Genomic DNA, 141360 nt, shown 5'->3' on the forward strand with positions numbered 1-141360 from the left:
TAGCACGGGGCCTGACGCCTCTTCAATGGGGCAGTGAGGTCCAAGGGTTGCCGGGGGTGTGGCATTCAGGTATTATCTGCTCCAAGCCACCACTTGCTCTCCCTTCCTTCCCTCCTTCCTTCCTTCCTTCCTTCCTTCCTTCCTTCCTTCCTTCCTTCCTTCCTTCCTTCCTTTCTTCCTTCTCTCTTTCTTTCTTCTTTCTTTTTCTTTCTTCTCTTTCTTTCTCTCCTTCCCTCCTTCCTTCTTTCTTTTCTTTTTCTTTCCTTCCTTCCTTCCTTCTTTTTTCTTTTCTTTTCTTTTTTCCTTTCCTTTCCTTTCCTTCCTTTCTTCTTTCCTTTCTTTCTCCTTCCTTCCTTCCTTCCTTCCTTCCTTTCCTTTTTCTTTCTTTTTTTTTTTTTGGAGTCTTGCTCTCTTGCCCAGGCTGGAGTGTAGTGGTGCAATCTCAGCTCACTGCAACCTTCATCTCCCGGGTTCAAGCAATTCTCCTGCCTCAGCCTCCCGAGTGACTGGGATTATAGGCACACGCCACCACACCTGGCTAATTTTTGTATTTTTAGTAGAGACCGGGTTTCACCATATTGGTCAGGCTGGTCTTGAACTCCTGACCTCGTGATCTGCCCACCTCAGCCTCCCAAAGTGCTGGGATTACAGGCATAAGTCATCGTGCCCGGCCCACTTGCTGCTTTCAAAGGGAATTAGGTGAAACGTTCCAATAAAAAACATTTTCACACTCCACAGTTTTATGGACTATGACTAGATGACCTGAGGGTTTCTGGGTTGAAGAGTCCCTCGGGCTGAGACGATGGGCCCGTCTGTGCTCAGTACCTGCCCCGATGTTGCCTGGCTTGCTGACTGTTGGCTGCTCCAGAGTGTTCAGCTATTGGAAATAACAGTGCCTTTCATTTTGGGATCCCTTCCAAGGACAAAGCCAGGCACCGGCTGTCCACCCAGCACTTCCCAAGCATCGTGGAGACAGAGCGCCCCACCCAGAGCCACCTACCCAGAGCCAACCCCTCCTACTCACTGGTTCAGAGAGTGGAGCCGCCCACACCTTATGTTCCCCCCACCAAGTGCTACCTCAGCACCTGCAGCTCTAACGGAGCCAGGGGAGGATTCAGTGGGTCGCTGTGGGACCACCAGTCACAGGCTTCCCTCGGGAAAAGAAACCCTCTGGAAACTAGGAGAATTTCAGACCCAGCTGCAAATAGAACTGAAGTCTCTTGCTCCAGCCTCTTGAGTACTGTGAACAACTGCCGGATTTTGACTCTGCGCCAAACTTTTAATAAAGAAAATTCATCCACAGATGTTCCACCATCAGCCAATATATTCGGTTATTGGAATCCGGGAGATTTAATGGCAGCCTGGTTATTTTATTTGCTTTCTGGGTAGAAACGTTTTTCTTGGGTATGTAACATCCTGGAGGAATATTTTCCCTAGCAAATACTCAGCCGGAGACAGCAAATCCATTCTGGACCTGTCAGGTCATTATTTTGTCTTCTGGTGACTCATAGGACAGGTATTTGAACGCTTGTTTTTTACTATGTCATTAAGGGGAGATTACAAAGAAATCAGCCCGTAATCACAGCCTGTAATTACAGAATAGTTCCCACCTGATTGTGCTTGGACAGGTTTCTGTCTCGTCAGGGGTAAAGTCATTGGCCTGCTAGACTGAATTATGGCTTGATGGAAACTCAGGGCTTTTCTCTGAATATCCACTCCTGTGTCTTGCAGGGGGGCATTTTGGGTGCCACCGCGCTCTGAGACAATTTGTAAACAGGAAAGTATGAACGTGCCTCCAGCCCTGAAAGTTCTCACTGCAAGTGCATTCCAGGGTGGTGTGTGAGCGCTGCCTTCCTGCCAGGGAGGCTGTCGTTATGGATTACGCTTTTCTGCCCCACTCCCTCCCAAATGTCAGGCTTTTTTTGTCTTGGGTTTGGAAATTCACCCATTTTGGATATCCCCAAATCCCCCTCAAAGAACATACCATGTCAGGTGCAAGAGACTCATAGATGCTGGACACAGGGGCTGGTGAGAGCCGGGGAATGGGAGAACGGAGGCCGGGAGGAACGCAGGGCCAAGGAGGAATGCTCCCCAGAGGCGAGAAGGAGTCATTCCCAAAATGATGGCCCCTGAGCTGGTCCCTGGGGGAGGCGGAGAGCAGGGACAGCCGGGCACACAGGGCGGGCAGGGCAGGTGAGAGGCTTGGAGGCAGGTGGGGCCTGGGGGAGCAGATGGGAAGTGGCCAGCCTGACCAGGAGAGGTGTGTGCAGGGCAGAAACAGGCAGTGAACCCCTGCTGGGGGGTTCTAGGCAGCTTGGGACTGGGGCATCACTGGCCCACCCAACCCACTGTAGAAATGTGGCCCTGGCGGCTGGGAGGAAGGGACCTGGGGCAGACTTCGACCCCACGAGCGACTCATGGCCATGGGGACTGGGAGCCGGGCTCTGCACCTCTCCGGAGACGCTGGCATCTCCTTCCCTTCCCACCCAGTGGGTTAGGGCTTGCCTGTGCCCTATTTGTCATTCCGTATTTTCCAAACTGTGGTCCAGGACCAGGTAACAAGAGAGCTAGACATGGTCCCCAGATGTCCCCAGCTGCCTCCTTCTCTGACCGGCTGTTTCAGCCGCCCCAGCTTCTGTGCGGTTTCACCTTCTCAGACATCCTCGGATTCGGTTCCGCCAGGTACCAAGCACTACAGACATCAGCTTCGTCTAAGCGCCATCCACGATTCCACCTGGGAACCGCCCAGCTGGCTGTCTTTCCAGGACGAATGACGGAAGTGCTGGAGGCTCATCCACTCACCGGTGTGAGCAGGTGCCACTGGGCCAGGCCCACAGGGTTGCCCGGCTTTTCCAATGCCCCGTATCACTGCCCTGCCATCCATGCTGCTGGGGGTGCCGGCTGCCCCCGAGCAGAGGGCAGGTGAGAGCAGGGTGGCTCCCAACCTCACGCTGTATCTGGGGACCCAGATGAGCAGCCCTCTTCTGCCAAGTTAGTGCCAGGAACGTTGTGAGGGGGTTACTCTGACATTCTTCCTTTTCTCGCAGGAAGTGCCAGTACATTCCAGAAAGCCTCCAGACATTGAGTTGTGGCCTGTCCTGCAGAGACCTCAGGGCCTGCTGAGTGGGGCCCCACGAGGCTCCCAGGATTTAGCCTATGTGAAGCCCTGGGCCCCTCAGGGTTGCCAAGGGCTGCATGCACCTGGCCACAGTCTCCAAGGCCTGGGGAGATACAGGTCTACAGGTCCCAGGGAGGAATGTCACTCACCTCCAGGGCCTGCTGCAGCCCTAGATGAGTGAACTTTCCCTCAGCAGGGTCTCTGCCCATCACGCCAGGGCTGTCTAAAGTGGGTGCCGCCCCAGGCCCCCTCCAGCGGTGTCTGTGGAGGGAAAGCAGGGTGGAGATGGGGTGTGGCTGGGGTCCCTGGTGCACAGTCCCCAGGGACACAACCTGGCACACAGTTGGAGTAGTGCCCCAGAGTCACCTAAGGGGTGGGGGATAGATTCTAAGCTGCTCCTCCACGTTGGGGAGATGGGAGGTTAGAGATCCAACAGGGACCTGCTGTGCCCTCTTCCGAAAGAAAAGATTTATTTCCCTTTCCCTTTCTCAAAGAGCCACTCAAACCTGGGAATCCGTCTGCAAGGACCTGGAAGTCTCGGTCAGTTTTTAAAACTCTCAGAAATGACACGTGAAGCAAAAAGATCTCCTAATGTTTTTATTGTTCCTTAGATAACTGGATAGTACAAAGTTTTCCTTTGTTTTTTACTTAAAAAATGTACTTCCCGCACACTGTTGCCCGTATGACTTTACCGTCCCATCGGAAACCAGAGTTTCCCTAGGTGAGCCCTTCCTATCTGCGGTTACATGATTGAGCTAATTTAACAAGAAGAGAGAGTAATTCCTTTGATTATTATCAACATGAACTTGACTATGTCTCTATAAGGGTGAACACTGATTTTTTTTTTTCTTTTTAGAAACAAAAACCATCCACTTATTAATCCAAACTACGGCATTGCATCTACAACAATCATTGCATAAACTGAACATACAAAGTTACCACCTCAAGGGAATAACAGAAGAACGCTGCACAATATATCTACGGGGTACGCGAGTTCAAACAACGTGGGCACAGCAACTTCACTCTACACACTCTGACCATCGCTTCAGTATGTACTAGACACGGGTCCAGGAGCTACGTGGAGTCTCAGCACAGTTAATCTAAGAGACAGCAACACAGTCAAGAAACGGCACTGCGATGGGATGCGAGTTACACTAGCCTACGGCCGGGTGCGGCCCGGGGCTCCCCAAGAGCCCAGATGCCACATCCCTCGGAGCTGACCACGATCTAAGGAAATGTTCATGCCATCCTAACAGTGGGTTGTTCCCCGGTGAGAGTTGGCCAACAGTCATTGCCTTGCCTCTTTAGTATGTTGTGTGACCAGAGAGGGACGAGGTGGGGAGGAAAACCGGGGCGCCGTGGGCTGCAGTTCCAGCTGCAAATACGGGAGTTTCTTCCGATGTCTGTGGCCCGCCGGCTGGAAAGGGACAAACACGGAGGTAATGCCATCCCTCGACGTCAGAATCCGCACTGCTGATGATTTTTCAAAATTGGTATTGTTAGTATCATTGGTATCTTTTTGGCAGCGGTTTCACAGGAGTTTCCTCTGGTGAGGACGTGGGCCCTTGGCTTCCAGGAGGAGGGAGCTACAACTCGTCGGAGCGGATGACGTGGAAGAGGGTCACGTTGTAGAGGATCTGGTGGCCATTGTTCCAGGCATACAGGGCCCGGTCCTTGGGGTTGTAGTCCAGCATGGAGATGTGGGAGTATTTGTTCTGGAAGGGGATGTCGATGTACTCGTAGGTCGAGGCGTTGGTCTGGTAGGCATAGTGGACCTTGGTGCCCCCCGAGTAGCCGTTGGTGACGTACAGCGTGCCGCAGATGATGAAGGCCTCCCCGGCGCTGCGCTTGGGGTAGCTCGTGTTCCAGGTCTGCAGGGTCTGCAGGGACACGGGGTCCAGCCTGCTGACCACGATGTTGCCGGCGTTCTGGTTGGTGGCGTACACAGCCCACAGCCCGCTCTCATCCACCATGAGGTCGATGTCCGAGTGGCCGCCCCAGGCGTAGTGGTACATGTTGTTGTAACCGGCATAGTCCAGGCTGCGGGTCTTGAGGATGGTCTCTGTCTTCAGGTCGAACCTGATGATGATGTGGCTCTGGAACTTGTTGAAGTAGATGGACCCGTTGTAGACCACCTGCCCCGTGCCCGACCAGGGGTGAGGGAGACGGTGGGAGGTGAAATTGTCCGTGTTCATGAAGTCAACCATGGACTTGTACTCGCGTACGAAGCGGTTGTTGTGATAGCCGTCCATGTACCACACCTGTGGAGAGAGCAGACCCAGCGGTCAGCAGTTTCAAAGACCCAGCCAGCACTTCCAAAGACCCAGCGAGCACTTCCAAAGACCCAGCGAGTACTTCCAAAGACCCAGCGAGCACTTCCAAAGACACAGCCAGCACTTCCAAAGACCTAGCGAGTACTCCAAAGACCCAGCGAGCACTTCCAAAGACCCGGCGAGTACTCCAAAGACCCAGTGAGCACTTCCAAAGACCTAGTGAGTACTCCAAAGACCCAGCGAGCACTTCCAAAGACCTGGCGAGTACTTCCAAAGAACCAGCGAGTACTCCAAAGACCCAGCGAGTACTCCAAAGACTCAGCGAGCACTTCCAAAGACCCGGCGAGTACTCCAAAGACCCAGTGAGCACTTCCAAAGACCTAGTGAGTACTCCAAAGACCCAGCGAGCACTTCCAAAGACCCGGCGAGGACTTCCAAAGAACCGGCGAGTACTCCAAAGACCCAGCGAGGACTTCCAAAGACCCAGCGAGGACTTCCAAAGACCCGGCGAGGACTTCCAAAGACCCGGCGAGTACTCCCAAAGACCCGGCGAGTACTCCAAAGACCCGGCGAGTACTTCCAAAGACCCAGCGAGTACTCCAAAGACCCAGCGAGCACTCCAAAGACCCAGGGAGCACTCCAAAGACCCAGCGAGTACTCCAAAGACCCAGGGAGCACTCCAAAGACCCAGCGAGTACTCCAAAGACCCAGGGAGCACTCCCAAGACCCAGCGAGTACTCCAAAGACCCAGCGAGCACTTCCAAAGACCCGGCGAGGACTTCCAAAGACCCGGCAAGTACTTCCAAAGACCCGGCGAGTACTCCAAAGACCCAGCGAGCACTTCCTAAAGACCCAGCAAGTACTCCAAAGACCCAGCGAGCACTCCAAAGACCCAGCGAGCACTCCAAAGACCCGGCAAGTATTCCAAAGACCCAGCGAGTACTCCAAAGACCCAGCGAGTACTCCAAAGACCCAGCGAGCATTCCAGAGACCCAGCGAGCATTCCAGAGACCCAGCAAGTACTCCAGAGACCCAGTGAGCACTTCCAAAGACCCAGCGAGTACTCCAAAGACCTAGCTAGTACTTCCAAAGACCCAGCGAGTACTCCAAAGACCCAGCTAGTACTTCCAAAGACCCAGCGAGTACTCCGAAGACCCAGCAAGCACTTCCCAAGACCCAGCGAGCACTCCAAAGACCCAGCGAGTACTCCAAAGACCCAGGGAGCACTCCAAAGACCCAGGGAGCACTCCAAAGACCCAGCGAGTACTCCAAAGACCCAGTGAGTACTCCAAAGACCCAGCAAGCACTTCCAAAGACCCAGCGAGGACTTCCAAAGACCCAGGGAGCACTCCAAAGACCCAGAGAGTACTCCCAAGACCCAGGGAGCACTCCAAAGACCCAGCGAGCACTCCAAAGACGCAGCGAGCACTTCCGAAGACCCAGCGAGCACTTCTGAAGACCCAGCGAGTACTCCAAAGACCTAGTGAGTACTCCAAAGACCCAGTGAGTACTCCAAAGACCCAGCGAGCCCTCTAAAGACCCAGTGAGTACTTCCAAAGTGGGGCGGAGCAGGCTCCTTGGGCGGGAAGCTGTTCCCCAACTTGGAATTTCCTGGTCCTCAGGAGAAGGAGCTGAAAGAGCCAGGAAACAGTAGTCACAACCAAAGGGTGCCGTGGCCTCCCTCCAAACCCAGAGAGCCAGGAGAGAGTAGTCACAACCAAAGGGTGCCACATCCTACCTCCAAACCCAGCACACTCCTCAAAAGGAGACATGGCTATTGTGCTATCAGAGAAAGGATGGCACAGTTTGAAGAAAAGTTCTAGCAGGAAGGTGGGATGGGAACGCACAGGCCCAGTTTGAAGAAAGAATCTAGCGGGAAGGTAGGGTGGGAGCACACAGGCGTATACGTGCAGCCATTCGCCCCTAATCCTGCCCTCTGCTTGCTTGGGATGACACCAGGTTGTGGGACAGCAGCTGCACCTATCTGTTCACTGCCATACCCCCAGCCAGGGCCTGGCCCATAGTGGGGGTCACACACACGTGTGCAAGAAAGGAGCTCCTTCAATGCAGAACCCAGAGCTGAAGGGGGCCTTCAAAGGGGCAGAGCCACCTGGCCTAGCTGAGGTCAAATGCTCACAGCCCCGGGCAGCTCTTGTCTGCAGTGAGGACCGGCTCTCAAGGTCATCAGGAAGGGCCAGCTCCCATATCCCAATGAGACACCATGCTTGAGGCCTCTCCTCCCACCTGGTCATCACTGCAGCACGGATTGAGTCATCCCATCTGCAGGGCAGAACGTCATTAATTTGGCATTTGGGATGCTGTGAGTGTAATCACTCATTGTCACCCCTAATCCAGGGAAAGTGCCTCTCTGAGAAGAATATGGGCTTTGAAGAAGGCTCTGGTTGTCAAAATCAACCAAGATAGCAAACCTAGTAATGGCCCAAGTCTGGGGTCACAGAGGAGGAGATTTCTGACGATCGCTTAAATGCAAGTTGACTTGAGAATTGTCTGGACTTTGTGCAAAATGCTTTAGTCATTTTCAACCAATGTGGGAGCAAATTAGAAAGCAACGCAGTCAGGCAGAGGGAGTCTGGCAGGCTGGTGCTGCTCTGCATGCATCTGTCTGGCAATGAGACAGCTGCTTTATCCATCGAGGGCTCTGGAGCTGCAGGAGACTAAGGATGAGGGAGCTTTCAGACTTGGCATCACACATGCGCTAAAAATTAAAAAAAAAATTATAACCTTCTTCTCAAGACATCCATTCAGATACTTACAGGCAGATGCGCTTTTTGTTTTTAATGAGATTTTTTTTTTTTTCAGCTAGGCCTCATTTGAGGCTATTATCCTTAGCCCTCCCACAGACCAAACCTCAATGATGTGGGTCACAGATTAGAACCGGGAGGGGTACTGGAGGGAACGGGGCCGTGCACTGAAACCTCCTTAATGACACTGCCCAAATTCTGCCCTCTTGCCCCCTTTTTGCTTGGCTATCTCCTCAGACACGGAGCTCACTGCTTCTGAAACGCACATCTAATACCATTCCTCCCCCAGCCCTCTCCTGACCTGCCTGGAGGAGAACCACCCCTGCCATCACGGCACACAGAACACCTTTGACTGTGTTCACACATCGCCTCCACAAACGAGCCCTAGATCGCAGGGATGCAGGGTGACTCACCCCTGTACCCCGGGTCCAGAGCCTCCTTCCCATGGGCAGAACGGGGAGACAACAGCATTAAGTTGCTAAGGATTTTGAAATCACCTTCTCTTTCAGGACACCGGCAAATCGGACACAGGACACAGCACTCTGAAGATGTAATTGGGCGCGGGAAGGAGAACCGGCACATGGTGCTCGGGCCCTGGGTGGGGTTCAGGGGAGGCTGCTCCGAGCGTTTGCCAGTTTCTGTGGGGTAAAAACTCCTCCGAGGCTGAGATCCAGTTACCAATGGGAAGGCTCCCATGCAAAGGGAGACACACGGACCCCCAAAGGCCTTGGGATAAGGAGACCCGTGCTTCACAGTAGGCCCTCTCCTCCGAGTTCCTTCCCTCGACCTTCTCATCTGAAAGGCCTTTTTCTTCCCCTTTCTCCAAGTCCCAAGGCTCAGATCAAATCCCATCAATGCCTGGGAGCTTCCTCTCTGGGGAGGCGGCCCCAACTATGGTGCCGACTTTTAGGGAGATTGAGCACTTACGCCTCCGGGCAGGACCTATCATTCTCTCCAAAAAGACCCAAGGGCACCCAGCAAAAGGCCAACAGCGGAACCAGGCTGTCTGGACACCTGGTCACTTGTGTGCCCTCACTCAGGGCGCTCACTGTGCCGGACGCTGGCGTCATCTCTTGCCTTCAATGATCACATGAGACCGTGCACCCATGGCGCCGTGATTGCCCCATTTTTAGACTAGAAAGTGGAGGCCAGGGAGGTTTGGTGACTTTCCAGTGGTCAGGGCCTGGAGGGGACTCCAAACCCTGAGCTTGAAACCACCAGTCTGGCCAGGGGTGATCTGCCCTGGGGGCACTGGCCATGCCCAGAAACAGTTTGGATTGTCTTGACTGGGAAGGGGGGAAAGTGTTGCTGGCATCTAGCGGCAGAGGCCAGGGGTGCTGCCCCCCGCAACGAGGCATGATCCAGTCCCAGATGTCAGTGGGTGAGGCTAAAAAGCCCCAGCCGTGACGCGCTGCTGTCCACGCCATGAACCTGCCAGGTAAACGACCCATTTCCCTCTGTCCACTTATCCTTTCTGCCCCCAGGGGAACCTGGAGGGCAAACCCTCTGTCCCCACATCACCCACCAGGCCTGACCTCAGGCAAGCAATCCGTCCCTGTGCTGGGGAAGTGGGGCCTGGCCAGGTGAGGGTTCGGCCGGCCTCCTCCCGCCTCCTATGGATGCAACCTGGATGTGGACGTGGGTTTGAAGGCTCGGCCTGAAGCTGCAGACCTGAGTGGTGAATGCGTAGGGAGGTGAAGATGGCACCCCTGGCTGAAGATTTCAGTGGCTTCCACAACACAGGATATTTCTTTTCTAGCAGGGCTGAATTACAAAGAAGTACATTCACCCTTGACCTTTCGTGGCTCTGGCGGTCTTGAGGAAAGGTTCTGTGTGTGTCCAGCTCCAGCAGGAAAATTGTCCCAAATAGGGGGGACACACGTGCAGGGAGAAGCTTGCTGTTCCTACCTGGCCTCGTCCTTCCTGCCATAGAGCGGGGGTGGGTGAGGGGCTTGGATGACATCAGCCCTGGGGACGATACTGTGCTATGTGCAAAGAGGGCTGTTCCCCATGCACACGGGAATAATCCGTGTCCGGGGCCTGCTTCCCGCCGCCTCATTTATCAGTGGTGCTGGCAGCTCTCTCCTGGCCCCTGCAGCTCTGGTGTGGCCTGTGTGAAACTTCTAGAATGCCAGTCCAGCCTGTCCCTTACCCAATCCCCTATATTGGAGTCTGATCCCAGACTCCAAACTCTGCTGCCCAGCCAGCCCCTTCCTTCCTCCCCAGGTTGCCCGGTCACGTCCTTGAGTCCCAGAGCTTCCATCTCTTGCCTCTGTACCTGCACGAGCTGCCCTTCCACCCCGTCCCCATCCCTGCCCCAGCCCACACTCACCCCCTCGGGAGGTACTTCCTCAACCCCTGTACCCCTAGGCAGGCAGGTGTCCACTCTTGTAGCGGACTGAATAGTGGCCCCCAGAAGATAGGTCCACATCCTGGGACCTGCAGATGGGACTTTATTTAGGAAAAAGGTCTTTGCAGATAGGATTAAGAATCTCGTCTGGGCATGGGGGCTCACACGTGTAATCCCAGCATTTTGGGAGGCCGAGGCGGGCGGATCACAAGGTTAGGAGTTCAAGACCCGGCCAATACAGTGAAACCTTTTCTGTACTAAAAATACAAAAATTAGCCAGACATGGTGGCATGTGCCTGTAATCCCAGCTACTCGGGAGGCTAAGGCAGGAGAATCGCTTGATCCTGGGATCCCGGGATGTGGAGGTTGCAGTGAGCCGAGATCGCACCACTGCACTCCAGCCTGGGCAACAGAGCTAGACTCTCTCAAAAAAAAAAAAAAAAAAAAAAAGTATCTCAAGATGAGCTCAACCTGGATGAAGGTGGGCCCTAAATCCAGTGACAAGTGTCCTTATAAGAGACAGAAGAGGGGACACAGACACAGGGAGGAGGCCACGTGAAGACGGAGGCAGAGACTGGAGTGATGCAGCCATAGCCAAGAACACTTGGAGTCACCAGAAGAGGTAGGAGCGTCCTCCCCTGTCGTCTTTAGAGCACAGCCCTGTAGGCGCCCTGGTCTGGGGCTTCCAGCCTCCGGCACTGGGTGGCAGTGAACCCCAGTGGTGCCCCCAGGCTGTGGGAGCTCCTGCAGCAGCCACAGGACACCTCTTGGGCTTCTACACCCGTGTGCTGGGGCATCGGGCATGTGTCCCCCACCTGACTGTGAGCCTGGAGGGGAGGTCTCGCCGTCTCACTGTGACCCAGCACCCCCACCCAGCTCAGGGCACAATGTGGGTCCGCCAGAGCTTTCTGACCTCCCAGGCACTGCTTTGTGGATCCCACAGAGTGAGGGGTGTGCACGTGGCGGGACTCCTGTTAATGCAGCACCAAGAATCGCCTCCACCACCAGCCACCGCCAGTCTCCAGCGAGACCCGGGGAGTTTCCACCCCTCTCTGTGCCTCAGTTCCCTGTGCTGTAAAACAGGTCCTGTGAGGACCTGCCACCTGCAGTGGTTCAGTAAATGCCAGCGATCATCATTTCTGGGTCCTTAGCCTAGGACTCGAGTGTCCTTGGTGGTTCTGGGTAGGCTAGACATGGCCCTCAGAGCCTGCTGGAGCTCACCAGGCCCAGGCACCACCCAAAGGAAGAAGGTTGGAGGACTGCCTGTGGGGACGTGGCGGTAGGGCCAGCCCATCTGAAAACCGAAACCACAGGAGGCCTGGCCTCTGGACTAGCCCAGGATGCAGCAAGACAGGCCGTGACACCCATCCCTCCACAGAATCACAGAGGCTTAGGGACCCCATCCCCAAATCCCCAATTCAGAGAGGCCCAGAGAGAAGGAAGGCCTCTCTCAGGGTCACATGGCCAGCTGTGCCGGCTGCCACCTGCTCTGTGCATTAGGAAGCGTGTACGCTGGTCTGGATCTTGCACACAGCACATCCAAAGCCTGCCCTGACCTCCACACGGCTTGCTTCCACCTATGTTCCCAAGGCTGCCCTCCCCCACCCCACAAAGCGGCTTCCATCTATGAAGGAGACAGCGGCTCACCGAACCTGCTCATCCCTGGACTCCCCCAGCAATGTCCTTTTCCCTCCGGCACGGCCTCTGCAGGTGGGCCTCTCCTCATCCCTCTTCCTTCTCCCCCTCAGGGGCCTTGTCCCAATCTCATCTGGCAGCTCCACGTGGTGGCCCCTGTCTGTGCCCTGCAGAAGCCAAGCCCTCCTGCCGCCGTCCTCCCAGGAACAGCACGGCGTCCACACGAGCCCTTGCTGCTGAGGTCTCCCGGTGTCAAGGCATCCACAGTGGCCCAGGAGACACCTGTCCAAGAGCGGCCCTGCACAGACTGGGTGGACGGGTCACCCTCTGGCTGGGAGAGAAATGCCTGAAAGCAGGTGTGCAGGGCTGGCTGGCCGTCCTGCCCCGGGTCTTGGCTACACAGAGCCCCAAGGCTGGGCCCCAAGCTCAACCCAGGGGCACCATTCATCTCCTATTTTCCAGGTGCTGGAGACACAAGCCCTGTCCTCCCAAAGCTTCTGACCTCATGAGGGGCCATGGCTGCATGTAGAAGTCCTCCTGCTGGAAGAATCTTGGGGTTTCCCAGGCATAGGAAGGGGAGACCAGAGAGAATATTCTGGGAGCAGAAAGCCAGTGCAGCCTGGAGGGAACAGGGACCTTAGACAGCATAGACCAGAGACTCTTCTGCAGGTGCCTCTCCCAACTGAGAGCCTCACAGGGCGGGTGGCCCCCGGTGCTGTCTGTCCATGGAGCCCTCTTGGTGAATCAGCAGACGGCGCGTGTCCCTCCCTGACCTAATTGCTCTTCGTTTATAGCTGGATGGGCTGCTGTGTGCTATGGGCACATCTGGTGTATTAGAGCCACTGGTGCTGCCGCCACCGCGTGAGCCCCTGTGCAGGTCTGCCCTTTCTGATCATGACGCCGAGGAACAGAAGGTTAAGAATGTCCTGGCCAGGCACGGTGGCTCACACCTGTAATCTCAGCACTTTGGGAGGCCGAGGTAGATGGATCACAAGGTCAGGAGATGGAGATCATCCTGGCCAACATGGTGAAACCCTGTCTCTACTAAAACACACACACACACACACACACACACACACACAAATTAGCCAGAAGTGGTGGTGCACACCTGTAATCCCAGCTACTTGAGAGGCTGAGGCAGGGGAATTGCTTGAACTCGGGAGGCGGAGGTTGCAGTGAGCTGAGATTGCACCATTGCACTCCAGTCTGATGACAGAGCAAGACTCCATCTCAAAAAAAAAAAAAAAAAAAAAAAAAAAGAACGTCCCAAAGGTCACAGAGAGATGCAGACTCCAGTGTGGAGCCGCCCTGAACCTCTGTGCCCAGCTGTGAACCCCGCTATCCTCAGGGACCCCACACAGGAGCTCACTGGTGACATCTGATGTCCCCAACGGCTCTGCAACACACCTGCCCTCAGCACAGGTAGGAAACGTCCGATTCCCAGCCCCAAGATGTAGGAAGAACAGGGGATCAGGGCAGGACTCAGGCCTCCTGAGGGTCGTGGGGGTCTCTGCACACTGATCATCCTTCTCTAGTTCAACGGACCACATGCTACAGTCCCCGAGAGCCTGTGGCCAGACGCTGAGCAAGGCCACTGCGGGAGCACAGCCTCCCTCTAATTCCACCACACAGGCTGAAAGGCCCCAAGTTCCCGCCCAAATCCCCTCCCCAAACCCTGAGGGTTTCTTTGCGGAGGAAAAGATAAAATAAAGCAAGGGGTCGGTACCTCCTTCTCCAACACACAATGCATTTGTAAATACCGCGCTTTCAGGGGACCAGGCTTCCCCGAAACCAAGGCCCAGCACAGCTTCCCGTGTAAGAAAAACTGGCTGTCTGAACCTCTGGACCGCATTTTGGCTGCGTGTGGTGCAGTTTACTGAGAACGTGGGATTCTCCTAATTGTGCCAATTACTTTCATCAGCTTCCCAGCGAAGAGGGCCTCTCGGTTCAGGGTAGAGCTGGACGATGGGCACGGACCTGGCACCGCCGTCCCAAACGCCTCTGATGCAACCCCAGGGAGGTGGGAAGAGGGTGCTATCTAGAGGGCTTTGGCGTAGGGACTTAGGCCCGCGCGGCACTTCCCTTTGGTGTGGCGAGCCTCTGTCACATGTCCTCCCGACAGAATTGCTAACGTCAAGGAGCCTGGGCTGCTGGAAAAGACGCTCTCAAGGGGGCCGTCGCTGAATGGGTGGTGGGAAAGAGGTGAGGATTCTGGCAGTTTCTGCCGGAGGCTCCACTGGGGGAGTGAAGGCTGAAGGGGAACAATGATTCTCGGTTCTGGGAATGTCCATTCTCACACTGAGAAGTGGTTTGAAGGGACGCTGATGTTTATGGCACCACTGGCGGTGGGCTGACCACTGCCTGCACCCACACGGTTTTATGCATTTTGGATATTTCCACCTTCTGGAAAAAAAGATCCCATAGGATCCTTATAAAATATCTAGATGGCCTTGACGCCATTTAGATGATGGGAAAGGACTTTGAAACACTAAGCTAAGCTTGCTACTGTTTGTAAAATGACAGTGTTTTCCTAACGATATCACCCCTTTGAACGTGAATTTCCTGGGGTGTTGGGAGTAGCACTGGCCCTCTTTTTGGTGTCTGGTGTCTGCTAATGATGTGAGCTGACCTGAGACTCTTATAGGTAGCGGGTCAGAAAGGATGAGGCAGATGTCAGGCTCTGGAAGGCAGCCCGTGGTCAGAGCAGGCCAGGAGCCTCGGAGCTGGGGAAGGGGGTCCCAGAACTCATGTGGTCTCCCTGTGGGCGGGAACACAGCCTGGCAGGGCATTCATGCATCAGGTTGAGAGCTGGTCACCCTCCACACAGCCCTTCCCTCCTCCAACACTGAGGCAATGGGACAGGCGGGAAGGAAAGGGGGCGCTGTGGGGCCCGGTGCCCTGGGAAGTGCAGGGGTGGCTCCCTGCTGAGAAGCACTGGGGGGTTCTCAGTGCTCAGCACAGGCTGGGCACACAGACGGCGCTTAATAAATGAACCAAGAAGGCCTGATGCAAAGGCGTCCCAAGCTAACTTTGTTCTGACAGCTTAGCAAGACCCTGCAAGCTGGCTCAGGACCATCCCTCCCGTGGTCACATGAATGCGGAGATTCTGCAGGTTCCCCTGAGCCGGGCTCTCTACTAGGCAGTCCCATTGCACTTCTCCCCTCTGCCCTTGGTCACACCCGTCTTACAATGCCCTCCATGGGAGCCTGCGCTGAAGCCAACATCGATTTTGTTTCCTTTCTTTTGGAGCGAGTTATTGGTCTCCTGTGTGTGTGATCAAAACTGAATGGGAGATTGGAAAAGATCAAAACAAACAAACCACGGCTGGCCTAGATCAATGGCAGGACCTGGGGACATGTCACTTAGCACACCGGGAGTTGGAGGCTGCACTGAGCATATGGCTTGGAGTGGCTGTGGTTGACCGTGCTCTGAGCAGGCCCCCAGTGGCTCCTCTGCCAGCCCCAGCACCCATCTCCCCCACTCCCCTGCCAGGGATCCCTCCTCCTGGGGTTTCTCCCCACACTCTACTTGCCACCAGAGCCTCTTTTCCTGGAGGGCGATCCAGTCATCAAGCAGAAAATAGATGCCTAATGATCAAAAGCATCCATCAGCACCACGACAGCTTTGCAAACCCACACCCTGGCTACGCTGTGCAAAGCAAACAGCCGGGGCTTCCAGGAGCCCCAGATCCTAGGCACCTAGAAAAACGATAACCTGACTAGCGATCCCTACGACAAAGGAAGGGGATACAAAAACAGGAGTCAAGAGGCGTACACGTGAGGCGTTAGATACAGACAGAGCAGTGCAGTCCCGGGGGGTGTTAGATATAGACAGAGCAGTCTGGTCCTGGGGGGCGTTAGGTCCAGACAAAGCAGTGCAGTCCTGGGGGGCATTAGGTCCAGACAGAGCAGTCCGGTCCTGGGGGGACTTAGGTCCAGACAGAGCAGTCCGGTCCTGGGGTGCGTTAGGTCCAGACAGAGCAGTTTGGTCCTGGGGGGCGTTAGGTCCAGACAGAGCAGTCCGGTCCTGGGGGGACTTAGGTCCAGACAGAGCAGTCCGGTCCTGGGGTGCGTTAGGTCCAGACAGAGCAGTTTGGTCCTGGGGGGCGTTAGGTCCAGACAGAGCAGTGCGGTCCTGGGGGACGTTAGGTCCAGACAGAGCAGTGCGGTCCTGGGGGACGTTAGGTCCAGACAGAGCAGTTTGGTCCTGGGGGGCGTTAGGTCCAGACAGAGCAGTGCGGTCCTGGGGGACGTTAGGTCCAGACAGAGCAGTGCGGTCCTGGGGGACGTTAGGTCCAGACAGAGCAGTGCGGTCCTGGGGGACGTTAGGTCCAGACAGAGCAGTGCGGTCCTGGGGGGCGTTAGGTCCAGACAGGGCAGTGCGGTCCTGGGGTTGCCCTCTGCAGCAGCGAGGTGACTGCTTCCTGCTCACAGATCTCAGCGCCACCAGCGTGGGTTTGTGCGGTGGTTTTCCTGCTCTGCATAGTGGGATGGGCCAGATTGCAGGGAGGTGGGAAGGGCACTTATAAGGGGAGGGTGGTGTAAAGGGACTCAGCTTGGAGTGTCAGTGCATGCTACAGACAGGCGCTCCACACTCCCGAGACCCTTCTGCCTCTGGGGGTGAGAACGTGGTCTTGTCATCCACACTGAGATGCCGATGACCCTGATGCTGGAAGGTCCTAGGGAGGACAAACCAGGAAGGGCACACAGACGGCTGCATTAAGGCCCTGTCCTTCCCCCTGCTATTAAGGGAGCTAATACACGAAGAGAAGTGCTTTGGACAGAACCTGCATACAGGACCCACTTGCTTTTTTTTTTCTTTTTTTTGAGACAGAACCTTGCTCTGTCACCCAGGCTGGAGTGCAGTGGCGCGATCTCGGCTCACTGCAACCTCTGCCTCCCGGGTTCAAGCGATTCTCGTGCCTCAGCCTCCCGAGTAGCTGGGATTACAGGTGCATGCCACCACGCCTGGCTAATTTTTGCATTTTTAGAGAGATGGGGTTTCACCATGTTGGCCAGGAAGGTCTCAAACTCCTGACTTCAGGTGATCCACCTGCCTTGGCCTCCCAAAGTGCTGGGATTACGGGTGTGGCCCGTCCCCGCTTTCTAAGTGCCGGCCAGCATCACCTTGTTTTCATTTCCGTATTATGATCATTATCACCAACATCTGTGGCAAGAGCACGTTCCTGATTCTGAACATAAGTGGGGTTTTCCAGCGGGGATGTGGACTAAAAGCGTGGTCAGAGTCTTCACAGCTAATTAAATTGTTAGAAAACTTCCAAGCATCAGCTGTCACGATTTAGAAAATAGGACAGAAAAACCTTCTCCCTGACAAACACCGAACACCAATTGTCTCCCAGCTCTGCAGTCTGGCCAGCCCCTCCAGATGGGGACAGGGGCTGTGGGAGGAACAATACAGTTGGCTCCCGGAACTGAAGCCGGGACAAACCGGTTAGGAAAATCCCTGCCAGAGGTCATAAACATGTCAGAAGGGTAACTGAAATAGCTCGGATGGCGGGAGATGGCGGGAACCAATCAAGAACAGCCAACTCGCACCGTTCAAATATCAACCAATCCCAAGCCTGCGTCGTTCAAAAAGACCCCTATGACTCTGTACTTGTTTACTGCTGACTATAAAAGACAGTTCCTGACCGTCCTCTGGGCTCTCGCCCGACACTCGGCCAGGGGTCCAGGTTCGAACCTGCAATAAAGATCCTTGCCGCTTGGCTTTGACTGTAGTCTCTGGTGGTCTTCTTTGGGGAATAAACGGACTGGGTACAACAGGGCCACTCCCATGGGAGGCCGGGGGATCAAGACACATGCAACAGGCTCTAGCAAGCCTGCCAGTCCCTCTCCTCTCCCCAGCCATCTTCCTGGAAGGAGGGAGTATGCCGGAGGCAGTGCCGCCCGTGTTTTAAATAGAAGAGATTTCGTGGAAATGGTGGCAATGGTGAAGGAGGGAGGCAAAGAGATCAGGAATCGGAGGGGAGAGAGCTGGGTCCATCCCTTCCATCAAACCCGCTCCAGATAAAGCTTAGAGGCTATCTCACATTTCAAAGGGCCTTTCTCAGTCGGCCCAGGGCAGAGCTGGGTTGTTTGTTTTTAAATGTTTATTTTCTAAGTGTCCTGCAAACCCCTGAAGGAAAGGGGGGCTGGGTGAGCAACACCCACTCTGGCAGTAAGAGCTCAGTTTGCAAATCAAGGGACAGCTTCCCTCCCCCAGCGGGAGCCTTCAGAGGGAACTCGCTTTGGAGGGAGGCTACAAGCCCATGCTGCCCGTGTCCAGGGGTCTGGGCCCCAGGGGCCGAGCGGGGCCGGGCCTCACCATCGGTCGGGCAGCCGCCCTCACCTCCCCATTTTTCAAAGGGGCTGTAGTGTAAAACCCAGCTCCCCAGATAAAGGGAAATATGGTGCCTGTTTCCTCTCCTGAGGTTTCACCCAGTGGGGAAAAGCCTGGGAAAAAAGAACATGGCCTCTTTCCTAAATCAAAAGAAACATGAGTCTCCATCAGCCATGAAAGGAATGGCAAATGAAATACAAATGAGATGTCATTAAAACAAGAAAGGCCTAATGAATTCTCTTCCTGAAGCGGAGGCGGAAAAGACAGGGCTGTGTTTTGGCTCCAGAGAAACGGACTTGGGGCACCAGCCCAGCCCAGCCCAGTCCAGCCCCCTGGGGCCGAGGAGGGGGCCTTGAAGGGGTCTGCAGCCGTGTAATGGGATACCATCATCCTCATGTCACTCCTCGGCCCACGATCTACAACTCTGGATTAGCACAGAGGCCTGGGTCCCTCCTGAGAATCTTCCAGGAACAAACGCCCCCAGGCACCAGGCTGCCCAGTCCACAGGCCCTGGAGGGTGGGCGTGGCTTGTACCCATGTCTGAGGCCCACCAGGTGTCTGAAACTGCTCTTGCCCAAATGACCCCCTATGGCATAAGGGGACACTCACCCGGTTATCACCTTCGGGGGCGAGAGGGTCTGTCATCCAGGATCCAAACCTCGAGCCGGAGGTCTTGACAGTCACGGGGTCACTGATGCCCGTCAACTTCCCGCAAGCTGGAAAAGAGCACGCAGGTCAGGAGAGGGAGGGCGGGGGCCCCGGCCCGCGGTGGTCACCCTGACCCCGACTGCCCAGAGCACACGTGCCATGCGGCGGCTTCTCCTCTTGCCCTCGGGGTCTGGGGTGCTGTGGAAAGATGCTCACGCCCTTGTTTTCACAGACAATTCCCCCCGTCTCGGAAAGGCCACCTCCTCCCCAAAACAGAGCAGCTGTGGCCAGGATAGCAGGGAAAAGCCGTGAGCAGACAGCCGCCCTCCTGCGCTTCACCCCTCCTCTGCCTGCTGCACCCATGGCCTGGGGATGGGGGTGCTGGAGCAGCACCTCTAGGAGAGGGGTCAGCTCTTTCCAAGACTCAATTTTCTTCTCTTGGAAATGGGAACAGCAGCAGCTCCACCCCCAGGGGCATTAGACGTCATGCCCTGACAGCCCAGCCCGTGTGGGGCACAGTTAGGCGCAGTGCGAGACACTGCGTCCAGGCAGGCCCTGTTCCACCACGGCGCAGCAACACCACCAGCGGCCCCGGAACTGACCGGGACAAAGGCCACAGCGGCCTTCGCGCAGAAGGAGCCTGCGCACTTCTCCCACGGGCCTGAGCCAGCTGCTTCTGCCTGTGGGAGGAGCCCAGGCTGGAGCGCTGGGATGTTGAGCACCAGGGTGGATGGGATCCTGGATGTGACCTCAGCAGCCCTCCGTCTCACAGAGGACCGTGGAGGTGAGGAGGGACACACCCGGGCCACCCGGTGATTCGGGTTGAGGCTGGAGCCCCCGACACCCCTGAGGGCTCAGGGCAGCTTCCACACCCGCTGCACAGGAACACAACTCCTCCTGCCCGGAGGCCGGCGTGTCTGCACAGCCACGCAGCTCTTCCACAACGCACGAGCCTCAGCCGCCCTCTGAAGGGCCCAAATGCTCCTGATTCTAGCAGGGACCCTGGATGGGAAGTGGGTGGTTTCCCTGCAGAGGGTAGAGGAAGGGCCCCTCGGCCGCAAGCCCCCGCACCCTGCCCTGACCCTCCCGGCCAAGCCCGCCTGTGACCTCCTAGGTCTGCGTGGCACCCTCGGTGGGCTTGCTCGAGCACATGAGTCCAGAGGCCATCCATGTGCGGGGAAGACTGCGGGTGAGTGCGTCTGGACCTCGGCTCAGCCAGGATAATCCCATAGGCAAGCAGGGTGGGGCAGGCTCCAGGCTGGTACCCGGGAGGGCACAGCCCGGCCACTCCCATGCTCAGCGCAGGTCTTGGGGTACCTCCCACTCTCTCTCAACTGGACGTGGCGAGTGTGCCTGTTATTGACATCACACAAGACCAGAAAGAGGGACGCTCCCGGCCCCGCCGGTGTGGAGGTGTCTCCGATACCGTGGGTTGGCGGGAGAGCGCGCATCCAGGCAACAGGGGCTTTCAGAGGGACAAGGAGCCCACCGCCCGCAGAAAAAGACTGGGTTTGTCCCCAGATTCCCATCGAGTCGGGCTGCACTGCTCCGAGGCCCTGGCAACCTGGCTCCCGGCCTGCCGCCTCTGCCCCGATTGGAAGAAGAAATGTCACAGCCCTTCTTTCCCCTCCTCCTCCGTGCTTATTCCCCTGTTCCCACTTTCAGGAGGCATTATGTGCTTTCCCAAGTAAATACTGTCCCCTCATGGCTGGAGGCTTTCCGGCAGTGGGGCCGGGTGAGAGGCTGCCGGGGTCTGCTCGGCCGTAGTCCACGTGGGCTCCGGGCCAGGGCCGTGCCTCCCATCTGTGGGAGGAGAAGCAGCAGAAGAAAGGGAAGGAGAGGAGATGGCCACAGCTGACCGGCGTCTATGGGGACAAGAAGTAAGAAGATGTGGGGGGTCTGAGAAGTGTCACTAGAGGGTCCTCTTCCAGGAGAGTCCAGCCCAGCTTTTCACCCCAGTGCAACACGTGGGCGGAGAAGAGGAGCTCAGGGGGGCTTCACTAAGGCCCTGGAGGAGCGTGAGGCAGGAGGTGGGAGGCAGGAGCCATGGCTGGGCTCACCCCTCACCCTCCGGCTGCTGAGGGGCCCTGGGCTTCGGGGGAGACAGCAGCTCCCTCTGCACTGGGTGGGTGCTGGGAGAAGCCCTTCACAGCCCCTCTCCAGTCCTCCCTGCCATCCAGAGGCCGGTGTCCCCTAAGACAGCGCTGTGGCCCTGGGAACGTCCCGTGAGGGCTCTCCACGCCGTGGTTCTGTTAGTGGTCCGGAAGGAGAAGCCTAGAGGAGCGGCGGCCCCACGCTGGGTTTTCCATCCAGCAGTGCACGTGGGCTCTGGCCACTTCAGCCTCCTCAGTCAACACGCCGGGCCTTCCGTGACGCTGGCCCACATGAACGCCCGGAACCACACCCGCAGTAGGCTCGTCCCGGTCGCATGACCTCCCAGAAGGAGACCAGGTGTCTGCCCCCGGCCTCGCAGGCAGCCGGCAGAGGCCAGAGGCAGCAAGTCAGTGCCGGGCTCCGCTCCGCCGCCTGGCCCGAGCCCCTCCCTGCTGGTTCACACAGCTTTGTTCCAGCTGTCCCTCCACCTGGCGTGCAGGTCCCAGCCCCGTCTTCCCACCCACCTTCACTGGCTTGCCCCAAACGGACACCTCTGCCCTAAAGACGTGCCCCTCCTTCACTCTGCCTGGCCTGCCTGTCCTCACGGGAGCCGGAGCCAGCCTCCCACCGTACATCTCCTGGGGCTGCCGAGGAATGTCTGGGTCTTGCCGCCCCAGGGAAGAAACTTCCTGCACTCACCCTGTTTCCTCCAAAACGCAGCCTGGGGATTTGTATGGAATGAATGAATGAATGAATGAATGAATGAATGAATGAATAGCTCATTGCTCAGAAAAGCCTCCTAAGTTGAAGGCTTCACTCTCCATCTCAGTGGAGGAGACGGTGGGGAGGGAGGGTGACCCTCTTCCCTGGAGGATGCTCTGTAACCCCCTCTTCTCCTTATCTATAGATGGGGTAATAACAACAGCGCCCCCTCAGAAGGCTGCTGTGAGAATTAGGGCAGGGACCACCAGAGAGCTTTTGGGACAGCACCTGCCACACAGTCAGAGCTCCACAGACGTCAGGAGGCATCACTGGGGATGCAGACTGAGGACGTGCGGAGAAGGTGAGCCCAGGTCAATGTGGTCTTCACCCCTCCCACTTCATCCCGCAAACCCTGAACCTGGCAGGTCTGCTCTCCAGAAGATGGCTCTGCCCCAGGCCCACCCTGCCCGGGTCAAGGGCTCCCTCCTCCCTCCCGCATGGGCCCCACTGGCTCAGAGCTGAGCATCACCCTCTCCAACACCCTCTTTTAAATGCAAAAGTGACCCCTTGAAATGAGCCTTAAAATCCTGGCTTAGCGAGGGCGGGGAAGGGTGAGGCTGGCTCTGCACTCTGCTCTTCCAACTGCTGGCGGCATGCACAGCTCCCAGGGCCCTCGGGGCTGGAGGCCACCTGCCCTCCTTGAGTCAGGGAGTTATTTTTGGTTCTCCATCCAGACCGCTTCTGCCAAGACCTCAGGAACTGACAGGATCTAAAAAAGCCTATGGCAGAACCTCAGCGGCATCTTGGCACATCCAGTTCAGGAAAGCGTCCCTCGCCAGTCACGAGCACTCAGGATGCACGCACAAGGAGGGAAGAGGAGGGGAGAGGCAGGAGAGGGCTGGCTGGGCTTCCTGCACTGCTGGAGGCTCAGGAAATGGCCCAAACGGGCTCTGTCTCCTAGGAAGGCCTAGGCTGGGAGGGCCGGCATGCTCAGCTGGAGGGGCAGGCCGCCCTAGGGCCCCAGATGGGCTCAGAAGGCAGGGCGCTGTGCAAGGCCGGGAGCCTGGACAAGCCGATGCCCCTGCGGATGAGACAATCTGCCTCTTGCTATTCCCAGGAGGAGACTACTTGTGAGCAGCAGCCTGGATGATCTCATAGAACAGGCCCGGGGAGATGCCCGCCGAGGACCTCAGGCCAGAGACAGAGGGGTCTCTGGGCAAGCCCGGAGACAGGCCAGGAGGGCTGAGTGCCCTGAAGCAGGCAGACGGGGTTCCTGGCCTGCCGCCTGTCCTCTGAGTCTATCCTCCTTGGTCCCAGCTTTTATCCCCTGCAATCCGGGAAGACTTAAGCTGGAAGTCTGCAGAGCTGGGAACTTGGACGAACCAATGTCCAAGATACAGATGAAAGAAGCTGAGAACCATGCAGCGTCCCCACCAGGCCTCGAGATCAGAACCAGGGCCTGGGCTGGGGTGGCCACTGAGAAAAGAGTCACGGCAGACCCTCCTCCTCGCACGGCAGGGAAGGGCGGGCCTCCAGGAGACTCTCACCGCCTGTCATCTGGAGAAATTCCTGGGAAGAGCCCCGGCCGCCCGGGGCCCCACTCAGTCAGTGCTTCTGAGCGGCTTTTTAGATTTCGGTTTATTTCCTCCCCTGTCATTCTAGTGGGTTTTCTTTTGGAATCCACTGGCAAGGGCTTAACTCTCTATCCTTGAATGCACCATGTGTGCCGGTGACAGTGGCTCACTGTCTAGCTCCACTCAGGGCCGGGGGCAGGAGGAGACAGACGCTCCCCCTGCCTGGCTGACCCTTTCTCATATCTCGGGGTCAGGGAACAAGAGGGAGGCTTCAGATTCCTCTCCCCCAGGACAGAGTGTAGAACATGGTGCCAGAGCCAAGCCCCAGGCCCTGACAACTCAAGCTGGGATGGGGGCCTGCAACTGGACTTGCATCAACCTAGATACCCAGGCAGGCCCGGCTCCCAGCGGCTGGCAGGGGACTCTGACGCTGGAGCCAGTGGGCTTTGTTAAGATGCGTTCCAGTGAAACAAAAAGACCCGATTGACCCTGAAGCCCGGGCTCTGTCTGTGCTTATGGGTGTCTGGGGGCTTCCTCCTCACCCTTTGGGGAAAAAAAAAGAAACGAAGGAAGCCTTTAGCACCAGAGTGCCAGGATGGTATATCTGGGAGGAGCCCTTCCAATCAGCTGGTCCCCTCGTTTATAGAGAGGACCACGGAGGCCTGAAGCCGACACAGCCTGGGAGCTCCATGGGTAGAGCTGTGTCATGCACTGACCCTCTCTTCTGGCTTCGCTTAGCTTCACTGCTGGGGCATCTGACTCTGCAGGCTCCCCCTGGAGAGAGGCCCCCAAGCCCAGCTTAGGGGACGAGGCCAGGGGTACGTGGCAGCACTGCCTCTCCCCTTGCCCTGCAACAAGACTTGCTCCAGGAGAACCGACCAACTGCCTCCCTTCCAGAGGATGCCTGAGAGGAGAGGTTCAGATTCCAGTTTCCGGCTGGGCCATTAGGAAAATTATATAATGCCATCAAAAGAGGGATCTTCAGAATTGGAAACGGAAAGCTGATGGAGCCCTGGTCCTTGTTTTCTCTGTTTCTGAGTATGTTCTGGGGTCAGGAATTGTCAGCAACAGTGACTTGAAGAAGGCAGCAGCAAGGAGAGAGCTATCAGGAAGACTTTGGGAGAGCCTCTCCTCCAGGCTTACCACAGGAAGGGAACCGGGACCCTGTTCACTAGACCATGGAACCTGCAGTCAGACTTCACACCAGCAGGTGCAGCAGGCACACCAAGAAACTGCAGGGTCCGGGACGGGGGAGGAAACTGCCCACTACTGGATGCCACGTCTCGCAGAAGCCCTGCCCACCCAGGATGGCTGGCAGCTTGCGCTGGCTCCACCTTGCAGAAGGCGGGTCTCCTCTGCAACCTCCCAGCAAGGAAACAGGCTGCCAGAGTGGTCCTGAGGCGGGTGCCTATTTGCAAGGCTAAAATGAAGCTAAATTAAGCAGCTGCAGGATATTAATTTGGCGCTTAAGTTACTGAGCTTGAATGAAAGCCTGGGAAGAGGGAGGAGGAAGATCAACAGCTGCTAAATCTTTCTATCTGTGTCTATCAATCATCTGTCAATCAATCAATCACTTATCTATCTACCTACCTATCCAGTCATCAGTCAGCTATCATCACCTCTCTATCCATCGACCTATCTCTGCCTACCAGCACCTTCTCTGCTGGGCACAGTGCTGAGCTCAGAATCTGAAGGACTTCCATGAATTATCATTCTATGAATTACCCCGGAGCTCAGGGACTCCCTGCACCATTTTACAGATGAGGAGGCAGCTGAAACTCGAGAGGGTAAATGCCTTGGGGGAGTCGCACAGCTATGGAGTGGCGCTTACTACCTTACAGAGCTGCCTCCTCTACGGGGGGAGCTCAGTTTGCTGTGTGTCAAGATGAGTCAGGTGCTGGCTACAGGCAGATGCCAGGGCCCCACCTGCAGAAGATCTGATTCAGCAGCTCTGCCTACGTGTCGCAGCCCTTCCAAAGAAAGAATTAAACGCAGAGGTGAAACCAGGCAGCCGCACTCCAAAGGTGGGAAAACGAGGGCCTCTGGAGGCCTATGAACCCTCTCTCTTTACTCCCAAATCAATGGTGTTAGCAGCCCAAGGACAGCCATGTGATCTCCTTCACAAGACCCAGGATTTGAAGCTACAAGGTAAACTCACCCAGCTACTAAAAATAGGCCAAGCACAGATGGGAAGGCCAGCTCATCCGGGAGGGGTGGTGCCCCCCTCGGAAAGGCCCTTGGCTTCTCACTATTTGCAACTTTTTACTCCAGATCCCTACTTTGCTCCCTGGATTCCTTGATTGGAAAATGTGGAGGTTTTTTCTGGGTTTCTCCGTGATGTGCCCTGTCTATTCCAGGGAGGAAAAGACAGTGCTCATGGGGAAATACACAACAACAACAAAAAGATCCTGCCACTGGATACTTGGGAGGCCAAGGGAGACCCCATCCGTGGGAGTGTTTGGAGGTCCCGGAGAAAGGGGCAATGGTGAGGTCACTCAAGGTCATGATGGGGAGAAAGCCAAAGATAGTACCCAATGGAAACAGTCATACAGCCTTATGATCGTTCATACAGCTCTATCATCATCAACATTCCCACAACTCCTAGAAAATCAAATTGGGAAGCCATGGTAGAGGCCATCTGGCCCAGACGCCCCTCCTGGGACTGTCTGAGGTCACCCAGCCACTGTCACACCAGGGCTGGGCACCATGGAGCATGGAGCCGAAAGAATGCAGTTAGCAGCTCCCATGGGACACAGCCAGCGTGCACTCATCAAAATGGATTAGTTCTCCAACCCCCAGCATTTCTCATTGTCTCTGTTTCGGGACTGGGGAACTTGAGGCTCTGTGTGTTCACTGAGAACACCTAGAACAGCATTTAAAAATCACCTAAAGTGGGAACCTGGGGAAACAAGGGTTTGGCTGACTCTTTTCTTTCCCCTTGAATATTCTCTCTCTTCACCTGACTAACAACAATAGAGGTTTTTCTTTCAAGTGTTGTTTGTGGATGTTTTAGGTTTATCATAAGGCACTTGGAGTGTGTGTGTGTGGAAAGGAGAGTAGAAATAAAAAGGTAACCAAGTTAGAACATCAGAGAAAGCCTGAGATAAACTTCCTAAGGCAAAATCACCCTAAAATCACCCTACGTTACCCTAAAAAGTAGGTAGTATGAAAACAACAACCTCTGTGTTATTAAAAAAAAAAAAACAGCTTGGTGAGGACAGATGGTTAATATTTCTTAAGAAAAACTAGAAGTGGAATTGGGATTTGAAATGTGCTATTTAAAAGCAGACTCAGACACTAATGTGTTAAGATTTCTCCTAGTGATTAACTGGAGAGTTGGTAAGGTGAATGGGTAATCAGTCAGAAATAAGAATCCAAATGGGTCACCCCACACTGGGAGTTTTTCTTTGGAAACATACAGAGGAAGGGGCTCATTTGCTTAGAGGCTCCTCCCCTTCCAGGCTGTGAGCAGGGGCTCCCTCCCGTGCTGTGAATGGCAGCTCTCCTGTGATGTGATTGAATTTTGCTCCCTTTTTTATTCCAACTATGCATGATTCAATATTTCAGGAGCTCCACCAGCCCCCGTTCTCAATCCAGAGGAATCTGAGATGTGTATTTCCAGCCCTATGAAACTGATGTCTTCAAGGCACACACACATACAGTACGCACACGCACACACAGTCCGCCAGATGGTATGCTATTTTTTTCCAGATGTGTGACTCAGCAGGGTCTGTGGCCTCTGCACAAGACCCAGCTCTGAACAATGCCCTAGGATGGGTGCGGCCTATGCTCCTCCTTTGCTGTCTCTCAAGATAGCCCTGCCCAGGAGCCCTAATCGAGCCATCACCTCGCGAACCTCAGCACCACTCCCTAAGCCTGTGCGTGTGCCGGAGGTGGGCAGTGCAGCGCCACGTCCCGCAGGGTTCTGAGCCTACCTAGTTTTTGCATGCATGCACGGAGCCTTTCTTCAAGATTGGACACTCTGCTCTGAAGTTCATCGTAGTCATAGGCGCCAATTTCCTCTTGCAGCTCGTTAAGGACTGACGTCAGATTCTGGGCCTCCTCTTTAAACTGCAATACCAATTTGGCATCGGCCTTGTACTCTTCCAACACAGGTATCAAAGGCCTAAGTTCATCCATTTTCGCTTTTATCGCCTGTAAGGTTAAAATAAGCTAGTTCAGTGCGATGCATGCAAGAACTCTCGCCCCCTGCCTTGGCCTGGCTTCTCTCTAGGTGAGGGAACGTGTGTCTATTCCCGCTTTATTTACAGGCTTATTTATTCTGGTCCAAATGAGTTAGAAGAGCATATTAAACAGTCCTCAGAACACCAACATATTTGGGAAAGGTCTTTATTGTCAGTTTAGAGTGCAACATCTTAAGGTTACATGCTTTGAGTCACATACACGAAGTTTTTGTTTCTTTCTTTCTTTTTCAAAAAATGCATTGACAAGGGTTCAAACTATTCATGAAATGCAGCTACAGTCGCATGCAAAGGAGGATCCTGGTTGTATTCAAGGTTCCTTAGTGAAATGGTGCTAAGTATTGGAAAATAATAGTAAAAATGCATGGTGCAAAAAGCTCTCTGGCTCTCTTTCATGGTTACATGGGAGTGGACTGCTTCTTCAGTCACTGCAGCATTGAAAAAACTCTTTTAAGTTAGCCCTGCAAGTAAGAAAACGAAATACCGTTGAAGAACTAGCTCACTAGCCTGCCTGAAACAGACAGCCATCAGGAAACACATATTTACATGGTCGTTTAGAAAAAGCCCGCTGTAATGCTCGAGTTAGTCAAAACCAACTGCTTGAAGAGTTATTGAGATCCCCTCATCACAATGTCTGCCGGAATTTCTTTTAATGCAGTTTAGCACAGTCAAGGCAAGCGCTTGCTTTTCTTCCCCCAAAGCCACAGCACCCCAAAATTGGAAACTTGCAGAGATGCCTGTGTCAACCACGTTTGCCAAGACGGGCTACCTCCCAGTTGCTGACGACACCCCCATCGTTAGAGGAGTCTGCCGGAAGCAGAGAAGGGAGTGCTGGCTCAGAGATGGAAATGCTTTCTGGTCAGACAGGTCAACATCTCTCTTTCCAGAGTAATTCATGATGACCAGCCAGATGCAAGGACAAAATGTCCACCTGCCTCTGCTGAGCGCAATCAGCTCGTTTCACCTCAACAGGATTGGGCCTGCTATTATTGTATTTATCATATAGATTTATAACTTCATTAGCTTGCCATTTCATCTATTTCATGTATCGTTTTAAAAAGAGAATTAGTTCTTGCCTCATGCAGGGAGCACATCAAAGAAAAACATTAGCATAAAAAGGACGGGAAGACAGAGACAGAGCACATCAGCAGTTTCCAGTCGGGCAAGGGTGTGTCACTGGACCTGTTCATTTACATCTGGGCTGGATCTCTAATTAAAATGCATGTATACCTTAATTAAGGTGGCATATAATGTTTCAGTCGAATTATACTGAGATGGAGTCAACTGTGGGCATAGCTCTACCTGGCTGCACATATGCATCTATGATTTTAGGTCAAACAAACAGCAGTTTTAACGTCCAGAGTTACCCGGAGAAGCAGAATGCTTCCCACGAGACGGAAAGGAGGCTGGCGTCTCTCTTCTTTCCCTGCACGTCTATGGCATGCCTTGTCATGGCTAGATTAGGTCAGATGTGAAAAACTGCCCTGAGAGATTCCTGCTCCGGAATGGCTCTCATCAATTCAGCTAATCCTTGGCTAATGTGATTTACCTGCAGCAGCTACAGAATGACAAGGGCCAGTAACGATGTCCCTTCCCAGCTAATATTCGACTTGGCTTGGGCAACACAGGACTCAGACCCCGGGCTTCCAAACCACACTGATGGGGGCTTGGGGGCGAGTGTGTGATGCTGCTGCTGCCACTCAGGCCACCCCTGCCAAGATGGCTTCTGCCACACCAGGGCCAGTGGTGGCCTCCCTACTGCCAAGGGCAACAGTCCTTTCAAGGCACAGAGCAACCTTTGCTGTGCTTCTCCCTGCCCCAAATGACCATTTCTGTAGGGAAAGGCAAAGCATGAAGGGAAAGCACACCCAGCCTCAGAGGAGGAGAAGGAGGAGAGGGAGGAGGAGGAGGAGGATGAAGAGAGGGAGGAGGAGGGGGAGGAGGAGGGGGAAGAGGAGAAAGGGGGAAGGAAAGGAGGAGAGAGGAAGGAAGGAGGAGGAGGAAAAGGGAGGAGGAAGGAGAGGGGGAGGGGGATGAGGAGGAGAAAGGGGAGGAAGAAAAGGAGAGGGGGAAGGGGGAGGAATGAGGAGGAGGGGGAGGAGGGCAGAGGAGGGGGAGGAGAAGGAGGAGAAGGGAGAGGAGGAGGAAGGGAAGGGAGAGGAAGAGAAAGGAGGAGGGGAGGGGGATGAGGAGGAGAAAAGGGAGGAAGAGAAGGAGAGAGAGGAGGGGGAGGTAAAGGGGCAAGGGGGAAGAGGAGAGGGGAGGAGGAGAAGGAAGAGAAGGAGGAAGAGGGGGAGGAGAAGGAAGGGGAAGAAGAGGAGGAGGAGAGGGAGGAGGAGGAAGGGGGAAGAGAAAGGGAGAAAAGAAGGGAGAGGGGGAGAAGGAGGAGGATGAGAAGAGAAGGGAAGAGGAAGGAGGGGAAGGAAGAGGGGGAGGAAGAGGAGGGGAAGAGGAGGGAGAGGAAGGAGGAGGAGGAGGAGGAAGAGGAGGGGAAGAGGAGGGAGGGGAAGGAGGAGGAGGAGAGGAGGGAGGAGAGAGGGGAAGGAGGAAGAAGAGGGGGAAGGAGGAAGAGGAGGAGGAGGAGGAGTGAGGAGGAGGAGGAAGAGGAGGAGAGGAGGGAGGGAAAAGAGGAGGAGGGAGAGGAGAGAGGGGAAGCAGGAGGAGGAGGAAGAGGGGGGAGAGAAGGGAGGGGAAGGAGGAAGAAGAGGAGGAGGAGTGAGGGGGAGGAGGAGTGAGGGGAAGGAGGAGGAGGAAGAGGAGGAGAAGAGGGAGGGAAAGGAAGAGGAGGAAGAGAGGAGGGAGGGGAAGAAGGAGGAGGAGGAAGAAGAGGGGGGAGAGGAGGGAGGGGAAGGAGGAAGAAGAGGAGGAGGAGTGAGGGGGAGGAGGAGTGAGGGGGAGGAGGAGTGAGGGGAAGGAGGAGGAGGAAGAGAGGAGGGAGGGGAAGACGGAAGAGGAGGAAGAAGAGGGGGGAGGAGAGGAGGGAGGGGAAGGAGGAAGAAGAGGAGGAGGAGTGAGGGGGAGGAGGAGTGAGGGGAAGGAGGAGGAGGAAGAGGAGGAGAAGAGGGAGGGAAAGGAAGAGGAGGAAGAGAGGAGGAAGGGGAAGAAGGAGGAGGAGGAAGAAGAGGGGGGAGAGGAGGGAGGGGAAGGAGGAAGAAGAGGAGGAGGAGTGAGGGGGAGGAGGAGTGAGGGGGAGGAGGAGTGAGGGGGAGGAGGAGTGAGGGGAAGGAGGAGGAGGAAGAGAGGAGGGAGGGGAAGACGGAAGAGGAGGAAGAAGAGGGGGGAGGAGAGGAGGGAGGGGAAGGAGGAAGAAGAGGGGAGGAGGAGAAGGGGACAGAGGCGGGGAGGAACATACATACCTTAAACTGCCTGGCCAGGTGTTGCTTATGACTCTCCTCCACCTGTTTGAACTTGGACTCCAGTCCTTTCATTTGGTTCTCCATCTTCTCCACGTACTGCAAGTCTCTCTGGGTCCGCCTGTCCAAGACCTCTATGGATTGAGACATGTTCTGCACCTGTCAAAAGGGCAACAAGTTCAGCGAAAGAGCCGCCATCGGTGCCAGGCAATCTTCTCTGCCTGCTCGTGCCCACACTGCCCTTTCCCACGCAGCCAGCACACTGGGAACCAGAAGTGGCCCATGCATTATTTACAAGGTAATCGCCAGCATCGGACTGATAGCTCCCCAAACACAGCAAATAGGTTGGGTAAACATTTCCTCGGCCAACGTGTTCTTATCATCAGGGATGCAAATCAGGGGTGTGGGAGACTCAAGTTCCTTTATTGGTTGTAGCTCCAGGCACAGACTGGGTGATTTCTCTTGATCTTTCTCTTTTTTTTTTTTTTTTTTTTTCAGTGGTAGTGGGTGGGGATTGTTCCTAGTCTTCATGTTGCAGGACAAAATCAATAAGGCAAGCATAAATACCAGCAGAGAGAAATGGCACTCTGAGGCTGCCCCGCCCCCAGGTATAAATTCTTCCTCCTAAATCTCATTGAGTGCCTTGCTGATAAGGTTGATTACTTAAGTGCGGAGTGAAGGAACAAGGGAGCTGCTCTCCCTGACTCTGCATCAAGCTTTTTTCCCTATCTCCTGTGCCATCCATCACACCCCACAGTATCATAGGTAGATGACTGCTCTGCAAACATGTACATTCTGAGCATAGAGTCAGGAATCAATCACCCAGCAAATGAAGAATCGCTGTTTTACATCTTTACGGGCAGATCTGAATTGAGTCTAGCCTCAAGATGGAACTTTAATATTCAACAGGATTCCAGGGAGCTTAAAAGAAAAACAGTTTTAGTGCAGCCACCTGCCAGTGCATTTTATTTGCAGGAAACTGGCGTGTGCTTCCGTGCAAATGCATCTGGGTGCAGGGAGGCGGGAGGAAGCTCAGGATTGCCGCAGTGGCGTTTGGGTCATTTTCTCAGAATCTAATCCAATTACTAGGGAGGAAGTTACCTCCATGACAGCAAATCTTCACTTCTGACTTTTGTGCTGAATTTGAAAATACTCTCCTTTCTAGGAACAAATCCATTTGGGGATGAGGCTTAGCTTTGCCTGGTCAGTGTGAAAAGAGAAGAGTGTGGTTTCCACTTCTTACTACACATCCTCCACCCCGCCAAACAAAGTAAAGTAAAATACGAGAGAGCGAGCCTAGCCTCCTCAGTAGGAGGAAAACCACTATGGCCAATCTCAGCACCCCAAAATGCAAGGAATTTCATATCGTGTTATTAGAAAGTAACATACACAAACTCATCTTGAAATTTTAAGTTTGTAAAGCACACGATGGGGTGGCTTTAGCTCCCCGTCACCCCTTCTCTTCCCTGGGAAATGCAAGCATACTTCTTACACCGCCCTGCCTGATTCCCTTGCTTGTCTTCCTCTGTCACTTTGAAGACTAACTATAGCACCTTTTCCAAGAAAAGATGTGAAGTTTGGTTTTATTCATCCTTCAAGGCCCAGCCCAAATGCCACCTCCTCCAGGGAGGCTTCCCTGATGAACTGAGTTAAAACTGGCTGCAAACTATTCGGAAACAACAACGTCACTTTGTTGGCGCAATGTCTGCCTAGGAGTGAGCCACACAGCTGTCCCCCCACAGCCTTCTGGACAAGATGCTCATGGAGGGAGTGACACTGGGTCTCATCCACACCTGTAACCCCTGCACAAAGTCCAGTAAATCTAGTGCACAGGGGTGGCCCCTGCAGCCACAGGGCTGGAGGAAGCAACAATACAAATGGCAGCGCCAGTCCAGACCCCTCTCTCCATTCCCCTCCTGGCAAAATCCCCAGGAGCGAAGGCCCACAAGTGCCGAGGAGAAGCTGCTGAGCTGCTGCTGGCCTCAGTCAGGAGACCACACACAGTGCCGCAGGTTTTTTGCTCCCCAGAGAACCAACGCTTTTAAAAGATTGCAAAGATTAGACTTGAGATTTAAAAAAACAAATTTTAAAGATACTAAGCTATTCAGCTACCTTAAAACCAAACAATTCCTCTCCTACAGTTCTCCCAACCCTGAAGGCACTTTGCTTTCTGGCCATGGACAAGGCACAGGCAAGGTTTGCCTCCAGCGGACAGTCAGTCCAGGACTGCAATCACGGACCCATCTCCCCACCCTCAGGGAGGGCGTTCCTCTAAGCACAGCCCTTCCTTCATTTTCTTGCCTGCAGGATGTGCCTCTGAGAAGCCAACTGACAGGCTCAGGGTCACAGAGCTACAGGATGACAGTCTATCCCACACTTCACCCAACGCGGCAGCAGGCATTAAGAAGCGGGAGGGGAGGCCGGGCGTGGTGGCTCACACCTGTAATCCCAGCACTTTGGGAGGCCGAGACGGGCGGATCACGAGGTCAGGAGATCGAGACCATCCTGGCTAACATGGTGAAACCCCGTCTCTACTAAAAATACAAAAAACTAGCCGGGCGAGGTGGCGGGCGCCTGTAGTCCCAGCTACACAGGAGGCTGAGGCAGGAAAATGGCGTGAACCCGGGAGGTGGAGCTTGCAGTGAGCCAAGATTGCGCCACTGCACTCCAGCCTGGGCGACAGAGCGAGACTCCGTCTCAAAAAAAAAAAAAAAAAAAAAAAAAAAGAAGCGGCAGGGGGGCCAGCAACACACACAGACACACCTGGCCTCAAGATAACCAACGGCTAATAATTACCCATCCTTTCCCGTGTTCCAGGCACTGCACTGAGTCTGCTGTGTCATTGATCTCATTTGATCTTTACAAAAACCCCGGGAGATGAATACTATTTTGAGTCCCATTTTACACATAGGGAGACCAAGGCTCAGAGAAGTTAAGCAACTTGCTTACTGTCGCACAGCCAGGAGGCCTGCCAGTTCAAGCTGGACTGGCTCCAAAGCCTACACTCTCAAACCCAGAGCCAAGTGCATCTTCAAAGAGAACGGAGCCCGTGCCCCACGCCTGCCACTATCCGTGTCCCTACAGTGCTCGACCCCAGCTGCATGGAATTACCTGGTGAGGCTTCCAGGGCTATACATGTCTGGGCTCCCCACAGGGACCCCAGGGCAACAGAAATCAGAGACTCTGAGGGGGGCGGGGGGCCTCACCAGATGGGTTAAAGGTGAAGCCAGGCCACAGAAACACCGACAGACCTGGCTGGAATATGCTCAGCTGTGACCTAGCCCCATCCACAGGACACATGGGCTGAGGTTTCCGGAGCATCCTATCCTGCTTCTGCCCATGAAGAGAAGGCAAGAGAAGAAAAGAGAAAGAGGAAAGAAAGAAAATAGCACACACAGGCCAGGGTGTGCGGGGGAGCTGAGGACGGAGCAGCCCTGCCTCCTGCTAAAATGCACAGTGCATTAAGGAGCGAGGGCCCTCTTTCACAGCAAATGGCTCATGCCCTCTGAAAATAGAGTGCCCGCTATGGCATCAAATGGGGTTTTAAATTTTTAAGCAGTAATGCTGTGGCACGCACAGGCGGGAAGGAATGTTCCAGGGCCTGCAGTCCCAGGGGCTCATGGAGCATTCTGGAATCCATTTCCCAACTCTCTGCTCTCCCGGCAAGAGCCTCCTCCCTGGGCTCAGGGCTCTGTTCTCCTCTCCTGACTCTCCCCAGCCCCCACAGCCCAGAGGCCCCTCCAAGTGCCACCTCCCCACTCTAAGCTTCTGAATAATTAAAGGCTCAATTAGGCTTTGGTCTAGTTTGGTGTTAATAAATGTTGGTGGAATCTGTTAAATGCATCTTACATTAATTCTTTTAAAATGATTTACTCAGGTGGCTAAAGAAAAAAAATTCTATTTCTTCAAGGGGAGCGTGCCTTACGAACTAGGCCCATTGCCCTGGGTACCACGAGGCAACCTTCCTGCCCAAGAAACAAGGGTCCTGTGGCCATTCCAGACAGGGACTGGGACACAGGAACAGGCAGTGACTCGGAGCTTTCAGGGCCCGTCAGAGCTGGGTGGGCGCTCGAAATCTCTAGCCCACCCTCTCCCTCTCCAAGAAAGGGGACTTGCTTTGTCCAGAGTTTCCTGAGGGTTTGTGGTTCAGCGGCGGGAATGTTAACCCGAGTCGGGGCAATGCTCTCCTCTCACCAGGCTGCTCCCACCTTCCCCAACGAGGTGGGCAGTGACAGCACCATCTGTCCCCCCAGCATGGAGCCAGCCCTGAATCACAGAGGCCCCCCACCCCTCACAGGCCTCCTGTCATACTCCTGAGCTGACTCCCATTCCAGAAAGTCCAAGGCCAATCTGCAGGAAGAATCATGGCTTTACCGCTGTGTGTGTGAGTGTGTGTGTGAGTGTGTGACTGTGTGAGTGTGTGTGTGAGTGTGTGACTGTGCGAGTGTGACTATGTCTTAGTGTGTGTGTGTGTGACTGTGAGTGTGACTGTGTGTGAGACTATCTGTGTGTGACTATGTGTGAGTGTTAGTGTGTATGTGTGTGTGACTGTGTGAATGTGTGTGTGCGCGTGTGACTGTGCAAGTGTGACTATGTGTGTGTTAGTGTGTGTGCGTGCGTGTGAGTGTGTGACTGTGTGTGTGTGACTGTGTGTGTCTGTGAGTGTGACTGTGTTAGTGTGTGTGCGCGTGTGTGACTATATGTGAGTGTGTGTGAGTGTGACTGTGTGTGTGACTATGTGTGAGTGTGTGTGTATGTGACTGTGTGTGTGTGACTGTGAGCGTGTGTGTGTGACTGTGTGTGTGACTGTGTGAGCGTGTGTGTGTGTGTGACTGTGTGTGTGTGTGTATGTGTGAGTGTGTGTGAGACTGTGTGAGCATGTGTGTGTGACTGTGTGACTGTGTGTGACTGTGAGCATGTGTGTGTGAGAGCGTGTGTGTATGTGTGACTGTGTGTGTGTGTGTGACTGTGACTGTGTGAGCGTGTGTGTGTGTGTTAGTGTGTATGTGTGACTGTGTGTGTGTGTGTGTGTGTGTGGTGTGACCCCACTCCCTCAGGGTGGGAAAGTTCCCTGCCCACAGGCGCTACATGCAAATGCCCCTTTCTTCTGGGGAATCAATAGGTGAAACAGAAGGGCCCACCATTCCTCCTTGTTCTCTTGGTAACTTTCCTAGGGGGCCCCCAGAACCTACATTAACCACAGAATACGGGGTCCTTGGGTGGAATGTGCCAAAAGGCCGGTGGAAAGTGCCCATCAGGAGAAGGCCCCCTGACTAAAGTGGGGAGTGGAGGAGACTGAACCAGGTGATGAGCTCAGCCATGTGGGTCTAGCGCCCACTTCCCTACTAACAGCTGCTTGGCTTGGGACAAATAAGTTCACCTCTTGGGAGCCAAATTTCCCCTTCTTGAAATGGAGTGAAAATTCCCACCAACTTCACATGGTTCTTCTCATGAAGATTAAGTGAAATAACAGATGCAAAATGTTATGCAAACTACACCCTGCTGTCCCCAGGTGGGTTCTGAAGGTGACAATGTGGCCTGCTTTAGCCCCAGGAAGGCGTTCATGGTGAGGAGCACCTGTCCAGCCACTGGCCAGGTACAACCATTCAAGGGCAGAAAAAAGATCTTATCTCATAAAATCCAAATGGCCATGCATTCCTGGGCCCACAGGCGCTCTCCGAGGTAGCTGCTGGGTGACAGCCCCAGCCCTATGCATGCAGATTATGACATCACTCAGAGACAAGCCTTGTGTCCCGTCTCACCATGCCCACATGACTTCTCAGTGGAGCCTGCAGTGACAGGGAGGCAGGTCTAGTCCTCTCTTCCTGGGCCACCCATGGAAGTCTCAATCCACCTGTCCATCCACCCACTCATTCATCCATCCATCCATCCATCCATCCACCCACCCACCCATCCATCCATCCATCCACCCATTCATCCATCCATCCATCCATCCACCCACCCATTCATCCCCATCCATCCATCCATCCATCCATCCATCCATCCACCCACCCACCCATTCATCCATCCACCCACCCATCCATCCATCCACCCACCCACCCATCCATCCATCCATCCACCCACCCATCCATCCATCCATCCACCCATTCATCCATCCATCCACCCACCCATTCATCCCCACCCATCCATCCATCCATCCACCCACCCACCCATCCATCCATCCACCCATTCATCCATCCATCCACCCACCCATCCATCCATCCACCCACCCACCCATCCACCCCCACCCATCCATCCATCCATCCACCCTTTCATTCATTCACAAATATTCTGAGTGGAGACAAGCCAGGAAAGAGCAGAAATGGGGCCTGCAAGCTAGCCAAGGCTTGGTGTTGGCGTGAGCACACAGGCATGTACCCACGCACACACACGCACACTCTGCACAGACTCACCTTCTCCAGTAGCTGCCTCAGCTGTTTTGTGCGGGCATCCCGTGAACACATGGTCTGCTGTGGGGCGACCACTGTGCAGATACACCTGCCCTCGCTGTCCTGGGCAGAGCTGTACACCTGCCAGCTCTCCTCAGGGTTGGTGGGCAGCACCTGGAGAGGGGCGGGGCGGGGAGGGAGAGGGAAGGAGAGAAAGGGAGACCATGAGGTTGTGTATCAGAGCCAACAACCAGGGGAAAGTGTCCACATCCACCCCCAGGAAAAGGCATGAGGAAATGGTCCCAAGACATGTTTGACCCAAAGGGAAGAAAGGGTCCCTGGGAACAAAGAAGCATAGGTCTCCCGTTAGGAGGCCCAGGGCTGGAAGGATGTCAAAGAGGCAAGAACCTTTACATTCTTAAAATTCAAGTTCAACTCAAGGGATGTCTGGAGTTTGTCATCTGGCCAAACTGATCTGCTGGGTGGATGGAAGGGGCAACTGGAGGCCACAGACTGGACAAGGGGCAAGACAGGAAAGCAAAGGTTGGGTGGCTCGAAATGGGCATGTATGTCAGAAACAGGATATCCTTCCCGTAAGTCAAGCACAGGTGACTGGCACCACCAAGCCTCGCCCTGCCATTCCCTGACACTTGCAGAAGAAGCACCCACTGTAACAGCCCCAGATCCAGCAGCCTATTTGCCCAGAGCTGTGATGAACCCCGAGCGGCGGCAACCTCCCTGCCGGCAGCGTGGCAAAGGCTGACCCAAGAAAACACTAGGTTTCCAACTCCTCGTGGGCTCCACCCGCGAGCCATTTGATGAATGTCACCAAATTGCCGGTGACATGCTGTGCAGGGGTCACCCTCAACCTCAGTCCTGAGGTTTGCCCAAAGACCACCAAGAAACCGGAGCTGCCTATGTCGGGTCTAACCTCACAGCCCAGCCCAGCCCAGCCAGGTACCGGGGCAGGCACTCATGAGCCTCCACGCTCCACCCTGCTGCCGGCCCCACTGTCTCTAAGCACGCTCCCCTCCGGTGGCATCAGGTCATCTCTCCGCTATTTTTAGCATGAAGATGGGGAGGAGAAGTTGGGCGGGGAGAATCTATAGTAGTCATATCTTTAATCTCATTCATTCCTAACCCGGGAAGATCGGGACCAGCAGGCCGGAACAAAGTCATCATGGAGGAATCGCCCTCAGATTCCTGAAGGAGCTGCGGGGGTGGCCTCAAGAGGAGTCTTAGGAGGGAGCCACACCACGGAGCCCTCTTCGCAGAGCACTGAACCTCTGGCAGCAAAAAGGGAGAGGGAGGGAGATTCATGTCCTTCACCTCGCCTTTCAACCTAGAGGGGCAGTGGTCTGGGGCGCGCCTTCCCAGCAGCAACCCCTTCCCCCGCGGCCCTCCGGGTGGCTGGTTCCAGCTCAGCCTTGCCCAGCCATCTAAGTCAGCTCTGCCCAGAAGCAGCCCTGGCCACGGTTCCCCTCCCGCTAGGCTCGAGAGGGAGACTCGATTTCAGTTTCAGAGGCCAGGAGGGAGGAGTGCGCGCAGAAGACGAAGGCAAAGGCGAGGCAGTGAGCACCCAAGGGCAGGCTCCCAGGGGCCCCACCCCAGCCCCTCAGCACCGTCCTCCCAGGGGAAGGAACAAACCCTCCTATGGACTGGGGAGGAAAGGGTGTCTTGGGACTTTGGGAACGAAGGCGCGGACAGGAGCTTCAGAGCCCACCGGCCGGGGCCCCACTCCCAGTCCGGTCGGGCCAGTCTGGCTTTTACAAACTAGGGCGGGCTCAGAGTCCCCGCTGGACCGAGCCCAGACTAGGGTCTAGCGGTGACTCCACCCCTCACTCGCTGAGTGTGACCTTGGACAAATCCCCAAGTCCCCAGCCTTAGTTTTCTAACCTTTTCAATGAGGGGCTCATGATTAGTGACCCAGGACTCCAAGCCTCCGAACCCCCACCAAGCTCCCCGGGCCCCGCGGCTAAGCGCCCAGGTGAAGGAAACGCCGCCCCGGGGGTGCGCGGGGAAGATCGAGTGGCCCAGGCTGGGGGAGTGGGGAGCAGGGTCACCACTGCTGCGCCGGCTCGCGACCCCTGCCCTTGCCCGCCCTGTTCCCTGCCACCTCCCTGGGAAACTCGGGTCCCGCGCGGCGCCCGCCCAGCCCCGAGCTCCGGACCGAGGAGGGGGAGGAGGAGGAGAAGGAGGGGCCGCGCCAAGGCGGCCGGCGGGCGCACTTACGCCGGTGCTGCGGTCCAGCGTCCCGCCGCCGGCCGCCGAGAGCTTGGTGGTGTTGAGGCCCACCAGCGAGGGCAGCGTCTGGGACATCCAGTTGGTGATCATGGCCATGGTGCTCAGCACGACCCCGATCTTGAGCAGCGGCACCGACATCGCGCCTCGAGCTGCCTCCAGCGCCCGCTCCAAGCTGGCGCTGGCTCCCGCGCCCGGGCGGCCTTCAGGCGGCGGGCACCGCGGCGGGCAGGGGCGCCCGGCTGTATCCCCGCGCCCCCTCGGCCCGCCGCCGCCCGCCCGCCGCCGCCGCCGCCCCGCGCGCCCCGGCCATCGCCGCGCCTTCCCCGGGCGCCAGGGAGGGTGGCCAGGCGGCCTCTGCCCGCCGCGCTCCGCGCCCCGCGCTGCCCGCCCCGCGCCCCGCCTTGCCCGGCTGCGTCCCTCCCGGCTCCTCAGCCGCCACCGGGAAGCGCCGTCCGGCTCTGAGCGCTGCGCTGGCTGCGCGCGGGGGCCGCGGCCGGGAGGCGGGGCTCGGCCGGGCGGGGCCGACGCAATCCGCCCAGGAAATGGGTGGATTTTTCCTCTTGCTCGGCTCCCCGCCGCCCCCTGGCTGCCGGCAGCGAGATCTGCAAACTCCAGTCCGCCCAGGAGTTGGGATCAGGGTGACATGAGGAGACGGACGCACCACCACCCCCCCAGATCATAAAATACCCGGCGGCGGCGTGGGGACCCCAGCTGGGGCACGGCCCGCGACCCTCCTGTCCCGGGGCTTCTCCCATCCTCACGCCCAGGCACCCCTCTCCGATCCCCGCAGAGGGACCGCTTTGGGGCAAAGGTTGCCCGCAGAGAGACGGCGCCATCCTGCCTACTGGGGCCCTTTTCCGCGGTGATTCGAGGGTCCCAGCCAGCCTGGGCCCTCGCCTGAAATCCAGCAGGCAGGGCCGGTTCCGAAAAGCAGCCAGACTCGCGAAGGCCTCCAGCGCCAGGGGAGCATCGGGGTATTGGTGCAGAGTTAAAGGCGCCCCTGCGAACCCTGGGCAGCCGCGGTGCCCTAAGACCTTGCTTGGGAGGAAGGGAGCCAACCGGCACCCCTGGCACCGGCACAGCAGGGCGGGGGCTGGGGTGGTCCGCTGTGGCCTGCGGTGCGCAGGGAGGGGCCTGGGAGAGCGCACACCGGGCAGGAGCTGCATACGGTCTGGGGCTCAGACCTGGGCCTCAGGAGCTGAAGGGGCCACGCCCATGAGCGTGGTGTTGGGGAGGTGGGGGTGTGGGGCGGGGACTGGGGTCTGTGGTGGAGGGGTGTGGGTTGGGGGGTGTCCTCATTGGCTCAGGGGTGGCGCTTGAGTCCTGGCGCCCAGGCCCAGCTGCAGGGCAAGTGGCGCAGGCTGCCCCTCTTCCCGGCTCTCTGCGGCGACGGCGGCAGGACTCACGCGTGTCAGTCCCACCCGAAGCGCAGCAGGCCTGACTGGGTCAAACGAGTTAATAGGGTTTTTGCATTTGCAGAAGGCTTCTAATCGGAGATGAAAGCCGCTTCCTCCGGGGCCTTCCATTAAGCTTTCCCAGCCATTTGGGAAGGAAAGACTCCCCCAGCTCACTCACTACACTCTTCTCTGCCTGGGTGAAAATTAATCTCCCTTCCTGGATGGGATTTGAAAGACGGACGCGGACCGGAAGGAGCGCGCCTCCCTGGCGCCTGCCTGAGAGGAACAACGCCTTCCTGGGGCTTTTCTCTCTGTGCGCGCTGTCCTCGGCTGCAGAGACTTCAGCTGCAGCCGTGATGATCCTGGCCTGAGTGCTGGGTGTGAGACCCGCTAGTTACATGAGCCCCTCAGATCTGCTTTTCTGAGTAATGCTGTAATCCCAGGCAGCCGGGCTGGGTCGGGTGCCAGGAAATTCCAACTGTTGGGGAAGGGCGCCATCTCCCAGCGTAAGCTGGGACTGCAGGTCCGGCTCACAGACTGGGCCCCGGCCAAGACGCAAGTCCGGTTGGGCTGGCTCCGCCCCCGCTCCTCTGGCCAAGCACGTTTAACACCGATTCAAGGCCACAAGCTGTGTCTGTCCAGATCACTCACGCCGCTTCCCACTGCGGAAGGACAAGGACCACTTGTTCTGTGAGAACAACTTCAAATGCAACCCAATCCCATCCACAAAACTCTCAGGCCATCTCAGAAGCCATAGACATTTATTTAACGAAAGTACAAGATTAACCTGCACCTGAGCCGCTCTAACCTGCACCTGAGTGGCTCTAACCTGCACCTGAGCGCCTCTAACCTGCACCTGAGCGCCTCTAACCTGCACCTGAGCGCCTCTAACCCGCACCTGAGCGGCTCCAACCTGCACCTGCTCCAAACTGTCCTGTCCAGTTTCTAAAATCTGTGATTCAGTGGGCGTAATCGTTTTGAAAGGGTCGTCAGATAAGGTTTGAGTAAGCGTAATTTGATTTAGAAGGCCATGGAGCATTCCAGAAAGAAACTATGGATTGTTGAAGAATGAAGGCATTTTGATTAGAGGATCCACGGCCCCAGCCAATATCAAGTGTTCCTAAAGAGGACTTTCAATCCCAATTTCTTCACGACTTCTCTTAAAGCAAGGGCTCATTACACCTGCAGCTCTGAACAATCATACGAATACTGATGGGGTGGGTGCTGCACCCCAGATGGCACTAGGGCTTTGCCATGCCTGGCACCCAATCCTTACTGAAGTGCATGGTGTGGTGGCATTGACTCCACCGTATAGATGAGAAGTCTCAGGCCTAGAAAGATGACAAGACCTATCCAAGGTCATATGGAGACAGCCTATTTCCAGGGCTAAGCCCGTACACATGGTAGCATCCTTGTCTCGTAAATGTCACGGCCATAGTTAAATCTCATGAGCCCCAGAAGTGGCGTGAGTTGCATGGCATGAGCTGCATGGCCACAGAAGCCCTGGCCATCTGCACAGTTCCACAAGCCACAGAGGCACCAGAAGACATTTCATGGGCCCTTGCCTTCCACGCTCGTGGGAAGGACAGGACGCTGCCCGCCCCTTTCTGAGTCCTGGCAGGAGCCTGCACCAGCTTCCCTGTCATGACGGGTTAGACCAGCCAGGTCTCTGTCCTCATGCCAGCCCCTTCCAGGCCTTGACCTTGGTGGACTCTGCATAAATTCATCGATACACCTAAAAACAAGCATACCCCCTCCGCATCCCCCGGCTTCACAGCTCAGAAGATGCACGTGTGAGAGGGTGCTCCTGCCCAGCTTGCTATAGACCTTACAAGAGCCAGACACACGCGCGCTGTGGGAGAATCACCTCGGGAAGCCCTAGGACAGCCACATGGTGAGCTGGGAGGGCAAAGATGACATGAACGCCCACAGTCAGACAACCACCGACACCCACAGTCAGAATAGTGAGGTCCACAGGATGCAAACCTACTCAGGTCCCAGAGCCAGGAGTGGCCGCTTGGTGGGAAGCAGGTCTCTGGGCCACTTCCCGATGCTCCTTGGCAAAGGACGCCCTCAAGGGACAAAGTTTGGACGCCTAGTTGCTGTTTAAAAATACGCATACTGTCCTCAGGCTATTGGCAAATACCTTGAAGGGAAACAAGGGGAGGGGAGGAAGAAAGGGAGGGAGAAGGGAAGAAAAAGAGAGAGACAAAGATGGAGAGACAGAAAGACAAACAGAGAGGAGACAGATAGGAAGACAAAGAAATGGAGAGAGAGACACAGAGAGAGAGGAGAGAGAAGAGAGAGGACAGATAATAGAGACAGAGAGGAGAGAGAGAGAAAAGAGACAGAGGGAGAGAAGAGAGACAGAGAGAGAGATGAGAGGCAGAGAGAGAGGAGAGAGAGAGAAGAGAGACAGACAGAGAGAGAGAGAGGAAAGACACACAGAGAGGTCCCATATGGAGCCATCTCTACTTTTTCTACGCTGTATGTACCTTTTTCATTCCCTTTCTGTGCTGGAACATTCCTGGAGCAAGGAAAGGACCTGGCCTCAAGCCAGGCAGCATGGGAGGAACCACGGGTCCCCTGAGCACTCCCTCTTGGCAGCCACAGAAGACTAGCATGGTTCTTCTGAGCCAAGTGTCCCCCGCACTCCCCTCCTCCTAGGCCTCTGGGTTCACACATGGGTGGAGGTGTAACTGCTCCTCACCCCCTTCCCTGGAGAGGATTTCCATCCTGGCCCGGCTCCCTGTGCCTGGCAGCACCTCCCATAAGCCAACAGTCTCCCAAACGCCACCCGCATCAGGCATGGCTGTGTAACCTGCAGCTTTGGCCAGGGGAGGCAGAATGGCTAAGGGCCACAACTGAGCAGCTTTCAGAGTCAAATGTCTCAGCCACGCCCTGGCTCTCTGCCTCTGTCATGAGGGAAACAGGCCCAGAGAGGGCCCCTCCCTCGCCCAGGGCCCTCTAATGAGAGGACATGTGAGCCAGAGGTGCCCCCGGGCAGCCTGTGCCCTATGCACGCCGTTGCCATCGGAAGCCACTGTGCTGGGGGTTTGTGAGCACCGCTGGCCTGAGCTGCTGACCCAGGAGATTCAGCTTCCTCCGAGACATCGTCCTTCTCCCTTTCCCTCAGTGTCAGCTGTTCAAGTCCCCCGGGGAGCCACTTCCCCCGGGGAGAGCATCCCACAGACCCTTGGCTGTCACTGGAGGACGTTTCTTCCATTCAGCAGTCGGCCTCGTGTCCAGCTTTTCAGTCCTCGTTCCTTGTCCATCCAGAGAGCTGACTCGTCCACGGTCCCTGTTCCCCCAGACCCCTCACGCACCCTCTGCGCTCTCCCTGGCAGGTTCCACACCTCTTTCATGGATATCGTCTCAGCCTGGCCACAGCCAGGCCGTGGGAAGTCACAGCCCTGTATTCCCTTAGTTGCCGAATAGAAAAGAGGCCAATTCTGGGAGTGGTACTTTGAAGAACAGGTACAAGATAATTCAGCAGATTTATCATCACCCTCTGGGCTGAATGCACATTTTTCAGGGACCCCAAAAACATGATCATTTCCTACTTTGCAGGTGAGGAAACTCACCGTAACTAATGGGGAAAGGCAGCCCGGTTTCTGTGGACTCAGTCATTGATCCTGACATGAATTCAAAGGTGACATCATGATGAGAAACATCAAAGAGTCAACCCCAGGGTCCAGCTGGGTATGTGGAAAATGCCCCAGGTGGCACCATTTGCTTACAGCCAAGGATTTGGTGCTGCCAGATTCCAAACAAAGTTCTTTGCATCCAGATGACACTCGGCCTCTGCACAGGAGGCTCCCGGGCACTGCTGTTGGACACTGTGGAGCCTGGATTTGGCCTCGGAAACTTTCTTAGCCACCTCTCCCCAAGACTGCTGCAGCCCCTGGGGGAATCTCCTATTTCATCATCCTTTGTATTGCTGATGGAACAAAGCAATACAAATGCCCCTCACCTGCTGCCACTCACAGCTGCCTCAGTCTGTGCCTCTGGGGGACAAGAGGCTGAGGCTGAGTGGCCTGGGAACGGAAACCTGTGTGTGCATATTGGGGGCTAGGAAGGTGGCTGGGCAGGGGCTCAGAGACTCAAGCTGACAGCCAAATTGTTGGCCAATGGCTGGCTCCCCATTTCTGAGTCCCGCTGTGCTGTCTGCAAACCACACCCTTCAGTGCATGCAGTAAAGTTATTTACGATACACTGATGTTCTTTCTTTGACTCTCAGGCCCACGAAGCATCAGCAGAAGCAAGTAGGGGAGACTCTCTTTTCAGCACCACTCAGGAGAGCCATTTTGTATGGTAGGGAAATCCCTGCGGCAGGGTTTAAACTCCCCAAGGACAACTTGTATACCTAAAACCACTAGATGGAATGGAACCATTTTAGGGCAGCCCAAAGCGATACTGTGAACTGCTGATCTGAATGTGGACAAGGGTTGGCGAGCCGGGCTCATTCCCATCTCCCCCTTACACTCTTCCATCTCAACTCTTCCTGGCTACACACTCTCCAATCAGAGTTTAACTGTCATTGAACTGTGCATAAGGAATATACGGGCCAGATCCCTGCTGCCGGTATGTCTTCTTCGGGCAAGCAGGTTGGCTAAGGCACATCTAACTGCAGCTGCCATCACCAGCTGGAGCCCAGGCAGGGGCGTGAGCTTTGATGTGAGCACAGAAGAAGCAGGGACAGGAAACCTTCTCCAGGTGAGCAGCCACACACGAGGACGGGTCAGTGCCAACGCGGCAGATTCTCTCCATGGCGGCCCCTCCAGCCACCTTGTGCAAAGCATGCCAAGTGCAACGAAGGGTGTCACCAGACCCGCGGGCATGTCGGGCAGTTTACAGCCTCATCCAGAGGCCACCTTATCTCAGGACCTGTAGGTCCTGTTTCTTACTTCTTGGTCTCGAACTCCTGATCTCAAGGGATCCACCCACCTCGGCCTCCCGAAGTGCTGGGATTACAGGCATGAGCCACCGTGCCTGGCCCCTAATTCTTACTTCTTGGATCTCAAGTTGTCATACACATGCTGGGACATTTGAGCGGCACAGGGCTGCCTATGTAACCCCTAACCTTATGCTCCAGAGAACTGAGGCGGTCGAGCAGGCACTCCTAGATGCACCCTTGTCTCCAAGGAGGGGACGGGCCTGCTGGAGTGGACAGGCCTGCTGGGGTCTTTGATCCTCAGGGGTTGCAAGGAAACCACAAGTGGATCCCCTCCTTCTTGCCCTGCTTTCTCCTTCAAAAGCCCATTTTCAAGGTCAGCAGCCGGCAGCGTACGTGTCCACACAGTCGGAAAGGCACGGCTGATGGGCTCTGCCATGCATTCTGCAGAGGTCGACGACCGGGCGGCAGCACTGGCACTTCCTTTACACTGGTGCTCGGTGACACTGCGCTGTTTTTCGACTTTGCATTTTCTTTCTGTCTTAACAAACACCAGAACTCAGGTTTCTCAGGCATCACACAGACCTAGACCCCATCTGGGGTCATCACCTATGTGCTGGGTGGCTGGGCAGGCTGCTTTACCTCCCCACACCTGTGCATCCTCAGGTCAAGAATGAGGACAACTGCCCAGGATTGCTGGGACTGCCCCGACATGATAACGTTTACTCCTGACACGCGGTATCAGTCCTCGCCACTCGTGGGATTCCTGGGGCTTTAACTCTGGGTGGGCTCCAGTTTCTTATATTATTTATCTTATATAGTATATTATTTATTATCCTTATTGTTTATAATACTTAGATTATTATTTTAATAATCTACAAACCTCAGAGGTGTGCATTTTTACTTTCTAATCTCTCTTCCCCTCCCCTCAGTCACCCTGCAGTGCCAGTCGGGACAGCGCTGAGGTTTCCGAGCGTGCAAGGTGTCCAGGATGCATCTTTCAGAGCTGAAAATTGGCTGCTCGCCCCGTCAGCCCGGTTCGTGGTTGCCATGTATCTAATTCAGTTTAGCTAGTAATTAGTTTTGTATTACTTTACACGGTGATGTTAATACTGATTACAGGGCCTGATAACGTTAGTAATAAATACAACCCAAGGCAGGAAATTACCTTTCTTCTGATTGGGGAAGGTTGAAGTCAGTGGAATGAGAAGCAAATTACTTTAGGAGATGGAGCAGCTGCCTCATGGGCAGGATTGACAGCTCAGTGCCCCTGATGTCAGGAGCCTATCCACCGGCGGCGGGGGCGGGGGGGGGGGGCAGCCCAGGAATGGGAAAGGGGAGCGTGCCCCGCTCCCTCTGTGTGTCCAGAAGTGTCGCCAGCCCCAGAGGCCACGGCCAACTTCGATGCAAAGACTGAATGAATTCCACGTATTCTGAAATAACTGGTTTAGGAAAAGACCCAATTCCACCTGAACTCTTCCCTCTACCCCTGCACTCCACCCCCTTCTACAAACACTGTATCCTCCCAGCATGTCTAGGACAGAGAGGGGCAGAGAAGCTGGAGGGGAGGGCCTGGCAGGGGGACAAGACAGGTCATCCGGACCACCTGGTCCAAGCTTAGGTTTCAGCAGAAAAAGCGGTTAGCCGTTTCTACTTGTTTGATTTGCTCAGGGGAGTGAAGTGAGGGCTTCAGCTCTAGAATGAGCTAAACCGGGGGATGAGGAACAGATTCAGAGGGATGGGCCTCACTGGGGTTCTGAAAGGCTAAGTCAGCATCGCCTCCCTGGTCTTCTCATCTGCCCTGTTGACACCAACTCACAACTCCCCAAGTGCAGTCCAGGGTCCGCCCACTTCTCAATGCAGGCACCTAGACCAGCAAACAGCTGGTCCAACTCTGAGACCCAGCATACAGTAGCCACTCAATAAAGCCTGAAGACAAACAGTCACAGTGACGGTCGCCACTGAAGCCTGTTCTGTGTTCACTGACAGCTTGAACCCCACTGGGGGCATCCAGGGCCGTCATGTTGTAGGAAAGGCCAGGCCCAGCCTGGGGATGCATGGCTAATGAGGAGAGCTCCACTTCCATCTTCAAACACTTCAAATACCCTCAACCCACGTGGATTGAGCATTGGATGCGAGAGTCAGGGTTTCCAGGCCCTTCTTCCTGCTACAACCTCTGTCTGCAGCCGTTTCTGTCTTCTTTCTCTTCTTCTCCTTCTCCTTCTTTGTCTTCATCGTCTTCTTCTTCTTCAGACAGAGTCTAGTGCTGTTGCCCAAGCTGGAGTGCAATGGTGCAATCTCGACTCACTGCAACCTCCGCCTCCTGGGTTCAAGCGAGTCTCCTCCCTCAGTCTCCTAAGTAGCTGGGATTATAGGTGTCCGCCACCACGCCCAGCTAATTTTTTGTATTTTTAGTAGAGATGCGGTTTCATCATGTTGGCCAGGCTGGTTTTGAACTCCTGACCTCAAGTGATCAAAGTGCTGGCATTAAAGGGGTGAGCCACCACACCCGGCCTCTGTCCTCTTCTTCTTTTCCCCGGGCTCACTAGTGGACCCAGGTGCAACCTTGGACCCAGATCAAACATCCTCCTTCTCCAGATTCCTCCGGCTTCCAAAACAGAACTCACTCCCCAACTCCCACCCAGAGCACTCGGGGCAGACACTTCTTGTGCCACTGAAACACGTGATTATGGCAGAGCCTGGGGTCTTCCCTCAAAGCATGCAGCCCCAGGTGCCAAGCGGCAAGGGTTTGGCTCACTCACCATCGTAAGCCCAGAATTGACCGAGTTAAATCCAACCAGCTGGTATCCAGGAAGGGCTTGTTTAAGGAGAGGATGAGTAAGCCAATGAAAGAATGGGGTTGGGGGTCTGTAGTAGGAAGGGATCTTACTCAAGAATCATCTTGTTTAATCCTCCTTGTGAAACAAGGAAGGTCAGGCTCAGAGGGGTTAAAGGGCCTTTCTCAAGGTCACACAGCCAATGTCTGGTGGGATCGGGGTGAGAGTGAGGCCATCTGGGTTCAAGGTTGTTGCTAGAAAGATTCCCGGTCCCTTTTACCCTATTACCTACAAAAAACATGCTTCACTCTGAAAGGAAGCTTGTGGGGTGTGGAGGTGGGAGCCCAGGGAGCCCCTGCCCTGCCCCACCTTCCCCAAGGCCCAGAGATCAACGCCTCGGTATCCTGCCCGGGAAGCTCAGTACTATGCCACTTTACCCTGCTTCTTTAAGAGCATGAAATACCAGCCTTTTATTGAAAACCACAGAGCAAGACCATGTAAAATGTCTTTCTGTCTGAGGACAAAGTTCACCTGGCCCCACAGCCCTTGCGTGTCGTAGGCCATCCATCAACGGTTGGCGTTTGATGGAGTGTCTCATCGTAAGCAAGCTGTCGGGAGAACAGATGGCCCGGCCATGTGCTCCACTCCCCCTGCCTGCCCGCCTGAATCCTCCAGGCAGCATGTATTAAGTGCAGGTAGGATCCAGGCATTTCTGACATTTTCTCATGTCGACGTATGCTCATTTAGAAACACAGTAGCCCTAGAATCGCATGTCCATCCCTTGGGCGGAGTTAAAAGCAAGGATGTGGCTGTGGGGAGCAATTTACCTACAGTGGAAGCAGGAGGCAGACACCAGGTAGCTCCAGCACCCTTTCCTGAAGCCCAGACTCGTTTCTTCACTCACTCACAAATGTCAACAGCATTGCTCAAGGAACCCACAATGCATAACTTTGGAATCAAGAAAGTAAGATGCTTGGGGATGGATATCCCCAGGTAGCTCTTGGAATCAGAGCAGGCTGGTCCTGCACCCATACCCACTCCCGACCCCAGGTGCCACCTTCTTGGAGGTCAAAGATGAAAGTCACCTGGCATAATCCCCAGGTGGGGACCAGGGTAGCCAGGCTCTCAGGTGCTGGTGCTGAGCCAGCCACTGTCCACCCCCTTCAGAGACTCAACATGATTTCACCTGCTGAGCCTTTTCTCCAAAATCCCACCACATTAGGGATAATTGGCCTCCAATGCAAGATTCCAAAAGCACAATTATCAGAAGCCAGCCCAGGGAAGGTAGAGCTGTACCGTGAGGGTGGGACGTGCCTCCTGGCTGAGTCGAGGGACACATTCCCCTGAGACAGCCTGTGGCTCAGCTTCAGAGAAAGGAACCTGCCAGGCCAGCAAAGAAAACAACGGCGTTTCCCTTCCTGGCGTTTCCCTTCCTGACCCGGGAGGCTGCTGGCTGGCGGAGCTGACCAGGGTCCTGAAGGTGGCTGACTGGGCCCTGACACCAAGATCTGAGGATACAGGGGTGTGCACAGGGGCTGGCTGGGGTTCGGATGTCCAGGACCCTTTGCGTGGATGGACAAATACTTTCCCCACTGAGATAAAGCTTCTAATTGAAGTTGAACCAAAAGTTTCTCCCCAGAACAGAGAATCTTTACAAAGACACAAAGAGGAGAACTTACGGAGAAAAAGCATCTTTTGGCCTGGGCATGGAGGCTTAAGGGTGCCATTAAGGCTTGGAGGGCCCTTGGGTGCGGCCTTGTCCAGGACCACCCAGAACCAGCCATCTCTTTGCCAAGGTGTCTTGATAAGACACAAGCACAGCTCTTTGTAGGGCAGCTCGCCACTCATCGGGACCTGGTTGCTCTTCTCTGCAGGTATCTGCTCCCCTGTGTGTGCGTGTGTGCGTGCGTGTGTGTGCACGTGAATGAATGCATCTGTCCAGTCACAGTGGACAACCACCACCCCTCCGCCAGGCCTTCCTGTGGCCAAGAAAACTTCTCTCCTAGAGGCCACACCGAACCTCTCTCCCGGGGGACCGGCCGATCGTCTGGGCAGCACCAGGAGAGGGACTCTGAGGGTAAACGGGACGACGTAACCCCGCTGCTGGATTGGGATTTGGACTGCACGTTCTGGGCAGAGCCAGGGAGCCAGTGAGGGCTTCCAGGCAAAACAAGGGAACCTCATTCAGCATCTTCTCTCCTGTGGTCTTCCTCTCGCTCTCTGGCCCTCCCATCTTCTCTCCTTTGTTTCCTCTTTTATTCTGAGGGAGAGGGAGGCAGGGAGGAAGGAAAGGAGGGTCAGGGGCAGCTGGGGCTTGGGGCCAAGGTGCTAGCTGCCCATCACTTCCTGGTCTTGCCACTCCAAAGGGCCAGAGTCTCCCAGTTCAGAGCATGGCACAGTGGTATCATTGAAAGGGCATTTTAATGTCACTCCCGAGTAGCCCGGCTCCGGAGGCTGGCAGGCTCTTCCCAGCACCATGGTGCCAAAGCAGCCCTCCCAGTTCGGCGCTCACAGACAGCCCTTCTCCTCCCCCAAGACTTGTCAGCTCCAAGATGCATCTTTAAAATGGAGAATACCAAGCAGAGATCTTTCTCTATTGATACATTGTTCAGGGGACAACGAGCCCTTTTGAAATGCCCAGGATCCCCACACCGGCACACCACAGGGCTCTTCACTCACCTCCTGCCGGGCATGTGGCCACAGTCCCCCAAGCCCTACACAGTAAGCCAACAATGCACCCAGCTGGCCGGTACGCTGGCTGCCCTTCCCGGTCTCAGCGGCACAATCCCCACCGCCTCTTTCCGGAGCCCCCAAGGGCAGCGTTATGCCCAAAGGGAGGATGTGCCACTCAGGGGTGTGTGTTGGGGGTAGGACTAAGGTCCTGCCACCTCCAAAAATGCCTGGGGACTTGGCTATCCGGCTCTCACTCTTCCCCCTCCAGATGACAATAGCAGCCAAACACCCCCTCGTGCTGCCCTTTGAACTTCTCAGCAGGGAGCAGGGGGCAGCGAAGTCCTAGGAAAAAGGGGGCAGCTGTCAGCCCTGCTGGGCCGGGACTGGAGGAGCACCGTGTCTCGGGTCAGCCTGCACCCCTCCCTCCCACCCAGGTCTGGCCCAGCACCCTGGCCCCTCCCCAACCCCGGCGCTTCGGGCGCCCAGGCCCGGGGCGCGGGGCGGCGTGGAGCCGGAACCGTTCCCGGACTTTGTGGGGCTCCCGGGGGGGCCGGGCCGGTCGCCTGGCAGGGAGGAAAATGGCGTTGGATGCACGTACTTGAGTGAGTTCAGTGCCCATCAGGATGAGGAAGAGGAGGCTGAGGAGCTTCCGGGCCGGGTGCATGTCTGGCTGCCACCTCCAACGACCTGGCATGCAGGGCCCTGGGTGCTGGCCGGCCGGCGGCTGCGTGGACGCGGACGCGCTCCGGCTCTGGCCCCGGCTCCGCGGGCTCCGGCGGCGGCGCCTGGCTCGTGTCCCCGCGCCTGGATTCAGCACCCGGAGCGGGCGGCGCGCGGGCTCTGCTGCGCTAAGCCTCCGCTCTGCATATTTATCGCGTCCCGGTTCCGGCGCGTCTGCCTCCGGGCAGGGCTGGGCAGGGCTGGGCTGGGCGGGAGCTGCGCCCTCCTCTCTCCTCGCCTCCTAATGGCTCCCCCGCGCGCCTGGCATTGGCGGAGAGAGGCGCGCCCTGCGGAGCACGAACGCGCGCTGGGCTGAGGCGGGTGCCAAAAGTTTGCTCGGAAGGGGCGGGGGCGGGGGTGGCGCAGAGGGACCCGCGCGCCTAGCTCTCTCCCGGGGAGGAGGGAGGGCGGCGGCCGGCGGGGAAGCAGGCTGGGACAGGATGTGACATCAAAAAGGCGGGGGAAATTGAACTGGGATAGAGAACTCCATCCTGGCCGGCCTGAGCCCTCGCAGGCTCCAGGTCCCGGAATGGGGACAGAGGGGTTGCCCGCGCTGGGGACCTGGGCCCCTGGACAGGGAGTGGGCCGAAGATTGGGAAGGGGGAGTGACAACTGGGGGTGGGAGGGATGGGATGTTAAGTCTTGATGTCTACGGAGTGACAGGAGATAAAAGCTGAATGGGTCCTTAGAAGTCACCCTTCAATGAGGTGAGCTGAAGCTGGTTCAGGAAGGATGTTTCCAGGAGGACAGTTCAGGGAGGAAGCCAGACTTAGAACCCTGGTCACCTGGCAGGCAGCCCTGATGCCGTGGGGAGGTCAGCAAAGGGGTGGAAGCGGGAACAAGCATTGGGTGCTGGGCTCCTGTCCCCAGCCAGGGCATGTGGAGGAGGGTCTGTCTGTGTGCTCCTGGGGGTGGATACACACATGCCTGTAAGGGGCCCTTTCCTTGTGTGTTAGGTTGTGACACAGCTCTGCCCACCCCAGGTGCCTTTTCTGAACTAGGAACCTAAGAGAGGAGCTCCCCCACCAGGGCCGGGTACCGAGGGCACCAGGACAGGCAGAGTCAAGGGGGTTCTGGAAGCCCCCGTCCCTGGTGGGAGAGCTCCTGTCTTAGGTTCCTGGTTCCGAAAAGGCACCTGGGGCGGGCGGAGCTGTGTCACGACCTAACACACAACAATAGGGCTCCTTATAGGCACGTGCCAGGTCCACAGGGCCCCTTACAGGTAGGTGCGTATCCTCCCCCAGGACTCCCTTGGCTCTGCCTGTCCTGGTGCCCTCCTCCCCTTTCCTCCCTTTCGATGTCCCCTCTCCCTCCACCCTCCTTTAATGTGTACTCAGACGCTTTGACTAAAGGAACTGTCTTGCGGCCACGTTTTCCATTTACATTCCCCATTTTGTGAGAGGAGTCCCAAGCACCTGTATTTTCTGAGAAGCTAAGGTTGTGGCAGGTATCTAGAAGCCTGTCTCTGTTCTCTGTTGTTTAGTCTTTAATCTATGGAAAATAAGTTCCCTAAAGAGAATCTCTGACAAGAAGAGACCCCAGATCCAATAATTGCAGAGAGCAGCACTGCCCTGGATGATGTGGCCTGGCCCCCTGTGTCACAGATGAGGCTACTGGAGTTCGGGGGAGTAACGTACCGGGGTCACCCAGTGATATCCCGAACAAGGGCGATGCCACCTCCTGCCCCTGTCACCGAGCTGCCGACACCTAGGAGGCGTCCCCTGGACATTGGGTGCGGGAGCTGGGCACATGTGCTGAAGAAGAGAAGATGAGAAGGGGCCCTCCCACTTGGCCCTTGCACTCTGAGGGCCTTTGCTGCAGGGACTCTGTCCTCTGAGCCCTGGGGACAGAGCTCTCTCCAGGGAAGCCAGGGTGGGCCGGCTGGTTGGTCTGGGTGGGCTTCCCAGCCTCGGAGGAGTTTAAGCAGTGGCATTCCCGGTGATATGCCACAGCCCCTTAGGCAGGGTGGCCCCCAAGACTCTGCGAGGAGGTGGTGCTGGGAAAAAAGCAGGGGTGCAGCTGTTGAGGCTTCTTTTCTCTCTGCCCCCCTCGCGTTACTACTCTCAGTGTCTTTGTTGTTCTAGAATGGAGGGAAGTTGTTTGTAAGCCCCTTGGGGATCATTGAGAGAAGCAGCCAGGGACCAGAGAAGACCCTGCATTTAGAGCTGAAGGACTCTCTGGGTAGTGGCTGTCTGAACCTCAGTCCGCACATCTGTCCAGTGGGAATGAACGGTGAGCATACTGGGGGTCTCAGGGGCTACTGAGGAGATCCAGTGCGGGAATAAGCACACTTTATGTGCATGAGAACTCTGTGCATGGGGCACGCACAGCACACCGAACCTCAACCCAAGTTTCTCCTTCAGCCTTCACACTGATGCTCCGGGTAGCCGCTAATAAGTGTCTGGGCTCGGGGAGACACGTGACGTAGCCATAGAGCTGGAATGTGACCCCCGTCTTTGGGGTTTTGTTCCTGTGGGTTGGGGAGGAAGGCTGCATTGATTTCCTTGGTTGGACCGAGACCTCAGATCCAGTTTTAGCAAGGATTGTTTTTATTTTTAAAGTTACACAACATGTGACCCAGCAATTCCACTTCTGAGTACACACCCAAAGGAAGAGAAAGCAGGGACTGGAGCGGATATGTGCACGCCTACGTTCATGGCAGCATTATTCATAAGAGCTAAAAAGTGGGAACAGACCGGGCGCGGTGGCTCACGCCTGTAATCCCAGCACTTTGGGAGGCCAAGGCGGGTGGATCACCTGAGGTCAGTAGTTCAAGACCAGCCTGGCCAACATGGTGAAACCCGGTCTCTGCTAAAAATATGAAAATTAGCCGGGCATGGTGATGGGCACCTGTAGTCCCACCTAGTCAGGAGGCTGAAGCAGGAGAATCGCTTGAACCTGGGAGGCAGAGTTTGCAGTGAGCTGAGATCGTGCCATTGCACTCCAGCCTGGGGGACAGAATGAGACTCCGTCTTGATAAAACAAACAAGCAAACAATCAAAAAAGTGGGAACCACTCCCATGTCCATCAATAGATGCATCAACAGATAAATGTGCTCCATGCATCCAATGAACTGTTACCAGCCATGAAGAGAAGGGAAATTCCAACACATGCTACAACACGGGTGAAGCTTGAAGACATTATCCTCAGCGAAATAAGCTGGTCACTGACGGACAGGTACCACAGGATTCTGCTTTTATGAGGTCCCTAGAGTAGTCAAATTCACAGAGACAGGAAGTAGATTAGTGGTTACCAGGGGCTAAGGGGAGGGAGGATGGGACATGATTAGTTAATGGGTACAAGTTTAAGCCTGGAGTGATGGCAAAGTTTTGGAAGTTGACAGTGGTGATGGTTGCACAATATGGTGAATGTCATCAGTGCCACTAACTTGTTCACTTAACGGTTAAAACAGTAAATTTTATGTTACGCATATGTAACCACAGTTTTAAAAATATAGTAATATAATATACCAAAAACCATTGAATTCTACACCTTAAATGAGTGAATTGTATGGTGTGTAAACTGTATCTTTTTTTTTTTTTTTTTTGAGACGGAATCTTGCTCTGTCACCCAGGCTGGAGTGCAGTAGCATGATCTCAGCTCACTGCAACCTCCACCTCCCGGGTTCATGCCATTCTCCTGCCTCAGCCTCCCAAGTAGCTGGGACTACAGGCGCCCGCCACCTCGCCCGGCTAATTTTTTGGTATTTTTAGTAGAGAGGGGGTTGCACCATGTTAGCCAGGATGGTCTTGATCTCCTGACCTCATGACCTGAATGCCTTGGCCTCTCAAAGTGCTGGGATTACAGGTGTGAGCCACTGCACCCATCCTGTAAACTATATCTTAATAAAGCTGTTTTTTAAAAAAATATAGACTTATTATTGCATTTCTTTAAAAAGATAAAATACAAAGAAGAACGTAAAAGTAACAAAAGGCCCCTACCCAGAATAGCCAGTGTAGACAATGGGACTGCTCGGCAGACCTTCCTCTGTGCATGTGGTTAGAGAATGCAAAATGTGTAAATGGAAGAGGGTGGCCTCTAAGACCAAATTGTCTGGGTTCCAAGCCAGAGCCCGCCTCTTGGGAGCTATTGAGGCCCTGGGCCAGTCACCCTCTCTGGGCCCCATTTGTCTCCTTGAGGGTGGATTGATGATAGCAGCTGCACCTCAGCACCCAGCTGAGGGGCATCAGGAAGCCACAGCCATGCCAGATACCTAGAACCATGCCTGGCACATGGCAATGGCTAGAAAGAAATAGGAAGGATGAGCAAATGCTGGTGTAAAAGATGACATCATCCTTCCCAGGCTTTGCAGGCTAGAAATATTAGATTGGACTGCAATGTAAAGAAGGAAGGGGAACAAAGTCAAGCGGAAGACGCTGCTGACTTCAAGCGCGTTTATCTTCACCACATGAGGCCTTGTTTCCTAGAAGAACCTTCTAAGATTGAGAAGGAAAAGTCTATGAAGACCATTAACTGTTTGGGATTAGACATTCTCTATCCCATGGTTCCGTTTTTGACAGTATCGCCCACTTCCTCGTTTGAAAGGCTGGGTAACATTCAGCTGCTCCTTCTCTGACCACCCTGTCCCTCCTCTCAATCCGTATTGCTTGTATTATTTGTATCTTGTCTGTGCTTTTAATATTTATATTTGCTCCTGCAACCCAAGCTCCTAGGTCTTTGGCTCTAGTTCTGGATTTTGGGGGGATCTGGCGTCCACTCGGGCTCCTCGAGGAGGCTGCTCTAAGTTCTTCGTTGGGTCCACCCCTTCAGGGTTGGCTGAAGTTCAGGTGCAGGGTGGCTGCAGCCCGTGACACCAACACACCTCACTGCTGACAGATTTAGAGTCTTGTCTTTTTCCTCATCCCATGGCGTTCCTGTCTGCAAAATCAGGAAGGTCCCTAGAGCAGAGGTTTTATGTAGAGGTGGGTGTTGGGCCTGGGTCCCAAAGCTTCAGTCGGTCTGGGGCAGCCGCCCACCTCCTCCACCCCAGCTCTGAGATCCCGAGCTGCATTGGGATGAGGCCAGGTGGGTACCCAGCATCAGCCCCGCCTCACTCTTTGGTGGGTACCATGGGTCCCGGGACACCCCCACCCGCCCCTCTCCCGCTGCCTTCCCGATAGAGCTGGGGCAGCAGGCACCCGGGAAGCAGCCGCTTTCCCGCTGAGCTGCCTCAGGACACCAGCAAATCGATCTGCTTTGTGCTCCTCTAAGACAAGCCTCCTTCTACTGCTGAGCCCCATTAGAATGTGACAGAGCGTTGCCAAGGCAACGGCACTAACTCTCCCCTCCTCTCTGCGAATTTCCTAGCAAACGGGACTCAAAACCCACGCCATCGGCTGCCTGTGCCCTGAACCTTCAGGCTGCTGGCTTCACCCTCTCCAAACCCAGCTGAGCCGAGCGAGCACCCAGATGGCCTCCCTGGCCCCTGGGGACACTAGCCTGGGTGGGGTGTGATGGTGAACAGGTTCACAGAGGACCCAGGCTGCCCCTCCTTATCAGCTCCCTGGACGTGTGCACAGCAACCAGCTGCTTCTGTCTGGAAGCCGTCAAGCGAGGAAAGGGTGGCCAGCTCTGCCTCTGGGACCACCTGGGTGGTTTGGAGTTCTCAGCCCGACCGTGTGTTGGGCACACGCTGAGCTTATGTCATTCTCTCACTAAATCCTCGCAGCCTAGGAGCACATTTGATGTTCACGGGAGTCATTCGTGCACTTGCAGATGTTCAGCCAGGGCAGGCAGCACCAAGCCCCGCTCCGTGGTCTCCCCCTTGTTACTTCCCTGTTTGTCCAGCTGGAATTCCCCCAGAAGTCACTCCTGTGCTCTCAGTTCCCTGGCGTTGCCCATCCTCCCGTCTTCCTGGCGACACCCGACTCCCCGTCCACCCCTCCCTGCTCCGTGACAGCTGAGCAGGGCCAGGGAAATCACACCGCCCTGTGGACTGGTCCTTGTTTGAATCCATGACCTCCCAGCTCAAGGGAGTCCTGAAATCCTGCCTCTGCTTCCACCTGCCCACAGCCCCAACTCCCTTGGAGGAGCGCTAACTTTTTCTCCCCTGCCCCTCGGCCCTCCTCCTCACACCTCTTCCCCTGCAGATGACGTGATTCTCACTGCACTGAGGAAGGCCCAGCCCAACTCTCAGCTCCCGTCACAAGATCCACCACCCAGACCCCTGCCTGGCCCTGCCTGGCTCCTTGCAGGAGGTGAACCGTCTCTGCCCCCATGCATGACCACCGTCCCATGGGCCTGGGAGCTCACCCCCTCCCTGCTCTGTCTCCCCACACCTGTCCTCTCTTCGAAAACATGTTGCTATTTTTGCCCATCTTCACCAAAGAAATGTCTTTCCTTTCATCCCCTGCAGCCATGCCCCACCTCTCTGTCCCCCTTTGCAGAGATGAATGTCCACATCCCATCTCTCCAGGCTGCTCCTCCACGCAGCTCCGGGCAAGCTCACCAGCGACTTCCTTGTCATCACACCCAACGGTGGGAATGCCAGCCTTCATCTGACCTGAGGGAACCAGCAGCACCCGGCACAGGCTCTCCTCCCTCTGCCTTGGAAGCCTCACTTCCTCTGAACAGTGCATGCACCTGCCTTGCACAGCCTCATCCCTGCCTGGCTGCTCCTCCCCAGGCTCTGTGGGGGCCTCACCACCTTTCCACTATATATATATATATATATATATATATATATATATATATATATATATATATATATTTTTTAGATGGAGTCTCAGTCTGTCACCAGGCTGGACTGCAATGGCACGATCTTGGCTCACTGCAACCTCTGCCTCCCAGATTCAAGTGATTCTCCTGCCTCAGCCTCCCGAGTAGCTGGGATTACAGGTGCCCGCCACCACGCCCGGATAATTTTTGTATTTTTAGTAGAGACAGGGTTTCACCATGTTGACCAGGCTGGCACCTTCCCACCTTCTAAAGGTTGGGTGTTGCAGGACTCCATCCTCCATGGCCCCCCGCCGGGTGCCTCCTCCAGCGTAGGACAGGAACTCCCATTGCTGTGCTCCCCTCACCTACATCTCAGCATAGCCTCTTCTCTGAATTCCTAACTCGTACCACACCGCCTGACAGCATCCCTTGGTATCTAACACACTCGTGCACCTGGCGAGTCTGCAGCACAGCTCTCTGCAGCCTACTCCAGACCCAGCCAGCTCCTGCCCCACCTTCCCAGTCTAGGGAACAGTAGTTCTGCCCTTACTGTTGCCCAGGCCCAAATTCCAGGAGCTATGCTGGGCAACCCGCTTTCTTTTAAACGTCACATCCAACTCACCCGCAAGTCTTTCGGGCCACCTCCTGAATTATCCAGCACCGCCCCACACAGTCATCAACCACTCAACTGCATCCTCCGGTCTCCCTGCTGCTTCCCTAACCCTGCGGCCAGAGTGGATTTACAGAAGCTTCCCTGAGGTCCCAACCCTGCAGAGGCTTCCCACAGGCCGGACAGCCCTCCGTCCTCCGTCACGAGGTCCCCACCTCTCGTATCCCGCCCCTTTTCCCTCCCCTTGCTCAGTCCTGTCCCGCTGCACTGCCCTGCCCTGCCCTGAGGCTGCTTGGGGACATGCCTGCATTCCTGCCAGGAGCCTGTGGTCCCCGACACCATGCGAATCCCACCCTGGCTTCATTCAGGCCCTGGACTCTGCTTTGTTTTCTTAGCTCTTCTGACTGTCGAATGGAGTAAGGCTCTCTCTCCCTCACCAGAGTTCCCTGAAGGCAAACGGAGCCCTAGTGAGGGAAAGAGAGTGTTATTACATCAAACAGGGCTGATGATAAGAAGATACCCCAACTCGAGAAACTTAAGGCAACGGAGATTCATTCTCTCCAAGTTCTGGAGGCGAGAAGTCCAAGATGAAGGTGTTGGCAAGGCTGTCCTCCCTCCAGAGGCTCTAGGGGAAGATTCTTCCTGCTCCTGCAGCTTCTGGAGGCTCCGGATGTTCCTTGGCCTGTGGCTGCTCCAGTCTTCTAGGCCAGCATCTTCAAGCTATCTCTGCTTCATCTCCACGTCCCTGCTCCTCCGCATGTGTCTCCCCCAACCCTGCATGTGTCTCCCCGCTCTGCATGTGTCCCCACCACATGTCTCCCCACCTCGCATGTGTCTTCCCCCAGTGCATGTGTCTCCCCCACTGCTTGTGTCTCCCCTCCTGCATGTGTCTCCCCCACTGCATGTGTCTCCCCCACTGCATGTGTCTCCCCCCACTGCATGTGTCTCCCCCACCGCATGTGTCTCCCCCACCGCATGTGTCTCCCCCCACTGCATGTCTCCCCACCTCGCATGTGTCTTCCCCCACTGCATGTGTCTCCCCCCACTGCATGTCTCCCCTCCTGCATGTGTCTCCCCCCACTGCATGTGTCTCCCCCCACTGCATGTCTCCCCTCCTGCATGTGTCTCCCCCCACTGCATGTGTCTCCCCCACTGCATGTGTCTCCCCCACCACATGTGTCTCCCCCCACTGCATGTGTCTCCCCCACCGCATGTGTCTCCCCCACCGCATGTGTCTCCCCCCACTGCATGTCTCCCCACCTCGCATGTGTCTTCCCCCAGTGCATGTGTCTCCCCTCCTGCATGTGTCTCCCCCACTGCATGTGTCTCCCCTCCTGCATGTGTCTCCCCCACTGTATGTGTCTCCCCCACTGCATGTCTCCCCTCCTGCATGTGTCTCCCCCCACTGCATGTGTCTCCCCCCACTGCATGTGTCTCCCCCCACTGCATGTGTCTCCCCCCACCGCATGTGTCTCCCCTCCTGCATTGTCTCCCCCCACTGCATGTGTCTCCCCCCACCGCATGTGTCTCCCCACCTCGCATGTGTCTTCCCCCAGTGCATGTGTCTCCCCCACTGCATGTGTCTCCCCCACTGCATGTGTCTCCCCTCCTGCATTGTCTCCCCCCGCTGCATGTGTCTCCCCCCACTGCATGTGTCTCCCCCCACTGCATGTGTCTCCCCCCACCGCATGTGTCTCCCCTTCTGCATTGTCTCCCCCCACTGCATGTGTCTCCCCCACTGCATGTGTCTCCCCTCCTGCATGTGTCTCCCCCACTGCATGTGTCTCCCCTCCTGCATGTGTCTCCCCCACTGTATGTGTCTCCCCCACTGCATGTCTCCCCTCCTGCATGTGTCTCCCCCACTGCATGTGTCTCCCCCCACTGCATGTGTCTCCCCCCACCGCATGTGTCTCCCCTCCTGCATTGTCTCCCCCCACTGCATGTGTCTCCCCCCACTGCATGTGTCTCCCCACCTTGCATGTGTCTTCCCCCAGTGCATGTGTCTCCCCCACTGCATGTGTCTCCCCCCACTGCATGTGTCTCCCCCACCACATGTGTCTCCCCCCACTGCATGTGTCTCCCCCACCGCATGTGTCTCCCCCATCGCATGTGTCTCCCCCCACTGCATGTCTCCCCACCTCGCATGTGTCTTCCCCCAGTGCATGTGTCTCCCCTCCTGCATGTGTCTCCCCCACTGCATGTGTCTCCCCTCCTGCATGTGTCTCCCCCACTGCATGTGTCTCCCCCCACTGCATGTGTCTCCCCCCACTGCATGTGTCTCCCCCCGCTGCATGTGTCTCCCCCCACTGCATGTGTCTCCCCTCCTGCATTGTCTCCCCCCACTGCATGTGTCTCCCCCCACTGCATGTGTCTCCCCACCTCGCATGTGTCTTCCCCCAGTGCATGTGTCTCCCCCACTGCATGTGTCTCCCCCACTGCATGTGTCTCCCCTCCTGCATTGTCTCCCCCCACTGCATGTGTCTCCCCCCACTGCATGTGTCTCCCCCCACTGCATGTGTCTCCCCCCACCGCATGTGTCTCCCCTTCTGCATTGTCTCCCCCCACTGCATGTGTCTCCCCCCACTGCATATGTCTCCCCCACTGCATGTGTCTCCCCCCACTGCATGTGTCTCCCCCCACTGCATGTGTCTCCCCCCACTGCATGTGTCTCCCCCCACTGCATGTCTCCCCTCCTGCATGTGTCTCCCCCCACTGCATGTGTCTCCCCCCACTGCATGTGTCTCCCCCACTGCATGTGTCTCCCCTCCTGCATGTGTCTCCCCCCACTGCATGTGTCTCCCCTCCTGCATGTGTCTCCCCCCACTGCATGTGTCTCCCCCCACTGCATGTGTCTCCCCCCACTGCATGTGTCTCCCCCCACTGCATGTGTCTCCCCCCACTGCATGTCTCCCCTCCTGCATGTGTCTCCCCCCACTGCATGTGTCTCCCCCACTGCATGTGTCTCCCCCTCCTACATGTGTCTTCTCCCTCCAGCATGTGTCTCCCTGCCACATGTGTCTCCCCTACTGCATGTGTCTCCCCTCCTACATGTGTCTTCTCCCTCCAGCATGTGTCTCCCTGCCACATGTGTCTCTCCCCACTGTGTCTCCCCAAACATGTGCCTCTCCTCCCGCATGTGTCCCCCCAACTGCATGTGTCTCCCCCCTGCATGTGTCTCCCTCTGACCACATGTGTCTTCTTCTGCCTCTTATAAGGACACTTGAATTTAGTACCCACAGGGAGGAGCCAGGAGGATCGGAAGACTCTGGACTTGGCCACATCTGCAGCCCACTTCTTCTGAATAAAGGCCCATCAAGCTTCATGTCCAGCTCCACAGATGAGAACATGGAGATCTTGGAGGGCAGTTACTCAGCCAGCTGCAGGGACAGACAGAAAACAAACAAGCAAGCAGATAGAAGAATTTGGTAAATGTCGGCCATCACTGAGTAGTGTGAGCCTAATGAATAGGATGCTGGGCCCAGAGTCACTCGGGGAGCATTTTGGGGAAGATGGCCCATGAAGTGGGGAAGAGCATCCCATGCAGCGGTCTGAGAGTGAGAGTAGGTGGCTTTGGGGAAAGGTTGGGGGTTGGTGTCAGCATGACTGGTGCAGGGGGAGGGCATGGGGAGCAAGCAGGGCCTTGTCAGCCCTGAACAGACCATTAGCTCTTGGTCTCATGAAAAGGCAGTCACTGGGGTTTTCAGTCAGGGAGTGACGGCGTCTGATTCGTGCTTTGAAAACCCTGCCTCTTTGTGGAGAATGGATGAGGAGGATTCACAGGGAGCTACAGGGAAGGGGGTCTGCACTCCAGGGGCCACTGGAAGGGGTCACATGAGTAATGACACAGCTTACATGTTTGGTTTGGGGACTCTGGGTGAGTCAGGGGCTTTCATTGCACAAAGAAAGACAGAGAGAGGCAGGGTAGGGGACAGAAATCAGGCACAGTGTGGGGCATTGCAGGTGTCAGAGCCTGGGAGGAGGTCCCAAGTGGAGATGCCAAAAAGGAGGCTGGACACGGCAGTCTGCTGTCCAGGGCCCAAGCATAGGGGGAGATTAACCAGTGGGGACAGACAGCACCCATTAGGCTGGAGGGGCTTCCCTGAAGGGAAGCAGGATAGGAGGATGGGAGCTGAAGGGCAGAGCGAGGCCCTCCACAGAGCCCAGGTCCAGGGATGTGGGGCTGGTTGGGGGCCAAGGAAGCAGCCCTAGAAACTGTCACTGAGGATGCCACGTGGACAGCCTTGGTGGGCTGCCTTGGGTTGGTATGGTGCCCAGCAGGCTAAGAGCAGGGCTCAGGCCCCAGGCCATGGCCCAAGCACGGTTCTTGTTATTCAGAACCAGTGTGAATCCCAGAGGGAGGCCCTGTCTGCCCAACCCTGAGCCAGGACATGCCATTGAGTTGCCATTGTTGGACTGGACCCCAACTCAGTGCCTCCTGATTCTTGCCTGAGAGCCCAGCCCAGATCCTCAAGTGAAGGGCTTATTGGGTGATATGGTTTGGCCATGTCCTCACTCAAATCTTATCCTGAATTCCCACATGTTGTGGGAGGGACCCAGTGGGAGGTAATTGAATCATGGGGGCAGGTCTTTCTCGTACTGTTATGATAGTGAATAAGTCTCACGAGATTTGACAGTTTTATAAGGGGGAGTTTCCCAGCATAAGCTCTCTCTTGGCCTGCTGCCATCCATGTAAGACATGACTTGCTCCTCCTTGCCTTGCACCATGATTGTGAGGCATCACCAGCCATGTGGAACTGTAAGTCCATTAAACCATTTTCCTGTATAAATTACCCAGTCTCGAGTATGTCTTTATCAGCAGCATAAAAACAGACTACTACAGTACATTGGTACCGGTAGAGTGGGGCACTACTGTAATGATACCTGAAAATGTGGAATTAACTTTGGAACTGGGTAACAGGCAGAAGTTGGAAGTTTGGAGGGCTCAGAAGAAGACAGGAAAATGTGGGAAAGTTTGGAACTCCCTAGAGATTTGTTGAATGGCTTTGACAAAAATGCTGATAATGATATGGACAATGAAATCCAGGCTGAGGCAGTCTCAGATAGAGATGAGAAACTTGTTGGGAACTGGAGCAAAGGTGACTCTTGTTATGCTTTAGCAAAGACATTGGCAGAATTTTGCCCCTGCCCTAGAGATTTGTTGAATTTTGAACTTGAGAGAGATGATTTAGCATATCTGGTGGAAGAAATTATTAAGTAGCAAAACATTCAAGAGGTGACTTGGGTGTTGTTAAAGGCATTCAGTTTTATAAGGGAAGCAGAACATAAAAGTTTGGAAGATTTGCAGCCTGACAATGTGACAAAAAAGAAAATCACATTTTCTGGGAGAAATTCAAGCTGGCTGCAGAAATTTGCATAAGCAACAAGGACCCGAATGTTAATCCCCAAGACAATGGGGAAAATGTCTCCAGGGCATGTCAGAGACCTTCACGGCAGCTCCTCCCATCACAGGCCCAGAGGCGTAGGAGGAAAAAATGGTTTTTGGCCCTGGCCCAGGGTCCCCATTCTGCATGCAGCCTAGGGACTTGGTGCCCTGCAACCCAGCCACTCCAGCCATGGCTGAAAGGGGCCAATGTGGAGCTCAGGCCATGACTATAGAGGGTGCAAGCCCCAAGCCTTGGCAGCTTCCATGTGGTGTTAGCCTGCAAGTGCACAGAAACCAATAATTGAGGTTTGGGAACCTTCACCTAGATTTCAGAAGATGTATGGAAACATCCTCTGTTGCTTGGATGCCCAGGCAGAAGTTTGCTGCAGGGGTGGGGCCCTCATGGAGAACCTCTGTTAGGGCAGTGCAGAAGGGAAATGTGGGGCCGGAGCCCCCACACAGAGTCCCCACTGGGCCACCACCTATTGGAGCTGTGAGAAGAGGGCCATTGTCCTCCAGACTCCAGAAAGGTAGATCCACTGACAGTTTGCACCGTGTGCCTGGAAAAGCCACAGACACTCAACGCCAGCCCATGAAAGCAGCTGGGAAGGAGGTGGTACCCTGCAAAGCCACAGAGGCAGAGCTGCCCAAGACCATGGGAACATACCTTATGCATCAGTGTGACCTGGATGTAAGATATGGAGTCAAAGGAGATCATTTTGAAGCTTTAAGATTTGACTGCTCTGCTGGATTTTGGACTTGCATGGGGCCTGTAACCCCTTTGTTTTGGCTAATATCTCCCATTTGGAAGGGCTGCATTTAGGCAATGCCTATACCCCCATTGTATGTAGGAAGTAACTAACTTACTTTTGATTTTACAAGCTCATAGGCAGAAGGGACTTGACTTGTCTTGCATGATACTTTGGACTGTGGACTTTTGAGTTAATGCTGAAATGAGTTGACTTTGGGGGACTGTTGGGAAGGCATAATTAGTTTTGAAATGTGAGGACATGAAATTTGGGAGGGTCTGGGGTGGAATGATATGGTTTGGCTGTGTCCCCCCCAAATCTCATCTTGAATTCCCACATGTTGTGGGAGGGACCCGGTGGGAGGGAATCATGGGGGCAGGTCTTTCTCATGCTGTTCTCATGATAGTGAATAAGTCTCACAAGATCTGATGGTTTTATAAGGGGGAGTTTCCCAGCATAAGCTCTCTCTTTGCCTGCTGCCATTCATGTAAGATGTGACTTGCTCCTCCTTGCCTTCTGCCATGATTGTGAGGCCTCGTCAGCCATGTGGAACTGTGAGTCCATTAAACATTTTTCCTGTATAAATTACCCAATCTCGAGTATGTCTTTATTAGCAGTGTGAAAACAGTCTAATACAGTGGGTTTCTGCGGTGGGATTTCTATCCTGGTAGCCTGCCTGGTACTCAAGTTTCCTCCTAGGAGAGGGGAAGGGGAGGAAATGTGCCTTTACTAAAGCTGAATGTGGACTGTGGTGCTGGGGGCTGTGTGTGTGTTTGCCTGTGCACGCATGAAGTACATTCTGGCTTCATCTATATTCATGCCACTGTGCTTCCTCCTTAAAGTGAAGGAATTGGGTCTCAGACATGCTAAGATCTATGCACTGGGATGTGGCAGAGCCACAGTTCTGCTGGTTTCTAGAGCTCCTCTTCTTCCCCAATCCCACATCACCTCATGAGGGTCAGGCTCAGCTTTGATCTTGTAAACCCCGCTCCCAGGGCTGGAGACCTGCTTCTGAATTCCACCCTTGTAGCCAAGAGCAATCCAGGGCATAAATAGATCGTGAGAGAGCCACTTCTTGCTTTACAATTAACTTGTGCTGGGCCCTAAGCTAAGCTCTTTGCAGCAGGAATTTTCTCCTTCCTTGCTTTATGGAGAGTACACTGCTCTTGCTTCATTTTACAGATGAAGAAACTGAGGCAGAGATGGAGGAGAATTGCTGGCTCTAGGTTACAGGGCCAGGAGTGGCTGAGGTTGCCTCAAACCCAGGACCCTTGGGATTCAGAGCTGGGATCTGCCTCCAGCTCCCTCGTTACAGCTGCCCTCTCCTCCTCTGGGGTTTCCCTAGTCCCAAATTTCCATCTGCAGAGATTGCCACTCAGAGAGGTCTGAAGTTTCACCTGCTTGGTTCCCCAGGGTGCAATTTGAGAACAAAGCTTAAAAAAGAAAACCCCAAAGGCTATTAAATGCACTAGTGAAGGTCATTGGTTTAAGAGAAAAGGCAAAAAGAAAAGAGACACATCAATTTCAACGGTCTTTCCGGCTAGCCTTTTGTTAGCATCAACCCAGGGGATTTAACAACAACAACGACAAAAATGGAGACGATCTGATAATTCTGTATCAAGCCTGCTACTTAGGAAAAGTCTCCAGGGGCCTTTTTGGTGGTGCCAATGCATGGAAATGAAGCAGGCAATTGCTTGACCTCCACAACGTCCTCTTCTAAATCTGTGCTTAAGCTGAAGAGGCTCAGTGAAGACTTGAGTGGCTGCTGCGTGGAGATGCAGGGGCTGAGACTGAACACGAAGTGCTTCTGGGGCTCGTGAAGTGCCCACCTAGTGGAAAGGCTAGCGGGAGGTCCTCTGTGGGCTTTGGTTTCGTGAATGATGGTCCAGCTTGTGCTCGCACCAGCATCCCATTTGCTTCTCAACTCCCTCGCAGGGCACAGATTCAGGAGAAGAGCTGGAGGGGCAGGAAGGCTCAGGCTGCGGTGGTGGAGGTCTCTGGTCCTTCATTCCTGGGGTTGCAACCCCAGCCCCATCCTCTCTCCCACAGCATTGCAGGGATGCTAGGCTAGTGCTGAGACCTCATGTGCTTCGTACAACTAAAATACTAATAAACAAACTGAACACACAGACTTCCTTAAGGTGAAGGATCAGAGAGCCCTGCTGGATCTGGGAATATTTATCCACCAAGTACTATTTGCATCTTTATCTTCCTGTACCAATGTTTTCCCACTATACCAGGTTGTCTTTCAAGGATTAGGTTCAGCTTTGATCTTGTCATTCCCAGTCCCAGGGCTGGAGACCTGCTTCTGAATTCCACCCTTGTAGCCAAGAGCCATCAGGGACATAAACAGATCGTGAGAGAGCGGCCATTTGCTGAACAATTAACTTGTGCCAGGCCCTGCACTGAGCTCTTTGTAGCAGGACTCTTCTACCTCCTCATCCTATGGGGTGGATGCTCCATGCCAGGTGCTGGACCAGCAGGGGAAGGGAAGGGGATCTGAAATCCAGAGAGCAGTTGGTTGGCTCTGGCCCATATGTGAATCCCACGGGAGTCCTCGTCTCTGCACTATTGAAACAGCCCTCCTGGCTGGGTCTATCTGCTTCTCTTTGGTGGGGGGCATGTCCCCTTTGGCAGGACCATAGGACTCTGGGATGGGTCCTCAGCATCCTGGGAGGCAGGTGGGCATTGGGAGAGCAGGAGGGGGAGGCAACAAACCAGGCAGATGGTGCTGAAATGCCAGGTGTAGAGTCCTCCTCCTGTCCAAGCTTCTCATTCCTGGGCCAGCCTCATCCTGTGCCTGAGTTGCACTTAGTTGAGCCCCTGAGCCAATGATGTCATCGAGGTTCATTTCCTCTGCCAGTTCCTTTTCCTCTCTGGGACTCTCTCTGAGAGTGGCCCCAGGAGGACACCCAGGCTTCAGTTGGGGTGGCCGGAGCCACTGTGTGCCCTAGCCTGGATGGCCTCAGCAGTCCCTTCACAGTCTCCTGGTCCACCCTTGTCCCAGATGACCAAAGATACTGGGCATCATCTTGTGTGCTTATTGGCCCTGTGCATATTGTCTGGAGATGTACCCTGCTGTTCTGCCCATTTTCTAAAAGATATTTTTGTCTTCTCTGTGAGTTGTAAAAGTTCTTCCTATATTCTGGGTATAAGTCTTTGTCAGATAGATGTATTTTCAATACTTTCTTCCAGTCTGTGCCTTGCCCCTTTTTTGTTTTTGTTTTCTTAGTGGTGGCTTTCGAGTTTTCGATTTTGATAAAGTTCACTTTTTCAATTTATATTTTGTGGGGTTTTCTTTGCAACCAATCTAAGAAATCTGTGCCCCACAGTTGCAAAGATTTTCTCCTATGTTGTCTTCTAGAAGTTTAGTATTAGCTTTTGCACTTTGCCCTATGATTCGAGTTTTGCTTTTGTATGTGGTGTGAGGTGAGGGTCAATGTTCATTTTCTCTTCATAGGTGTACCCCATAATTCCAGCAGCATTTGTCAAAAAAACTTGTCTTTCCCCATGTTGCCATTGCACTTTGGTTAATCATGAATTTCACATATGTGTGAAACTATTTCTGTACTCTCTGTTAGATATCACTGATTATTGTGTATCCTTTTGCAAAATCCTCACTGTCTTGGTTATTATGCATTGACAATAAATCTTAAAATCAGATGAGTTTAAGCCCTCCACTTTGTTCTCGTACCTTTTCAGGGGTGAAGCACATAATCTGAAGTCCACATATATTTGGGCAGTGTATCCTTCATATTAATAAAAATACTGATCTAGTAGAGCTACTCTCAGCATTTATATTTATGCTTGTTTTTCAATTAACCTTTACCTTTAAATCTTTTTAGGTTAGCTGACACCTTTAAATCTTTCTGAAAACTGCTTTTACTGATGTATATGTGTATCGTACATATGGCATATATATGTGGGTTTATATATCACACTTTGTTTATATACCTATAACTTGATGAATTTTTGCAAACCAAACACATCCATGAATCCAGCACAAGTTAAATAAACAGAACATTCCCAGTCCCCGAGAAAACCCCTTATGCCCCTTTCCAGTCCCTAAGCCCCGAGGCTCACCACTCTGGATTTTAAATCTTAGTTTTGCTTATTTTGTGCTTTATGTACATGAAACAAAATCTCCGTTTGATGATGTGATTTAAGTAGAACTGTACTTGGAAAGCTCACGATTACAAAATTATTTATATTCGGCACTAAACACATTTCCCATTTGATCCAAGTAGAATTAGTCTAAGGGTTTCTGCCACTTGCTTGATGATAGGAATGACAGAGGTATCATTAAAATGCAGACCCCAGGTTCCTTTGCTGACAATTTAAATTCAGTGGATCGATCTAGGCCTGAGAATCTGTATTCATTTATTGCTTTTATAATTATTTTTAATTGACACATAATAATTGCCCATACTTACGGGCTACAGTGTGAGATTTTAATACACGTATAGAGTATGTAATGACCATTTGATTTCAGGGTGATTAGCATAGCCATCGCTGCAAGCATTTATCATTTCTGTGTGTTGGGAACATTTGAAATCCACTCTCCTAGCTATTTATTAAATTGTTGTTAACTAATTACAGTCATCCTAGGTGCAATAGAGCCCTGAACTCATTCTTCCTCCCTAGTTGTCCATTTACATCCCTTAACCAACCTTTGACAACCCCGCCACCCCTTCAAAATTTGTTCTTTTTAAAAATTGCTTTGGCTATTCTAAGCCATTACCATTTTCGTATACATTTTTTAATCAGCCTGTCAATTTCTCCATTCCAGCAAAATGCCTGCTGGAATCTTGCTTGGGTTACACCGAATCTATAGATCAATTTAGAGAGGATTGACCTTTCGACAACGCCGGAGTCTTCTGATACATCAATAGGGTCTGTCTTCCATTTACTTAGGTGAATATCTCTCTGCAGTGTTTCATGGTTTTCAGTGAGGAGGAGTTACACTTTTTTGTTAAATTCCTTCCTTCTGTGGGTTGTGGTGCTATTGTAAGAGTCATTTTTAAAATTTCACTTTCTAATTGTTTGATATTAGTATATAAACTGTGACTGATTTCTGTATCTTGTATCTTTCAATTTTGCTACATGCACTTATTCATTCCAGTAATTGTTTTACAGACTTCCTAGCATTTTTTACACGAGCAATTATTTTACCCACAAATAGGAACCACTTTATTTCTTATCAAATCTGAATGCTTTTATTTCTTTGTCTTCCTTTTGCAATGACTAGAATTTCAAGTAAATGTTTGAATAGAAGTGGCAAGAGCAAGAACCCTTGTTTTGTTACCAATCTTATAGGGAAGATTAGTGTGATAATTAGCTATAGATTTTACAGATTTTACATAACTACCCTTTATTCTTTATAAAGGGTACTCTTTATAAAGCTACCCTTTATTCTACCTTTATTCTTATTTTTCTGGGAGTTTATGATTGGATATTGAATTTTTGTCTGATGTTTTTCTGTATCTATTAAAATGATTATATCATTTTCTCCCTTCCTTTATTCTGTTACTATGGTGAATGACACTGATTGCGTTTCAAATGTTAAACCAACCTTGCATTTTGAGATAAAATCTACTTGTTCATAATGCATTATTATTTGTATATGTTGCTAGATTTCCTGAGTTGCTAATATTTTGTGAAGGATTGTTGTGTCTATGTTTGTGAGAAGTATTGGCTTATAGCTTTTTTATTTTTCTTGTGATGTCTTTGTTTTGGTATCAGGATCACGCCAGCCTCATAGACAAGTTGGGCCATTTTCCCTTCTCTTCTTCTTTTTGAAAGGGTTTTGTGTACATTTGTTGTTATTTCTTCTTGAAATGTTCTCAGAATTCACGAGTGAAACATCCGGGCCTGAAATTTTCTTGGTGAGATTTATTTTTATTTTGTTTTAATTTAAAAATAACTATATAGATATTCAGATTTTCTCTTTCACATAATGTAAATTTTGGTAGGTTGCATTTTTCAAGACATTTCCCCCTTTTAACAAAGTTGTCACATTTGTTGGCATAAAGTTGTTCATGATATTCTCTTATATATATACATATTTTTTTTTTTTTTTTTGAGACGGAGTCTTGCTCAGATGCCCAGGCTGGGGTGCGGTGGCGTGATCTTGGCTTACTGCAAGCTCCGCCTCCCGGGTTCACGCCATTCTCCTGCCTCAGCCTCCCGAGTAGCTGGGACTACAGGTGCCCGCCACCTCGCCCAGCTAATTTTTTTGTATTTTTAGTAGAGACGGGGTTTCACTGTGTTTGCCAGGATGGTCTCGATCTCCTGACCTCGTGATCCGCCTGTCTCCGCCTCCCAAAGTGCTAGGATTACAGGCATGAGCCACCGCGCCCGGCCATTTTCTTATATTTTTAATGTCAGTGAATTTGTTTGCAAATAGTTATTCATAATAATTCCTCATCTTTTTAACATCTATAAGATCTGAAATCACATTTGTTCTTTTATTACTGATATTGACTGGTTTTCCTCATTTTTTTCTGGGTAAGTTTAGGGTTTTGTCATTTGCTTCATCTTGTCAAATAATATTTTTAGCTTTGTTAATTTTCTCTATTTTTGATTGATTTCCCACTTCTTTGATTTCTTTTCACATTGTTATTATTTTCTTCCTTCTACATACCTAGACTGATTTTGTTCTTCTTTTAGTTCTTGAGGGAGAACTTTAGATTTTGATTTTAAACCTTTATTCATTTGAGATACAAACATTTTAAAGTTTTAAGTTTCCCTCTACGCACTGCTTTAACTGAATCCCATAAATTCATATGTCATACTTTCATGATCATGTTTTGAACATTTTCTAATTTCCACTGTGATTTCTTCTTTGTCCATGAATTATCTAGAAGTATGTTGTTGACACCCGTATGTTTAGGAGTTTCCCAGATATCTCATTGTCACTGATTTCTAATTTAATTCCATTGCAGTTCGAGAACATGCTCTGTATGACTGCAAGTCTTTAAAATGTATGATATTTGTTTTATGGCTTAGAAACGAGTCATCTTGCTGAGCCGACCACATGTACTTAAAAAAGAAGTCTGTCTTTTGGTTGTTGGGTGTACTGCTCAATACATATCAATTCTATCAATACAACTGATATAATTGATATAATTTGGCTATTTTAAGTCATTACCATTTTCATATAAATGTTTTTCAGTGTTTAATTGACTTTTTTTCTCCAGCTCTTCTATCAGTTGCTAGAGAGGGGTGTCAACGGCTCTTACTACGATCACGGAATTATCTTTCTTCCTTTGGTTTTGTAGTGTTTGTTTCATGTATTTTGAAGCTCTGTTATTAGGTGTACACACATTTGCAATTCTTTTGTCTTCCCAATAAGTTAACCCTTCGATCTTTATGAAATTTCTGTCTTTATCTTTGACAACATTCTTTGTCTATTTCATCTGACATTAATAAAGCTGCTTTAACTTCTTGGTCTGATTGTTTGCAAGATTTATGGTTTTTCATCCATTTACTTTCCATTTGCTTTCAATCATTGTCTTTATATTTAAAGTGCTTCTCTTATAGAGAGTATACAGTTAGGCCTTGCTTTTTTATTTTTTTAAAAAAATCATCTGGATTACTGTCATATTACTTGTTTAGTTTTTTCTCTCTGTTTTTTTTTTTTTTTTTTTTTTTTTGGTTCCTCTCCTACTTTCCTACCTTCTTTTGGATTATTTGATTAATTTTTAGAATTCCATTATACTTTACCTCTTGACTTTCAGTGATACATTTTTGCATTACTCTTTTAGTGGTTGTGCTAAGGATTATGATATACTGATATGGTTTGGCTGTGTCCCCACCCAAATCTCATCTTGAATTCCCATGTGTTGGGGGAGGGACCTGGTGGGAGGTAATTGAATCATGGGGGCAGGTCTTTCCCATGCTGTTCTTGTGAGAGTGAGTAAGTTTCACGAGATCCGATGGTTTTTATAAAGTGGGAGTTTTCTTGCACAAGCTTTTTTTTTTTTTGCCTGGTACCATCTCTGTAAGATATGATTTGCTCCTCCTTGCCTTCTGCCATGATTGTGAGGCCTCCTCAGTCATGTGAAACTATAAGTCATTAAGCCTCTTTCTTTTGTAAATTGCCCAGCCTCGGGTATGTCTTTATCCGCAGTGTGAAAATGGACTAATACATATACATCCCCTTATTTTTCAGTCTGGTTAATATTGTACCACTTAGCAATCCTATAGAGGCTTCCACACCCTTATCCTTATGTGATAGTAATCAAATGAATAATTTCATAAACATTATAAACTCCATAAGACCCAGTACGCTTTTTGTTTTAACCAGTCATATGTGCTTTAACAAAGTGAAGGGAGACGTCGTGTTTTTCTATTTACCTCTCTGTTTCCTATTCTTGATGCTCTTGTTTTGTTTCTGAACACCCAGATTTCCACTTGGTGTTTTCTTTCTGCTGAGGAAATTTCTTCAGCATTTCTTGTAGGGAAGGTCTCCTGAGAAAAAGCTGTTTTAGCTTTCCTCTAACTGGAAATGCCTTTACTCTTTGTTGTTGAAGAATATTTAACTGGATATGGAGTTCTGGGTTGAGAAGGCTCTCTTCTTAACCTCCATGATTTCAGATAAGAAGGCTGAGGCTGTGGTTGTTCTCATGTCCTTTTCCTCTTCCTACTTTCAACGTTTCTTCTTTATCTTTGGGTATTAGCCATTTGCTGCTGTGCCTGGATGTGAGCTTCTGCAAATGTACCCTGATTGCAGTTCCTTGTGCTTCTTGAATCATAAATTTATATCTTTGGTCAAAATTCATGAATTTGAGGACATTCTTTCTTCCATTTTTTTCTTTCCCATGATCTCTCCTCTCCTTTCGAGCTTCCAATACTTGTTTGTGAGATTTTCCAAAAATAAGTTTCTGAGGTATGATTCATCCTTACAGTGTCTTCTCTCTCTCGCTCCTTTGGATTAGATGATGACGATAGTTCTATATTCAAGTGCACCAACTCTCCCCTCTATCACCTCCAATCTGCTATTGACTCTATCAGGCAATTTTTTTTCTTCTGCTTTATTTTTGAGTTCTAACATTTCCGTTGGATACTTTTTACACATTCTGTATCTCTGCTACAATTTTTTTCTTCCCTTTTGCTATGAGAATGTTTTCCTTTTCCACACTGAGCATAGTTAAAAATAGCTGTTCTTGTCTAGTAATTCCAACATTCCGTTCATCCTGAGATTTATCTTGGAGTATTTTTCCTCGTAAATGAGTCACATCTTCCTGACTTCAACATTCAAATGTTGAATAATTTTGAAGACTATTACTGCTATGTTGTGAGATTCTGGATTCTGTTATATTGCTGCAAAGAGGGTTGATGTTTTTGTTTTAACAGCCAATTTACTTGGTTAGAGCAAAACTGCAAACGCTGTCATGCCAGTAGTTGACAGGTGTATGAGTCAGGGTTCTCCAGAGAAACAGAACCAATGGGGTCTGCAGAGAGAAAAAGATTCAGTATGAGGATTGTCTCATGTGGCTGTGGAGCCTGAGAAGCTCCATGGATCTGTCACCTGCAAGTTGGAGACCCCGGAGAGCCCATGGTATAAACCCCAGGCTGAGGGGTGGAGGAAACCGATGTCTCAGCTCCAGCATTCAGGCAGAGAGAGGGCATTCTCCTTCCTGCTCCTCTGTTATCTTTAGACCCTTGAAGAGTTGGATGATGCCCATTGGCATGGGGAGTGCTGTTGGCTTTACCGAGTTCACTTACTATCACCGTGTGAGAATGGCCTCATACAAGTGTGGGGCGAGTTTTATGTTTCTCCAGCTTGATCTCCTCCAGAAAACCCCCCACAGGCACACCCAGAAATCACGTTTAGCCAAAGACCTGGGTACTCCATACACTAGTCAAATTGATGCATAAAATGAACAGTCACAGTGGGACCCCAAATCTCACTTCAAGCTGCTTCTCGTCTGTTTCACAAGCATGCTTCGGGGTCCAGCTGGGGTCCTGAGCAGGGCTTTTATACAGAACAGGGGTTTTCTTGGCTTCTTGGCTTTCTCTTTTTCTGGGTTTCGGCTCACTCTCCACCAGCCTGCGGGGTTGGGGCTTCTTTCTGTGCTTCTTCCAGCTAGAACGACAGTAGGTTTTCCCACCAGAGTCCTAGCAGCCTGGCACTACTCCATGACCATGAGCCCTCTGGACAAGCTGGAGAAACACGAAACTTGCTCAACATTTATATGAAGCCATTCTCACACGTCTATATAGAAAAAACTGAGACTAAGGAATTTATAAAGAAAAGAGGCTTATTTGGCTCACAGTTCTGCAGCTGGTACAGGAAGCATGGTGCTGGCATCTGCACGGTTTCTCAGGAGGCCTCAGGAAACTTATAATCATGGCAGGAAGGCAAAGAAAGAGGCACGTCTTCCACGGCTGGAGCAGGAGCGACAGAGATTGCTGGGGAGGTGCCACACACTTTTAAACAGCCAGGTCTCATGAGAACTCACTCACCATGTGGTGTCAAGTGGGGAGGCTGCTAAACCATTCATGAGAACCCTGCCCTCATGACCCAATCACCTCCCACCTCCTACCTCCAACACTGGGGATTAGAGCTGAACATGAGATTTGGGTGGGGACACAGATCCACACCACATCAACACTCACCACCTGCACACTCGTATTCCCATCCACTACCTGCCTGTGTGTGTTTATTCCCCACAGCCTTCAGGCCGTTGTGATTTTGCATTTCACTCAGCTGTTAGTTACTTCTTGTGAGAGAATGGTTTTCTGGGAGTTTCTTTGTGTGTCTGGGAAGCGGAACCCTGGAAGCCATTTATTGTTTACCAGCTGGAGGGGGCAGGCAAGGAGAAGCAGTTTTATCTTCAAATGCAGCCAGCCCTGGTCCTCTTCCATTTACCAGATCAGCCTTTAACGTGTCTCACCACTCTGGCATTTTATCCTTGGCCTCCAGAAGCAGCCAGCTGGTGTTTTGAATATTCTGTCTGGAAACTTCATAGATAGCTCACTGAATTTATTAAGGTGATTTCTAATTTTCCATGAAGCCACAGTGGTACCAGGCTTTTTGCCAGGACATGACAGGGGTCTCATACCTCCAAGCTGCTGTTAACATTTCCCTCCCCTTCCTCTCAGCCCTTGCTCGCAGCCTCCTGGAGGCCCCTTGGGTGTCCACAGACACTCTCAGGTCCGGCAGCATATTGCTTCCTCTCAGCAACCGGCCTCAGGGCAAGTCACATTGTTCGGTTTTAGATCTGGCGATACCTCCTCCGGGCCCCATAAGCGATTCCATACCTGTAATGCCTAACAAGTCATTCCACACCTAGTCCTCAAACGACAATCATCATTTATTTTAATCACCAATCTGCAGTTGCAGTAGCGCTCAGAAGGGCCAGTTTCTTTCTGCTCCATAAAGCATCGGCTGGGGTGGCTTGAAGGTGGAGAGGGCCGGCCGTACAGCAGGGGCTGGGCTCACCTGAAGCCTCATCCCACCCTCAGCCACTGATGCTGGCTGGCACCTGGCACCACCACTGGGGGTGCTGGCATAAGACCTTCACACGGCTTCTCCATGTGGCTGCCTGGCTTCCCCCAGCACAGTCGCTGGGTACCCAGGGAAGTCCAGAAGAACAAGGTAGAAATACACACATGGCTTTTTTTTTTTTTTTTCTGAGATGGAGTCTCGCTCTGTTGCCCAGGCTGGAGTGCAGTGGCCGGATCTCAGCTCACTGCAAGCTCCGCCTCCCGGGTTCATGCCATTCTCCTGCCTCAGCCTCCTGAGCAGCTGGGACTACAGGCGCCCGCTACCTCGCCCGGCTAGTTTTTTTTTTGTATTTTTTAGTAGAGACAGGGTTTCACCGGGTTAGTCAGGATGGTCTCGATCTCCTGACCTCGTGATCCGCCTGTCTCGGCCTCCCAAAGTGCTGGGATTACAGGCTTGAGCCACCGCGCCCAGCCCACACATGGCATTTTTGTGAGCTGGCCTTGGAAGTCACATCACATCGCGTCTTCCGTACCCCATTGGGTGAGGTGGCACAAAGCCTGCCTGGGATCCAGGAGTGGGGACACAGGCTCCACCACAAGGTAGGAGTAGGGCTGCCCTCACATTGTAGGAAGAGCACGCAGGGTGGCAGGCCTGGAAAAGACCAACTGCCACGGCATCTGATGAATGAGTGAACATTAATAATTATTCATGAAGAAACAACCATCTTCTCTTCTGCTTTAAAGAGCTCAGAATGGATTGTCCAAATAGTTCTGTTTTAAAACACCTCTTTGGTCTGCAGCATTGCACTATGCACTACTAACAAATTATATTCTTCAACTAACAGTACTAACCACGGCGATGATGGAAAAGAATGCTCACACGGTGGTGGTTGTATGCCAGGCCGTTTTCGTAGGGCTTTACGGGGGTTAACTCATTGAGAGTCTCCTTCTTCGAAGTCTCTGACGTCATTTCCCATCCCTTCCTCTCTCAACCCTCATTCTCAGCCTCCTCGCAGCCCTTTGCCTATCCACAAACACTCTCAGGCCCATTGTAACCAAAAGAGACCAAACATGAGAGCCCTGAGATTTGAAGTCTGAAATCCTGACGCAGACGAAGGCACCCACACGTGCCTCGTGGCAGGTTTTCTCCCCACCACGGCCTGGCTCACCACGCTGCTTTTCTCCTCTTTGCCCTGAGGTCTGGTCCCCTGGGAGGCCTGATGACCCCCACGTATCCAGGGCTCAGCACGACAGGCCCAGCGTTGCAGTGGGAGTGCCAGGGAGCCCTCATGAGTCCAAGCCCGTCTTGAATTTGGAACAGGAGGTGAGAGGCACAGGGTCAACGGCCCAGGGTCAGTGTGAAGGCAGAGCAGGGGCACCCTGGGGAGTGATCTGGCCACAGATATTTGGAGGTTCTTTCCAGTTCTTAAATGCTGCTTTGAATCAGATGAGAGAGCAGGGGAGCCAGGAGGGCCGCCCATTCAGAGCCTGCTGGACACTGAAGCATCGGCACAGTGGGGGGTCCGAACCTGCCTTACCTCGCTCTGGATTGCCTGGGTCTGCAGGGGCACCACCGGATGCTCACCCAACCACAAACACAAGCCAGCAGGCGGGAGCTGGGCAGGCCCCTCAGTCGTCCTCTAAGGCGGCTCCTACAAGACCAGGGGCGTGGGCACACTTGACCCTTGTTCGGTTTGTTCTGACAGACGAGACCCGAGCAGCATTTCCTGCCACTGTCTCCTGAATCACCAGAGTGGCCTTCTGTCCATTCTGCCCCCTGCACCCCCATATTACATCCATCCTGCCACACTGTGTCCTCGAGGGAAACGGTCTCTCTTCCACACTGGTCTGCAGATCTTATCTTGCTCTTTATTTCCAAGGTAACAGTCAAACTCCGTATCTGGGACCTGATTCCTGTCCCTCCTGTCTTGGAATGAAAGGAAGGGGCTGCCTCTGTTGCAGGGATTGGAGGTCCATGACTTTGACTCTTTGGAAGCAAATCTTGCTGGAGGAAGAATGCTCCGTAGAGACGGGTATCCATCCCCACGGCAGATCACATCTGCATCATCAACAGCCTGTGGCTGCTGCGGCCCAGGGGTCTCCTCGGCTTCTGGTAACATAATTCTCTCGCCTTTGCCTACCAATAAGAAATAAAAGCAGGGGCAGGTAGAAATGGTGGGCAGTGTGGCGGCGTGTGGCCAGGCCAACGACTGAGGCAGGTTGAGGTACTTTTTCTCCCAGCCCGTCTGTTTCTAGATAAGATGTGGAGGGGATGTTTTTGGACAGGACTGATTTTATTCCAGGAAATGGGAATTGGGTTAGCACAAAACTCCCCGTGGATCTGCCCAGTCCCTTGCTGGGCTGAGTGGGGACAGAGCTGGCCAGATCTCCCCTCTAGCGAGCTGCCTTGCTAGACTGGCTTTCAGAGGGGTCTCTCCAGAATCCATTCTCTAAGCCTGGCATCCACATTCAGGGGAGCAGTGGTTGGTTTCTGTAATCTACTGTGTTTTGTCACACAGAGAGGGTATTGATTGAACAGCTCGATTCTCTCAGCAGGTGCAGAGCAACCCATCCCCATTTGCTGCAACACGGGGCATTTATTCTTCCAGCAGACCGAGTTCTCCATCAGGGCCCCTCCCGCCGGGCAAGAGCTGCTGTGGAGGATGCAGGCAACTTGCATGTTGTGGGTCAGTCTAGTTTCTTACCCTGTCATTTCCCTAAGTGCCTTCTTTCCAGGCACTCTCAACTCCCCAAACTGCAGAGGAACGCAGGTCCTTTAATTGTCCATCACGCACATTTGGTGGTGTGAGAGAGGAGATGAAAGGAAAACATCCTGTACTTAGTCAAGCTGCCGTTGAAATTGATTTCTCAGAGCTTAGCGTGGAGTCTGTAGCTGCGGAAATGCAGGAAGGCACATTATGCAGAGAGAATTGAGGTGCACGGCTCCGCTCTGGCTGGCTGGGGGCCACTTGCGTTTCTCAACGGATCCGCACCGGGCGTCTCCCTTTGCGAAGGTGGGCGCTCCTCAGGCCCCTGCACTTTGCCACCCACACTTCCGAGTCCCTTTGCAGTGTTTTGCCACCACGGTGCCCCCGACGGACCTGTGGTTCCACAGACAAAGCAGCCTCATTGCCACTGGGCTGTGTGTCTCTCTCCAAACTCCAGTCAGCCTCCTCCCTGCCTTCAAAATGCACTTTACCCACGCCCTCGGCTGCTCTCAGGCCTCAGCCTCAACCCCAGACCACCTGGAATCCGCACCACGGTGCCTCAGGCACCCACACTTCTGGTATGACAGCTCCTTCAATCAGCATGGGGAATGAGTGGTCCCAGGAAGGTGGGTGGGTGGTGCTGCTGGCACCTCCTCCCAAATGAGGGGAGGAGTGAGGTGGGGGTCAGGCTGCCCCAGCTCTGCCCTTGGGATTTCACAAACTGCATCTGGCGGGCAGTGGTGGCTGCCTGGTTTTCTCCATATAAGTCATTTCTAATGTTTTGCAACCAAAATACACTGCAATACAGAACCTCACGTCTTCGTACACAGGTACAAGTGTAGGGTTAAAAGTGGTCAAACAGGTGGGGTTGTGGTGGCTCATGCCTGTAATCCCAGCGCTTTTTGGGAGGCCAAAGCAGGCGGATTGCTTGAGCTCAAGAGTTCAAGACCAGCCTTGGCAATGTGGCAAAATACCGTCTCTACTAAAAATACAAAATTTAGCCAGGCGGTGGTGGTGCACACCTGTAGTCACAGCTACTCAGGAGGCTGAGGTAGGAGGATCACCTGAGCCTGGGAGGTCAAGGCTGCAGTGAGCTGTGATTGTGCCACTATTCCAGCCTGGGCAATAGAGGGAGACCCTGTCCCAAAATAAATAAATAAATAAATAAATAAATAAATAAATAAATAAAGAAGCGGTCAAAGAAAAGTTATGTTCAGTTTTATTTCTGACAGATATTATTGAATCATATTCTAAAGACTCAAATCAACATTTCCCATAAAATTTTATGAGCATGTTTAACCACCATGTAGTATTACAAATTTATATTTCTGTCATACTTAATGGGCATTTTTTTTCCTGGCATTGAATTGCCCTTTGCATTTCTTTTTCTGCCAAGTCTTCACGCACGCGCTTTGCCTGTGGTTTCTACTGGGTTCTTGGTCCTTTGCAAATGGATTTGTAAGAGGATTTAAATATTAAGGAAATTAACCTTTTGCCATATGTTGAAAATGTGTTATTCTTAGTTTGCCTTTGGCTTTTGGCTTTGTCTGTCAGCTAAGAAGGTTTAATTTTTGTGACAGGATGTTTTTCCATCTTTCTTTTTATTGGTTCTTGGTTTTAAGAGCTCTGTACTTTAAGATCATTACCAAAAAAAAAAAAAAAAAAAAAAAAAAAAAAAAAAAAAAAACCTCATATTTTCTTCTAGTAAGGTTATTTTTATTTTTTATTTTTTGGTATGTTTTTAGTCTCGTGAATGTATTGTGGTGTAGGGAGCAAGATAGGAAGACACTTCCCCCACAAGGCCAGCCAGTGTGCCCCAACCCTCTAAGCAAGCCAAGGGCTTCCCGCTTTGCTGTGTGAACTCACAAGCGTGCGGGGCCACTCTGGAGCGCTGCTCCCCACGGGGGTCTGTCTGCCGATGCATTCGCCAGCGCCAGCCTGCTCTGATCCCTGGAGGTGTAGGACATGCTTCATGCCTGGTGGGACCGGGCCTGTGCTCCCCAGTGACTATGTGCACCCTCCTTGCCTGGGCTGGGCCCGGCATCCTGATCTGAGCAGGAGAGAAGGTAGGAGGTTCCTCCAGACCCCAGTGCTGTCCAGGATCAGCCTTCTGGGGTGTGAAGAGGATGTCAGGGGCTAAAATACTCCCCAACATGGAAGAGCTGAGGCCCTTGAGTCATCAGGCTGCCTCTACCTGGGCCAGTGCTCAGACACCAAGCGCTGGACGGCAAAGACCTTTCACAATGCCGTGCTGGGCTCAGAGGGAGTGCTGACCGTTGAAGGGTCAGTTGGGATGTTGGGCTTCTGTCTTTTAGATGTGGTGCAATCTCCTTGTCCTCCACCCCCGCCTGCCCCACATTCCAGGCTCTCAAGTGACCTGGGAAGCTGCTCTATGCCTAGTGGTCCAGGGACAATATGGGGTTTTGGAAAGGTCCCTAGTGAAGTTTTGGACTTTAAGGAGTGGGTAGGAGTGCCGCTCAGTCCCGTGGGAGGCGGCCCCAGCAAAGATGCTTGCCCATGAGCAGGTTGTGGTCAGCAGACTGGACCACTTAGAGCCTACAGCCCTGGGAATGCTCCTCCCCAGAGGGTTCAGAGTCTGAGTGAGCTCCCGAAGTGGCCCTACCATGCACCTGCTTTGCTATGTGGGCCTTCCACTCAGATTTCACTGGTTGAAAAAGAGCCATGGCTGACAATGTGTTTGCTAATGACTCTGAGCCCATGCTCCCTCCCTTTTATGTGCGGGAAGGTGAGTGCACAGGTCTCACATGCAGGCACCTCTTTCTCATGCTCAGCACACAGCTGAGTGGGGCACAGCTAAGAAGCAGCTGTGATTGTTCCTCATCGCCACCCTGCCCCCACCCAGGGTCCACCAGAGATACTGCAGGAGAGAGTCCCAGCCCCATAGCAGCTTGGGGACCGCCAGGATGAGCAGAACCTCGTAACTGACCTTGTTTACACAGGCGGCAGGTCATTTGGCTCATGGCAATGGCTCTTGATGGCAGCTGACAGATGCTGAATGGCACCTGTGCCCGTGGCCCACAGCACAGCCCGGAAGGCGCCAAGCAGAAAAGTGCCTGCCCCCGGCCATTAGCTGGTCTCCCCAGGCCCACACCCTGCCCGGACCAACTCTGCTGCCCACCAGTCCCTGCTCCCGCCCGTCACACCACTGACATTGCCTGGATCCTCCTCCCACAGGCACGGAAGCGTGCTCTCATCCCCGTCTGACAAAAAGCAATGATGGAAAACCAAAGCCCAGACTGCCCAGCCCCGTCCCTCCGGACCCTGCACTGCTTCCTCTGCCCTTTTTACCCCCAAACAGCTGCAGAGAACTGTCTGACTTGCTGTCCCCAGTCTGCGTCTCCCATCCCGTAACCAACCCTCTCCATTCAGCACCTCCCATGAGTCAATGACTTCCAGCACTGGCGTCTTGCTCCCTCTGGCAGCATTTGGAACTGCTGTGATGGCATCTCCGGTCCCCTGCACACATGTCACTTTGCTCTGCCACCCCCTCCTCCTCCACCTCACTGGCTCCCCTCATCCCCAGCGAGGGTACCAGGTCCTGCCTTATTTCTCTGCGGATGGCCTGGTCCTGTCTTGGGGCTGAACACCACGGCCTGCTGGTCTCTGCACAGGACTCTGCCTCCTGGCTATCCTCCTGCAGCCTGCCTGTCAGCGGCACTGGCTCTGTCCCGCTAGGTGTTCAGGCTGAAGTTTTGGCACTGCCCCTGACACTCCTCTTTCCACATCTAGTCCATGAGCAGGCCCTGCGGGCTCCCTTCCACTATGCATGGTCCCATGCACACCGCGGGGCTGGCTTCCCGGCCTGAGACCTGGGCAGCAGGTCTCACGCTTGGCTTGATCCTCTGCTGTTGGAGGCCTCACCCTTTTATTTTTCACTGGGTCCTGCACACCATACAACTGGCTCCTCCTGCACAAATCATTTCAATAGCCTCCTGGACCCAGACCATCCTCCTGCCCTCCCTAACCCTTTATTCTCTCTTCTAACTCGGTGGTGAGAGTGTAATTTTTTTTTCTTTTTTGAGACGGTGTCTGGCTCTTGGTGCCCAGGCTGGAGTGCAATGGCGCAATCTCTGCTCACTGCAACCTCCTCCTCAAGCAATTCTCCCGCCTCAGCCTTCTGAGTAGCTGAAATTACAGGCGTCCACCACCCTTCCTGGCTGATTCGTTTGTATTTTTAGTAGAGACAGAGTTTTGCCAGGTTGGCCAGGCTGGTCTCGAACTCCTGACCTTAGGTGATCCACCCACCTTGGCCTCCCATGGTGCTGGGATTACAGGCGTGAACCGCCGTGCCCAGCCCAAGAGTGTGATTTAAAAGCACCTGTCATATCAGGTACCCTCTGCTGGTTTCCCATGTCACTCAGGGAGAAGGCCAAAATTCCTACAGTGTCTGACAGGCCCTCTCTGCCCAGCCCCTCCTGCTGTGATCTTCTCTCCCCTAGGAACCAAGGCAAGCCAGCAGCCACTAGCAGCTGAAAAAGTCAAGAGACTGAATCTGCCCCCAGAGCCTCCAGAATGCAGCAGCCCAGCCAGTACCTTGACGTTAGCCCGGTGAGGCTGAGTCCAGACTTCCGATGTCCAGGATGGCAAGAGGAAACATGTTTTATTTTGAGCTACCATGCTGATGGGAATTTCTTGCAGCAGCAACAAGAAACTCGTGCCTCTGGCTTAAAAGACATTTTGCTTATTTGTTTCTTTTTTATCGCCTCCAATAGAATGAAACCTTAAAGAAGGCAGACACGCCCACCTGTTTTGTTCATGATCGTGTGCCTGCTGACTGAACAGTCCTGGCTCGCAGTGGGCACTCCGTGAAAACTGCGTGTTGTTCAGAAAAATAAAAAGAAAAGGGACGTTAAACATGTGAAAAGATGCTCAACCTCACTCCTGACCTCAGAGATGAAAATTAAGATCAAGGCCAGGTGCTCATGCCTGTAATCCCAGCACTTTGGGAGGATGAGGCGGGTAGAACACCTGAGGTCAGGAGTTTGAGATCAGCCTGACCAACATGATGAAACCCCATCTCTATCAAAAATACAAAAATACAAAAATTAGCCAGACATGGTGACTCATGCCTGTGATCCCAACAGCTTGGGAGGCCGAGGCGGGCGGATCACTTGTTGGGAGTTCAAGACAAGCCTGGCCAACATGGTGAAACCCCGTCTCTATTAAAAATACAAAAAAATGAGCCAGGCGTGGGGGCGCACACCTGTAGTCCCAGTTACTCGGGAGGCTGAGGCAGGAGAATCACTTGAACCTGGGAGGCAGAGGTTGCGGTGAGCTGAGACCACACCACAGCACTCCAGCCTGGGCAACAAGAACGAAACTCTGTCTCAAAAGAAAAAAAGAAAGAAAGAAAAAGAAAATTGAGATCATACAGAGAAACCATTTCTCATTTATCAGATTGACCACCGGCACTGTTGGCGAGGCTGTGGGGGATGCGGGAGTCCTCAGGTTTTGTTGATAGGAATGTGTTATGAGCTACTATGTCCTCTCCAAAGAGAAATACGTGGAACACTAATGTTAGGGGAACAGGAGCCTGGCAGAGCCAGAGTGACGTCATTTTAAGTTCAGCTCTATCTTGATACTAGCAAGGCACATTCCTTGCCAGTCATGACCCGTGGTCCTGTGATGTTCACGGATGAGGAAGTGGCCTAAAGATGCCTGCAAGGACCCGCTCCTACAACAGAAAGTCCAGAGGCCCCAGTGCCCTTAACCATATATGTGTTCACAATAATTCGAGTTATGCTTTCGTGCACTCACACACTGGAGTGTCGGGGATAGCTTTCCTTAAATCAATAAAGTAATAAATGTCATCATGTTGTCAGCCCACCCTCAGGTAGGCACAGCTTAATTTAGTTTTTCTATTCTTTTTCGAGATGAGAGTCTAGCTCTGTTGCCCAGGCTGGAGTGCAGTGGCACGATCTTGGCTCACTGCAACCTCTGCCTCCCAGTTCAAGCGATTCTGCTGCCTCAGCCTCTGAGTAGCTGGGGTTACAGGCACGTGCCACCACGCCTCCAAATTTTTGTATTTTTAGTAGACACAGGGTTTTGCCGTGTTGGCCAACCTGGTCTCGAACTCCTGACCTCAGGTGATCCACCCACCTCAGCCTCCCACAGTGCTGGGATTATAGGCATGAGCCACCGTGCCTGGCCCCAGTGTTTACAAAGATAAGATCACTATATAAGAAAAACTGTTGGTGCGTTCCTCAGCTTGCTTTCTGCGGACAGACACCCCACTCTGTAATGGAGCAGCTTTCAATGAACTCTCTTCTCACTACACTCTGTGACTAGTCTTGAATTTCCTCCTGTGCATGATCCAAGGATCCTCTCTCAGAGTCTGGATGGAGACCCCTTTTCCGGTTACACTAGCTCTTGGTACCTGTGACCTTATTTGGAAACAGGGCCTTTGTAAATGTAAGCAAGTTAAGATGAGCTCCTCAGGAGGTGGGCTCCAAGTCAATGCTACTTTCTTATAAGAGACATACAGGGAGAAGACGGCCATGGGACAATGGAGGCAGAGACTGGAGTGATGAATCTAGAAGCCAAGGAATGCCGGGGGTTACCCGCCAACACCAGAAGTTGGAAGGAGCAAAGAAGGAATTTGCCCTACAGGCTCCAGGAGGAGTATGGCCCTTGCCCATACCTTGATCTTGGACCTCTGACCTCCATAAAACAATCCATTTCTGTGGTTTCAGTCACCCAGGCTGTGGTCCTCTGTTATGAAAGCCCTAGGGAACTAACACAGAATGCGAAAGAAGCTGGTCTCTGCCAGAGAAAATTTGGCAATCTCTCTAGTGAAGATAAAACGGAGACACAACACTGTGTCCTGAACACCTTGTAATAACAAGATTGGAAGCCACTTCTGTGTGTGTTTGTAGCTGTCAGGTGAATAAAATGTGGAACATCCTTGGCTGTTCTGTGCAGCAGTAAAAACAAGTGAAGACGACATCTGCATCCCGTCCTGGTAGGGTCACGGGAACATATCATAGGTGGAAAAGGAAAGAAGTAAAATGGTGTGCAGAGCAGGCCACCTTCATCTAAGAAAGGGGCCTGTGGATATAATTGTATGCAATAATGCATGCATACATATATAATCCCTTGCAGTTTAAAATGTGGGAGAGTAAGTTTTAAAATCCTGTGGAATAGTTATCTGCGGTGAGAGGAAAAAGAGAGGAGGGGAAGGAGGAATGCTGGCTTTTTCCACACCTGCCTTCTTGTGAATTACTGCAGGTAACTTTAAAACCTTTAACTTTAAACTTTAACACACTGTGTAGAGCTAGTGAGACATATCCTATGTCTCACTATAGAGAGACATATCCCATTGATGGAGAGATGCTAAGTGATCTTAAACTGTTTATGGCAACTATACTATTAGTCATGGCATTGTTGTTGGCCTTGTTGTTCTGAAAATACTATGGGTGTGTGGGTGGAGCATACACAGGTAGTGAGACACAGCAATTATGTATAGAGATGACGAATGTAAGAGAAAAAAGACACAGATATAAAATGGAATAAACCACATAGAAGCCAGTCATCCTACATTGGCAGGGTAAATATTACTATGATGTTATGGTATATTTTCTCATAGTGTGTGTGTATTACTTCTGTCCACCAAAAAGGCCAAGAAACGATGACAAATTCAGTAACAATGAACACCCTTAGCACAAAGACTGTGGTCTCTAAATACCATTCCCCACCACAACGGCCCAGGGTTCTTTGGAGAAATGGCTGGTCCGCTTTGGGGCCAAGAAGTATCCAAGTTGAATCTGGAGCGTCTTATTGTGCCAAAATAAAGGATGCATTGAAGATGAGTGTGCTTGTGCCAAAGACACTAGGCCCTCCTCTCCACCCCTGCATGGGCAGTGAACACCCTTCCATATCAGCGTTTCTCCCCACATACACCTTAACTTGCCTCAAGTCACACACACACACACACGCACACACAATTTTTTTAAAAAACAACAAGCATATATATTTTTTTAAATCTTGTATGTGAAGCATCTTAATCCATGAACCTTTCATTGCACAATGTACTGTGTGCCCGACCCTGAGAAGGGAACAGGGCCTGTGGTCTTGAGGAGGTCCCTGGAAGACAAACACTGAACATGAAGATAGAGGAGGATTCCATGCGATTATCGTATGTGCTATGAAGGCTCAGCCATCCTGGAGACTCTTGAGCTGAGAGACGCGGAGACCTTCCCAGAGAAGGTGGGAAGCGAAGAGCGGGATGAAGGAGGTGAGAGCTGTGGAACTCCAGCTCCGGTTTCTCCCCCTACATTGCATCGAGAATGCCGGGTCCTGAATGCATTATTTTACTCAGTGCTATGTGGGCTAGATAAAAGGTGTCCACATGCTTCCGGGGCTCCACAGTGCAGGCAGATTTTCTGAAGGAATTGGTTATAAATAATTAATGTTGACTTCTTCGGTTTTATGTAATGAAAATATTTTTTGGTTTGTCTTCTTTTTTATAACCTTGTTTGTTGGTATATGCTACAGAATTTTAAATGTATGCACATTCATATTTCCCTTTTTGATTTTTTTAATCATACTTAAAATGAAATTCTGCACCACGAATGAACGGAAATAACTTCTTAGGCTTTTTATCTTTAAATAAATAATGCTAACCACCACTGCATGCACCTGGTCGCTCCTGCTCACTGCTGGGCCCCTGCTCACTGCTGGGCTCCTGCTCACTGCTGGGCCCCTGCTCACTGCTGGGCTCCTGCTCACTGCTGGGCCCCTGCTTCCGGCTGGGCTCCTGCTCACTGCTGGGTTGTACTTCCTGGCAGACTTCCTACATGAAGCAGGTGCCAGGTGAGATTTTGGGTGATGGTTGAATAGGCTTGTAACCTGAACAAATGTCATCCACAAATCCTGGGGTCTTTGCATAGCATGGTGAACTCTCAGCCTTATTTTGATTGGATTTTTCATGGGAATCCAATCAAAGGATGCAGGAGGGTGCTGCACTGAAGGGCTTGAACTCACCTTTCCAAACATAAGGTCAGCTTGGCGTCCAGGTTTTTGAACTGGACGCCTGTGGAAAAGATGCCAAGTCAGAAGCATCCCCCGCTGAACTCTGGCAATGATCTTCCCTCTGCGGGAGCGACGTGGAGGAGCTGCCTCCGTGAGGGGTGGGCTCAGCCTCTGTCCCAGGTACTCACCTCCTGGGTGGTGGAGGCTGACAGAAAGCTTTCACCTGCTCGGAGTGATTGCTGTTCTCCTGGAAGATGCAAACCTGGGAAAACACAGCTTTGGGGAAATTGGGTGCCTCATCGGAGAGTAGGAGCTGGCATAAATGTGAGAATTTGCCTGGGGATGGCAAATTTTGTGTCCATAGCAGAACATCTGAAAAAAGAATGGACCGTCCAGTGTGTCTGAACTCGTCAGACGGGCCCTGCCTGGCACTCTGCAAAGGCAATTTCTGCTCATCCTGCAAAGGTAGTTTCTGCTCACCTTGCAAAGGCAGTTTCTGCTCACCCTTCAAAGGCAATTTCTGCTCACCCTGCCCCTGGCGTTCACAGAGAGGGAACCTCGAGGGGCTTCTCACTCCTCCCCAGTGCCTCGGCATCTCTCAGAGGAGCTGCTCAGCGGGGCCTCGGTGGCTGGTGGCTCACATCAGAGATGAAGCCCGTGCTGTGCTGAGCTGAGCATGCACCACCGGACGCTGCAGGTCTGGGTCCAGCCGTGGCCAGCGGCTTTTCCGTGTTACCCCACAGCCTGCAGGTGTCGGGTGTGAGCACGTCCCGGGGACCGGGACCTGCATTTCTGTAGCGAGCACCCTGCACTCGCTGCGCCTCACCTCTGGCTCCCACTTTGGGAATCACAGAGGCAGGATGTTCTCGGACCGTGGCCTGGTCAGTACCCCTGGTAGCTCCCAGCTGGATACACTCAGGAACGTGTCCACCTGGAGCATGAGCGTCCGCTCTTTTGCCCAGGGGGCCCCAGAGCAGAGTGAAAATGTGGGACTTCTGAAGACCTCCCTTAGTCCGTTTGTGTTGCTACCAAGGAATACTGAGGCTGGGTAATTCATCAAAGGAGAGAGGTTTGCTTGACTCACAGTTCTGCGGGCTGTACAAGAAGCATGGTCCCAACATCTGCTTTGGGTGGAGGCTTCAGGAAGCCTCCACTCAGGGTGAGAGGGGAAGGGAAGTGTTGCATGGCAGGGGAGGGAGCAAGAGAGAGGGAAGGGAGGCACCAGCCTCTTTTAAACTGTCAGTTCTCCCAGGAACTCCTAGAGCAAGAACTCACTTATTACCTGGAGGGCAACACCAAGCCATTCATGAGGGAAACCCCCCACCCCCACCCCGCCCCACCAAGACCCAAAAACCTCCCACCAGGCCCCAACCACCGCCAACACCGAGGGTGAAATTTCAATCTGAGGCTTGGCAGGGCCAAACAAACCACAGAAAACTCTGTCCCAAGAAAACCCCAAACATGACAATCTATCCATGCTGTCCTCAAGGCGCCCGGGGTGATCTCTGTCCAAAACGAAGCAGAGGCTGGAAACTGGGATGGTTCTCCCTGGAGCTCTCCTGGGAATAGTGGGTGTTTATAACATTGAGAAAATGACGCATTTCTTTTTCTGATAATGGAGTCCTAGGATAAGAATTGCCAAAAATTAAAAAATTAAAAAAAAAAAAAGCCGTTAAGACCTGATGTCACTCTACCTGCCGGGCGTTGCCAGGAACGAAGATGGGCCCAGCTGAGGGCCCTGTGCATGTCTTGTTTCCCTACTTGTGTACTTCCCAGGGGTTGCCGCCACGAGTTCACTGTGCTGTTTCTGGAGAGACCCTGGGTGGGATCCTCCCAGCCCAGCCCAGCCCTTGAGAACATGGTGAAGCCCGTGCCTCTTGCAAAGGCCACGTGAGAAGGATCAGAGTCAGAAACATCCGAGGGACACAGTGTCCGTGGATTAGATCAGAGAGATGGATTCGATGGAGAGGAATATGGGGATCACGACCTGTGGGTCCGCATCAGTGTCTGACTTTAGCTTGTAGGAACTGAAAATTGCTTCATAAGGGAGTAATAAAGATTTTTTTTAAAAACAAAACATCTTCAAAAGGACACAGCTTGAAGATGCTCCCACTAGTCAATGATGCGACAATTTGGGCATAAAAATAACTGTAATAGATTGAAACACATCAAATGTGTTGAAAATTCATGAGCTCATAGCTAAGCTAAAGAAAGCCACACTGGTCCCCTGGGGTGGGCGCGGGGGCACCAACTCATCCTTCCGGAAACTGATAAATGCAAGGAAAAGCCGAGCCTCACTCTCCTTCCCCATAGGGACCGAGCCCTGGTGGGAAGCTTCTTTACACAAGTCCTCCAGCTCAGAAGCTCAGAGTGGAACTGTGACAGCCGCCCTCCTTTGCAAACCACTGGGAGCTTCAGGAGGAAACCTCCTGGGGTTTTATAATGACTGGGTAAGGGTGATACCATCTCCTCCCATACAGAAGGCAACAGGATATCACATGCACCTCCCGAGGCAGTACAGTAGGAAGCGCCCACTCCACCCATGAAGGGCTCCTGCCTAAAAATCGCACCCTGCTCTCATCATGCCTCTAGGTCTAAGCACCTTACAGGAGGTCCAGGGGACAGAGAGATGTTCAGACAGGAGGTCCAGGGGACAGAGAGACGTTCAGATGACAGCACAGGTGCAGTCAGCCAGCTCCAAACTGCAGGCATGCGAAGGGCGGATGACTCCATTAATTCAACAACAAATGGCAAGAAAGAGAACTGTGGGGAGACTGTTGTCCTGGCCTCCTAGGGCAGCCAAAACAGATACCAGACTGTGTAGCTCAAACGGCAGACACTGCTTTCTTATAGTCTGTGGGCCAGGAAGTCCGGGATCTAGGTGTGCCTGGAGCAGTGCCTGGCACAGAGTCAGTTCTCAACAAGCATTATCCACTGTGGTCCAAGCATTGGCCGTATGTGTGGTCTCTGTGTGGGTGGGGCTCTTCTGGCCACCCTCCCCTCTATTCCCTCTGCCTTCTGTGTCTGCTGGCTGCAGGCAGGTGCCATCTATGTGGTATAGCCTGGGGTATGATGGAACCCGTGAGGTTTGTGCTAATGGATCTGTGGTCTGAATTTAGATGAGCATCTCGGAATCCTGAGAGCTGGCCCTGCTCCCAGACCACCAGACTTCTTCTCCACCCCCAACTAGAATCCCCTCCTCAGCATCCTGCCCCCAGAGTCAGAGATCTTCCCTAGATGGGGGCGCAGCACTGCTCAGCCCTAAGGATTCATACTAGGATCAATGTAGACATGATGGGGGGTCCTTTATGTGAGGCTGCAGTCAACCATCAAGGCTGCCAACGTCAGCCATCCCCAGAAAGGTGTGGGGGTGCATAAGGAGTCTGGGCACTCCAGACATGCAGCGAAGGGATCCAAGAGTACCGTGTGCACACACGTGTATGTATGTGTGCATGCACGCCTGTGTGTGTACGCATGCATGTGTGAGCCTGTGCGCACATGTCCGTGTGTACATCTCCAGCCCCGCCATCCTTGCCTCCTCATTGTGCAGACATGACGAGGTCAGCTCCCACAGTGGGAATCGGCTTTGAGATTCTTCTGGTCCTTCTTGCACCATCTTTTCCCATGGTCAGTCGGACAGGTGTCTCAGTGATGCATAATACATGGGACAGCTGTACCAAGCTCTTAGCCTTGGCAGGTTTCCTTGTCCCACCCTCCTCCAGACACTCACGCTGGGTGTGTTTCAGCAGAGGTTCTAGCCGCCTGGGGTGTGGGCCCCGAAAGATAACTTCTGAAAGTTGCCCTCCCCACATACAGGGAATGGGGACAAGCGTAAGTGACGTCGGGGTACGACCTGCTCTAGAGATGGGTAGCATCCCGGTCTTCCCTCACAAGGGCATCTCCCTCCACCTACAAATAAACCTGCCTGGAGCAGGGCAGGTGAGGTACCAAGGCTGATTAATCCCAGATACTGCAGGGTAGTGGGTTAATATACTCCAGGCAGATGGAAGCAAACTGGTTTGCAAATCAAGGTCAACTAATTCATTTATTGATCCAAGAGCTGCCTCTCACGTTCCCTTTTATCAAAGAGTCTTCTCTTCCTTTGTCCTGAAGAGTTAGCCCAGGGCCTCTGGGGAGGCCCAAACAGTGGACCCCACTCTGCTGACTCTCCTGCCCACTTCCCCTGGGGTTTGCTCCCCGGGCCTCTGGCCCTGGTGTCCTTGTGATTGTCTGGCTTAGGTTGCTCAAAGCCCCAGAGGTGAGTTTGCTCATCTTTTTTTTTTTTTTTTTTTTTTTTGAGACAGAATCTTGCTCTGTCGCTCAGGCTGGAGTGCAGTGGCCGGATCTCAGGTCACTGCAAGCTCCGCCTCCCGGGTTCACACCATTCTCCTGCCTCAGCCTCCCGAGTAGCTGGGACTACAGGCGCCCGCCGCCACGCCCGGCTAATTTTGTTTTGTACTTTTTAGTAGAGACGGGGTTTCACCGTGTTAGCCAGAATGGCCTCCATCTCCTGACCTCGTGATCCGCCCGCCTCGGCCTCCCAAAGTGCTGGGATTACAGGCGTGAGCCACCGCGCCCAGCCGAGTTTGCTCATCTTTTCTGTAGCATGGAGCTCCTGCTTCCCTTGCACCTCCCTTCCCAGGGCTCCTCCCTGAAGTATCTTCCCTGGACCATGCTGCCCAGGCCCCAGTAGCTGGCGGTCATATGGCCCAGGCCCAGGCCCACCCAGAGGAGCCACCAGCCACTTTCCACAGTGACCTCCAGCTAGTCCTGTATACACGCAGGTGTTCACTCACTCACTCATTTATTCATGGGTGTGCTCATCTGACAAGACAGCACTGAGGGCCTCCTTTGCAAGAAATGAAGGATCTTCACTTGGCCAGAAGCTGAGCCCTGGAGTGCCTGAGGGAACCGGCTTGGGGCACACCGGCCACCCCTGTGTGGGACAGAACACTCAGCCCCTCTGTCCTGAAGGTCTTCATCTTTAAATGGGGTTAATAGCAAAATAAAAAGTTATTATTTTCCCATTTTAGGGAAGAAAAGAGTCAATAAGATCATGTGCAAAATGCAGACGGAGATATTAGGATAGCCAAAGGGGGAAAGAAAAAAAAGCAGAAAATAAATGTTGGCAAAGAAGCGAAGAAACTGGAACCCTTGGGCATTGCTGGTAGGAATATAAAATGGCTGCTCAAATAATTAAAAATAGTTGCCATGTGATTTGGCAATTCTGCCTTTTTTTTTTTTTTTTTTTTTGAGATGGAGTTTCACTCTTGTCGCCCAGGCTGGAGTGAAATGGGGCGATCTCGGCTCACTGCAACCTCCACCTCCTGGGTTCAAGCAATTCTGCCTCAGCCTCCCAAGTAGCTGGGATTACAGGTGCACACCATCACGCCCAGCTAATTCTTGTATTTTTTAGTAGAGACAGGGTTTTGTCATGTTGACCAGGCTGGTCTCGAACTCCTGACCTCAGGTGATCCGCCCGCTTTGGCCTCCCAAAGTCCTGGGATAACAGGGATGAGCCACCGCAAAGCCCGGCTGGCAATTCTGCTTTTGAGCGTATACCTGAGAGAACTGAAAACGGGATGACAGGCGTGAGCCACCACACCCGGCTGGCAGTCCTGCTTTTGGGCATATACCTGAGCCTGAGAGGATTGAAAGCGGGTCCCAGAGAGATATTTGTAGATGCACATTTCTAGCAACAGAACCCACAGTAGCCAAAAGGTAGAAGCAGCCCCAGCGTCCATCAGTGCGTGAGGGATAAATAGAGCATGGTCCCTCCCTATAATGGACTGTGATTCGGCCTTGGAAGGGAAGGGAATTCTGACGCACATGCTTCCACGCGAACGAACTGTGAAGACGTCATGGTAAACCAATCCAAACACAAAAGGACAAATACTGTGCGACTGCCCTCCAGTGAGGTGCCCAGAGTAGGCAGATTCACAGACACCGAAAGCAGAGAAGTGGGCGCTGGGGGCTGGGGAGAGGGGAATGGGGTCTTGCGTTCGATGGGACGGAGTTTCGGTTCGGAATGATGAAGATGTTCTGGAGGTGGGTGGTGGTGATGGCCGCACAGTGATGTGAATGTGTTTGGTGCCACTGAGCTGTACACTTAAAAAGGGTGAAGATGGTAGATCTATGTTATGTGTATTTTATCACAATTTTTAAAAAAGCTAACATAGAGCTCAGTAAGCAACTATCTTTTGAGATTCTGAGTGGTTCTTGCCGGAAGAGGACATGCGGCTTGCACCAGAGGGATCGTCCATAAGACATGCAGTGTGGTGCCAAATCCAGGTCCAGCAGAGAGGAGAGGCAGGGGACAGGGTGGCGGGTGGGGTCAGCAGAGAGAAAAGGCAGGGGACAAGGTGACTAGTGGGGTCAGAGGAGAGGAGAGGCAGGTGACGGGGTGACTGGTGGGGTCAGAGGAGAGGAGAGGCAGGGGACAGGGTGGCTGGTGGGGTCAGCAGAGAGGAGAGGCAGGGGACAGGGTGGCGGGTGGGGTCAGAGGAGAGGAGAGGCAGGGGACAGGGTGGCTGGTGGGGTCAGCAGAGAGGAGAGGCAGGGGACAGGGTGGCTGGTGGGGTCAGCAGAGAGGAGAGGCAGGGGACAGGGTGGCTGGTGGGGTCAGCAGAGAGGAGAGGCAGGGGACAGGGTGGCTGGTGAGGTCAGAGGAGAGGCAGGGGACAGGGTGACTGGTGAGGTCAGAGGAGAGGAGAGGCAGGGGACAGGGTGTTGGGGGGTATCAGCAAAGAGGAGAGGCAGGGGACGGGGTGGCTGGTGGGGTCAGAGGAGAGGAGAGGCAGCAGACGGGGTGACTGGTGGGGTCAGAGGAGAGGAGAGGCAGGGGATGGGGTGGCGGGTTGGGGTCAACAGAGAGGAGAGGCAGGGGACGGAGTGGTAGGTGGGGTCAGAGGAGAGGCAGGGGACGGGGTGGCGGGTGGGGTCAGAGGAGAGGAGAGGCAGGGGACGGGGTGGTGGGTGGGGTCAGAGGAGAGGAGAGGCAGGGGACGGAGTGGTGGGTGGGGTCAGAGGAGAGGAGAGGCAGGGGACGGGGTGGTGGGTGGGGTCAGAGGAGAGGAGAGGCAGGGGACGGGGTGGTGGGTGGGGTCAGAGGAGAGGAGAGGCAGGGGACGGAGTGGTGGGTGGGGTCAGAGGAGAGGCAGGGGACGGGGTGGTGGGTGGGGTCAGAGGAGAGGAGAGGCAGGGGACAGGGTGGCGGGTGGGGTCAGTGGAGAGGAGAGGCAGCAGACGGGGTGACTGGTGGGGTCAGAGGAGAGGAGAGGCAGGGGACGGGGTGGCTGGTGGGGTCAGAGGAGAGGAGAGGCAGCAGACGGGGTGACTGGTGGGGTCAGAGGAGAGGAGAGGCAGGGGATGGGGTGGCGGGTTGGGGTCAACAGAGAGGAGAGGCAGGGGACGGAGTGGCGGGTGGGGTCAGCAAAGAGGAGAGGCAGGGGACGGAGTGGTGGGTGGGGTCAGAGGAGAGGCAGGGGACGGGGTGGTGGGTGGGGTCAGAGGAGAGGAGAGGCAGGGGACGGAGTGGCGGGTGGGGTCAGAGGAGAGGCAGGGGACGGGGTGGTGGGTGGGGTCAGAGGAGAGGAGAGGCAGGGGACGGAGTGGTGGGTGGGGTCAGAGGAGAGGCAGGGGACGGGGTGGTGGGTGGGGTCAGTGGAGAGGAGAGGCAGGGGACGGAGTGGCGGGTGGGGTCAGAGGAGAGGAGAGGCAGGGGAGGGGGTGGCTGGTGGGGTCAGTGGAGAGGAGAGGCAGGGGACGGAGTGGCTGGTGGGGTCAGTGGAGAGGAGAGGCAGGGGACGGGGTGGCGGGCGGGGTCAGAGGAGAGGAGCGGCACGGGACGGAGTGGTGGGTGGGGTCAGAGGAGAGGAGAGGCACGGGACGGAGTGGTGGGTGGGGTCAGAGGAGAGGAGAGGCAGGGGACGGGGTGGCGGGTGGGGTCAGTGGAGAGGAGAGGCAGGGGACGGGGTGGTGGGTGGGGTCAGAGGAGAGGAGAGGCACGGGACGGGGTGGTGGGTGGGGTCAGAGGAGAGGAGAGGCAGGGGACGGGGTGGTGGGTGGGGTCAGAGGAGAGGAGAGGCAGGGGACGGAGTGGTGGGTGGGGTCAGAGGAGAGGAGAGGCAGGGGATGGGGTGGCGGGTGGGGTCAGGTACTTCTCTGGGTGACTGTGGAAAGCTCCCTCCCTCCTGGGCCTTGGTTTTCTCATTTGCTAATGGGGATAATGCAGGTGGCTACCTGGTGTGTGCTGAGATTCAGAGTCCACGGGACACAGCCTCACTCTTGGCCACTATGGGGGCAAAAATAGGAAGAAGGAGTAGATCTATGCTGGGCAGTTACGGGAGGGCTGCTGGGGAGAGCAGGGGTGTGCATGTGTGGGCAGGGAGGCCTGCCCGGCCACGGGAAAAGCACCGTATGCTGTTCTGCCAAGACCACTTTGAAAAATAAATTCCTGTTTATTGCCATCTTCATTTCACACACTTCATGTGGGCCAAATAAAGATGCTAATGTGTTAACAACCCAATTCCCAAGTAGCCTATCCTTTTTTACAAGGACCTTGTTCCTTTATGGCTCAGATTTGGCCCCAAGAAATGACACAGGCTGCTCTCACCTTCTCATTAATTCACCCAGCATGCGGGTCCATCTCTAGAGCTCATGAACCACTGGACAAAAGGCCCGAGGCAGGGCAGAGCGGTGGGTGCTTTTAGGGGCCAGGGCCCTTCTGCTGCCACTGAGCCTCTGCCATAGGGGCTGTTCTGGGCAGGGTGGGGCCAGGGCACCTGGGTCCCCATCACCGACCTTCCTCACACGCCTTTCACTCTCAGAGACGCCTCTCCACGCTTGCAGATGAGTGGCCACCTCTCGCCTGCATTGCAGGTTCCTGCTTACCATGCCCGGAGAAACCCTCAGCACCGCAGTTTCCGGAGGGCTGCATCCCTATCCTCTAAGCATCCCTGGACGGAAGCCCAGTGCTCTCATCTGTAAAAGGGGGACAAAGTGCACGCTCAGCAAACCTTGTGGATTGGTGGGGGATGGTGGAGGGACATAAAGAGCCTCATCCACCAGCTCAGGAGGGGATGTGGGCCCTGCTTGGTGAAAAAAATCACCCACAAGTAAAGATGAGGGAACTCATAGGCTGGTGGGAGAGGCAGATGTCCGCTGAACTGCCACCTACTGACCCTGCGAATGCCATGGTGCGGTACGGAAGGCAGCAGGGAGCCGAGGTTAAGACCCAATCTGGCTGGTGGGGCAGGAGCTACTCCTACCTGGGCAGGAAGTCCCCTTCAGCAGGTGTAGATGGCAGCAAAAAGGACTTCAAGACTGGAGAAGCCTGGGTCCCAGCAGGTGGTGAGCCCAGCAGCCTGAAAGACCTGCCCGTGAGGGACACCAGAAGTGGGGTGGGATGCAGGCCTGTGCGGGACAGAACTGCCCAGGAATCTGTGCTCCCCCACACACGGACCACCGCCAGACGGAGGCTTTTAGTACCAGTTCCCGGGACAGAGAACCTGAATGGATGGTGGGCATGGGGGGAGCCTCGCAAGCTGAGCCAGGTCCCTGACGGGCAGGGGTAGGAGGAGGAGGAGGGGGAATGTTTGCTACCTGGAGGTTGGGAGATGCTGAGCTTGTTGGAGTGCAAGCTGGGTCAGGACTCGGGACTCAGGCCCTGCCTCCATCTATCCTTCCCTCCCAGGGCAAGGGCCACACAGCAGAGGCTCAGGACTGGAGCAGATTCCAGGGTGCATCTGCTCTGGCTCAGCCCGTGACCCCAGGCCAGGGGCTGAAGCACAATTTTGGATGCAAACACCCTTTAAGGCATAGCATGGGTTTGAGGTTGGACAGCACAAGCCCACACTCATGAGTCACAGGCACCTGCAGTCCTCCATCTAGCCCCCATCTGGCCCCCATCTAGCCCCTCATCTAGCTACCACCTAGCCCCTCATTTAGCTCCCCATCTAGCCCCCATCCAGCCCCCATCTAGCCCCACCATCTAGTCCCCCCATGTAGTCCCCCCTTCTAGCCCCCATCTAGCCCCCACTTCTAGCCCCCCAATCTATCCCCCATCTACCTCCCCATCTAGTCCCCCATCTAGCCCCACCATCTAGCCCCCATCTAGTCCCCCTGCTTCTAGACCCCCATCTAGACCCCCCAATCTAGACCCCTTTCTAGCTCCCCATCTAACCCCCATTTAGCCTCCCATCTAGCCTCCCATAGTCCCCCTTAGCCCCCCACAGCCCCCCATATTGCTGTAGGGTGTTTAGACTGCTTCTACTTTTTCTCATTGTAACGATGATGCCGTGAGGGACAGCTTTGTGTCTGGCTGTGTGAGCACATCCACCCTTGTTTACTAAGGACAGAGTTCTAGAAGCAGGGCTGCTGGGCTCGCCTGGGAGCTTGCAGGACTTTTCCTATTAGCTACACACGCTGGCTCTGCATTTCCTTCCCAGAGCTACATCTGGGGGAGAAGAAGGGACATGCTGGAGCAGGAAAACCTTGTTTTCCCTTTTTGACATGGTCCCCAAAGGGCAGTGGCCCTGAGAAGTGGCTTTGGTGAGGCTGGAAGGTGGCTCTGCAGCACCCAGCAGCCGGAGGCACTCTGTTCCCCCAACCAGGTCCTTAGCATCTGGCGTGGCCGCCTGCTCCCAGGAGAGCCGCAGAGGGCGATCGAGGTAGCAGTGGCTGCATATTCATGAGGGCAGCACAGCAGAGGCCATGAGGCTCTAGCTATCATATTTCATGCTCATTTGCAGCTTCCAGCCAGGCTGCAGCGCTCTGAAAGTTCCCTGAGATTCAGGGTGGGCGGCACCGGGCTCCAGTGTTTGGGGCATCTTCCCAACACTCCAGTGAGCTCGGCCGGGAAAGAGTGCAGGCAGCCGGTACGGGGTCGGAGCAGGCCTGGGCTCCCCGCTGCAGAGGTGGTGCTGCTTAGCCCCCTGAGCCCACCCTGAAGCATCACTCTCTGCCTCCAGTCCCGAAAAGCAGGTGCTGGGTATTTAGACAGGGGCTTAGTGCACCTTGTTCTCTTGTAGTCTGAGGACCCAAGCCTCTCTGAGGCATTCTAATTTGAAAATGGACCACCATATACGTCATTTTCTACAAACATGACTGGTGGGACACTGGCCGGCCACTGGCCCAGAGTCTATCAAGCGAGTGCTGGCCCTTCAGCCCCAAGAGGCAGGCTCTGCCCAGCCCACCTGCTAGGATTGAAAGGGCCATGGGGTAGCAGCAGCATCCCCTGGTTACTGGGCCTGTCCAAGTGGCCCCAGATCAGGGACAGACCTGTGCTCTCTGGAAGGAAGTCTCTATGCTCAGCCCAGTCTTAAGGGGTGGGGAGTTTTGTGTCACCTCCATGAGGGCATAAATTATGGAATGGCTTTGCATGGGAAAGATCTCTTCTTCCTCATTTATTGATTGACTTTGTCACTCATTTATAACCAGATGGACTCATGGACATTTATTCTATACCTTAGGTTATAATCTGATACTACTTTACTTTGTTGTTCCAATTTTTCCAACTATGGCCATTGGGACCCCCTGCTGCCGGCTCCTGTGCCTCTGTGACATGTCCCTGCCATCGCAAACTTTTCTCTTTTGGGGTACTTCGTTACCTTATGGCACTACAAGTCTATGCCCCACTCTCATCTTGCCCCAGTTCTAGAAGCAGCCATTTCTCCAAGATGCCCTCGTTCTCTGATTGGAAAATGGTGCTAGACACCAAGATCTGGGTGCTGGGGGTGCTGTCGTTATTGCAGTGTTGTTGCTTCTTGGCCTTCTTAGCTGATGGAGTAAAGAAGTGTGTGTGCGTGTATGTGTGTGTGTGTGTGTGTGCGCGCGAGGGGCAAGGATGCCTGGACATGGTGTGAAGCTGACCCAGTGGCCTTCTGAGCTCTAGGACCTTGGGCCAGTACTTAGCCTGCCAGTCGTGCAGTTAATTTCACTGTGTCAGGCTGAGTTCTATGGACTTTGACAAATTGATGGTCATGTATCCACCAACACAGACCCATAATAGAACGGAAAATTCCCCCCTAGATTCCCTTGTGCTGACCTTTTGTAGTCAATCTCTCTTCATCCTAACTCCTGGCAACCCCATCTCTGATTTCCATCTCTATAATTTTGCCTTTCCTGGGATTTCCTATGTATGGAGTCATACAGTACACAGCCTTTGAGGCCTGGCTTCCCTCCTTTGGGGCTGAGCTCTAGCAGCATAGGGTGCATGCCCTCAAGCTGTTGCATTAATAATGCTTTGCTCCTTTTCCTTGTGGAGAACTCTCCCCCGTATGGAAGCACCACAGTTGGTTTATCCATGCCACACCCGTATCTAAGTGTTTTCAGTTTTTGACCACTGGACCTTTCCGAGTGACCCCAGATCAGGGCAGGCCTGTGTCCTCTGGAAGAAAGTCACTGTGTTTGTAAATAAAGCTGCTGTAATTGTTTGCATACATATTTTTCTGTGACTATAGGTTTTCAGTTCATTTAGGTAAGCATCTAGGAGTAGGATGTCTGGGTCATATAATAGTAAGGGTGTGTTTGACTTCAAAAGAAATGGCCACACCAGCCGGGCGCGGTGGCTCAAGCCTGTAATCCCAGCACTGTGGGAGGCCGAGACGGGCGGATCACGAGGTCAAGAGATCGTGACCATCCTGGCTAACGCGGTGAAACCCCGTCTCTACTAAAAAAAATACAAAAAACTAGCCGGGCGAGGTGGCGGGCGCCTGTAGTCCCAGCTACTTGAGAGGCTGAGGCAGGAGAATGGCGCAAACCCGGGAGGTGGAGCTTGCAGTGAGCTGAGATCCGGCCACTGCACTCCAGCCTGGGCGACAGAGCGAGACTCCGTCTCAAAAAAAAAAAAAAAAAGGAAATGGCCACATCTTTGCAAAGTGGCTGGAGCTTTTGTATCCCACCAGCAGTGTGTGAAAGGTCCAGTTGCTGTGCCTCTTTGACAGCACTTAGCATTGTCAGTTTTTTTAAAACATTGGCCCTTGCATTTAATATGAAATGGCATCTCATCATGGCTTTCACTTTCATTTCCATAATGATTCATGATGTTGAGGGTCCTTTAGAGGCTTACTCACCATCTACATCTTCTTCTGTTGAATTTCTTTGTTAGATTTTTGTTTTCTTGTGGTTGAGTGTTGAAATTTCTTTAATATTTTAGACACAAGGTCGTGTTTACCTTGCTCTCAGTATTAAGGGAAAAAAAAATTCAGGATTTCACCAGTAAAGTATGATGTTAGCTGTAGGATTTTTGTAGATGGCTTTTATAAAGTTAAGAAAATTTCTTTCTACACTAGTTTACTGAAAGATCTTATCATGAATCAATAATGAAGTTTACAAAATACTTTTTCTGCAACTATTGCAATAATTCTGTGTTTTTTCTTCTTTAATGTGTTCATATGGTAAATCATACTGATTGGCTTTTCAAATATCAAACTACCCTTGCTGAGCCCCACTGAGTCACGACATGTTATCTTTTTAACGTATTGCTCGATTAAAATTGTCAATATTTTGAGAATTTTTGCATCTCTGTGTATTACGAATATTGCTCTGTAGTTTTTTGTTTTTGGTTTTTTTCTTGTACTGTCTTTGTCTTACTTTGACGTTAGAATAATGCTGGCCTCATAAAATGAGTTGGGAAGTATTTTCTCCTTTTCTACACTCTGGAAGAAATTGTGTAGAATTGGTATTATTTATTCCTTAAATGTTATTACAATTTACCAGTAAAATCATTTGGGCCGTAGGTTTTATTTTGAGGGACACTTTAAACTATTAATTCAATTTTTCTATTTGATATAGGACTGTTCTGGTTATCTATTATTCTTGAGTAAGTTTAATAATTTTTCATCTTCCAGGAAAGCGGTTCACTTTATCTATGTAATCAAATTAATAGGCAGAGAGCTGTTCATAGCCTTCTCTTGTCATCCTTTTAATATTTGTAATCAGTAGTGATAACGCTTCTTTCATTCTGGATATTTATGTGTGTCCTATCTCTCACCTCGTTGGTGTGGCCAGAGGTTTATCAATTCTATCAGTGTTTTCAAAGAACCAGCACTTTGGGAGGCCGAGGTAGGCAGATCACTAGGTCAGGAGATCGAGGCTATCCTGGCTAACATGGTAAAATCCCGTCTCAATTAAAAATACAAAAAAATTAGCTGGGCGCTGTGGCGGGCGCCTGTAGTCCCAGTCACTTGGGAGGCTGAAGCAGGAGAATGGCGGGAACCCAGGAGGCGGAGCTTGCAGTGAGACAAGATCACGCCACTGCATTCCAGCCTGTGTGGCAAAGCGAGACGCCATCGCAAAAAATAAAAAAAATAAAAAAAAATTCAAGTTTTGACTTAATAGAGTTGTCTCTTTGGTTGTATTGATTTCTACTCTTACTGCTATTATTTCCTTCTTCCTGCTTACTTTGGGTTTGCTTTGCTCTTCTTTCTCTAGATTTTTAAAGTAGAAGCTCAGACTACTGATTTGGGACCTTCCTTCTTTTCTAGTATAAGCATTTAAAGCTATACATTTTCCTGTAATCACTGCTTTAGCTGCATCCCACCAATTTTGACACAATGTATTTTTACTTTCATTCAGTTCAAAGTATTTTTAAATTTACCTTGAGATTTCCCCTTTGACTCATAGGTCCTTTGGGAAGATATTGTTTAATTCCTAATACTTGTGGATTTTCCACGTATCTTTCTTTTGTTGATTTTCATTTTAAGACTATAGTATGTGAACATACTTTATATTATTTCTATTCTAATTGTAAGATTTGTTTCATGGCTCATAATATGGTCTGTCTTAGGGAAGCTTCCACATACCCTTAAGAACATGTATTCTGTTGACGTTGGGTAGAGTGTACCAGAGATGCCAGGTGGGCCAAGTTGGCTGACAGTGTTGTTCAGGTCATCCACATCCTCACTGATTTTCTGCCCAGTACTGAGAGAGAATCGTTGACATCTCCAAGGTAATTATGGATTTGTCTAGTTCACTCTTCAGTTCTCTCAGTTTTTGCTTCAGGTATTTTGAAGCTGTGTTATTAAGTATATCTTTTAGATTTGTGTGTCTCCTTGAAAAATCAAGTCTTTTATCGTGATGTAATGTTGCGTTTATCCCTGACAATTCTCCTTCTGGCGTCTCCTTCGTCCGATGTTAACATAGCTGCTCTAGCTGTACCTGGGCCGGCGCCCAAGAAGCTTCCATTCTCACAATCCCCAGTGGATTTTTGTGCACTCAAGTGTGAGAACCAGGGCCATCAGCCTCATAAGCTCAGTGAGTGGAGACAGTATCTTCTTTATTGAACCCTGCAGGAGGCACGAAGCCAGGCAACAGACGTGATGTCAGAAGCCCGAAGATCTCCCGACAGGAGCCTGCCATCCCCCACTTGTCCGCACGGTCCATCCCCTTCGCCTCTGTCCACACGGCTGTCTGAATTAGTGTCCCGCATCACCGTGCCGGACTCCAGCCCACCTCTTCAGCTTCCTCTCTTCCCTCCCACCTTTGCTTCCTTGACTGGACATTTTTCCTTCTGGTCCACGGAGAGACAGCACCCAACACTGTGCACCTCCACGGTCTTCCTTCCTGTCCCAGGAACGCCACTAACGTCCAGGCCACTCCTTTCGGAGATCCCACACCACCATTACCCCCCAGGAACGCCTTCTTGGGCCCTCCGGAGCCCCTTCCCGGGTCCTGTGATCCGGTTTCTACGGTGGGAGGTGTGATTGGCCTCGCAGTCCCCCCGCCCCAGTGCAGCCTGCAGCAGGTGATCGGTGAAATGCACATCTCCCGAGTGAGCGCTGAGATGAGGTGGTGGCAGGTGGCAGAGATTTGTCAGAAATTCTGGGAACAAATACCCTTCACAGTGCTTTAAAAAGGCAAAACTGGTGACAGGGAATGCGATGCCGGCAAACACAATCTCCCCGCTTGCTTTGAAGCATGTAGGTCAATATTTCCATTTCAAGGAGGCTGTCATTGGCCTCACCCATTATTAAGTGGGGGGCATGGGGAGCAGCTGCGGGGTTGACCATGGCAGCTGTCACAGCCCCACATGGGCTGCTTCACTCTGAAGGGGTGAAGTGTTCTCTTCAGAAACACAGTAATGAGTCACAGGCCCTGATTAGCGAGAGAGGCCAAAAAGCTGCTGCTAGCAGGACGGAGGCACAGACCAGGCTCCCCTCTGGAAAGTGCCCCCGGGGCTGAGGAGGCTCGTTTTGCAGGGCTGAGGTCTTGTGGCATGAAATTCATCTCTCTGGCGGGGAAGCAGGCATGCTCAGACACCTCCCGTCAGAACTGTGTTAGATGGGGACTGTAGCTAGGTTTCAAGTTGGCTATTGTTTTCCTGATTATGAGAGTAACACATAGCCATGATAGAAAGTTGAGAAAATACAGACATGGTGTAAAAAAGAAAATAAGTGGCCATAATCTCACCAAGCAGAGATCACTATTGTAGCTGCCGGGGATGGAGGGCGTGTACGTGTGGGGCACACACCATGCTGGGCACACAGGTTATCATCCTTTAATTCTTCTGAAAACTGAGCAAGTGATTCTCAGTGAAGGCCTTCTGAGCCTCACTTTACTGGCAAGGAGACTCAGGCGTAGACAGCTGAGGTGGCCTGTCTGTGATCCCATCGTGCAGCTGTGATCACATCCAAGCCCGCTGGCTCTTCTGCCGCTCCCCACTGCTTCTGGGGGTTGGTCCTCACAGCAGCTCACCTGCTTCCTTCCGTTCTTTTTTTCAATCCAGTGGTTTTTGTTTTTTTATAGAACAGAGGTCCCATTGCACATATTAAGAGGTATATCTTTTGTTCTCCACACGATGTCCTACCCTTTGTGTATCCTCCCCAAAACACCCAGGGTGAGAATGTCACAGGGCACAGCCTCAGCACAGGCAGGTGAGCTCAGCTGGGGTGCACCATGGGCCCTGAAAGGCAGGGTGAGCCGACGGGAAGTCGTGGAAATACTCCAGGTTACAATGTCATAGGGCACAGCCTCAGCACAGGCAGGCGAGCTCAGCTGGGATGCACCATGGGCCCTGAAATGCAGGGTGAGCTGACGGGAAGTCATGGAAACACTCCAGGTTACAATGTCATAGGGCACAGCCTCGGCACAGGCAGGTGAGCTCAGCTGGTGCAGCCTGAACCCTAGAGTCCAAGTGAGCTGTGGGAAATCCAGAGACCCGCAGTTCTGGGTCTGTCTCTTTCTGCTTTCCCCAAATCTGAAATGGGCCAGGTGCTTTCCAAGGTGTTTTGGCTCTGACCTGGAGGCTGGCACCACTTGAATGGGGTGTCCCTAGGGACCGGGGCCACTGTGGCTCCTGCCTTCAACCACACAGCCAACCAGTCTCCAGGGTGTTGCCGGAAGTCGGGGGTGGCTCTCATGAGAAAGGCTGAGGAGGAAGTCAGAGAAGTAGGAGACCCAGGAAGGCCAAGAGAAGTTGGGTGTTGAAGACCTGGGTAGTGGGGCATGGAGAGGGGCCGAGATCGGGTCTGGGTCACTGGTGGGGTTGAGGCAGTTCTGATGGAGGGGGCTGAAGGCCAGGGTTTCATCTGGATGCACCCTGAGGCCTGCCTCTACCCCATGGCCTGCCCACCTCTCCTCCACAGCATGAGCCCGAATGCCTCTTCCATCCTTCTCTGGGGTTTCTGCGGGGATGTAATGAGAAGAAAGATGCGTAAGTGCTTCGTAAGCCATAAAGCGCTATACAAATGGGAGCTGATATTATTATTATTGCTGTAATGATTGTTATTCCAAGTGCACAAAGATGATGGATAGCCTGCTGGGAGAGTCCAATCTGCCAAGAAATCCCTATATTTCTGCACGAAAATGCTTTGAAATCTGTGGAGGATAGAGGCTTCTAACCAAGGGCTTTTGATTATCATCGTATTCAAGTTAACTCACGTAAAACCTGACTTCATACAGGAAAAAGGCATCCACGCAAAATTAAGTCGAGCTTCTCCCCCATCCCTTCGTACACTCACAAAACTCTGGGGCTTAAGAGATAAAAGTGCAGAATCCAATCGTGAAGAGGCTTTCTGGAAATTCTGGCCCAGCAGAAAGCCATTAAACCACCTTTTCCTGGTCAGATGTGTCTTACCGGAAGGGGAGTGAAAATTATTACTTCAGCGTCTTCCAAGCCCTGGTCAACGGTGTCCCAGGCGAAGCTTGAGGGCCACCGTCCACTGGCACCGTGGCCACTGCTGCTTTGAGCCAAGGCCAGAGGGGTCCTGCAGGGGCTGGAGCAAGAGTCCCAGGGCGGGCTGTGGGGTTGATCTCTGAGCTGCTGCTTGCAAAGCCCATAGGGCAGAGGAGGGACCAGGGCCATGCAACTCCAGCTGTGTCCAGCCCCGAGCTAGATCTGGCGTGTCACAGCTGCTCAGTTAATACGTGTTGAGTAGAGGACCCAGAAACGGCTGTATGAGAAACAGGCAGGGGTCTTCAGGGGGGCATTCGGGACCATAGAAACAAACCCCTTTGACCCAGGGCAACTATGCATGAGCGTCACCCACCTCCAGAGACTTGAGGGTGGAGAGCATGTGACCTGAATCTGGTGGCTGCCCTGGAGTGCTTTGCCCTGAAGTCTGACGCGTGCACCATTGTCCACCACAACCCCACGGCCCTCAAGCTGGAAGGTTCTGGGCCCTGGAGCTCAGCCCATCCTGTTCTGACCAGCGTGTCCAGCTGCTCACCCCTCATTCACCCGAGGGGAGTTTACAGCAACTGTGGGCTCCTCTGCAGGATAACAGGGCTCAGGGGCAGCCACCGGCCCAGCCTGTAGATCCTGAGAACAAAGCACCCTCCCTCATTCCCCACTGGTCTGGCCCAGAGACCGCCGGCAAAATGAGACATTTTGGGACTGAGAGAGTTGAGTGGCTGTGCAGAGCTTTGCCCAAACCACTCGTGGACACAAGACACACCCTAGGGCTCGGTAGACAAGCAGTCACTTGCACAGGGTTCCAGTGACGGCGAGACTTTCCTGGGTCTTATTTTAGGAGCAAGTTTCAGCTCGGGTGTGCATAACACCTTCTTTTTCACACCTCAGAAATCGCCAGAAAACAGGCTCGGCTAAGGTCACCATTTCCTGAGGAAGTGGAGGAACTGGCAGGGCCCAGCAGAGGAAACGTCAACCAACAGGAGCCACAGACCAGTTCTAGCAGGTGGAGAACTGCCCAGGGCAGTCCCAGGCACCCTGCACATCCTGGGCCCTGGGGACCATCTCCTCGGCCATCCAGGACTGAAGCTGGGACCCCCGGGACCATGGGGACAGGGAAGATGTCCAGTCCAGGCTTCTCCACACATGTTCGATGTGGCTGCTGCAACAAATGACCCCACAACGAGGGCTCAGAACAACACAGATTGATTCTCCCCCAGTTCTGTAGGCCAGAGGCCAAGAGGGAGGAGTCGCAGGCCGGTGCTCCCTCCAGAGGTTCTAGGGGAGGATCCTTCCTGCCTCCTCCAGCTTCCAGGGACTCCAGGCATTTCTTAGCTTATGGCCACGCCCCCCCCAACCTCTGCCTGCATCCTGGCATGCCCTCTGTTTGCATCACCTCTCCCTCTAGCTCCCTCTGATAAGGACCCTCATCTAACATTGGACCCACCCAGATGATCCAGGATCAGCTCCCATTTCAGCAGCTTTCATCACACTCCAAACACCCCGTTTCCATATAAGGCAGCATTTGCAGATTTTGGGGATTATGACCTGGTATCTTTGGAGGTCATTATTCAGCTGACCTCAGGCAGGCTGAGTGACTCAGACGGAGCCCCACAAAAGCAGATCCCGAAGCCCAAGAGTAACAGCTTCACAGGTTTCGAACGTATAATCTCCGTGGCCATTTTTCAGTTTAATTGGTTTGAAATGGATTTGGCTGGAAGGGACTTCCCAGGTAATAAATTGATGCAATCACACCTCCCATAAGTGCAGAGCTTTCCAGCCTCCAAAGCCTGCACCGCTGCTGTTTCTTTAGCTCTTCACAGCACCACGGACGGGGCGGCTGCAGCATTTGTCCCACTTGACAGACAAGGACCCTGAAGTATGGGTGACCACCACAGAAAGGCCAGGACTCACCCCACATCCTGGCAGCTGCAGTTTCTGCTGAGACCTCACAGCCCACCCCCAGCCCTCAAATCGACTTCCTCTCATCCACACAAATGCAGATTCGATTTCTTCACCCGACAATCCCCACTGGCTCCTCAGTAAAGAGCTCCGTGACTTGGGCGGTAACAATGCTTACATCACCTGCTTCCCACCTGCTTATGAAGTGGCCACTGGGTTTCCAGTTGATCTGAGAGTCTCCAGCTCCTGCCCAGCTCAAGGGGCTCAGGACCCAGAGCCAGGACTCCCTGCTGGACATGCCTGGGACATCCTTGCAGGAGCAGAGCGCAGAGGCAATGGTGCCACCGTCTTCCCTGGAGCTCTCCTGCAAGTCTGGGCGGGAGGGTGGTTGTGGGTGGCCATGGATGGCCAGAGATGCAGATCCTCACTCAGGTTCCACACTCAGGCTTGAGCACCCACATTTTGGCCATCCTCAGCTCGCTGGTCTATTTAGGGAAAGATCTAAGAGCCACTCAGGGGCTTTGGCAGGAGGAGCTGATGAAGATTCACTATTGAGAGGTTGTAAGTAATTCTGCCACTGAGGGTCTCAAAGTGCCACCTCTGGAAAAGGTCGTTTTAAGAGGGAGTTATAGCCTCCCCCTACCCTTCGTCTGTCTCCCAAGAGGGTGGCCTGTCACAAAGCAAAGGGGATAGGACCCAAGCAAGGGGAACCTGGGGAGAAAGACCACAGGCAACCCCTCCATCCTTGTTCATCCGCAATCACTTCGAGGGTAAGATGGCACTGGGCCTCAGCCCAGGATCTCTGGACGAGGTAAGTTTCTGCAGCTCAGGCAGAGGGCTCTGTGTGGTCTGGTAACATTCTCTGTGTGATGCAATTAACTGGGATTAAAAGGTAGGTGGGCCCCTTTGACCAATTGCTTCGATAATCACAAATCTTCATCTGATCGTGATTCAAAGAAGTGAAGAGTCTGACCCAAGAAGGGAGGCAGCCCCAAGTGTGGGACGACCAGAGCCATAGCACAGGGGAGGACCAAAGGGTAACCCTGGTGATGATGGTGCACCTGGCACCCGGGGAGGGCCCGTGGATGACCCTGGTGATGTTGCACCTGGCATGGGGGAGGACCTGTGGGGGCCTGTGGTGGTGGATGGTGCACGTGGCATGGGGGAGGACCCGTGGGTGACTGTGGCGATAATGCTGCACCTACTATACACCAAGTCCTGTCTTAGAGATGTGTACTTGTTTTTAAGGAATTTATTATCAAGATATCATGGGCTCAGAAGCATGTGGTTTGGAGTGATGCAGTTCTGGTTTGGATTCACCCGTGTTACTTAGTGCACACATTAACTCTGAGTTGTTTCACTTCTCTAAGCACTTATTTACTTCACCGCTCAAGAGGATGGCAGTGAACTCCTGACTCAGGCTGTTAGCCTTCCTTCCTAACTTACCCGATTGTCTGTGGGCTCCAGAGTCAATTCCCCTCCTTCCTCCCCCTCCCTCCCTTCCATACATCCAGCCACGAGATGAAAGCAACGGGGCACACGGAGAACCAATCCAGACGAGGGATTTCCCAGATGAGGTTTCTGCAAATATTATCGTAAGGATCTCAGCTGTCAGCAGAACTGGTCTCTCTCTCACTCACTCTCTCTCTCTCCACCCCCCACCTCTCTCTAATAGATGCTTTTTAGAAAACCACTTACGTCTTCATTTTCCTTTCCCTTCGTGGAGGTCTGGCAGTACTTCCTACAGAAGAACTGCTTGCCTCCTTTAACCTCAGCACTTTGGGAGGCCGAGGCGGGCGGATCATGAGATCAGGAGTTCAAGACCAGCCTGGCCAAGATGGTGAAACCCCGTCTCTACTAAAAACACAAAAAATTAGCCGGGTGTGCTGGCGTGTGCCGTGTAATCCCAGCTACTCGAGAGGCTAAGGCAGGAGAATCACTTGAGCACGGGTGGCAGAGATTGCAGTGAGCCAAGATCGTGCCACTGCACTCCAGCCTGGGCGACAGAGGGAGACCCCGTCTCAAAAACAACAGCAACAGCAACAAGAACAAAGAAAAACAATGGGGGCATTCGGTGCTGCAGAGCCTCAAAACCCCACCATGTGCTTTGTCCTCTTGACCCCAGACCCACAGAGGCAGATCCGGGTAGGTCCAGACCTGCCCCTCCCAGAAGGCACCTTGGAGCTGCCTGCAGATGAGCCACAGGCTCCTAAGAGTCATTCCGATTTGAGGACTTTGCAGTTATCAGCCTGACCGGTTCCTCTGGAGCTCTGTCACACTTCCCGGATTTGGGAATTCAACTCTGGTCTGCGAAGGCTGAGGAGGGACTCAGGGACTGCTGGGTGGGGAACCGCATCTTCACAGGGACCTGTGGGTAAGCTCAGCATCTCGGCTCCTGTCCTGGCACCTCCTGCTCTGGGAGGTCGGTGAGGAGGAGATCCAAGTTGTCCACCCTTGGGCTGTGTCCACGAGCTGGTGCACAGCAGACTTGTGGGCCCACAGCCCGTGGCCTCTACCCTGTCCCTGCACAATCTGGGCCCCCAGCTGGGTGTGAGCCCCTTTTCCTAGTTGTGCGAGAGGCTCTCATGAGCCCGTTTAATCTCAGCCCATCGCTTAAGAGCGCGTACATGTTGGCAAGGTGCAACCTCTCTAAGCTCCCTTGGCCTACTCTATAAAAGAAGAAAACACCTGTTTCACAGGAGTCTAATGAAGACGCCACGAAAGGCAGCGCCCCAGCTCTTCAATAGCGCCCACCCTTAGCCCTGCTATTCACTGTGTTTCAGGCTGTTACGCGTTGTTATTAATACGTTGTTGTTTTTATTGTCTGTTGGAAGAGGAGCCGGTTTCTGACGCCTAGGGTGGGGAGTAGAAGGGTCTCCCTCAGTGGCTAATTACTATGTCCCATATATTTTATGGGACATGTTTATAGTAAGTAACACAATTTTCATTCATCTGGAATTCAAATCTTATTTTCAGGATGATGATGATGCCGTGAAGAGGAAGTGGCTGTTGCTGCGTGACCCGGCATGTGGGTGAATGTGTGGTATGTGTCTCCTCAGCTAACCTTTCAATAAATAGCTCTATTGAGATATATTTGCATGCTATACAATTACCCATTAGAGAGCACAGTTCAAAGGCTTTGTAGCATATTTATGGAGAAGTGCAGCCATCGCTACAGTCAATTTGAGAACATTTTCATTCCCTGAGAAAGAAGCCCCATCACCGTCTCCTGTCACTGCCCATCCCCACTCCTCTCAGCCCTAAGTGACCCCTGCTTGGCTGCATGTCCCTGTGGGTTTCCACATCCGGACATTGCACTCGAATGGAATCACGTAATATGGGGTCTTTGTGACTGGTTTCTTTCATCCACCACACGTTCCAGGTCCACCCATGTTGCACCAAGCGTCGGAACTCTGTTCCTTCCTGGGACTGAGCAGCGTTCCATTGTGTGCCTTGGGACTGGTGCCTCCTCGGAAAGAAGCAGATGCCAGGAAAGGTGAACGTCGCTCCTGTTGCTTCCTTGCAACCGTGTGCACTTTCCTGTGACCACTGCGTCTGTCTTCCTCAGCTCTGGGATGAGACCCCCGCCTAAGTCCTGCTGCCCCAAATTCCCTGGTGGACTTCAATGAAACTCTACCGAGAAGAGAGGAATAAGGGCACCTTGGGCCTTCACACACAACACTTCTCGGGAAGGTGAGTGGAAAACAGAAAGCTCGTGTTACTCTGTAAAAGTAGAAGACACCTGCTTCGCGGGAGTCTAACGAAGATGCGCCCAGAGGCAGCGCCCCGGCCCTTCAACAGTGACCAGCCTTAGCTCTGCTGCTCACTGTGTTTCAGGCTGATTTTATTCAAGCTCCCACAATCGGAGAAAAAGACGTTAGTGTGGAACTGAGCTCAACTCTGAATAGACAGACAGTGGGGAATGTTCCGCAGGTAAGCAGAGGGAGGGGCGGTGGGTGGAAAGTGATGAAGAGGAGCTGCCTTCGATGACAAGGGCAGGGGGATTCTTGCTGAGCTGGCTTCATAGGATCCTTGCTGAAGGCAGACCGAGGGTCTACATGTCCAGGCGGGAGGACGTAGAACGTGATCAGACATGAACAGTGCAGACTCCGGACCCCTGTGACTCAGCTGAGGCGGCCGCAGTGAAATCCCATGGGCTGCGTGGGATTTAATGACACAGATTGATTTCCTCACAGTCCCAGAGGCTGGAATTTCGAGGTGCAGGTGGAGGCAGGGCTGGTTTCTCCTGAGGCCTTTCTCCTGGGCTGGCAGATGGCGTCTTCTCCCGGCGTCCTCATGTGGTCATCCCTCTGGGGATGTCTGTGTCCTAATCTCCTCTTCTTTTAAGGACACCAGTCATAACGGATTAGGGCTCATCCCAAAGACCTCATTTTTACCTTAATGACCTCTGAAAAGACCCTATCTCTGATACTCTCACATTCTGAGGTCCTGGGGGCCTAGGACTTCAACTAAAAAAATTTGGGGGAACACAGACACCCAGCCTATAACATGAACCAAACTTCAAAGTAGCACTGGGGCTTTTCTCTGGGGACAGCCATCATTTTGGAGAAGGAAGAGGATTCTGGAAAAGATCCACCCAGGCCCAGAAAGGGGAAGGGAAGGAGGGAGACAGAGCAGGGAAGGTGGGAAAGGGGCCAGGAGCATGGTGCGGGGTCCCTCACAGCTTGACCTCAGGGCTCCTGGAGGGAAAGAAGTGGGGACGTGCCCTGCTCCCCAAGAGCAAGCCTGACTTTGGATCCCTGGTGAGGACTGGATTCCTAAATCCAGATGTCCCATTCCTTTCTCTCTAAGGGCGAGAGGAAAACAGAACATTCAGCTCCCGGCCCACTCGTCTTTGTCATTTTAATTAAAATCAGGGCTCTTGGTGGTGTAGACAATTGCCCTGATTAGCACTAAATCAAGCCCACGTTTTAAGATATAGCCCCTTTGAAAGTAAAGAATGGCAGGGCTGAGAGATAAATATTTGAAAAGGGCAGCGAAGCCACAGACCTGCTTCCCTCGGCTTCCTGCTGACTGGTTTCAGCTCTGTTTCTCTCCCCTCGTCTCTGACAAATGGCCCCTGCACGGAGTCCAACTGTGAGGCTGGGGCCCCTGGCTGAGGCCCCATGAGAGGGAGGCTGAGGACCCCAGGGCAGACGGCCAGTTCTGCTGCCCCTTCCTCTCAGGCCTGGGGAGAGTCTGTGTCCCACAGAGAGGAGATGGAGACAGGGCAGGGGTCAGAGGAGCTTCCTAGGAGCCTCTGGAACGGTGTGGCCTCTGCAGACACCAGCACCCTCCTGAACAGGTAAGAACAGGCAGTCAGCACATCTCAGTGATGTCTCCGGGCCCAGTGACGGGCCCCTTCCCCAGTGAGTCTGAATCCATAGGAAACACTAACATTCCCTTTTAGAAAAAGGTAAGTAACTCCACGGTGGAGACACATGACAAGCACAGCCTCTGCCAGTGACCAAGGCCAGTGTCAGCAGTGAGCGTCATGTGGACAACACGTGGTCCTACTGATGTGCATGGGTGGAGGGGCATTGCCTTCCTGCTCCTCCTCCCAAACCCATCACCCAGTCTACCAATGAGAAACACAGTAGACAGAGCCCCAACAAGGGGCAGATCACCCGAGGTCAAGAGTTCGAGACCAGCCTGCCCAATATGGTGAAACCTACAAAATTAGCCAGGTGTGGTGGTAGGTGCCTGTAGTCCCAGTTACTCGGGAGGCCGAGGCAGGAGGACCCAGGAGGTAGAGGTTGTAGTGAGCAGAGATTGCACCACTGCACTCCAGCCTGGGCAACAGAGTGAGACTCTGTCTCAAAAAAAAAGAAAGAAAGAAACCAAAAAAAAAAAAAAAAAAAAAAAAAACACCTGAGCAGTGCCCCTCAAAACCATCTAGGTCATCACAGATGGGGAAAAGCTGAGAAATCACCACAGCCAGGAGGAAGCTGAGATGTCCTATAGTGTCCTGGACAGAAAAGGGACCTCAGAAGAAAGATTAGTGAAATCTGAGTCAGGTCTGAAGTTTAATCAACAATAGCATTGCAGCAATGTTACTTTTCTGGTTGTGACCAATGTACCTGGTCATACAAGATGCTGATGATAGGAGATGCTGGTGACAGGTCTACAGGGACTTTGCAGATACCTGACTCCTCCCCAAGCCCCACACACACGATCAGAGAAGAGCAAGGCTACTGAAGATGCCCTGCATGGGCCCGGGCCCTCTGGTTGCTCCCAGCCCACCTTTCTCTGCGTGCCTCTCCTATCTGCCCGCTCCTTGCTCCCCAGACCTGCTGGCCCTCCCACCGCTTCAACAGCTGGGCTCCTATTCAGCTATCCAGGCTTTGGGTCTGGGAATCAAAGGGCATTGCATTAGCAACATGAAATTCTGATTCTTAGATTATCTTTGAATCTGAAATTTAATTTACTGACATGTAGACCGTTTACTCCAATGAGTCAGAAGCCCATTGCTCGCCAACGCTGATCTTGAGATGCAGATGAAGCTTAGGTTCTGGTGGAGGCCTGGGTGGAAAGTGTCCTGAACCTTCCTTGGGTGGAAGAAGTGAGATCATTGACTCAAAATCCAAGAAGCTTGGTGAGCCATGACAGAGCTGTCACCAAACATTTCACACGCACTATTTAATTACTGACAAGGATCAGATGACATAGGTATTGTTTCCTATCTCAGATGGTCTTGCTGACATGAATAGGTGGAGGGGCGTAGCCTTCCCCTCATCCCCAGATTCCCATTTCAGACAAAGAAACGGAGGCTACTGTCTTTCTCAAGTTCACAGAGCTAGGAGCAGCAGAGTCAGGATTTGAACCCAGGTCCCCACGGTTCCAAGGGCATAAACTTCACCTTTACCACCAGATCTAAACTGACTTCCTACCTTGCCAACTAGTTATGGGTGGGGCAGATAGTACCACTTATCCATCTGTGGCTTGCGCAGACAGTTTGGTCTTGGGGACTGCGAGGACCCCTTGATCTCAGGGATCTTTGGGCAGGTGGGGAGGGGCTCACTGGGCCACTATTGTTTAGCTGCATTGTTCCGATTGGGCTCAGATGTGAGCTGTCGGTTGAGTTCCTAATTGCTATTCAGCCGATCCAGTTGGCTGTTGAGGCTTACAGGAAGGCTTGGTTTTGTGGATTTTGTTCTTCCAGCTTTCACTCCAGTGATCATGTCTGCATTTAGCCCACAGTGCTCTGGGCCACTGGAGCTCCAGGTCTGGCCTCATGGGGGTCTTTTTTGTTGAGCCACCTTCCAGGGCTGCATTGGAGACCATCCTTTGAGAGCTGGAGGGATGGTGTCATGAGGTCCCCTTGTGCACAAAACAAGGTGTGAAACAAGACAGGCAGGGGATCTGACACTGGGAGCAAGTGTCAGAAGCACCCAGGGGCTCCTGAGCAGAGGCCAGCCCCACCCTCAGATTCTGCCTCCATGGGTGGGGGCCAAGAGTGTATCTCTAATAAGCCAGGGCTGCCACTGAGCTTGGGTCTCCCCTCTAGAACCGCCCTGAGCCGGAGGCTTGAGTGGTTTCACTTGAGAGGCTTCACTGCCCTCTTTACCAGTAAGTAGCTCAGTGCAGCCAGGACCTGTCCAGTCCCCTGCTACAGAACCAGGAGCATGGAAGAGGTGGCTGGCTTGTCTGTTACTAACCCGTGTCTCTTCTCACTCAACTAGCATTTGTGGACAGGGCAGGTGGAGAGAATGCATTTAAACAAAATAAAGCAATCACAGGTCCTCTTCGAGATGACAGTGGTCCGTGGAGGGAAGCTTTCAGAGGTGGAGGCAGTGCTGGAGACAGGTGGGCACGCTTGAGTGAGCTGGACCCTCAGGCCCCTAGCCTGCAGCACCCACCCTCACCCACCCCCACCCTGCTTTGGTACAAGCTGTGCTCCAGGATAAAGTGGTCCCAAGCTGCCCTGTCACTTCTCAAGGAGTGCGCCCCTCCCACGTTCTCTCCAAGTGAGGTAGGAAGTGGGACTGGACTCTGGAGGCCGGGCTTGGACACCAGACCCAATGGGGGACTAGCTAAGACAGGGCAGAGTGGAAACAGCTTTCTATCAGACCCGCCCACCTGTGTGTTCGCTTCTCCCAGGCATGGGGAACAGGAAGCAGGGTTCCATCTCCAGGTGGAGTCAGTGGATGCCTCGCCATGGAGGTGGGAGAGGCCCCTCCCACTGTTCCCTTCCATCCTCTAAACCGGGGTATCCAGTCTGTGGCTTCCCTGGGCCACGTTGGAAGAAAAAGAATTGTCTTAGGTCACACATAAAATACATAACCATGAAACAAACACGAATGATAGCTGACGAGTTTAAAAAAACAAAACAAGGCCGGGCGCGGTGGCTCAAGCCTGTAATCCCAGCACTTTGGGAGGCCGAGACGGGTGGATCACGAGGTCAGGAGATCGAGACCATCCTGGTGAACACAGTGAAACCCCGTCTCTACTAAAACTACAAAAAACTAGCCGGGCAAGGTGGCGGGCGCCTGTAGTCCCAGCTACTCGGGAGGCTGAGGCAGGAGAATGGCGTGAACCCGGGAGGCGGAGCTTGCAGTGAGCTGAGATCAGGCCACTGCACTCCAGCCTGGGCGACAGAGCGAGACTCCGTCTCAAAAACAAAACAAAACAAAACAAAACAAAACAAAACAAAGGCCCATACATAAATCTCTTCATGTTTTAAGAGAAAGTTTAACGAATTTGTGTTGGGTGGCATTCAAAGCCGTCCTGGGCCACGTCGCCTGCGGCCCATGGGTTGGACAAGCTTGCAACACTCCTGTGTGCTCATGGCCCCACTCTACAGATGAAGGAGCTGCGGCTGAGAGTCTAGGGGACTTGCCACAGATGGCCTGCCGCGCTGGGAAGCGGGAAATCCGGCTCAGAGCCCAGCTCTCTTGGCTGCTAGAGATGGCAGCGTTCCTTCCTGGAAGCCCTGGATTCCCCTTGAGAGGAGACAGAAGGGCAGGGACCACCGTTCTGGTCAGGAGGAGAGCAGCATGGGTAATACGGGGTGCCAGTGAATCACCCCCAGGGTACAGCCAGAGATGGGCAGGCCCAGCCTTGCCGCGGGGTGGAGAGACCAGGTGTGCCAGTGTCCTGGGCCTGCCGAGCCAAATCCCGCAGGCCGCGGCTTAACCCGCAGGTACTCATTTCTTACAGTCCTGGGGGCCAGAAGGCCTAGAGCAAATGGCAGCAGAGCGGGCTCTTTCTAGAGGCTCTGGAGTGGAATTACTCCCTTGCCTCTCCCAGCTCCTGGTGGCTGCTGGCAATTTGGGGCCAACCTCTGCCTCCGATGTCATGGAACCGTCTTCTTCTGTGTATCTCTGTGCCTGTCTCCCCTCATAGGAACACCAGTGACATGGGGTTAGGGTCCACCCACTCCAGGATAACTTCATCTGAACTAACTACATCTGCAAAGACCCTGTTTCCAAATAAGGCCATATTCTGGAGTATCGGAGTATAGGACTGCCTCATTCCTTTATTCAACCCATAGCACCAGGAGCCTCGGCTGAGCTGCACACCTGCTGAAAGGTCACCCAGCTCCTTCTCAAAAATAACGCCTCTTGTTCTTTTCCTCTGCTCTTGGCAGCACCTCCAGGGCTGATTTTAGCTCCTTTGTTTTCCTGTGAGTTCTGGGTTCTTGCTCACCTTTGGGCTGGGGGAGGGGAGAGAGGTGGAGGGGGGCCCTGCTCCCTGGATCCTGGATCCTGCATCCCGGCCCCTCAGCGCCCCCAGCACACACAGTAGCTCCACCCCACAGAAGCCCACCCCGGTCACACTGCCAGCCAAGGCTGCGAGGCCCACATCTCCACTATAATGCAAATGAGTTTTTGGGCTCCTGGAGGGTATTTTTGACCAAGCAAAAATATCTCTCTGTGAGAAGGAATTTTAAAGATCCCAAAGAAAAATAATAATTGCATACCACATCTGTTATTAAGTCTATTTTTGGAGAACGTGTCTGGTGCTGCGAATCCCACCTTAACTGTGAGTGCTTATCCACACCTGCACAGCGAAAGCCCTGGCTGGATTTGGGTTTGATTTATCTATTCAGGGCAAGCAGACCTTCAATGTCAGGCTTACTTCCCATTACCTCCAACTCAGCAGAGAAAGACCATTCAGTCCCGGAATAGGGACAGTGGAGGGAAACCCACGCTGAGAGTGACAACTGCCTTCAACCTAAGTGCTGGTGGCAGCTGAGGGAAACAGGGCTGGGGGGCTGGGAGGGAGGCGCCTCGGGGACCCAGACCCTGGCGGGGAGGATCTGGGTTCGGGCTGCCCAGAGTGAGGGTCATGTTGGCTTCCCCTAGCTTGCCTGGGGGTGTAACCAGGAAGACAGACACACAGCATTCATCATTTGTCCGTGGGCCTGAGGAAGAAGGGCTGGGCTGTTTGAGCCCAGAGCATCTGTCTGGCTGTGGGTCAGTTCCCACGGGGCCACAGCATGGGCTTCTACCTCAGGCTCCCCACTCTGGCTGCACATTGGAATCTGGGGAGAGCTGTGAAAACCACCCATGCTTGGCTCCTGCCCCAGACCCTGAAGGTGAGGCCTGGGGCTGGGCTTCCCCAAAGATCCCCATGCATTTCTAACGGGGGTGGGGGCAGTCAGGCCATGCGCCTGGGAGGGGTGGGGGAGCATCCTCCGCTCTCTGGGCAGCCCCTCAGAAGGCTGTGAGGGCACTGAACTCACTGCATTTGGAATATTTCTCCGAGCGCCGTACTCCCCAGACTCCTGCAATCCAGCCCACAGCTCCCACCCACCGAGCCCCGTAAGTCAGGAAAAAGGGGTCATTGCCACCTCCTCCTCCTCCCTCACCCCCCACCGCCCAGGCCATCTGCAGATTGGAGCATCCTTCTCCATTCCTGAGCTTCCGGCCTCCTCCGGCGCTGGGCTGCCTGCTGTAGCCCCCATCTCTCCCAACACTTGGCCAGGATTCTCCTTTTTCAGGACCTGGCTTAGAAGCCGCCGCCTCCAGACAGCCTCCCAAGCTTTCTCAAGCTGACTCCTACTCTGGCTCACCCTGAAGTACTGCTGAGACTCCCCTGGGAGTCAGGGACCAGGTGCGGGTGCCTCACAGCACAGCCCCTGTCACAGAGCAGCGCTTCCGCAGGTATTTACAGCTGCCAAAGGGAGCATCTGTCAGAGCTTTGGTTTCAGAAATCCAGGGGCTGCTAGAGGGGACACTGGTGGCAGGTGTCAGCCCAGAGCCCTCAGATGGGGAAGACCAACTGGGAAGGGCCTGGCTGTGGGGAGCCAGGCTGGGGAGGGCCAGACTGGTGGGGGCCGGGCTTGGGGGAGCCAGGATCAGAGGAACCGGGCTGGGAAGGACCTGGCTATGGAGGACCGGGTGGGGGGAGCCAGGCTGGCAGCTCCTTCTGGCCTCTGTTCCCATAACTGAGGAGGCCAATCGGCTTCCCGCTGGCCTGTCTGTGCCCATAGGCAGCCACCTTGCTAAGCTTAAGTTTTCTGACACCGCTTGGCCTTCCAGCTGGAACTGTTTTCAGAGGCCAGTGATTTTTGCAAACCTTTAGTTGTTGGTTTCCTGAGGGTGGGTAAAAATTCACTGACACACAGGGCTTTGTGATATGGCTTCTTGCCGTTGGCTTTTTAGTCAACTACTCTACCCGTCCTCTCAAAGCAGAGCTGGGCTGCAGACCAAAGGGCCTGGAATTGTCCTCGGGAGCTCCAGACCTAGGTTCCTCCTCTGCCCTTGAAACCAGCTGGAGACTTGGTGGGACTGGAAGAGGAGGGAGGCCTCAGCATAGAGCAGGGCTGGGTAGGGTGGACTCCAGTGTCCGAGAATGCCTCTGCGGCTTGCCATGCTATCTGGGGCAAGGGCACCAGCTTCACAGGTCCTGGGGGGCTGCTACGAAGGACCTGGAGATCCTTTCTGCCAGCAGGTTTCAAATTTTGCATCAGAACCTTACACAGCACAGCTGTCCCTCAGTACTGCTGAGGGATTTGCTCCAGGAACCCCAAAGATACCAAACTCCAGGGATGCTCACGTCCCCAACAGAAACTGGTGTAGTGTTTGCCTAGCACCCATGCCCATCTTCCTGTACCCTTAAACCACCTCTCCAGATCACGTCTAATATCGAATGCAATGTAAATGCTATGTAGATAGTTGTTATACTGTTTAGGGAATTATGACGAGAAAAGAAGTATGTACATGCTCAGAACAGATGCAGCCATCTATTTTATTTTTGAAATATTTTTAGTCCACGGTTGGTTGAATCCATGGATACAAAACCCACGGATACAAAGGGCCAACTCCATATAAATGAGAGAAACATGGAAACATTAAATTTCGCCTCCCCTCCATTTCAGGTAGCATCATCAGATGTAGGCAGTAAAATTGCAGGATGCCCAGTTAAATTTCAATTTCAGATAAGGAACACATTTTTTTTTTTTTAGTATAAGCATGCCTCATATAATATTTAAAACGTAAACTAAAAAATTAGTGTTGTTTTTCTGAAATCTAAATGTAGCTATCTTTTATCTGGCAACCATTCTCTCAGGTATCCAAGACATTCCTTATGGCAGCCCCAGGGCCATATTTCCTAGGATTTATTCCCCCTGTGAACAGATGTGTTGTATTACATAACATTGCTTGAGCATTCTTGACAGACTCCTGGCTGTCAATTTATCAGTGGCAACTGTTTACTGGTTGAAAATGGGAAGCAATAATATTCATCTGACTAGTTTCTCTCTCTCTCTCTTTTTTCTTTGTTTTTTTGAGATGAAGTCTCCCTCTGTTGCCCAGGCTGGAGTGTAATGGCATGATCTTTGCCCACTGCAACATCCACCTCCTGGATTCAAGTGATTTTCCTGCTTCAGCCTCCCAAGTAGCTGGGATTACAGGTGCCCACAACCACACCCAGCTAATATTTGTATTTTTAGTAGAGATGAGGTTTCACCATGTTGGCCAGGCTGATCTCAAACTCCTGACTTCAAGTGATCTGCCCTCCTCAGCCTCCCAAAGTGCTGGGATTACAGGACTGAGCCACTGCGCCTAGCCCAGTTTTCTCTTAAAGCTATTTCCATGATGATGATGATGAGACTAAATTATATTTTTTATTTCAATCACTCCTGATAAATAACAAATTTGGAGAAATAAAAATATCTTAAAAAAAAAAAACAGTAATTCTTAAGAACCTCACAACACAGTTTGAAAACAAACCATTGCTCTCTCAAATCATTGCATTCTCTCTGGGGAAGCAAATCCCAGAGAGTCTACTTGACCTTTCAAGAGTCATATAGTGGATATGATGTGGCAAATGAAAGACTGTAGTCAGGTCTCCTGACTTTCTATCTGTCTATCTATTTATCTATCTATCATCTACTAATATATCCACCCATCCATCCACTTCTCCATCCATCCATTCATCCATCTACCCACCCATCCATCCCTCCATCCACCCATTCACTCATCTATCCATTCATTTATTTACCAAAATGTCTATTAATTCATCCATCTGTCCATCCATCATTCACTCATCTATCCATTCATTTACCAAAATATCCATCCATCCATCCACTCATCCATCCATCCACTCATCCATCCATCCACTCATCCATCCATCCATCCATCCATCATTCACTCATCTATCCATTCATTTACCAAAATATCCATCCATCCACCCATCCATCCATCCATTCACTCATCCACCCATCCAGCCTGCTAGCTAAAGCAAACATTTATCCAGAACCAACTACGCTCTAGGCCTTGCACCAGCTTCTGGGAAAACAGAAATAAACAAGATGGCGTTTGTGTCTCCTGTGGGCTTCATGAGCCACTGGGGAGCAGACTATAGCCCAACACTAGCCCAGCCAGCAAGTGTTGTGGGGTAAGTGCTGGCATCACCATGGGTATGGAGCCCTAGGAGCCCTGGGGGCTTCCTGGAGAGGATCCCAAGCTCTGGTGTAGAGAGGGGCTGTCCCTGAAGGTGATACTGAGTCTATGTCTTAAAAGAGAAAAGGGAATTTGCTAAAGTAGAAGGGAAGAGGGAAAGATCTTCCAGGCAATGGGAACAGCAGATACATGGAGCTGTGACTCAAGGCTTGTGTTCTTTCCTCAAACGTGCCCTGAGTGGGCACCAGCATCAGACACTGTGTTAGGATGGGCTTCTCTACTGTGGTCCTGCTGACATTTTGGGAACAGGTAATTTGTTGTTTAGCAGCATCTCTGGCCTCCACCTACCAGATGCCAGCAGAAATTATGACAACCAAAAACATTTCCAGACATTGCCAAATGTCTCCTGGGGTGGGGGAAAGTCTCCCCTGTTTGAGAAACCATTGTGTTAGAGGCTAGAGAGGCAAAGATGAAAACAAAGTGCAGTCCTCCCTTTCAGGGAGGTTGTGGGAGTTTCTTCCCAGAAATTCTGCGTAGCTGAAGGTAATAGGGATGTAACTAAAAAGAAAGCCTGGGCTGGGTGTGGTGGCTCACGCCTGTAATCCCAGCACTCTGGGAGGCCGAGGTGGGTGGATAACCTGAGGTCAGGAGTTTGAGATCAGCCTGGCCAACATGGTGAAACCCCATCTCTACTAAAAGTACAAAAAAATTAGCCTGGCATGGTGGTGGGCACCTGTAAGCTTGTAATCCCAGTTACTCAGGAGGCTGAGGCAGGAGAATTGCTTGAACCTCGGAGGCAGAGGTTGTGGTGAGCCGAGATTGCACCATTTCACTCCAGCCTGGGCAACAAGAGCGAAACTCTGTCTCAAAAACAAACAAACAAACAAAACGCTGTTACAACATATCCTGGATAGTAATAGCTTTGAAGTACTTTTTTAAACCCCATGCAAACACCTCGAAAATGTGAAAATGTACAGTAGTTCCTTCCTATGCGTGGGAGATACATTCTAAGACTCCCCAAGAACACCCGAAATCAGATAGTACCAATGCCCATATATACGATGTTATTTGCTATACATCTATCCTTATGATAAAGTTTGATTTATAAATTAGGCACAGTAAGAGATTAACAGCAACAACTAATAATAAAACAGAACAATTATGACAATATACCACAGTAAAAGTTAAGAGAATGTGGTCTGTCCCTCTTGTACCGTGCCCACCTATTTTCAGGTCTCAGTTTACCTGGGGTAATAGAAACTTTGGAAAATGAAACTGCAGATACAAGGGCACCGCTGTGTAATTATTCCACAAAGCATTCATAATGTGGGTTGGATTGCTACTCTTAAATATATATCAATCATATATATGTATGTGTATATAAACAGTCACTAGCATATTGAATTTTTTCACACTGTTTATCCAGCATAATTTGTAGTTGGTCTGTATTTGATTAAATATGATCATCTTTTATGTACAAGTTACATAAGTAAATAGAAAAATCCTTTACAGTCCAATGCCTCATGCAAAATTAATCTCAGCTGTGTCCTTGCTGCACACTCTGAGTTGCTGGGGACATGTGGTTAATTGAATATGGGAGGGGACAGGAGTCATCTGAGGTGAACTGTGAAACTTCACTTCTTCATTTTAACACGTTGGAAGCTTCAAAATTTTCCTGTGAATGTGTGGATTTAAAACTATTGTTGATGGTGATTTCATCAAGTAAATCTTGTAGGAGCTTCAGAATAACAAATTATTAAATACACTGCTCAACAGGAAGTGTCTCTGGGGAAATTACTTCCTTAGTTGTAACATTCTCAGCGGTTGACAGCAGCAACGCTGCATTCACTGTCAGCCGAACACAGGGTGGTCTGTTATCAAGCTCCTGCCTGGGCCTCAGTCTCCAGGGAAGAGGGGAGGTGGCTGTTTCCATCGGAGCTCAGGCCCCACTCGCTGCATGGGTGGGACCTCCTTCCCTGGCTGGTGTACCCCAATCCTGCCCAGAGACTGTGTCGATAGCCACATGGGAGGGGACCAAGCCGAGGGCCATACAGGGAGGTGGACACAGAGAAAAGTCCTTTCTGGGAGCTTTTGGAAAGCCCAGATTCTAGAAAAGTTGTGAAGCTCTGATCTGCTTTGGACCTGTGTCCCACCCAAATCTCCCTTCAAACTACAATCCCCAGCATCGGAGGTGGGGCCTGGCGGGAGGTGACTGGATCACGGGAGTGTATTTCTCAAGAATGGTTTAGCACCCTCCTCTGGGTGCTGTCCTTGTGAGAGTGAGTGAGTTATCATGAGATCTGGTCATTTAAAAGTATGTGGCACCTCCCCCTCTCTCTCTTGCTCCTGCTGTGAACATGGGATGCACCTGCTTCTCCTTAGCCTTCTGCCATGATTGGAAGTTTCCTGAGGCCTCCCCCTGTACAGCCTGCAGAACCATGAGCCCATTAAACCTATTTTCTTTGTAAAAGACCCAGTCTCTGCTATTTCTTTATAGCAATGCGAGAAGGTGTTTCATGGGGTTTAAAAAAGTACTTCAAAGCTATTACTATCCAGGATATGTTGTAACAGGGTACTTTTAAAGCCTGGAGCGCCCATGCTCCCAGTCTTACTCCCTCCTCCCATGAGTTCCCTGGGACTGCCACAACAAAAGACCACAAACTGGTGACATCCAACGGCAGAAGTGTCTTCTCCCAGCCCTGAGGCCAGAAGCTCAATGCTGAAGGACGTCCAACAGCAGGAGTATCCTCTCCCGGCCCTGAGACCAGCAGCTCAACTCTGAGGAACGTCCAACCACAAAAGTGCTCTTCTCCAGCCCTGAGGCCAGCAGCTCAATGCTGAGGGATGTCCATCGCAGAAGGACACTCTCTCACAATGCAGAAGCTGAAAGCTAAGGTGTTGGCAGGGCCACACTCCTGCCTGGGACTCTGGAGAGGATTCTTCCTGCCTCTTCCAGTCTTTGGTGGCCCCAGACAGTTTTGGCTTGTGGCTGTGTCACTTCCATCTCTGTCTTCATCTTCAAGTGGCCTCTCCACCCCTCCACTGGTGTCTCCAGGTGGCCTCCCTGCTGCTCCTTGTGTCTTATAAGGATGATTGTCACTGAATTGAGGGCCCAGCTGGGTAATCCAGGATGATCTTATCTTGAGACCCTTTACTTAATTACATCTGCAAAGACTTTTTTGTTTGTTTGTTTCCCAAATAAGGTCACAGTCACAGGCTCTAGGTGGCCATTTCTGGGGCATGACTCAGCCACCACACCTGCTGTTCTCACAAGGGGTGCTGTAGATGCTGATTCCATTGAAGCTGGTCTCCAGCTGAATCCAGGGGAGATTCATAAAGGTAGCAGGCATCACTGGGGAAAGACTGACATCACATTTGCAGCATCATTTAAAGGTGAAACTGTTGAATTTTTGATGACAAAATTTTTTGTTTCTTAAGCCAATAAATTTTCTTAAATTTTGTTGCTTTTGTTTACTAAAAGGTAAAGAAAAACCTTTTGCTGTGTGACGGTTTTTTCTTATTGGAAGTTCATCTAGGTAACCTGGAAGTTCAACCCCATAAAAAATGTTTGAATTTAATTAGACACAGTGTAAGGAACCAATTTTAGAGAGACTATTAGACCGTGATTACATACAACATTTCTTTTATATATTTCCTTTCACAAATTTTAAACTTACACAGACCATCTACAGCATGCTTGAACTTTCTGAGTTGTCCTAAACATCTCTCTTTCTTAAACAACCAGCTATTTTACTTAGGACAAGAATTTACTGTACAAGATTCTTTTTCATATAAAATCTCTTTTTCATAGCCTTCCTTACCACAAATACCTCTTTACCTTTATAACCTTTGAATGAAACAAAGTCATTTTTATTCTTTTAGGAAGTTGGGGTTTGTGCTACCTGTTGCTGTGTGCATCCTGTGAAGAGGAAGCAGATGGAGAGGTTATCCCCACACCATAGAAGTTATTCCCCTCAAGAGATTGCTCCGTTAGACTTCTTGCTAGGGCTTGTCTGAATAAGTGTGGGATATTCTTAAACCCCTGAGGTGGGACTCTCTAGGTTGAAGTTACTGGTTAAAGGTTTAGCTAGCTTTCCGGGGACAAACAGGACTATTAGAGAGAAAGATGAATTTAGAAGTTGGGTAAATATTAAGCATGTCCTCATCTTTGAAAGTATATTTTTGCCCCAGAGAGGTATAAGGTATTTTGACATTACCAGGGACTGGTGGTATTATTAATGCTTCTAAGTATTAATAATATAAAGGAGTGTGAATTTTTCCTTTGGAGGGAGGAGTTGTCATTTGCTCCCATTATCTGACTGGATTTGGAGGAGAGTAGCTTAGAGAAGGAGGTTAGCACAGAGTAGGCAGTTTTTGAACCCAAAAGGGAAATTTACCATTTTACTTGCTGCCTCCAGAGTTGCCCTTGGCTTTGTCTTGTTGGTGAGATGTCTTGATTTGGAAGCCAGCCAGAGCAGAAACCCCCTCAGCTCAAGGCCATAAAGGGTGGGGATTCCATCCCAGGAGCCATCTGGCCCTCAGGGCAGTCCCATTTCCAGTGGCTGAGCTTGGGGCAGAGGGGGCAAGCCCTGTGAGGCTTTTTCCCATTTACCCAGTTGGGGCAGTTTGCTTTCCAGTGGTCTGGTTTCCCACACCAATGGCCATTATCTGGAGGAGTGTACTTAGGTCAACCTGGAGTGGGCTGGGGACTGGAAAGTGGCCAGCAGCTGAGCCTGCCTCTTGTTCTTGAGTTCTTTTTTTTTTTTTTCTCTTAACCCTGTTTTCTTTAATCTGCTCTTAGTTATAAAAGACTGAGGGGGTGAATCTGAGGATTTCCTGCATAGGGGCCATGGTGTATTACACACAAAAATTAAATGTTTGTTTTTGAGAGTCTAAGGGTCTAATTTACCCCAATGCTCTAAAATGCAGCCTTGGAGTGAGTCTGAGGGAATGGAGGGGCTCATGGGACTGGAAAGAACATCTGCTGGGGACACAAACCACAGTTTCTCCTGGGGCATCTCACCAAGGGAAAAAGGCTCCCCTCATGTCCACGGAGGGCCTCTGAGATGCACTTTCCAAATGGGCATTCTTCCTATTGGAAAAGATCTCCCAGCACTAGTGCCTCACATTGGATGAACACCAGGTGAGCGGTCCCAGGTCACTTCAGGGATGAATTCTGCTGGGTGGCCAGCCCAGGTATGAGTTACACTGCATGCTTCATCCAGGTATGAGGGGAAGGGGTTGAGGGAAGACTCACCATTCTGGTGCTTTTTGGGATCACCTGGCTTAAGATACCTGAGCAGCATGGCTAGCTGCCTTCACTGGAGAATTGACAGGGAGAAAGGAGGAGTCTGAGTTCCCCAAAACGTGTGTAGGTTCACTTTCATCAAGCTTCCACTGCCAATCATGCTACCTGTAGGGACTGGGGAACTTTTGACCAGAAAGGATAGGAGAGGGCCTTCCTCCCTTCTGGGCAAGGCAGCCAGACCTGTTCACCTCCTGGCCTTTAGGCTACATCAGGGAGTGGCCCTAGTCAGTTGCCTTCAATTGCCAGAGGCATACTAAAGTTTGTCTTCTGGACGATGGAAAAGGAAAGCAAAACTCTAGACTCTCACCGGATCGGGTAACAGTGGTCAGACATCTTTAAACCAGGACCTCCTGGTCTGCCAAGGAGTGGCCCTGACTGGCACCTCCAGTTGTCTCTAGATTTGGGTGCTGTCCACTGAGAGGCTGGAGTCGGAGAAGAGGAAAGAGAGAGAGTAGGGGAGCAGTCTCCAGGTACTTACTGAGCCATCCCCAAGCACTCCCTGGGTCACCAAAATGTCATAGGAGTGACTAGATGGGGCCATTGTTGTGGACTGTAAAGGAATTTACCAGTTGTAGGTAGAAAAAGGCAATTATTAGAGAACGTAGGAAAACACATTGCAAGAGTGCAATGGGCAGCACAGCAGAGAAGGCGCTGTTTTCGAAGAGGCAGAAGCTAGGGGCAGGTTTGACAGGGCCGTGCTGCTAAAGTTAGGTGGAGCGAGGCATTTGTGAACAGGATGTTGTGCCAGCGGGTGGTTTACAGTAGCTGGTTCTCGGGACCATTGTTCTCCCAGACCTGGACCCCTTCCTCATTGTGGCTTATCTTATTAGGACTCCACAAAGTGATGTTAACACCATGGGGATACTCACTGTAAAAGTTTGGTGAAGAATGCAGGCTATGTAATTGCCCAGTCTTAAGTACTTAAAAAAGAACTCTGTGGGGATGAAAGGCTAGGGGGAAGGTAACTAGTGATTATACCCCACTCCTTGTACATTTTGGTATCTGTCTTAGTTTCCTGCCACTGTTGGCAGCTTCATGCAGCAGGAATGCTCTCTCTTATGGTTCTTGAACTCAGAGTCTAGGGTCAGGGCACTGGTGGGGCTGCTTCCTTCTGCACGCTCTGCAGAGGGTCTGTCTCCTTCCTTTTTAGCTTCTGGAACTCCCTTCATTCCTTGGTCTTTGGATTCTTCCTCACCTTTGAAGCACATCACTCCAATCTCTGCCTCTCCCGCACACCTGTTATGAACTCGGACTCCCTGCCTCCCTCTCCTGAGGACACTTCTGATGGCTTGGGCTCACCCCAATTATGGAGAATCATCTTCTACCTCCAGATCCCCAACTTCGGCACACCTGAAAAGCCCCTCTACCCTGTGGGGGGGTGTCACAGGTTCTGGGATGCACAGGTTCTGGGCATCAGGACCTGGACATCTTGGGGAGCGGTATTCAGCCCACTATGGTATTTTCCAATATTTTCCATGATGGAGACACATGTTACTTTATAGTGGACAAAACATATATAATATATTTTATACTGCCAAGCAGACAGACCCACTGGAAATGTGGAGCTCACTTACCTTATTTAAACTCAAAGCTCCTCGGCAAGGCCCATGTAGTCCTGAGTCATCTGATGCCATGGATGCTCATGCTTCCTCTCCAGAGTCTGTCCTCTCCTTCCCAGGCCACAGACTCCCAGAAAGCCTTGATGCCTGCCACGTGCCCTGCTCCTCTCAACCTCCCTGCTTTACTGTCCCCTCTGCTCTGGGACATGGGCTGGGGTATGAGTGTCATGAGTGCAGCAAAGCCAGGTGAGGCTCCGCCTCCAGGAGGGTGCTGCGGGCTGAGGGTCTTGCACCCACCTTCGTCAAGTGGCAGATCAGACTCACCAACGGCCGTGGCTGGCCTTCCATTCCCTCAGCCTCCACACTGCTCTGGCAAGTTGTGCAGTGATCACCCTCCGGCCAGGCCTGAGCCCAGCCCCTACTCCCTGCCGTCTTCATAGGATGCGTCATGCTCTCCAGGCTTCACGCCCACGTGCTTCAGACTCTCCTCTCCCCTCTAGGTGTTCCCTCCACACCTTCCCACTCAACTGTTGTGAAGGTGCCCAGCCCAGCACTCCCCTCCTCTTCCCTCCCTTCCTCTGGCCATCAGAGGCTTCAGAACGTCATCTCTGGGCCAGTGGCTCCCAGTGTCTGTCTCCAGCCCTGAGTTCCCACAGAGCACCTGCACAGGTGTTCACCTGCCCATCGGATGCCGCAGCAGTGCTTGCTGCCACACCTCTTGGTGGGCACAAGGGCAGCCCCTCGCCTAGCATCCTCCACCTCACCACTGCTGAGACAGGGACCTGAGTCCTTCCCTCATCCTCCGCCTATAGCCAGTATGTCTCCTTCCCAGCAGCCCCCTCCAGGATGCCTCTGGCATGAGTCCTCCCTCCCTCCAGCCAGCACTCTCTCCCAGCCACTGTCCTCTTGCTGAACAGCCAGGACAGGGCTGAGCTCTGGTGTCCTTGCCCCATCGAGTCCGCACAGTGCAGGCCGATGGAGAACCCGAAGCAGAGCTCAGGTCCAGTCCACTCATCCCCAGCACCTGCTGAAGGCTCCAGCTGCACTCAGGGAGATCCAAGCTCCTTACACTGCCTGGAAGAGGGGGCTACACCAGCTGTCCTGGCCCTGCTGACTGCCTGGCCCCCTACTGAGCACTCCCCTCCCCAAAGATGCCCAGGTCTTCTTCCCATCCCCTGCCTGGCCCTGCCTCCACTATTCCACTGACCAGTGCAAAGATCTCCATTGCAGTCACCTGTTCAGTGACTCTGCTATCTAAAGCCCCCGAAGTCCTTTCATGGCAACCTGACACACAGTCTTCTGGGCATTCCAACCTTGGGAAGTCACCTTCTTCCCACATTTGTTTACTTCTTATTGTTTCTTCCCCCATCCCGTTTCCATTCCTTCCATCCCCTGCCCCTCCCATCCCATCTCCCCAGTGTATCTCCTTCACCACGTGCCTGGCTCATAGTAGGGGTCAGTAAACCCTTCTTATGCAAAGGTCACAAGTCTTTGGGGTCAATTAGGAACAGGGTGATTAAAAAATGAGCACGTGAAGTGTTGAATGATCAGGGCTGTCCTCTCCTAGAGCAAGGCCACGAGGAGACCCTCTGAACGGGACCTAGGACCTACTTATTGATCAGCCCAGAAGGTGGCCTAGCCCGCCCAAGTGTGCCAAGCCCCTGCGGGGACAGGCACCTGGGCAGGCTCATCCGCTCCATCTGCTACCCGAAGCGCAGGCTGCTGAGTGAAGGAATGGCTTTAATTTGCTAAAAAAACGATTGATTTGGCTTAGTTCCTTGCAGCGTGAGTCATTTTAATCAGTGCCATCTAATACCGTTTGTGATGAATTTTGCAAACGTTAGCAGCTCCATTTTCTCTCTCTCCGAAGTTATTGCAATAAAGTTACAAGAGGAGGCCCAGTAAGAAGCCCTGGCGCCCACCCTAGAAAGTGCCCGCAGCCTGCGTATGTCTTTGCCTGCTGTTCCGATTCTGGTGGTGCTGGCAGAGGAAAGGGGGGCCGCTGCCCTGAAGAAAGGAGTAGACCTCACTCTGACCCAAAGCTGACCCCGCGAATGTGACCCATGTCACCATGTCAGACTCACACCCTCCCAGGCCGTGAAATAGTGACCACGCGGATGGTGACTCTGGGGAGCTGGCTTTGCTGGTGCAGACTCACCCAACGTCCGCCGGGCGATTCCTATGGGCCAGACACTGGCGGTAGCTCTTCATCAGCAGGGAATTGTATTCACTGCTTGCAGCAACTCCGGGACCCTGGTGCGTGGTATTGCATCTGTGAGTCGGGATCGGGGAACCAGGTCCCATCAGGGCCCTTCCCAGGCAGGCCTTGTCCTTCCTTAGCCGCAAGGCTTGTCTTCACTTCATTAACCTCATCGCCCTTGTTAGACAAGGATGAGACCCGGTCTAACCAAGTCCTTTTATTTTGTTCAAGCCTAACTTTCTGCTAATTGCAGCCCAGTTCTTGTTCAGGCATACAAGCATGGTCCCCACCATATGCGTGTGTTTATGCCCAAGTGCTTAGTGTCGGCTTCTTGCTTGGGAACACCAGCCCTGCAAGAGTAAGGTTCCCGTTCACTTGGCACTGTCCCTGGCCCATGGGGGCCGGGAGAGCATCTGGGGTGCCAAAGAACAAGCAAACGAATTCGTGGAGCTTCCCGAAGATTGAGACTATTTCTTGGCAATTTTGCATTCCCTTGGAGCCTAACACAGCACGCCCAACAGGCGCTCAGTAAGAATTTGTAGGGGAAGGAGAGGTGGGAGGGAGGTGACGGAGAGCTGGAAGAGGAAAGGAGGGAAGGTTCTCTGGAGACTCCGCGTCACACTCACCAAGGTTGCGTCCTACAAAGTCCACTTGTCTCACGTGTCATGAAGCTTTGGGCCACACCTAGTTCCCGAGGGCTGGCTTAGACCCCGTGAGATGCCAGGATGCCTTTTTTCTAAGCTGTGTTCCAAGACTTTGAGAGGTGGTGTCTAGGAGCTGAGCTCTGGGGTCGGCCGGCTTTGCCTCTGGCCCCACCTCCGCTGTCCCCTATGCAGTTGGCGCTGGTAAGCCCTGTGCCCCTGGGAGCCACTTTCCTTGGCTGTCAGATGAGGACCGTGACCGTCCCAGGATGACCATGAGGGTGAGGGAGGTCTTCCCTTCTGCTTTAGCCCAGAGTTCATCCCACAGGGTGATGGGGGATGGTGGCAAGTGAGGGAGGGTGGCAAACATGGCGGGAGCATCTGTCTCCTGCCCTCTCTAAGTTATCTCTTCCAGCCCCCAGGCACCGCTCATTGTAAAGGGCCAGAATATCACCCTTGCAGAAGGAGATGCTGCAGACTTCCTGCAAGAAGGTACATAGCTCCCTAGAGTCTCAGCACTCTGAGCCTGGGGCAGACGCATCCTTCCCAGGATGGACTCACGCCACCTCTACACCCACACCTGCAGCTGGGCTGTGTCCTCAGTCCCCGCCTCCAGATTTAGGGGCTCAGCTGCCATGAGGCTCGCTGTGTCTTAGTAATGTGAATTCAAATAACTGCGGTGGCTTGCCAGGAGAGACCTCGGTGAAGGAGCGGAGCAGACGGACCTTCAGGGAGGGATGCGATTTGTTAAGATTACTCCTAAGTACATGCTTAAGATTCAGATATTTAAAAGCCAGACTGGGAGGACAGCCAGGGGAACTGGGAAGCTAAGGTGGGTATGAAGCTTTGCCTCCACTCTTGTGGCTGCTGGGGATAAGGGCTTCCCTCGCTGCTGGAGAAGGGCCAGTTCCTGCTGTGCCATTGCATCTAGTGGTCAGCTGCATCGAGGCCCAGGGTAACCACAGCTTTCTGAGCAGCCATCGGGCAAATCCTTGCTGGCGTGAGGTTGAGGTTTGCAGAGCTCTCGCGTTCACTCTCTCGTCCACTCGCACACAGAGCTGCTGTTTACGGGGTACGTCATGTGCATGACAGGCCTGGGAGGGGATTCTCACTGTTGCAATTTTGCTTCAGGGGACTGAAGTCCAGAGAGGTTGACATATCTGCTCGGGGTCACACAGTGAAGAGGCAGAGACACTGGCCGGAGTCCCTCTGCTCCCAAAGCCACCCTGGTCCCCAGTCCTTGTGGGTCCCCCCTGCAGGCAGGTCACAATGACCTGACAGATGACTGACCCCAGACACGAGAGCTATGCAAGGAGAAGATACTGATGAGGCTGCGTTGTCGCTGGGCGACGGGGACGTGAGGAATTCTTTATGCTCTCCTGCCCATGTCTCAGTATTTTTGAAGATGCTCATACTTAAAAGTTTGGGGCTGTAAATAAACTCTAGAGAGATGCCTGGGACATGTCCAGAGCTACGGATTTGGGGTTTGAAAGCTCCAGATGAAATGGCAAAATGACAGCTGAAGCAAAGCTTCACTTGCACTTCCTTGCTACAGAGGAATTTAATTTGTACCTTTGGAGAGCACTTCTTGGCTGTACTGCTCAGATGACGGGAAGCCAGCGCAGACTTTGTTTCGCTGATCCGGAACGTGGGTGGGTCGGCACTCCGGGAGGGCACCAAAGCCTGGCCCGCCCAGGAGGCTGAGATGAGCTCAGAGCAGGAAATGCTTTTCTGCCTGGCAGAGGGCCTGGTGGGCACTGGGAGCAAAGCCCTCGATCAGGATTTCACAGAGAGAAGCTCCACGGGCTTTGGGGTCGCTGGATGGGTGGGGCCTCTTCCGAGTTCACAATGAGGCCCCTGGCGAGGTGGTGGTGAGGGCCCTGCCTCCTACTCCGTGTGTGACCTTGAACAGGTGACCTGACTCACCTGTGTTTCAGTATCCTCACCCATGAAGCTGGAGCATCTGTGCTGCCCACCTGGCAGGCCCCCACGAGGGCCGAATGTAATGAAAGCTGCGTCTGGCACCCACAAGCACCCGATAAAGTCAGTCTCTCTGAGGACGATCAGGCCGTGTGGCCTTGGAAAGGGGTCTGCGTAGCATTTTGCTAAAAATCTGTAAGGACGCTCACTTGGTGACAACCGTACGCAGAACTGGAGCTCCACCTTCCCAGCAACCCTCTGCAGGGGGCCCCTTCCACCTTTCTGGAGACCTTCCGTGGGGGGGCCTCTTCCTCCTTCCGAGAGACCCTCGCGTGGGGGCTCCCTCTTCCTTCCGAGAGACCCTCGCGGGGGGCTCTCTCCCAGCCCTTCCCCAGCCTGCCCAGTTGCAGAGGGCGCCTTGGATCCTCCACCTGCATCCAGTCTCACTGGTCTTATTGCTTCTTAAGCTGCTTCCTTTGCTGACAGCTGGGTTTTTCTGATTTTGTGTCCGGGTCGTGGGCTGACCTGACCATTCTGACCTCATGGACGGTCAGGGAAAGAAGTGGTGGGGCGGAGCAGGGGGGGTGGGGGGGGCGGGGCGCCTCCTACCCTCCCAGCGACTCAGCAGCCATCCTTGAAATTTGTACAAAAGATATTTATGATGTTCGTGGTAAATTAATTTGAAGACTTAGCGCTTAGTGAAATCGACTTCTTGAGCCTCTGTGTATCTTTGCGTGGTGTGGGAACCCACTTTGAGTATCACAAGACATTTTCGCTGTGGAATTCCGGAAGGGGCCTCCCCTCTCTCTTGTCTGACACCTGCGGCCTGAACCCAGCCCAAGGCCTCTCTGGCAGCTCTGAGGACTTAGTTCCAGGCAGGACCTGAGGCCGAGATGAGCAGCAGCAGCTCCATGGCCAGCCCAGTTGCCACCAGACCCTTCGCTTCACAGGGAAGCCTGGACTTCATCAAGCTTGAAATACCTGCCCGAGGGCAGGAAACAGGGGACTTTGCTCTTCAAAGTGCCTCGCACGTTTGGAGAAACGAGCTCCAAATGACCCAGAAACCCTAAAAAGAAACCGAAAAAGAGAGGTGAAGACAAGTCGGGCTGGGCCCGGGCTGGCCAGGGAGTCCCTGCCTTTCACCCACCTCTCCCCCAGGGCTGCCGCCGTGCAAGGCGAGAGGTCCTCATCAGCAGGATTCCCAGCCAGGCAGAAGCAGAAACCCGCCCAGCTTGCTGGGTCTCTGATGGGTGATTCTGCCCCAAGACCTGGCAGAGGACTCTGGGGCAGAAGGCTGGCCACCTGTGGTGGGTCGTGGCCTGGTCGGGGGACCTTCAAAAGATGCCTTTTGAGTTTTCTTTCTGCAGCATGCCACTACACCAGGCACTGGGGCATGGAAATAAATGTGGTAGCCATGCACCGGTGCCTTCAGAGGTGAGTGGGAAGCCAGGCATGTGCACGCAGGTCACACGTGGACCACGTGCCCCGTGGTGATTCGGGCCCTCTGCAGACCCAGGAGTACAGTGGAGAGTAGGGAGTGGTCGGCACAGCTTCCTGGGGAGAGGAGGAAGGCAGCTGTCCTTCCATCCAGCATCTGCAGGAGCTTGCCGCAGCGTGCCCACGCTCATCCCACCCTCCCAGCCCGGTTCAGGCTTCCCCAGTGCCACCTGCCAAGCACAGCACTGTTCACCTCCCCGCTCACGGGGTGGACAGTGGGCACCACACGCTGGGGCTGGCATCGCCCTCGGCACTGTCTTGAATCAGTGGCGGTGATCTCTGCGTGAGATCTCAGTCTCCCATCGTCAGGCAGTGGCTCTGCTTCTTCAGTCTCCCCTCACACCCCTGACCGGGACACTCCTTCCTGTGTGGCCACAAGCTGCCCAGACCTTCAGAGTAATTGTTGTTTTCCCCAATCCTGCTAAGTGTCCAGCCCCTACCTCTTCCCGATTTTAAAAGCACCCACCTGTGAGTGTCTGAGAAGACAGCAGATGCAGTGGTCGGTGCTATGGGCTTGGGAGACCCCTGTTCCCTGCCCCCGACATACACACACTGCCAAAGAGCAGAAGGCACCTCACACGGTCTGGATGCCCCTCCGAGCCTCACGTTCAAACGGGACCCCAGTGTTGGAAGAGGGTCTGGTGGGAGGCATCTGGATCACAGGAGCAGATCCCTCATGGCTTGGCACTATCCTGGCCATAGTGAATGAGTTCTCCTGAGGTCTGGCTGTTGAAAGTGTGTGCCCTCCGCCCCCGGCCCCTGCCTCTGTCTCTTGCTCCTGCTGTGGCTAGGTGACGTGCACCTGCCCATGCCTCGCCTTCCACCATGAATAACAGCTCCCTTAGACCTCCCCAGAAGCTGAGCAGGTGCCAGTGCCATGCTTGTGTAGCCTGCAGAACTGTGAACCAATTACACCTCTCTTCTTTATCAATCACCCAGCCCCAGGCATTTCTTTACAGCAAGGCAAGAACAGACTAACCTAGTACCCAGGTCTCTGATCCCTGGGCCCAAACAAACCCCAACACAAGCTCCCGGGAGGGAGGCGGCCCCGTTGCTCCCCTCCCTCTGAATCAGGTAGGTGAGGGCCTGCTTGGGTGTCTGGAGGCCACAGCAGAGGCTGGGGAAGGCGGCTACTGAGCCCTGGCTGGGGGGACCCCCTCCTACTGGGGGCAGAGGGAGGGAAGTTGCCTTTGGGTCTGCCCTTCCCAGTGGGGTAAAGGATCAGGCACCGTTTCAGCCAGCTTGTCACTAGGTAGGCCGAAACCAGAGAATGGGGCCACATCACAGAAAATCACAATTTCCACGTGGAAAAGTTGTGGCTTCACCGTGAGTGTAGCTAGCCCAGATCCTGACAGACCAGAGGGATGGCACTGCCGGTGGAGATTGACAGAGAATATCCCAGGCTTTGGTGGGAAGAGAATGGAGAAAGCATGGAGGATGCGGGCAGAAGCTGCTCTCACGGCCCACGTCCTCTCCAGGCAGTGGCAGAGAAGAGGCCAGATGCATCCTGGACGCCTGTACATGCCTCTGCTCTCACTGCACATGCCTCTGCCCTGCACACGTGCCAGGGCCAGGTGGCTTCTCACCTGCCACTCCCAGGGTGGGGAAGGCCGAGGGTTCAGGCTGCTCCCCTGTCACTGCTCAAAGAGGAGATGACCCCTGCCCCCTGCCCACTGCAGAGAAAGCAGGGACCCCCAAGAGTCTCCCTGTATTTCTGAGCCAGGTGACCCTTCGCACAAGTCATCTTGGTCTTTTCTGAGGAGCCTCGTCCTGTCACTTTTTCCCTAACTTCTTCTGTCATTTTGCAATTGCTCTGCCAGCAACGGCCTTATTTGTTGAAGCTCCTCAGGTGTTATTCGATTAAGAAGTTGAAATGCCATTTTAGAAGCAAAGTCCTGGAATAATCCATATTGACAGCTGGGAGAAATACCAATTGGGGCCCCTCCATAGCAGGAAGCTGGATGAAAACCCAGGGCGCCACCCACATCTCACCTCTCAGCTGGAGTCCCTGCACACTAAGCTATGTGCCAAGGCATCCAAGTGAGTTACTTCTCACTGCTGGGATGGCGGCCTTGGAATTCCAGTAACACAAATTGTCCAACCCTTTCCCTTCACTAAGGGGGTCTCCATATTTAGAGCAAACAACTACTGGCTGAGTTTTCACTCTGTCTAAATTCCCAATCCTGGATCATTCACAATCTAGTTGTGAAACCTTAGAATGTTTGCCCACCAAACAGCAACAACTACAGAGAAGACAACAAAGATGAGAAAGAATTAACTAGTACATAGTGGGGTGCTTATTCAAAAGCATAGGAGTTGAGGAAAGGAGGAATATGTGTGTGGAGGGGAAGTCAAGGGAAGCTTCAGGGAAGAGGTGGCTTTCACACCAGGCCTTGGAACAACCACCGTTTCATGTTCTCATGACTCTGTGGGTTGGCATTTGGGCTGGGCTCAGCAAATGGCTCTTCTGCTGGCCTTGGCTGAGGCTATTCCTACAGTTGCAGACACCTGGCAGTTTGCTGGTGTCAGATGGTCCAAGATGACCGCACTCACCTGAGTGGTGGTTAACACCAGCTCTTAGCTGGGCTCCTGTCCTCCACGTGGCCTGGGTTTTTAAATTTTATTTTATTTTATTTTATTTTATTTTATTTTATACTTTAAGTTCTAAGGTACATGTGCACAATGTGCAGGTTTGTTACATATGTATACATGTGCCATGTTGGTGTGCTGCACACATTAACTTGTCATTTACATAAGGTATATCTCCTAATACTCTCCCTTCCCTCTTCCCCCACCCCATGACAGGCCCTGGTTGTGATGTTCCCCTTCCTGTGTCCAAGTGATCTCATCGTTCAACTCCCACCTATGAGTGAGAACATGCAGTGTTTGGTTTTCTGTCCTTGTGACAGTTTGCTCAGAATGATGGTTTCCAGCTGTATATGTCCCTACAAAGGACGTGAACTCATCCTTTTTTATGGCTGCATAGTATTCCATGATGTATATGTGCCACATTTTCTTAATCCAGTCTATCATTGATGGACATTTGGGTTGTTTCCAAGTCTTTGCTATTGTGAATAGTGCCACAACAAGCATACGTGTGCATGTGTCTTTATAGAGCATGATTTATAATCCTTAGGGTGTATATCCAGTAATGGGATTGCTGGGTCAAATGGTATTTCTAGTTCTAGATCCTTGAGGAATCGCCACACTGTCTTCCACAATGGTTGAACTAGTTCACAGTCCCACCAACAGTGTAAAAGTGTTCCTATTTCTCCATATCCTCTCCAGTACCTGTTGTTTCCTGACTTTTTAATGATCGTCATTCTAGCTGGTGTGAGATGGTATCTCATTGTGGTTTTGATTTGCATTTCTCTGATTGGCCTGGATTCTTTACATGATGTCTCAGGGCAGTGGGATGCCAGAGGGAAAGCTGTGAGATCCCAATTTTCACCACCTTCCTCACCACCTTCTACAGCTCAAAGCCAATCTCAAGGCTGGCCCAGATGCAAGGGGCAGGAAACAGCCTCCACTTTTAGTGGAAGGAGCTGCAGGGTCACATTGAAAAGGGCCATGCATGTGGGGTGAGAGTCATGGTGGTACCATCCATGTGAACAATTCCACACCGTGGGAAGACCTCAGTGGTCCAATCATCAGCACCAAAGGGGGCATTCCTGAGACTGACATTCTCAGAAGTGGAGCAAATATCAAAGGGAAGGCTCAGGGCACCTGTGGCCATGGGATAATGGGATAATGAGCCACAGGCCAGGGAACTCGCAAGGCAGGAGACTTGGATCTCATAGGCACAGAACAGCACTCAGGAGATGGCTTTGGTGGCAGCTTCCACATTTTATCAACATGGAAACTAAGTCCAGGCAGTAGAGGACTTTCAAGGTCACAAAGAAAGGCAGTGGCTAAGCGAGAACTGGAATCCAGGTGGTTCCAAGCCAGGGCTTTGCGGTCAGTGACCCGGTAGAAAACTGAGTTTGTTGTGATGGAGGCTGCTGCTTGCTGCCAGCCAAGTGAGTGAGAAGGTGGCCATGGGGATCAGACACCAAGAAGTGTGACTGGCAGATGCCAAAGGGCATAAGAGATTCCCCAGAATTAACGTTAGGGTCTGTCCACAGTGTGACTCTGGATAGAAGGGATGCCATACCTATTAGTCCCCAGGAAGATGTTTGTGGAGTAAATAAACAAAAGAAAGAAATGAATCAAGGTCTTGTTTGCACTTGTGTTAGTGCATGTGCTGCTGGATTGAGTGTGTTAAATATTCCACTTCGCCGAGCCAGCATGACACCTGTGTATGCCGTTCTTACTACCATCTTGGTTCAGAACTTCTCCTCCACCTGTAACATCCCAGCAGGCAGTCTCTTCTCATGCACTCAGTGATGGGGACTCACCCCCAAGGAGGCAGCAGAGGAAGACGGGGGCTCAGCAGGTCTGTGTAGGATTTGGCACATCCTTCAAAACCAGAGCACTGGAAGCTGGACGCAAGTTGCAAGATGTGGCAGCCGAGCCCAGCCTTAATATCCTTGCCCCATCTCATGGCAGATGGCCAGAGGTCTGTCTGTTTTTGGCCACAGATGGACTCAAATGATCCCCAGGGCGCTGTGGTCGACACGGAGATGGGTCCCAGACAGCCTCTGCACACATGGCCTCACTGCCCCGCCGCAGGGAGCAGTCAGCACACAGTCTCAGCCATCCGCATTTTCTGGGCCAGCCTGGGCTGTCGAGAGCTGCCCCACTGAGCCCACACCCTTCCTGGGCAACCATTCCACGGGATATTCCAGTGAGGACCTTGTAGCCCAGAGCTCCCCACCAGGTGAGCCGGGGGCTGTCCAGGTCGTGCACAGTGACCGTCATTCTGCCTGGTCCCACCTCCCTCACTTCCAGGCGTTGGACCTTCTGCACGTCCTGCTCCCAACTCCACCATGACCTCTGTTTCTGGAAACCCCAACCCAGAAAGACCCCCGCTTCCACTCGGGGCTCCAGTCGGCCCCTGGCTTGCATTCATGAAGAGTCCTGAATTTTTTCACCCTGCCCTCTGCTTCTCTGTGGCTCTGTGGCTGGCCCTGGTTCCCCATTTCCAAGGCTGTTCCATGGCAGGGTCTGGGAAGGAAGGACACCCCTGCTGTAGTTTGGGTATCAGCAGCAGCAGGAGCCCTGTGGGACCTGCCCCGTGGGACCCGCCCCATGGTGAGACTGTGATGGAGGCGGCCTCTCCGTCTGCTGCCCTGCCTCAGCCTCAGAACTGGCATCCAAGTGCTGATTGCATGATTTCCTGTAGCTGCTGGAACAGAGTGCCACACCCTTGGGGGCTTCAAACTGCACACATTTATTTTCTTACAGTTCTGGAAGTCAGAGGTCTAAACCAAGGTGCGGATGGGGCTGGCTCCTCCTGGAGGCTTCAGGGAAGAACCCGTTCCTGCCTTTCCCACTTCTAGAGGCCTCCTGCATTCCTTGGCTCGTAGCCCCTTCCTCTACCTTCAAAGCTGGCAACGTCATGTGAAAGTTGTCAGAATCAAAATAGAGTCACTTGTGTCAAACCCTAACAAAAAAAGAGTGAAGAGGCTAAGAAGGGCCCTCCCCTTCCCCGCACACCTGCCTGGGATAAGAACTACCATAAAGGCTCTCCGAAGGGCTCTTATCTACATATGCCT

The 141360-nt window shown here is 52.8% G+C and overlaps 2 protein-coding genes and 1 pseudogene across 5 annotated transcripts; 1 reads left to right on the plus strand and 2 right to left on the minus strand.

Moving 5' to 3' along the window:
* Nucleotides 1-3700: 3700 nt before the first annotated feature.
* On the minus strand, nt 3701-51807 carry OLFM1 (olfactomedin 1). Of its 3 annotated transcripts, none has more exons than XM_077967126.1 (6): nt 51431-51807; nt 37464-37613; nt 31054-31209; nt 27431-27650; nt 19087-19193; nt 3701-5379 (listed from the first exon to the last, which is right to left on the minus strand). In XM_077967126.1, the coding sequence occupies exons 2-6, from the start codon at nt 37512-37514 to the stop codon at nt 4705-4707; spliced, it is 1209 nt and encodes a 402-aa protein (XP_077823252.1). In that variant the 5' UTR covers nt 37515-37613; nt 51431-51807; the 3' UTR covers nt 3701-4704. The 3 variants fall into 3 exon arrangements, with proteins under 3 accessions (XP_077823252.1, XP_014971882.2, XP_028690454.1); XM_015116396.3 differs by lacking the exon at nt 51431-51807 and adding an exon at nt 39672-40143; XM_028834621.2 differs by lacking the exon at nt 51431-51807 and adding an exon at nt 38371-38457.
* LOC144334871 (uncharacterized) lies at nt 19285-28160 on the plus strand. Its single transcript, XM_077966709.1, has 5 exons — nt 19285-19320; nt 19645-19909; nt 20240-20314; nt 22127-22282; nt 22656-28160. The coding sequence occupies exons 1-5, from the start codon at nt 19285-19287 to the stop codon at nt 22682-22684; spliced, it is 561 nt and encodes a 186-aa protein (XP_077822835.1). The 3' UTR covers nt 22685-28160.
* Nucleotides 46332-52320, minus strand: LOC106993575 (uncharacterized; annotated as a pseudogene). The gene is made up of 4 exons (XR_013404967.1): nt 52023-52320; nt 50431-51011; nt 50190-50259; nt 46332-46515 (listed from the first exon to the last, which is right to left on the minus strand). The product of XR_013404967.1 is annotated as an uncharacterized LOC106993575 (transcript).
* Nucleotides 52321-141360: the final 89040 nt, after the last annotated feature.

Source organism: Macaca mulatta, chromosome 15 (genome assembly GCF_049350105.2).
Source record: "Macaca mulatta isolate MMU2019108-1 chromosome 15, T2T-MMU8v2.0, whole genome shotgun sequence".
Classification (NCBI taxonomy): domain Eukaryota; kingdom Metazoa; phylum Chordata; class Mammalia; order Primates; family Cercopithecidae; genus Macaca; species Macaca mulatta.

Coding starts and splice junctions, on each gene's coding strand:
- LOC144334871 (XM_077966709.1), top strand. CDS start 19,285: ATGCGGCGGCTTCTCCTCTTGCCCTCGGGGTCTGGG. Junction 19,321..19,644: donor TCTTGCCCTCGGGGTCTGGG/GTGCTGTGGAAA, acceptor TGTGGGGCACAG/TTAGGCGCAGTGCGAGACAC. Junction 22,283..22,655: donor ACTGAGGACGTGCGGAGAAG/GTGAGCCCAGGT, acceptor TTCTCCATCCAG/ACCGCTTCTGCCAAGACCTC.
- OLFM1 (XM_015116396.3), bottom strand. CDS start 39,821: ATGTCGGTGCCGCTGCTCAAGATCGGGGTCGTGCTGAGCACCATGGCC. Junction 31,210..37,463: donor TGAGGCAGCTACTGGAGAAG/GTGAGTCTGTGC, acceptor CCCTTTTGACAG/GTGCAGAACATGTCTCAATC. Junction 5,380..19,086: donor CCCCCGAAGGTGATAACCGG/GTGAGTGTCCCC, acceptor CTCTCTCCACAG/GTGTGGTACATGGACGGCTA.